At 49.5% G+C, this 102,635-nt stretch overlaps 1 protein-coding gene across 2 annotated transcripts; it reads left to right on the plus strand.

The window, feature by feature from the left end:
• Positions 1 to 2,808: 2,808 nt before the first annotated feature.
• On the plus strand, positions 2,809 to 82,498 carry LOC134601419 (uncharacterized). Of its 2 annotated transcripts, XM_063445906.1 has the most exons (6): positions 2,809 to 2,938; positions 67,392 to 67,688; positions 71,268 to 71,513; positions 75,164 to 75,256; positions 77,839 to 77,938; positions 81,511 to 82,498. In XM_063445906.1, exons 1-5 carry the CDS (start codon positions 2,866 to 2,868, stop codon positions 77,910 to 77,912), a joined length of 783 nt encoding a protein of 260 aa, XP_063301976.1. In that variant the 5' UTR covers positions 2,809 to 2,865; the 3' UTR covers positions 77,913 to 77,938; positions 81,511 to 82,498. The 2 variants fall into 2 exon arrangements, with proteins under 2 accessions (XP_063301976.1, XP_063301984.1); XM_063445914.1 differs by lacking the exon at positions 77,839 to 77,938.
• Positions 82,499 to 102,635: the final 20,137 nt, after the last annotated feature.

The following is a 102,635-nucleotide window of genomic DNA, read 5'->3' on the forward strand; positions in this document are numbered from 1 at the left end:
CACATTTTCTCTTCGGGGCCCCAGGGCCCTCCCCCTTTCCCACTAAGGCCTGTGCACCCCCATCCGGCTTACTCCCGCCCCCCCCAGTGGCAGAGCTCCCCCGAACAACCTTCCCGCCAAGAGGGCCCCGACCTGAGCCCTCTGCACTTGCCTGATGCCTGCCAGGCCTGCCATGCGGTCTCCCGGATCCAGCCTCCTCATTGTCTCCGCTGTCCGATGGGGGGGAAGCCCTCCTGGGCCTCCCCTCCGTGGGTCCCGAAGCACCAGGGGGCCGCCCGGCCGCCTCCGACCTGCTAGCAGCCGCGCCCCCGTCCACGATATCCCTTTGCCGCCTAGTGCACATCCGAGGCTCCGTCCGCACGCGGGGAGGCAAGGCCTCGACCACGCGGCTCCCGGGCCTGCTGCCGGTCGCAACTGGAACTCCACTGCTACCGGGTACAACTTCACCGGGCCCCGCGCCCGGGCTTAGCCTCCTCGGGGGCCTCCGGGCCCGGACCGGTCTCCCGCCATCGCCGTCCCGATCTGCCGCCTCCGCCAGGGCAGGGCCAAGCTGTGCCCGTAGCCAGTCCACACCCTGATGCCGTGCTGCCGACCTGATCCCTTCCAGCAAACGCTCCACGTCGTCCATTGTTCCTGCAGAGGAGACAAAAGAAATCCGACCAAGCAAAGTCCGCGCACACCGAGGCGAACACAAACTCGACCAGGTAGGAAGTTAGAATGACTCACCTAAAATGGCTGCTCATTTAAATAGCCAATCCCACTTACCCATAATTCCAACCCTCGCTTACTTCCTCCTAAGCCCGCCTCCTAACCCCTGTCAAGGCCTTTTTCCGCTTAGCTGCGCTCTAGCTACATGGGTTTACATTATTATACAGACACCGCCCCCGTGTTAATACACATTATTATACAGACACCGCCCTGTGTTAATACACATTATTATACAGACACCGTCCCCGTGTTAATATACATTATTATACAGACACTGTAACGGAATGCAGTATTATAGTCCACGATCTCCGTTGGTATCATAGGTAATCCACAGTCAGAGTTAGAAAGCACGGCAATATTCCCAATCCTCCCAATAACCGGACGAAACACAGTTTGGGAGTCAACTAACTGGCTTTATTCACAGACTTCCATATTTATGCAGTTCCCCTTGCAAGGGGTTTCCTTACAGATGTTACAGGGGATTTCTCCCATCAGGCAGTATAATTATCCCAACAGGCATTGCTGCACGAGAGGGATACTCCCACTAAAATGGACGATTAAGTGGATTATGCCCTCGTGCAGCAAAACTGACAATTCACATAGAAATCCATATTTTGCATAATATTACTCGCTTTCATACGAACGACCGTTCGGTAGATAGCTGGGGTCTGCGGGCACATTTAGTGAGAATACCGCTCAGATCCCAGCTAAGCTAACCGAACGCCGCACAAAATACACTTAACCATCGAGTTCGGTTTGAAACTACCGAACATCGATGGGGAACAGAATGTGGTGAACGCGGAACTCCCGAACGCTCTGGAAGTCCAGCGGTGTTCGGATCATTGAGTAGCCGTTTTCAGTTCCAGGCTCTCGACGACCGAACACCGCTGCAGAGACAAAGGATCCAAGATGGCCGACCGCCGCATGGTCGGTAGCCGAACGACGGCCACCTAGGAGAGCCTTTAATTACTGATTGCAACGTTGTTGCAATCGGTTAATTAGTGCCACACGACTATGAGTGTGTGGTCTACCTGGGGAGCCCGTATTCGTTTGGCGAACGGCCCGGGTAGCCGCGTTTCGTCAAACGAAAGGTTTGCATGCTGGTAGCTTACGGCTGCCAGCATGCGAACGGCCATAATATAATACATACACAACCCAGATACATAGTAACACATTCAGCCTACGGACAACCTGTATTTAATATAGTCCAGAAGTGGCTAGGTTTGCCACAGACACCGCCCCCCGTGTTAATACACATTATTATACAGACACCGCCCCCCGTGTTAATACACATTATTATACAGACAGCGCCCCTGTGTTAATGCACATTATACAGACACCGCCCCCGTGTTAATACACATTATTATACAGACAGCGCCCCTTTGTTAATACACATTATTATACAGACACGGTCCCCGTGTTAATACACATTGTATTAACTGTTTCTAATATAAATAAAATAATAAACCATGTTTTAATAAAGGATTTGTCTTTTTATACATTTTATCACGTTTGGCGTTTTTTTTTTTTTTTCATGCGTTTTCCGTTAATACTATACGGGGCGGTTTTGCTTGCGATCCCTTTTGCGTTACAATTATTTACTCTCTGATTATTGGAATTCATTTAAAATATGATGATTATTAAATTAAATTAATGACATTGAATTATAATGGCTTTAAATAAAATTTTAATAATTAGTTATAGAAACTAAGCTGAGTTTTGAGGTTCAAACAATTAGGTTCTGCTGTCAGTCACAGCTCAGACACGCATGCGCAGAGTGAGGCGGTCTCCGGGAAAATGGCCGTTATAAGAATGCCTCGGGCAATAAGCGCATGCGCAGAGTGAGGAGGTCTCCGGGAAAATGGCCGTTAAAAGAATGCCTCGGGCAATCAGCGCATGCGCAGAGTGAGGAGGTCTCCGGAAAAATGGCCGTTATAAGAATGTCTAAATAAGAATGTCTCAGGCAATCAGCGCATGCGCAGAGTGAGGGGAAATGTCTATGTATAAACATGTATCTGTGTTTGTGCTGAATGGAACCATTTCCGGGTCGCTGACAATAAATTACACTTTCGGGGTCAGTTTCCGCCGCTCTGTGTTTCCGGTTTCGATATTTCCCGGATCGCGGAGTGAGCTCCACCCGGTCTGATATACCGGAACATGGCGCCCGGGGACACCAACACCACCACCGCCATCCTCCTCCTCCTCCTCATACTGCCCCTCCGGGCAACAGGTAACACCCCCCTCCCTCCCACTGACTGACTGACACCCGGGAGAGAGAGAGCTTAATAACCCACTGACTGACTGACACCCGGGGAGAGAGAGAGCTTAATAACCCACTGACTGACACCCGGGGAAAGAGAGCTTAATAACCCACTGACTGACTGACACCCGGGGAGAGAGAGCTTAATAACCCACTGACTGTCTGACACCCGGGGGGAGAGAGCTTAATAACCCACTAACTGACTGACACCCGGGGAGAGAGAGCTTAATAACCCACTGACTGACACCCGGGGAGAGAGAGAGCTTAATAACCCACTGACTGACTGACACCCGGGGGAGAGAGCTTAATAACCCACTAACTGACTGACACCCGGGGAGAGAGCTTAATAACCCACTGACTGACACCCGGGGGAGAGAGCTTAATAACCCACTGACTGACTGACACCCGGGGAAAGAGAGCTTAATAACCCACTGACTGACACCCGGGGAGAGAGAGCTTAATAACCCACTGACTGACTGACACCCGGGGGAGAGAGCTTAATAACCCACTGACTGACTGACACCCGGGGAGAGAGAGCTTAATAACCCACTGACTGACTGACACCCGGGGAGAGAGAGCTTAATAACCCACTGACTGACTGACACCCGGGGAGAGAGAGCTTAATAACCCACTGACTGACTGACACCCGGGGAGAGAGAGCTTAATAACCCACTGACTGACTGACACCTGGGGAGAGAGAGCTTAATAACCCACTGACTGACTGACACCCGGGGAGAGAGAGCTTAATAACCCACTGACTGACTGACACCCGGGGAGAGAGAGCTTAATAACCCACTGACTGACTGACACCCGGGGAGAGAGAGCTTAATAACCCACTGACTGACTGACACCTGGGGAGAGAGAGCTTAATAACCCACTGACTGACTGACACCCGGGGAGAGAGAGCTTAATAACCCACTGACTGACTGACACCCGGGGGAGAGAGAGCTTAATAACCCACTGACTGACTGACACCCGGGAGAGAGAGAGAGCTTAATAACCCACTGACTGACTGACACCCGGGGAGAGAGAGCTTAATAACCCACTGACTGACACCCGGGGAGAGAGAGCTTAATAACCCACTGACTGACTGACACCCGGGGAGAGAGAGCTTAATAACCCACTGACTGACTGACACCCGGGGAGAGAGAGCTTAATAACCCACTGACTGACTGACACCCGGGGAGAGAGAGCTTAATAACCCACTGACTGACACCCGGGGAGAGAGAGCTTAATAACCCACTGACTGACTGACACCCGGGGAGAGAGAGCTTAATAACCCACTGACTGACTGACACCCGGGGAGAGAGAGCTTAATAACCCACTGACTGACTGACACCCGGGGAGAGAGAGCTTAATAACCCACTGACTGACTGACACCCGGGGAGAGAGAGCTTAATAACCCACTGACTGACTGACACCCGGGGAGAGAGAGCTTAATAACCCACTGACTGACTGACACCCGGGGGGAGAGCTTAATAACCCACTGACTGACTGACACCCGGGGAGAGAGAGCTTAATAACCCACTGACTGACTGACACCCGGGGAGAGAGAGAGAGCTTAATAACCCACTGACTGACTGACACCCGGGGGAGAGAGCTTAATAACCCACTGACTGACTGACACCCGGGGAGAGAGAGCTTAATAACCCACTGACTGACTGACACCCGGGGAGAGAGAGAGCTTAATAACCCACTGACTGACTGACACCCGGGGAGAGAGAGCTTAATAACCCACTGACTGACTGACACCCGGGGGAGAGAGCTTAATAACCCACTGACTGACTGACACCCGGGGAGAGAGAGCTTAATAACCCACTGACTGACTGACACCCGGGGAGAGAGAGCTTAATAACCCACTGACTGTCACCCGGGGAGAGAGAGCTTAATAACCCACTGACTGACTGACACCCGGGGAGAGAGAGCTTAATAACCCACTGACTGACTGACACCCGGGGAGAGAGAGCTTAATAACCCACTGACTGACTGACACCCTGGGAGAGAGAGCTTAATAACCCACTGACTGACTGACACCCGGGGAGAGAGAGCTTAATAACCCACTGACTGACTGACACCCGGGGAGAGAGAGCTTAATAACCCACTGACTGACTGACACCCGGGGAGAGAGAGCTTAATAACCCACTGACTGACTGACACCTGGGGAGAGAGAGCTTAATAACCCACTGACTGACTGACACCCGGGGAGAAAGAGCTTAATAACCCACTGACTGACACCCGGGGGGAGAGAGCTTAATAACCCACTGACTGACTGACACCCGGGGGGAGAGAGCTTAATAACCCACTGACTGACTGACACCCGGGGAGAGAGAGCTTAATAACCCACTGACTGACTGACACCCGGGGAGAGAGAGCTTAATAACCCACTGACTGACACCCGGGGAGAGAGAGCTTAATAACCCACTGACTGACTGACACCCGGGGAGAGAGAGCTTAATAACCCACTGACTGACTGACACCCGGGGAGAGAGAGCTTAATAACCCACTGACTGACACCCGGGGAGAGAGAGCTTAATAACCCACTGACTGACACCCGGGGAGAGAGAGCTTAATAACCCACTGACTGACTGACACCCGGGGGGAGAGAGCTTAATAACCCACTGACTGACTGACACCCGGGGAGAGAGAGCTTAATAACCCACTGACTGACTGACACCCGGGGAGAGAGAGCTTAATAACCCACTGACTGACTGACACCCGGGGAGAGAGCTTAATAACCCACTGACTGACTGACACCCGGGGAGAGAGAGCTTAATAACCCACTGACTGACTGACACCCGGGGGGAGAGAGCTTAATAACCCACTGACTGACTGACACCCGGGGAGAGAGAGCTTAATAACCCACTGACTGACTGACACCCGGGGAGAGAGAGCTTAATAACCCACTGACTGACTGACACCCGGGGAGAGAGAGCTTAATAACCCACTGACTGACACCCGGGGAGAGAGAGCTTAATAACCCACTGACTGACTGACACCCGGGGGGAGAGAGCTTAATAACCCACTGACTGACTGACACCCGGGGAGAGAGAGCTTAATAACCCACTGACTGACTGACACCCGGGGAGAGAGAGCTTAATAACCCACTGACTGACTGACACCCGGGGAGAGAGAGCTTAATAACCCACTGACTGACTGACACCCGGGGAGAGAGAGCTTAATAACCCACTGACTGACTGACACCCGGGGAGAGAGAGCTTAATAACCCACTGACTGACTGACACCCGGGGAGAGAGCTTAATAACCCACTGACTGACTGACACCCGGGGAGAGAGAGCTTAATAACCCACTGACTGACTGACACCCGGGGAGAGAGAGAGCTTAATAACCCACTGACTGACTGACACCCGGGGAGAGAGAGAGCTTAATAACCCACTGACTGACTGACTGACACCCGGGGAGAGAGAGCTTAATAACCCACTGACTGACTGACACCCGGGGAGAGAGAGCTTAATAACCCACTGACTGACTGACACCCGGGGAGAGAGAGCTTAATAACCCACTGACTGACTGACACCCGGGGAGAGAGAGCTTAATAACCCACTGACTGACTGACACCCGGGGAGAGAGAGCTTAATAACCCACTGACTGACTGACACCCGGGGAGAAAGAGCTTAATAACCCACTGACTGACTGACACCCGGGGAGAGAGCTTAATAACCCACTGACTGACTGACACCTGGGGAGAGAGAGCTTAATAACCCACTGACTGACTGACACCCGGGGAGAGAGAGCTTAATAACCCACTGACTGACTGACACCCGGGGAGAGAGAGCTTAATAACCCACTGACTGACTGACACCCGGGGAGAAAGAGCTTAATAACCCACTGACTGACTGACACCCGGGGGGAGAGAGCTTAATAACCCACTGACTGACTGACACCTGGGGAGAGAGAGCTTAATAACCCACTGACTGACTGACACCCGGGGAGAGAGAGCTTAATAACCCACTGACTGACTGACACCCGGGGAGAGAGAGCTTAATAACCCACTGACTGACTGACACCCGGGGAGAGAGAGCTTAATAACCCACTGACTGACTGACACCCGGGGAGAGAGAGCTTAATAACCCACTGACTGACTGACACCCGGGGAGAGAGAGCTTAATAACCCACTGACTGACTGACACCCGGGGAGAGAGAGCTTAATAACCCACTGACTGACTGACACCCGGGGAGAGAGAGCTTAATAACCCACTGACTGACTGACACCCGGGGAGAGAGAGAGCTTAATAACCCACTGACTGACTGACACCCGGGGAGAGAGAGCTTAATAACCCACTGACTGACTGACACCCGGGGAGAGAGAGCTTAATAACCCACTGACTGACTGACACCTGGGGAGAGAGAGCTTAATAACCCACTGACTGACTGACACCCGGGGAGAGAGAGCTTAATAACCCACTGACTGACTGACACCCGGGGAGAGAGAGCTTAATAACCCACTGACTGACTGACACCCGGGGAGAGAGAGCTTAATAACCCACTGACTGACTGACACCTGGGGAGAGAGAGCTTAATAACCCACTGACTGACTGACACCCGGGGAGAGAGAGCTTAATAACCCACTGACTGACTGACACCCGGGGAGAGAGAGCTTAATAACCCACTGACTGACTGACACCCGGGGAGAGAGAGCTTAATAACCCACTGACTGACTGACACCTGGGGAGAGAGAGCTTAATAACCCACTGACTGACTGACACCCGGGGGGAGAGAGCTTAATAACCCACTGACTGACACCCGGGGAGAGAGAGCTTAATAACCCACTGACTGACTGACACCCGGGGAGAGAGAGCTTAATAACCCACTGACTGACTGACACCCGGGGAGAGAGAGCTTAATAACCCACTGACTGACTGACACCCGGGGAGAGAGAGCTTAATAACCCACTGACTGACTGACACCCGGGGAGAGAGAGCTTAATAACCCACTGACTGACTGACACCCGGGGAGAGAGAGCTTAATAACCCACTGACTGACACCCGGGGAGAGAGAGCTTAATAACCCACTGACTGACTGACACCCGGGGAGAGAGAGAGCTTAATAACCCACTGACTGACTGACACCCGGGGAGAGAGAGCTTAATAACCCACTGACTGACTGACACCCGGGGGAGAGAGAGCTTAATAACCCACTGACTGACTGACACCCGGGGAGAGAGAGCTTAATAACCCACTGACTGACACCCGGGGAGAGAGAGCTTAATAACCCACTGACTGACTGACACCCGGGGAGAGAGAGCTTAATAACCCACTGACTGACTGACACCCGGGGAGAGAGAGAGCTTAATAACCCACTGACTGACACCCGGGGAGAGAGAGCTTAATAACCCACTGACTGACTGACACCCGGGGAGAGAGAGCTTAATAACCCACTGACTGACACCCGGGGAGAGAGAGCTTAATAACCCACTGACTGACACCCGGGGAGAGAGAGCTTAATAACCCACTGACTGACTGACACCCGGGGGAGAGAGAGCTTAATAACCCACTGACTGACTGACACCCGGGGAGAGAGAGCTTAATAACCCACTGACTGACTGACACCCGGGGAGAGAGAGCTTAATAACCCACTGACTGACTGACACCCGGGGAGAGAGAGCTTAATAACCCACTGACTGACTGACACCCGGGGAGAGAGAGCTTAATAACCCACTGACTGACTGACACCCGGGGAGAGAGAGCTTAATAACCCACTGACTGACTGACACCCGGGGAGAGAGAGCTTAATAACCCACTGACTGACTGACACCCGGGGAGAGAGAGCTTAATAACCCACTGACTGACTGACACCCGGGGAGAGAGAGCTTAATAACCCACTGACTGACTGACACCCGGGGAGAGAGAGAGCTTAATAACCCACTGACTGACTGACACCCGGGGAGAGAGAGCTTAATAACCCACTGACTGACTGACACCCGGGGAGAGAGAGCTTAATAACCCACTGACTGACTGACACCCGGGGAGAGAGAGCTTAATAACCCACTGACTGACTGACACCCGGGGAGAGAGAGCTTAATAACCCACTGACTGACTGACACCCGGGGAGAGAGAGCTTAATAACCCACTGACTGACTGACACCCGGGGAGAGAGAGCTTAATAACCCACTGACTGACTGACACCCGGGGAGAGAGAGCTTAATAACCCACTGACTGACTGACACCCGGGGAGAGAGAGCTTAATAACCCACTGACTGACTGACACCCGGGGGAGAGAGAGCTTAATAACCCACTGACTGACTGACACCCGGGGAGAGAGAGCTTAATAACCCACTGACTGACTGACACCCGGGGAGAGAGAGCTTAATAACCCACTGACTGACTGACACCCGGGGAGAGAGAGCTTAATAACCCACTGACTGACTGACACCCGGGGAGAGAGAGCTTAATAACCCACTGACTGACTGACACCCGGGGAGAGAGAGCTTAATAACCCACTGACTGACTGACACCCGGGGAGAGAGAGCTTAATAACCCACTGACTGACTGACACCCGGGGAGAGAGAGCTTAATAACCCACTGACTGACTGACACCCGGGGAGAGAGAGCTTAATAACCCACTGACTGACTGACACCCGGGGAGAGAGAGCTTAATAACCCACTGACTGACTGACACCCGGGGAGAGAGAGCTTAATAACCCACTGACTGACTGACACCCGGGGAGAGAGAGCTTAATAACCCACTGACTGACTGACACCCGGGGAGAGAGAGCTTAATAACCCACTGACTGACTGACACCCGGGGAGAGAGAGCTTAATAACCCACTGACTGACTGACACCCGGGGAGAGAGAGCTTAATAACCCACTGACTGACTGACACCCGGGGAGAGAGAGCTTAATAACCCACTGACTGACTGACACCCGGGGAGAGAGAGCTTAATAACCCACTGACTGACTGACACCCGGGGAGAGAGAGCTTAATAACCCACTGACTGACTGACACCCGGGGAGAGAGAGCTTAATAACCCACTGACTGACTGACACCCGGGGAGAGAGAGCTTAATAACCCACTGACTGACTGACACCCGGGGAGAGAGAGCTTAATAACCCACTGACTGACTGACACCCGGGGAGAGAGAGCTTAATAACCCACTGACTGACTGACACCCGGGGAGAGAGAGCTTAATAACCCACTGACTGACTGACACCCGGGGAGAGAGAGCTTAATAACCCACTGACTGACTGACACCCGGGGAGAGAGAGCTTAATAACCCACTGACTGACTGACACCCGGGGAGAGAGAGCTTAATAACCCACTGACTGACTGACACCCGGGGAGAGAGAGCTTAATAACCCACTGACTGACTGACACCCGGGGAGAGAGAGCTTAATAACCCACTGACTGACTGACACCCGGGGAGAGAGAGCTTAATAACCCACTGACTGACTGACACCCGGGGAGAGAGAGCTTAATAACCCACTGACTGACTGACACCCGGGGAGAGAGAGCTTAATAACCCACTGACTGACTGACACCCGGGGAGAGAGAGCTTAATAACCCACTGACTGACTGACACCCGGGGAGAGAGAGCTTAATAACCCACTGACTGACTGACACCCGGGGAGAGAGAGCTTAATAACCCACTGACTGACTGACACCCGGGGAGAGAGAGCTTAATAACCCACTGACTGACTGACACCCGGGGAGAGAGAGCTTAATAACCCACTGACTGACTGACACCCGGGGAGAGAGAGCTTAATAACCCACTGACTGACTGACACCCGGGGAGAGAGAGCTTAATAACCCACTGACTGACTGACACCCGGGGAGAGAGAGCTTAATAACCCACTGACTGACTGACACCCGGGGAGAGAGAGCTTAATAACCCACTGACTGACTGACACCCGGGGAGAGAGAGCTTAATAACCCACTGACTGACTGACACCCGGGGAGAGAGAGCTTAATAACCCACTGACTGACTGACACCCGGGGAGAGAGAGCTTAATAACCCACTGACTGACTGACACCCGGGGAGAGAGAGCTTAATAACCCACTGACTGACTGACACCCGGGGAGAGAGAGCTTAATAACCCACTGACTGACTGACACCCGGGGAGAGAGAGCTTAATAACCCACTGACTGACTGACACCCGGGGAGAGAGAGCTTAATAACCCACTGACTGACTGACACCCGGGGAGAGAGAGCTTAATAACCCACTGACTGACTGACACCCGGGGAGAGAGAGCTTAATAACCCACTGACTGACTGACACCCGGGGAGAGAGAGCTTAATAACCCACTGACTGACTGACACCCGGGGAGAGAGAGCTTAATAACCCACTGACTGACTGACACCCGGGGAGAGAGAGCTTAATAACCCACTGACTGACTGACACCCGGGGAGAGAGAGCTTAATAACCCACTGACTGACTGACACCCGGGGAGAGAGAGCTTAATAACCCACTGACTGACTGACACCCGGGGAGAGAGAGCTTAATAACCCACTGACTGACTGACACCCGGGGAGAGAGAGCTTAATAACCCACTGACTGACTGACACCCGGGGAGAGAGAGCTTAATAACCCACTGACTGACTGACACCCGGGGAGAGAGAGCTTAATAACCCACTGACTGACTGACACCCGGGGAGAGAGAGCTTAATAACCCACTGACTGACTGACACCCGGGGAGAGAGAGCTTAATAACCCACTGACTGACTGACACCCGGGGAGAGAGAGCTTAATAACCCACTGACTGACTGACACCCGGGGAGAGAGAGCTTAATAACCCACTGACTGACTGACACCCGGGGAGAGAGAGCTTAATAACCCACTGACTGACTGACACCCGGGGAGAGAGAGCTTAATAACCCACTGACTGACTGACACCCGGGGAGAGAGAGCTTAATAACCCACTGACTGACTGACACCCGGGGAGAGAGAGCTTAATAACCCACTGACTGACTGACACCCGGGGAGAGAGAGCTTAATAACCCACTGACTGACTGACACCCGGGGAGAGAGAGCTTAATAACCCACTGACTGACTGACACCCGGGGAGAGAGAGCTTAATAACCCACTGACTGACTGACACCCGGGGAGAGAGAGCTTAATAACCCACTGACTGACTGACACCCGGGGAGAGAGAGCTTAATAACCCACTGACTGACTGACACCCGGGGAGAGAGAGCTTAATAACCCACTGACTGACTGACACCCGGGGAGAGAGAGCTTAATAACCCACTGACTGACTGACACCCGGGGAGAGAGAGCTTAATAACCCACTGACTGACTGACACCCGGGGAGAGAGAGCTTAATAACCCACTGACTGACTGACACCCGGGGAGAGAGAGCTTAATAACCCACTGACTGACTGACACCCGGGGAGAGAGAGCTTAATAACCCACTGACTGACTGACACCCGGGGAGAGAGAGCTTAATAACCCACTGACTGACTGACACCCGGGGAGAGAGAGCTTAATAACCCACTGACTGACTGACACCCGGGGAGAGAGAGCTTAATAACCCACTGACTGACTGACACCCGGGGAGAGAGAGCTTAATAACCCACTGACTGACTGACACCCGGGGAGAGAGAGCTTAATAACCCACTGACTGACTGACACCCGGGGAGAGAGAGCTTAATAACCCACTGACTGACTGACACCCGGGGAGAGAGAGCTTAATAACCCACTGACTGACTGACACCCGGGGAGAGAGAGCTTAATAACCCACTGACTGACTGACACCCGGGGAGAGAGAGCTTAATAACCCACTGACTGACTGACACCCGGGGAGAGAGAGCTTAATAACCCACTGACTGACTGACACCCGGGGAGAGAGAGCTTAATAACCCACTGACTGACTGACACCCGGGGAGAGAGAGCTTAATAACCCACTGACTGACTGACACCCGGGGAGAGAGAGCTTAATAACCCACTGACTGACTGACACCCGGGGAGAGAGAGCTTAATAACCCACTGACTGACTGACACCCGGGGAGAGAGAGCTTAATAACCCACTGACTGACTGACACCCGGGGAGAGAGAGCTTAATAACCCACTGACTGACTGACACCCGGGGAGAGAGAGCTTAATAACCCACTGACTGACTGACACCCGGGGAGAGAGAGCTTAATAACCCACTGACTGACTGACACCCGGGGAGAGAGAGCTTAATAACCCACTGACTGACTGACACCCGGGGAGAGAGAGCTTAATAACCCACTGACTGACTGACACCCGGGGAGAGAGAGCTTAATAACCCACTGACTGACTGACACCCGGGGAGAGAGAGCTTAATAACCCACTGACTGACTGACACCCGGGGAGAGAGAGCTTAATAACCCACTGACTGACTGACACCCGGGGAGAGAGAGCTTAATAACCCACTGACTGACTGACACCCGGGGAGAGAGAGCTTAATAACCCACTGACTGACTGACACCCGGGGAGAGAGAGCTTAATAACCCACTGACTGACTGACACCCGGGGAGAGAGAGCTTAATAACCCACTGACTGACTGACACCCGGGGAGAGAGAGCTTAATAACCCACTGACTGACTGACACCCGGGGAGAGAGAGCTTAATAACCCACTGACTGACTGACACCCGGGGAGAGAGAGCTTAATAACCCACTGACTGACTGACACCCGGGGAGAGAGAGAGCTTAATAACCCACTGACTGACTGACACCCGGGGAGAGAGAGCTTAATAACCCACTGACTGACTGACACCCGGGGAGAGAGAGCTTAATAACCCACTGACTGACTGACACCCGGGGAGAGAGAGCTTAATAACCCACTGACTGACTGACACCCGGGGAGAGAGAGCTTAATAACCCACTGACTGACTGACACCCGGGGAGAGAGAGCTTAATAACCCACTGACTGACTGACACCCGGGGAGAGAGAGCTTAATAACCCACTGACTGACTGACACCCGGGGAGAGAGAGCTTAATAACCCACTGACTGACTGACACCCGGGGAGAGAGAGCTTAATAACCCACTGACTGACTGACACCCGGGGAGAGAGAGCTTAATAACCCACTGACTGACTGACACCCGGGGAGAGAGAGCTTAATAACCCACTGACTGACTGACACCCGGGGAGAGAGAGCTTAATAACCCACTGACTGACTGACACCCGGGGAGAGAGAGCTTAATAACCCACTGACTGACTGACACCCGGGGAGAGAGAGCTTAATAACCCACTGACTGACTGACACCCGGGGAGAGAGAGCTTAATAACCCACTGACTGACTGACACCCGGGGAGAGAGAGCTTAATAACCCACTGACTGACTGACACCCGGGGAGAGAGAGCTTAATAACCCACTGACTGACTGACACCCGGGGAGAGAGAGCTTAATAACCCACTGACTGACTGACACCCGGGGAGAGAGAGCTTAATAACCCACTGACTGACTGACACCCGGGGAGAGAGAGCTTAATAACCCACTGACTGACTGACACCCGGGGAGAGAGAGCTTAATAACCCACTGACTGACTGACACCCGGGGAGAGAGAGCTTAATAACCCACTGACTGACTGACACCCGGGGAGAGAGAGCTTAATAACCCACTGACTGACTGACACCCGGGGAGAGAGAGCTTAATAACCCACTGACTGACTGACACCCGGGGAGAGAGAGCTTAATAACCCACTGACTGACTGACACCCGGGGAGAGAGAGCTTAATAACCCACTGACTGACTGACACCCGGGGAGAGAGAGCTTAATAACCCACTGACTGACTGACACCCGGGGAGAGAGAGCTTAATAACCCACTGACTGACTGACACCCGGGGAGAGAGAGCTTAATAACCCACTGACTGACTGACACCCGGGGAGAGAGAGCTTAATAACCCACTGACTGACTGACACCCGGGGAGAGAGAGCTTAATAACCCACTGACTGACTGACACCCGGGGAGAGAGAGCTTAATAACCCACTGACTGACTGACACCCGGGGAGAGAGAGCTTAATAACCCACTGACTGACTGACACCCGGGGAGAGAGAGCTTAATAACCCACTGACTGACTGACACCCGGGGAGAGAGAGCTTAATAACCCACTGACTGACTGACACCCGGGGAGAGAGAGCTTAATAACCCACTGACTGACTGACACCCGGGGAGAGAGAGCTTAATAACCCACTGACTGACTGACACCCGGGGAGAGAGAGCTTAATAACCCACTGACTGACTGACACCCGGGGAGAGAGAGCTTAATAACCCACTGACTGACTGACACCCGGGGAGAGAGAGCTTAATAACCCACTGACTGACTGACACCCGGGGAGAGAGAGCTTAATAACCCACTGACTGACTGACACCCGGGGAGAGAGAGCTTAATAACCCACTGACTGACTGACACCCGGGGAGAGAGAGCTTAATAACCCACTGACTGACTGACACCCGGGGAGAGAGAGCTTAATAACCCACTGACTGACTGACACCCGGGGAGAGAGAGCTTAATAACCCACTGACTGACTGACACCCGGGGAGAGAGAGCTTAATAACCCACTGACTGACTGACACCCGGGGAGAGAGAGCTTAATAACCCACTGACTGACTGACACCCGGGGAGAGAGAGCTTAATAACCCACTGACTGACTGACACCCGGGGAGAGAGAGCTTAATAACCCACTGACTGACTGACACCCGGGGAGAGAGAGCTTAATAACCCACTGACTGACTGACACCCGGGGAGAGAGAGCTTAATAACCCACTGACTGACTGACACCCGGGGAGAGAGAGCTTAATAACCCACTGACTGACTGACACCCGGGGAGAGAGAGCTTAATAACCCACTGACTGACTGACACCCGGGGAGAGAGAGCTTAATAACCCACTGACTGACTGACACCCGGGGAGAGAGAGCTTAATAACCCACTGACTGACTGACACCCGGGGAGAGAGAGCTTAATAACCCACTGACTGACTGACACCCGGGGAGAGAGAGCTTAATAACCCACTGACTGACTGACACCCGGGGAGAGAGAGCTTAATAACCCACTGACTGACTGACACCCGGGGAGAGAGAGCTTAATAACCCACTGACTGACTGACACCCGGGGAGAGAGAGCTTAATAACCCACTGACTGACTGACACCCGGGGAGAGAGAGCTTAATAACCCACTGACTGACTGACACCCGGGGAGAGAGAGCTTAATAACCCACTGACTGACTGACACCCGGGGAGAGAGAGCTTAATAACCCACTGACTGACTGACACCCGGGGAGAGAGAGCTTAATAACCCACTGACTGACTGACACCCGGGGAGAGAGAGCTTAATAACCCACTGACTGACTGACACCCGGGGAGAGAGAGCTTAATAACCCACTGACTGACTGACACCCGGGGAGAGAGAGCTTAATAACCCACTGACTGACTGACACCCGGGGAGAGAGAGCTTAATAACCCACTGACTGACTGACACCCGGGGAGAGAGAGCTTAATAACCCACTGACTGACTGACACCCGGGGAGAGAGAGCTTAATAACCCACTGACTGACTGACACCCGGGGAGAGAGAGCTTAATAACCCACTGACTGACTGACACCCGGGGAGAGAGAGCTTAATAACCCACTGACTGACTGACACCCGGGGAGAGAGAGCTTAATAACCCACTGACTGACTGACACCCGGGGAGAGAGAGCTTAATAACCCACTGACTGACTGACACCCGGGGAGAGAGAGCTTAATAACCCACTGACTGACTGACACCCGGGGAGAGAGAGCTTAATAACCCACTGACTGACTGACACCCGGGGAGAGAGAGCTTAATAACCCACTGACTGACTGACACCCGGGGAGAGAGAGCTTAATAACCCACTGACTGACTGACACCCGGGGAGAGAGAGCTTAATAACCCACTGACTGACTGACACCCGGGGAGAGAGAGCTTAATAACCCACTGACTGACTGACACCCGGGGAGAGAGAGCTTAATAACCCACTGACTGACTGACACCCGGGGAGAGAGAGCTTAATAACCCACTGACTGACTGACACCCGGGGAGAGAGAGCTTAATAACCCACTGACTGACTGACACCCGGGGAGAGAGAGCTTAATAACCCACTGACTGACTGACACCCGGGGAGAGAGAGCTTAATAACCCACTGACTGACTGACACCCGGGGAGAGAGAGCTTAATAACCCACTGACTGACTGACACCCGGGGAGAGAGAGCTTAATAACCCACTGACTGACTGACACCCGGGGAGAGAGAGCTTAATAACCCACTGACTGACTGACACCCGGGGAGAGAGAGCTTAATAACCCACTGACTGACTGACACCCGGGGAGAGAGAGCTTAATAACCCACTGACTGACTGACACCCGGGGAGAGAGAGCTTAATAACCCACTGACTGACTGACACCCGGGGAGAGAGAGCTTAATAACCCACTGACTGACTGACACCCGGGGAGAGAGAGCTTAATAACCCACTGACTGACTGACACCCGGGGAGAGAGAGCTTAATAACCCACTGACTGACTGACACCCGGGGAGAGAGAGCTTAATAACCCACTGACTGACTGACACCCGGGGAGAGAGAGCTTAATAACCCACTGACTGACTGACACCCGGGGAGAGAGAGCTTAATAACCCACTGACTGACTGACACCCGGGGAGAGAGAGCTTAATAACCCACTGACTGACTGACACCCGGGGAGAGAGAGCTTAATAACCCACTGACTGACTGACACCCGGGGAGAGAGAGCTTAATAACCCACTGACTGACTGACACCCGGGGAGAGAGAGCTTAATAACCCACTGACTGACTGACACCCGGGGAGAGAGAGCTTAATAACCCACTGACTGACTGACACCCGGGGAGAGAGAGCTTAATAACCCACTGACTGACTGACACCCGGGGAGAGAGAGCTTAATAACCCACTGACTGACTGACACCCGGGGAGAGAGAGCTTAATAACCCACTGACTGACTGACACCCGGGGAGAGAGAGCTTAATAACCCACTGACTGACTGACACCCGGGGAGAGAGAGCTTAATAACCCACTGACTGACTGACACCCGGGGAGAGAGAGCTTAATAACCCACTGACTGACTGACACCCGGGGAGAGAGAGCTTAATAACCCACTGACTGACTGACACCCGGGGAGAGAGAGCTTAATAACCCACTGACTGACTGACACCCGGGGAGAGAGAGCTTAATAACCCACTGACTGACTGACACCCGGGGAGAGAGAGCTTAATAACCCACTGACTGACTGACACCCGGGGAGAGAGAGCTTAATAACCCACTGACTGACTGACACCCGGGGAGAGAGAGCTTAATAACCCACTGACTGACTGACACCCGGGGAGAGAGAGCTTAATAACCCACTGACTGACTGACACCCGGGGAGAGAGAGCTTAATAACCCACTGACTGACTGACACCCGGGGAGAGAGAGCTTAATAACCCACTGACTGACTGACACCCGGGGAGAGAGAGCTTAATAACCCACTGACTGACTGACACCCGGGGAGAGAGAGCTTAATAACCCACTGACTGACTGACACCCGGGGAGAGAGAGCTTAATAACCCACTGACTGACTGACACCCGGGGAGAGAGAGCTTAATAACCCACTGACTGACTGACACCCGGGGAGAGAGAGCTTAATAACCCACTGACTGACTGACACCCGGGGAGAGAGAGCTTAATAACCCACTGACTGACTGACACCCGGGGAGAGAGAGCTTAATAACCCACTGACTGACTGACACCCGGGGAGAGAGAGCTTAATAACCCACTGACTGACTGACACCCGGGGAGAGAGAGCTTAATAACCCACTGACTGACTGACACCCGGGGAGAGAGAGCTTAATAACCCACTGACTGACTGACACCCGGGGAGAGAGAGCTTAATAACCCACTGACTGACTGACACCCGGGGAGAGAGAGCTTAATAACCCACTGACTGACTGACACCCGGGGAGAGAGAGCTTAATAACCCACTGACTGACTGACACCCGGGGAGAGAGAGCTTAATAACCCACTGACTGACTGACACCCGGGGAGAGAGAGCTTAATAACCCACTGACTGACTGACACCCGGGGAGAGAGAGCTTAATAACCCACTGACTGACTGACACCCGGGGAGAGAGAGCTTAATAACCCACTGACTGACTGACACCCGGGGAGAGAGAGCTTAATAACCCACTGACTGACTGACACCCGGGGAGAGAGAGCTTAATAACCCACTGACTGACTGACACCCGGGGAGAGAGAGCTTAATAACCCACTGACTGACTGACACCCGGGGAGAGAGAGCTTAATAACCCACTGACTGACTGACACCCGGGGAGAGAGAGCTTAATAACCCACTGACTGACTGACACCCGGGGAGAGAGAGCTTAATAACCCACTGACTGACTGACACCCGGGGAGAGAGAGCTTAATAACCCACTGACTGACTGACACCCGGGGAGAGAGAGCTTAATAACCCACTGACTGACTGACACCCGGGGAGAGAGAGCTTAATAACCCACTGACTGACTGACACCCGGGGAGAGAGAGCTTAATAACCCACTGACTGACTGACACCCGGGGAGAGAGAGCTTAATAACCCACTGACTGACTGACACCCGGGGAGAGAGAGCTTAATAACCCACTGACTGACTGACACCCGGGGAGAGAGAGCTTAATAACCCACTGACTGACTGACACCCGGGGAGAGAGAGCTTAATAACCCACTGACTGACTGACACCCGGGGAGAGAGAGCTTAATAACCCACTGACTGACTGACACCCGGGGAGAGAGAGCTTAATAACCCACTGACTGACTGACACCCGGGGAGAGAGAGCTTAATAACCCACTGACTGACTGACACCCGGGGAGAGAGAGCTTAATAACCCACTGACTGACTGACACCCGGGGAGAGAGAGCTTAATAACCCACTGACTGACTGACACCCGGGGAGAGAGAGCTTAATAACCCACTGACTGACTGACACCCGGGGAGAGAGAGCTTAATAACCCACTGACTGACTGACACCCGGGGAGAGAGAGCTTAATAACCCACTGACTGACTGACACCCGGGGAGAGAGAGCTTAATAACCCACTGACTGACTGACACCCGGGGAGAGAGAGCTTAATAACCCACTGACTGACTGACACCCGGGGAGAGAGAGCTTAATAACCCACTGACTGACTGACACCCGGGGAGAGAGAGCTTAATAACCCACTGACTGACTGACACCCGGGGAGAGAGAGCTTAATAACCCACTGACTGACTGACACCCGGGGAGAGAGAGCTTAATAACCCACTGACTGACTGACACCCGGGGAGAGAGAGCTTAATAACCCACTGACTGACTGACACCCGGGGAGAGAGAGCTTAATAACCCACTGACTGACTGACACCCGGGGAGAGAGAGCTTAATAACCCACTGACTGACTGACACCCGGGGAGAGAGAGCTTAATAACCCACTGACTGACTGACACCCGGGGAGAGAGAGCTTAATAACCCACTGACTGACTGACACCCGGGGAGAGAGAGCTTAATAACCCACTGACTGACTGACACCCGGGGAGAGAGAGCTTAATAACCCACTGACTGACTGACACCCGGGGAGAGAGAGCTTAATAACCCACTGACTGACTGACACCCGGGGAGAGAGAGCTTAATAACCCACTGACTGACTGACACCCGGGGAGAGAGAGCTTAATAACCCACTGACTGACTGACACCCGGGGAGAGAGAGCTTAATAACCCACTGACTGACTGACACCCGGGGAGAGAGAGCTTAATAACCCACTGACTGACTGACACCCGGGGAGAGAGAGCTTAATAACCCACTGACTGACTGACACCCGGGGAGAGAGAGCTTAATAACCCACTGACTGACTGACACCCGGGGAGAGAGAGCTTAATAACCCACTGACTGACTGACACCCGGGGAGAGAGAGCTTAATAACCCACTGACTGACTGACACCCGGGGAGAGAGAGCTTAATAACCCACTGACTGACTGACACCCGGGGAGAGAGAGCTTAATAACCCACTGACTGACTGACACCCGGGGAGAGAGAGCTTAATAACCCACTGACTGACTGACACCCGGGGAGAGAGAGCTTAATAACCCACTGACTGACTGACACCCGGGGAGAGAGAGCTTAATAACCCACTGACTGACTGACACCCGGGGAGAGAGAGCTTAATAACCCACTGACTGACTGACACCCGGGGAGAGAGAGCTTAATAACCCACTGACTGACTGACACCCGGGGAGAGAGAGCTTAATAACCCACTGACTGACTGACACCCGGGGAGAGAGAGCTTAATAACCCACTGACTGACTGACACCCGGGGAGAGAGAGCTTAATAACCCACTGACTGACTGACACCCGGGGAGAGAGAGCTTAATAACCCACTGACTGACTGACACCCGGGGAGAGAGAGCTTAATAACCCACTGACTGACTGACACCCGGGGAGAGAGAGCTTAATAACCCACTGACTGACTGACACCCGGGGAGAGAGAGCTTAATAACCCACTGACTGACTGACACCCGGGGAGAGAGAGCTTAATAACCCACTGACTGACTGACACCCGGGGAGAGAGAGCTTAATAACCCACTGACTGACTGACACCCGGGGAGAGAGAGCTTAATAACCCACTGACTGACTGACACCCGGGGAGAGAGAGCTTAATAACCCACTGACTGACTGACACCCGGGGAGAGAGAGCTTAATAACCCACTGACTGACTGACACCCGGGGAGAGAGAGCTTAATAACCCACTGACTGACTGACACCCGGGGAGAGAGAGCTTAATAACCCACTGACTGACTGACACCCGGGGAGAGAGAGCTTAATAACCCACTGACTGACTGACACCCGGGGAGAGAGAGCTTAATAACCCACTGACTGACTGACACCCGGGGAGAGAGAGCTTAATAACCCACTGACTGACTGACACCCGGGGAGAGAGAGCTTAATAACCCACTGACTGACTGACACCCGGGGAGAGAGAGCTTAATAACCCACTGACTGACTGACACCCGGGGAGAGAGAGCTTAATAACCCACTGACTGACTGACACCCGGGGAGAGAGAGCTTAATAACCCACTGACTGACTGACACCCGGGGAGAGAGAGCTTAATAACCCACTGACTGACTGACACCCGGGGAGAGAGAGCTTAATAACCCACTGACTGACTGACACCCGGGGAGAGAGAGCTTAATAACCCACTGACTGACTGACACCCGGGGAGAGAGAGCTTAATAACCCACTGACTGACTGACACCCGGGGAGAGAGAGCTTAATAACCCACTGACTGACTGACACCCGGGGAGAGAGAGCTTAATAACCCACTGACTGACTGACACCCGGGGAGAGAGAGCTTAATAACCCACTGACTGACTGACACCCGGGGAGAGAGAGCTTAATAACCCACTGACTGACTGACACCCGGGGAGAGAGAGCTTAATAACCCACTGACTGACTGACACCCGGGGAGAGAGAGCTTAATAACCCACTGACTGACTGACACCCGGGGAGAGAGAGCTTAATAACCCACTGACTGACTGACACCCGGGGAGAGAGAGCTTAATAACCCACTGACTGACTGACACCCGGGGAGAGAGAGCTTAATAACCCACTGACTGACTGACACCCGGGGAGAGAGAGCTTAATAACCCACTGACTGACTGACACCCGGGGAGAGAGAGCTTAATAACCCACTGACTGACTGACACCCGGGGAGAGAGAGCTTAATAACCCACTGACTGACTGACACCCGGGGAGAGAGAGCTTAATAACCCACTGACTGACTGACACCCGGGGAGAGAGAGCTTAATAACCCACTGACTGACTGACACCCGGGGAGAGAGAGCTTAATAACCCACTGACTGACTGACACCCGGGGAGAGAGAGCTTAATAACCCACTGACTGACTGACACCCGGGGAGAGAGAGCTTAATAACCCACTGACTGACTGACACCCGGGGAGAGAGAGCTTAATAACCCACTGACTGACTGACACCCGGGGAGAGAGAGCTTAATAACCCACTGACTGACTGACACCCGGGGAGAGAGAGCTTAATAACCCACTGACTGACTGACACCCGGGGAGAGAGAGCTTAATAACCCACTGACTGACTGACACCCGGGGAGAGAGAGCTTAATAACCCACTGACTGACTGACACCCGGGGAGAGAGAGCTTAATAACCCACTGACTGACTGACACCCGGGGAGAGAGAGCTTAATAACCCACTGACTGACTGACACCCGGGGAGAGAGAGCTTAATAACCCACTGACTGACTGACACCCGGGGAGAGAGAGCTTAATAACCCACTGACTGACTGACACCCGGGGAGAGAGAGCTTAATAACCCACTGACTGACTGACACCCGGGGAGAGAGAGCTTAATAACCCACTGACTGACTGACACCCGGGGAGAGAGAGCTTAATAACCCACTGACTGACTGACACCCGGGGAGAGAGAGCTTAATAACCCACTGACTGACTGACACCCGGGGAGAGAGAGCTTAATAACCCACTGACTGACTGACACCCGGGGAGAGAGAGCTTAATAACCCACTGACTGACTGACACCCGGGGAGAGAGAGCTTAATAACCCACTGACTGACTGACACCCGGGGAGAGAGAGCTTAATAACCCACTGACTGACTGACACCCGGGGAGAGAGAGCTTAATAACCCACTGACTGACTGACACCCGGGGAGAGAGAGCTTAATAACCCACTGACTGACTGACACCCGGGGAGAGAGAGCTTAATAACCCACTGACTGACTGACACCCGGGGAGAGAGAGCTTAATAACCCACTGACTGACTGACACCCGGGGAGAGAGAGCTTAATAACCCACTGACTGACTGACACCCGGGGAGAGAGAGCTTAATAACCCACTGACTGACTGACACCCGGGGAGAGAGAGCTTAATAACCCACTGACTGACTGACACCCGGGGAGAGAGAGCTTAATAACCCACTGACTGACTGACACCCGGGGAGAGAGAGCTTAATAACCCACTGACTGACTGACACCCGGGGAGAGAGAGCTTAATAACCCACTGACTGACTGACACCCGGGGAGAGAGAGCTTAATAACCCACTGACTGACTGACACCCGGGGAGAGAGAGCTTAATAACCCACTGACTGACTGACACCCGGGGAGAGAGAGCTTAATAACCCACTGACTGACTGACACCCGGGGAGAGAGAGCTTAATAACCCACTGACTGACTGACACCCGGGGAGAGAGAGCTTAATAACCCACTGACTGACTGACACCCGGGGAGAGAGAGCTTAATAACCCACTGACTGACTGACACCCGGGGAGAGAGAGCTTAATAACCCACTGACTGACTGACACCCGGGGAGAGAGAGCTTAATAACCCACTGACTGACTGACACCCGGGGAGAGAGAGCTTAATAACCCACTGACTGACTGACACCCGGGGAGAGAGAGCTTAATAACCCACTGACTGACTGACACCCGGGGAGAGAGAGCTTAATAACCCACTGACTGACTGACACCCGGGGAGAGAGAGCTTAATAACCCACTGACTGACTGACACCCGGGGAGAGAGAGCTTAATAACCCACTGACTGACTGACACCCGGGGAGAGAGAGCTTAATAACCCACTGACTGACTGACACCCGGGGAGAGAGAGCTTAATAACCCACTGACTGACTGACACCCGGGGAGAGAGAGCTTAATAACCCACTGACTGACTGACACCCGGGGAGAGAGAGCTTAATAACCCACTGACTGACTGACACCCGGGGAGAGAGAGCTTAATAACCCACTGACTGACTGACACCCGGGGAGAGAGAGCTTAATAACCCACTGACTGACTGACACCCGGGGAGAGAGAGCTTAATAACCCACTGACTGACTGACACCCGGGGAGAGAGAGCTTAATAACCCACTGACTGACTGACACCCGGGGAGAGAGAGCTTAATAACCCACTGACTGACTGACACCCGGGGAGAGAGAGCTTAATAACCCACTGACTGACTGACACCCGGGGAGAGAGAGCTTAATAACCCACTGACTGACTGACACCCGGGGAGAGAGAGCTTAATAACCCACTGACTGACTGACACCCGGGGAGAGAGAGCTTAATAACCCACTGACTGACTGACACCCGGGGAGAGAGAGCTTAATAACCCACTGACTGACTGACACCCGGGGAGAGAGAGCTTAATAACCCACTGACTGACTGACACCCGGGGAGAGAGAGCTTAATAACCCACTGACTGACTGACACCCGGGGAGAGAGAGCTTAATAACCCACTGACTGACTGACACCCGGGGAGAGAGAGCTTAATAACCCACTGACTGACTGACACCCGGGGAGAGAGAGCTTAATAACCCACTGACTGACTGACACCCGGGGAGAGAGAGCTTAATAACCCACTGACTGACTGACACCCGGGGAGAGAGAGCTTAATAACCCACTGACTGACTGACACCCGGGGAGAGAGAGCTTAATAACCCACTGACTGACTGACACCCGGGGAGAGAGAGCTTAATAACCCACTGACTGACTGACACCCGGGGAGAGAGAGCTTAATAACCCACTGACTGACTGACACCCGGGGAGAGAGAGCTTAATAACCCACTGACTGACTGACACCCGGGGAGAGAGAGCTTAATAACCCACTGACTGACTGACACCCGGGGAGAGAGAGCTTAATAACCCACTGACTGACTGACACCCGGGGAGAGAGAGCTTAATAACCCACTGACTGACTGACACCCGGGGAGAGAGAGCTTAATAACCCACTGACTGACTGACACCCGGGGAGAGAGAGCTTAATAACCCACTGACTGACTGACACCCGGGAGAGAGAGAGCTTAATAACCCACTGACTGACTGACACCCGGGGAGAGAGAGCTTAATAACCCACTGACTGACTGACACCCGGGGAGAGAGAGCTTAATAACCCACTGACTGACTGACACCCGGGGAGAGAGAGCTTAATAACCCACTGACTGACTGACACCCGGGGAGAGAGAGCTTAATAACCCACTGACTGACTGACACCCGGGGAGAGAGAGCTTAATAACCCACTGACTGACTGACACCCGGGGAGAGAGAGCTTAATAACCCACTGACTGACTGACACCCGGGGAGAGAGAGCTTAATAACCCACTGACTGACTGACACCCGGGGAGAGAGAGCTTAATAACCCACTGACTGACTGACACCCGGGGAGAGAGAGCTTAATAACCCACTGACTGACTGACACCCGGGGAGAGAGAGCTTAATAACCCACTGACTGACTGACACCCGGGGAGAGAGAGCTTAATAACCCACTGACTGACTGACACCCGGGGAGAGAGAGCTTAATAACCCACTGACTGACTGACACCCGGGGAGAGAGAGCTTAATAACCCACTGACTGACTGACACCCGGGGAGAGAGAGCTTAATAACCCACTGACTGACTGACACCCGGGGAGAGAGAGCTTAATAACCCACTGACTGACTGACACCCGGGGAGAGAGAGCTTAATAACCCACTGACTGACTGACACCCGGGGAGAGAGAGCTTAATAACCCACTGACTGACTGACACCCGGGGAGAGAGAGCTTAATAACCCACTGACTGACTGACACCCGGGGAGAGAGAGCTTAATAACCCACTGACTGACTGACACCCGGGGAGAGAGAGCTTAATAACCCACTGACTGACTGACACCCGGGGAGAGAGAGCTTAATAACCCACTGACTGACTGACACCCGGGGAGAGAGAGCTTAATAACCCACTGACTGACTGACACCCGGGGAGAGAGAGCTTAATAACCCACTGACTGACTGACACCCGGGGAGAGAGAGCTTAATAACCCACTGACTGACTGACACCCGGGGAGAGAGAGCTTAATAACCCACTGACTGACTGACACCCGGGGAGAGAGAGCTTAATAACCCACTGACTGACTGACACCCGGGGAGAGAGAGCTTAATAACCCACTGACTGACTGACACCCGGGGAGAGAGAGCTTAATAACCCACTGACTGACTGACACCCGGGGAGAGAGAGCTTAATAACCCACTGACTGACTGACACCCGGGGAGAGAGAGCTTAATAACCCACTGACTGACTGACACCCGGGGAGAGAGAGCTTAATAACCCACTGACTGACTGACACCCGGGGAGAGAGAGCTTAATAACCCACTGACTGACTGACACCCGGGGAGAGAGAGCTTAATAACCCACTGACTGACTGACACCCGGGGAGAGAGAGCTTAATAACCCACTGACTGACTGACACCCGGGGAGAGAGAGCTTAATAACCCACTGACTGACTGACACCCGGGGAGAGAGAGCTTAATAACCCACTGACTGACTGACACCCGGGGAGAGAGAGCTTAATAACCCACTGACTGACTGACACCCGGGGAGAGAGAGCTTAATAACCCACTGACTGACTGACACCCGGGGAGAGAGAGCTTAATAACCCACTGACTGACTGACACCCGGGGAGAGAGAGCTTAATAACCCACTGACTGACTGACACCCGGGGAGAGAGAGCTTAATAACCCACTGACTGACTGACACCCGGGGAGAGAGAGCTTAATAACCCACTGACTGACTGACACCCGGGGAGAGAGAGCTTAATAACCCACTGACTGACTGACACCCGGGGAGAGAGAGCTTAATAACCCACTGACTGACTGACACCCGGGGAGAGAGAGCTTAATAACCCACTGACTGACTGACACCCGGGGAGAGAGAGCTTAATAACCCACTGACTGACTGACACCCGGGGAGAGAGAGCTTAATAACCCACTGACTGACTGACACCCGGGGAGAGAGAGCTTAATAACCCACTGACTGACTGACACCCGGGGAGAGAGAGCTTAATAACCCACTGACTGACTGACACCCGGGGAGAGAGAGCTTAATAACCCACTGACTGACTGACACCCGGGGAGAGAGAGCTTAATAACCCACTGACTGACTGACACCCGGGGAGAGAGAGCTTAATAACCCACTGACTGACTGACACCCGGGGAGAGAGAGCTTAATAACCCACTGACTGACTGACACCCGGGGAGAGAGAGCTTAATAACCCACTGACTGACTGACACCCGGGGAGAGAGAGCTTAATAACCCACTGACTGACTGACACCCGGGGAGAGAGAGCTTAATAACCCACTGACTGACTGACACCCGGGGAGAGAGAGCTTAATAACCCACTGACTGACTGACACCCGGGGAGAGAGAGCTTAATAACCCACTGACTGACTGACACCCGGGGAGAGAGAGCTTAATAACCCACTGACTGACTGACACCCGGGGAGAGAGAGCTTAATAACCCACTGACTGACTGACACCCGGGGAGAGAGAGCTTAATAACCCACTGACTGACTGACACCCGGGGAGAGAGAGCTTAATAACCCACTGACTGACTGACACCCGGGGAGAGAGAGCTTAATAACCCACTGACTGACTGACACCCGGGGAGAGAGAGCTTAATAACCCACTGACTGACTGACACCCGGGGAGAGAGAGCTTAATAACCCACTGACTGACTGACACCCGGGGAGAGAGAGCTTAATAACCCACTGACTGACTGACACCCGGGGAGAGAGAGCTTAATAACCCACTGACTGACTGACACCCGGGGAGAGAGAGCTTAATAACCCACTGACTGACTGACACCCGGGGAGAGAGAGCTTAATAACCCACTGACTGACTGACACCCGGGGAGAGAGAGCTTAATAACCCACTGACTGACTGACACCCGGGGAGAGAGAGCTTAATAACCCACTGACTGACTGACACCCGGGGAGAGAGAGCTTAATAACCCACTGACTGACTGACACCCGGGGAGAGAGAGCTTAATAACCCACTGACTGACTGACACCCGGGGAGAGAGAGCTTAATAACCCACTGACTGACTGACACCCGGGGAGAGAGAGCTTAATAACCCACTGACTGACTGACACCCGGGGAGAGAGAGCTTAATAACCCACTGACTGACTGACACCCGGGGAGAGAGAGCTTAATAACCCACTGACTGACTGACACCCGGGGAGAGAGAGCTTAATAACCCACTGACTGACTGACACCCGGGGAGAGAGAGCTTAATAACCCACTGACTGACTGACACCCGGGGAGAGAGAGCTTAATAACCCACTGACTGACTGACACCCGGGGAGAGAGAGCTTAATAACCCACTGACTGACTGACACCCGGGGAGAGAGAGCTTAATAACCCACTGACTGACTGACACCCGGGGAGAGAGAGCTTAATAACCCACTGACTGACTGACACCCGGGGAGAGAGAGCTTAATAACCCACTGACTGACTGACACCCGGGGAGAGAGAGCTTAATAACCCACTGACTGACTGACACCCGGGGAGAGAGAGCTTAATAACCCACTGACTGACTGACACCCGGGGAGAGAGAGCTTAATAACCCACTGACTGACTGACACCCGGGGAGAGAGAGCTTAATAACCCACTGACTGACTGACACCCGGGGAGAGAGAGCTTAATAACCCACTGACTGACTGACACCCGGGGAGAGAGAGCTTAATAACCCACTGACTGACTGACACCCGGGGAGAGAGAGCTTAATAACCCACTGACTGACTGACACCCGGGGAGAGAGAGCTTAATAACCCACTGACTGACTGACACCCGGGGAGAGAGAGCTTAATAACCCACTGACTGACTGACACCCGGGGAGAGAGAGCTTAATAACCCACTGACTGACTGACACCCGGGGAGAGAGAGCTTAATAACCCACTGACTGACTGACACCCGGGGAGAGAGAGCTTAATAACCCACTGACTGACTGACACCCGGGGAGAGAGAGCTTAATAACCCACTGACTGACTGACACCCGGGGAGAGAGAGCTTAATAACCCACTGACTGACTGACACCCGGGGAGAGAGAGCTTAATAACCCACTGACTGACTGACACCCGGGGAGAGAGAGCTTAATAACCCACTGACTGACTGACACCCGGGGAGAGAGAGCTTAATAACCCACTGACTGACTGACACCCGGGGAGAGAGAGCTTAATAACCCACTGACTGACTGACACCCGGGGAGAGAGAGCTTAATAACCCACTGACTGACTGACACCCGGGGAGAGAGAGCTTAATAACCCACTGACTGACTGACACCCGGGGAGAGAGAGCTTAATAACCCACTGACTGACTGACACCCGGGGAGAGAGAGCTTAATAACCCACTGACTGACTGACACCCGGGGAGAGAGAGCTTAATAACCCACTGACTGACTGACACCCGGGGAGAGAGAGCTTAATAACCCACTGACTGACTGACACCCGGGGAGAGAGAGCTTAATAACCCACTGACTGACTGACACCCGGGGAGAGAGAGCTTAATAACCCACTGACTGACTGACACCCGGGGAGAGAGAGCTTAATAACCCACTGACTGACTGACACCCGGGGAGAGAGAGCTTAATAACCCACTGACTGACTGACACCCGGGGAGAGAGAGCTTAATAACCCACTGACTGACTGACACCCGGGGAGAGAGAGCTTAATAACCCACTGACTGACTGACACCCGGGGAGAGAGAGCTTAATAACCCACTGACTGACTGACACCCGGGGAGAGAGAGCTTAATAACCCACTGACTGACTGACACCCGGGGAGAGAGAGCTTAATAACCCACTGACTGACTGACACCCGGGGAGAGAGAGCTTAATAACCCACTGACTGACTGACACCCGGGGAGAGAGAGCTTAATAACCCACTGACTGACTGACACCCGGGGAGAGAGAGCTTAATAACCCACTGACTGACTGACACCCGGGGAGAGAGAGCTTAATAACCCACTGACTGACTGACACCCGGGGAGAGAGAGCTTAATAACCCACTGACTGACTGACACCCGGGGAGAGAGAGCTTAATAACCCACTGACTGACTGACACCCGGGGAGAGAGAGCTTAATAACCCACTGACTGACTGACACCCGGGGAGAGAGAGCTTAATAACCCACTGACTGACTGACACCCGGGGAGAGAGAGCTTAATAACCCACTGACTGACTGACACCCGGGGAGAGAGAGCTTAATAACCCACTGACTGACTGACACCCGGGGAGAGAGAGCTTAATAACCCACTGACTGACTGACACCCGGGGAGAGAGAGCTTAATAACCCACTGACTGACTGACACCCGGGGAGAGAGAGCTTAATAACCCACTGACTGACTGACACCCGGGGAGAGAGAGCTTAATAACCCACTGACTGACTGACACCCGGGGAGAGAGAGCTTAATAACCCACTGACTGACTGACACCCGGGGAGAGAGAGCTTAATAACCCACTGACTGACTGACACCCGGGGAGAGAGAGCTTAATAACCCACTGACTGACTGACACCCGGGGAGAGAGAGCTTAATAACCCACTGACTGACTGACACCCGGGGAGAGAGAGCTTAATAACCCACTGACTGACTGACACCCGGGGAGAGAGAGCTTAATAACCCACTGACTGACTGACACCCGGGGAGAGAGAGCTTAATAACCCACTGACTGACTGACACCCGGGGAGAGAGAGCTTAATAACCCACTGACTGACTGACACCCGGGGAGAGAGAGCTTAATAACCCACTGACTGACTGACACCCGGGGAGAGAGAGCTTAATAACCCACTGACTGACTGACACCCGGGGAGAGAGAGCTTAATAACCCACTGACTGACTGACACCCGGGGAGAGAGAGCTTAATAACCCACTGACTGACTGACACCCGGGGAGAGAGAGCTTAATAACCCACTGACTGACTGACACCCGGGGAGAGAGAGCTTAATAACCCACTGACTGACTGACACCCGGGGAGAGAGAGCTTAATAACCCACTGACTGACTGACACCCGGGGAGAGAGAGCTTAATAACCCACTGACTGACTGACACCCGGGGAGAGAGAGCTTAATAACCCACTGACTGACTGACACCCGGGGAGAGAGAGCTTAATAACCCACTGACTGACTGACACCCGGGGAGAGAGAGCTTAATAACCCACTGACTGACTGACACCCGGGGAGAGAGAGCTTAATAACCCACTGACTGACTGACACCCGGGGAGAGAGAGCTTAATAACCCACTGACTGACTGACACCCGGGGAGAGAGAGCTTAATAACCCACTGACTGACTGACACCCGGGGAGAGAGAGCTTAATAACCCACTGACTGACTGACACCCGGGGAGAGAGAGCTTAATAACCCACTGACTGACTGACACCCGGGGAGAGAGAGCTTAATAACCCACTGACTGACTGACACCCGGGGAGAGAGAGCTTAATAACCCACTGACTGACTGACACCCGGGGAGAGAGAGCTTAATAACCCACTGACTGACTGACACCCGGGGAGAGAGAGCTTAATAACCCACTGACTGACTGACACCCGGGGAGAGAGAGCTTAATAACCCACTGACTGACTGACACCCGGGGAGAGAGAGCTTAATAACCCACTGACTGACTGACACCCGGGGAGAGAGAGCTTAATAACCCACTGACTGACTGACACCCGGGGAGAGAGAGCTTAATAACCCACTGACTGACTGACACCCGGGGAGAGAGAGCTTAATAACCCACTGACTGACTGACACCCGGGGAGAGAGAGCTTAATAACCCACTGACTGACTGACACCCGGGGAGAGAGAGCTTAATAACCCACTGACTGACTGACACCCGGGGAGAGAGAGCTTAATAACCCACTGACTGACTGACACCCGGGGAGAGAGAGCTTAATAACCCACTGACTGACTGACACCCGGGGAGAGAGAGCTTAATAACCCACTGACTGACTGACACCCGGGGAGAGAGAGCTTAATAACCCACTGACTGACTGACACCCGGGGAGAGAGAGCTTAATAACCCACTGACTGACTGACACCCGGGGAGAGAGAGCTTAATAACCCACTGACTGACTGACACCCGGGGAGAGAGAGCTTAATAACCCACTGACTGACTGACACCCGGGGAGAGAGAGCTTAATAACCCACTGACTGACTGACACCCGGGGAGAGAGAGCTTAATAACCCACTGACTGACTGACACCCGGGGAGAGAGAGCTTAATAACCCACTGACTGACTGACACCCGGGGAGAGAGAGCTTAATAACCCACTGACTGACTGACACCCGGGGAGAGAGAGCTTAATAACCCACTGACTGACTGACACCCGGGGAGAGAGAGCTTAATAACCCACTGACTGACTGACACCCGGGGAGAGAGAGCTTAATAACCCACTGACTGACTGACACCCGGGGAGAGAGAGCTTAATAACCCACTGACTGACTGACACCCGGGGAGAGAGAGCTTAATAACCCACTGACTGACTGACACCCGGGGAGAGAGAGCTTAATAACCCACTGACTGACTGACACCCGGGGAGAGAGAGCTTAATAACCCACTGACTGACTGACACCCGGGGAGAGAGAGCTTAATAACCCACTGACTGACTGACACCCGGGGAGAGAGAGCTTAATAACCCACTGACTGACTGACACCCGGGGAGAGAGAGCTTAATAACCCACTGACTGACTGACACCCGGGGAGAGAGAGCTTAATAACCCACTGACTGACTGACACCCGGGGAGAGAGAGCTTAATAACCCACTGACTGACTGACACCCGGGGAGAGAGAGCTTAATAACCCACTGACTGACTGACACCCGGGGAGAGAGAGCTTAATAACCCACTGACTGACTGACACCCGGGGAGAGAGAGCTTAATAACCCACTGACTGACTGACACCCGGGGAGAGAGAGCTTAATAACCCACTGACTGACTGACACCCGGGGAGAGAGAGCTTAATAACCCACTGACTGACTGACACCCGGGGAGAGAGAGCTTAATAACCCACTGACTGACTGACACCCGGGGAGAGAGAGCTTAATAACCCACTGACTGACTGACACCCGGGGAGAGAGAGCTTAATAACCCACTGACTGACTGACACCCGGGGAGAGAGAGCTTAATAACCCACTGACTGACTGACACCCGGGGAGAGAGAGCTTAATAACCCACTGACTGACTGACACCCGGGGAGAGAGAGCTTAATAACCCACTGACTGACTGACACCCGGGGAGAGAGAGCTTAATAACCCACTGACTGACTGACACCCGGGGAGAGAGAGCTTAATAACCCACTGACTGACTGACACCCGGGGAGAGAGAGCTTAATAACCCACTGACTGACTGACACCCGGGGAGAGAGAGCTTAATAACCCACTGACTGACTGACACCCGGGGAGAGAGAGCTTAATAACCCACTGACTGACTGACACCCGGGGAGAGAGAGCTTAATAACCCACTGACTGACTGACACCCGGGGAGAGAGAGCTTAATAACCCACTGACTGACTGACACCCGGGGAGAGAGAGCTTAATAACCCACTGACTGACTGACACCCGGGGAGAGAGAGCTTAATAACCCACTGACTGACTGACACCCGGGGAGAGAGAGCTTAATAACCCACTGACTGACTGACACCCGGGGAGAGAGAGCTTAATAACCCACTGACTGACTGACACCCGGGGAGAGAGAGCTTAATAACCCACTGACTGACTGACACCCGGGGAGAGAGAGCTTAATAACCCACTGACTGACTGACACCCGGGGAGAGAGAGCTTAATAACCCACTGACTGACTGACACCCGGGGAGAGAGAGCTTAATAACCCACTGACTGACTGACACCCGGGGAGAGAGAGCTTAATAACCCACTGACTGACTGACACCCGGGGAGAGAGAGCTTAATAACCCACTGACTGACTGACACCCGGGGAGAGAGAGCTTAATAACCCACTGACTGACTGACACCCGGGGAGAGAGAGCTTAATAACCCACTGACTGACTGACACCCGGGGAGAGAGAGCTTAATAACCCACTGACTGACTGACACCCGGGGAGAGAGAGCTTAATAACCCACTGACTGACTGACACCCGGGGAGAGAGAGCTTAATAACCCACTGACTGACTGACACCCGGGGAGAGAGAGCTTAATAACCCACTGACTGACTGACACCCGGGGAGAGAGAGCTTAATAACCCACTGACTGACTGACACCCGGGGAGAGAGAGCTTAATAACCCACTGACTGACTGACACCCGGGGAGAGAGAGCTTAATAACCCACTGACTGACTGACACCCGGGGAGAGAGAGCTTAATAACCCACTGACTGACTGACACCCGGGGAGAGAGAGCTTAATAACCCACTGACTGACTGACACCCGGGGAGAGAGAGCTTAATAACCCACTGACTGACTGACACCCGGGGAGAGAGAGCTTAATAACCCACTGACTGACTGACACCCGGGGAGAGAGAGCTTAATAACCCACTGACTGACTGACACCCGGGGAGAGAGAGCTTAATAACCCACTGACTGACTGACACCCGGGGAGAGAGAGCTTAATAACCCACTGACTGACTGACACCCGGGGAGAGAGAGCTTAATAACCCACTGACTGACTGACACCCGGGGAGAGAGAGCTTAATAACCCACTGACTGACTGACACCCGGGGAGAGAGAGCTTAATAACCCACTGACTGACTGACACCCGGGGAGAGAGAGCTTAATAACCCACTGACTGACTGACACCCGGGGAGAGAGAGCTTAATAACCCACTGACTGACTGACACCCGGGGAGAGAGAGCTTAATAACCCACTGACTGACTGACACCCGGGGAGAGAGAGCTTAATAACCCACTGACTGACTGACACCCGGGGAGAGAGAGCTTAATAACCCACTGACTGACTGACACCCGGGGAGAGAGAGCTTAATAACCCACTGACTGACTGACACCCGGGGAGAGAGAGCTTAATAACCCACTGACTGACTGACACCCGGGGAGAGAGAGCTTAATAACCCACTGACTGACTGACACCCGGGGAGAGAGAGCTTAATAACCCACTGACTGACTGACACCCGGGGAGAGAGAGCTTAATAACCCACTGACTGACTGACACCCGGGGAGAGAGAGCTTAATAACCCACTGACTGACTGACACCCGGGGAGAGAGAGCTTAATAACCCACTGACTGACTGACACCCGGGGAGAGAGAGCTTAATAACCCACTGACTGACTGACACCCGGGGAGAGAGAGCTTAATAACCCACTGACTGACTGACACCCGGGGAGAGAGAGCTTAATAACCCACTGACTGACTGACACCCGGGGAGAGAGAGCTTAATAACCCACTGACTGACTGACACCCGGGGAGAGAGAGCTTAATAACCCACTGACTGACTGACACCCGGGGAGAGAGAGCTTAATAACCCACTGACTGACTGACACCCGGGGAGAGAGAGCTTAATAACCCACTGACTGACTGACACCCGGGGAGAGAGAGCTTAATAACCCACTGACTGACTGACACCCGGGGAGAGAGAGCTTAATAACCCACTGACTGACTGACACCCGGGGAGAGAGAGCTTAATAACCCACTGACTGACTGACACCCGGGGAGAGAGAGCTTAATAACCCACTGACTGACTGACACCCGGGGAGAGAGAGCTTAATAACCCACTGACTGACTGACACCCGGGGAGAGAGAGCTTAATAACCCACTGACTGACTGACACCCGGGGAGAGAGAGCTTAATAACCCACTGACTGACTGACACCCGGGGAGAGAGAGCTTAATAACCCACTGACTGACTGACACCCGGGGAGAGAGAGCTTAATAACCCACTGACTGACTGACACCCGGGGAGAGAGAGCTTAATAACCCACTGACTGACTGACACCCGGGGAGAGAGAGCTTAATAACCCACTGACTGACTGACACCCGGGGAGAGAGAGCTTAATAACCCACTGACTGACTGACACCCGGGGAGAGAGAGCTTAATAACCCACTGACTGACTGACACCCGGGGAGAGAGAGCTTAATAACCCACTGACTGACTGACACCCGGGGAGAGAGAGCTTAATAACCCACTGACTGACTGACACCCGGGGAGAGAGAGCTTAATAACCCACTGACTGACTGACACCCGGGGAGAGAGAGCTTAATAACCCACTGACTGACTGACACCCGGGGAGAGAGAGCTTAATAACCCACTGACTGACTGACACCCGGGGAGAGAGAGCTTAATAACCCACTGACTGACTGACACCCGGGGAGAGAGAGCTTAATAACCCACTGACTGACTGACACCCGGGGAGAGAGAGCTTAATAACCCACTGACTGACTGACACCCGGGGAGAGAGAGAGCTTAATAACCCACTGACTGACTGACACCCGGGGAGAGAGAGCTTAATAACCCACTGACTGACTGACACCCGGGGAGAGAGAGCTTAATAACCCACTGACTGACTGACACCCGGGGAGAGAGAGCTTAATAACCCACTGACTGACTGACACCCGGGGAGAGAGAGCTTAATAACCCACTGACTGACTGACACCCGGGGAGAGAGAGCTTAATAACCCACTGACTGACTGACACCCGGGGAGAGAGAGCTTAATAACCCACTGACTGACTGACACCCGGGGAGAGAGAGCTTAATAACCCACTGACTGACTGACACCCGGGGAGAGAGAGCTTAATAACCCACTGACTGACTGACACCCGGGGAGAGAGAGCTTAATAACCCACTGACTGACTGACACCCGGGGAGAGAGAGCTTAATAACCCACTGACTGACTGACACCCGGGGAGAGAGAGCTTAATAACCCACTGACTGACTGACACCCGGGGAGAGAGAGCTTAATAACCCACTGACTGACTGACACCCGGGGAGAGAGAGCTTAATAACCCACTGACTGACTGACACCCGGGGAGAGAGAGCTTAATAACCCACTGACTGACTGACACCCGGGGAGAGAGAGCTTAATAACCCACTGACTGACTGACACCCGGGGAGAGAGAGCTTAATAACCCACTGACTGACTGACACCCGGGGAGAGAGAGCTTAATAACCCACTGACTGACTGACACCCGGGGAGAGAGAGCTTAATAACCCACTGACTGACTGACACCCGGGGAGAGAGAGCTTAATAACCCACTGACTGACTGACACCCGGGGAGAGAGAGCTTAATAACCCACTGACTGACTGACACCCGGGGAGAGAGAGCTTAATAACCCACTGACTGACTGACACCCGGGGAGAGAGAGCTTAATAACCCACTGACTGACTGACACCCGGGGAGAGAGAGCTTAATAACCCACTGACTGACTGACACCCGGGGAGAGAGAGCTTAATAACCCACTGACTGACTGACACCCGGGGAGAGAGAGCTTAATAACCCACTGACTGACTGACACCCGGGGAGAGAGAGCTTAATAACCCACTGACTGACTGACACCCGGGGAGAGAGAGCTTAATAACCCACTGACTGACTGACACCCGGGGAGAGAGAGCTTAATAACCCACTGACTGACTGACACCCGGGGAGAGAGAGCTTAATAACCCACTGACTGACTGACACCCGGGGAGAGAGAGCTTAATAACCCACTGACTGACTGACACCCGGGGAGAGAGAGCTTAATAACCCACTGACTGACTGACACCCGGGGAGAGAGAGCTTAATAACCCACTGACTGACTGACACCCGGGGAGAGAGAGCTTAATAACCCACTGACTGACTGACACCCGGGGAGAGAGAGCTTAATAACCCACTGACTGACTGACACCCGGGGAGAGAGAGCTTAATAACCCACTGACTGACTGACACCCGGGGAGAGAGAGCTTAATAACCCACTGACTGACTGACACCCGGGGAGAGAGAGCTTAATAACCCACTGACTGACTGACACCCGGGGAGAGAGAGCTTAATAACCCACTGACTGACTGACACCCGGGGAGAGAGAGCTTAATAACCCACTGACTGACTGACACCCGGGGAGAGAGAGCTTAATAACCCACTGACTGACTGACACCCGGGGAGAGAGAGCTTAATAACCCACTGACTGACTGACACCCGGGGAGAGAGAGCTTAATAACCCACTGACTGACTGACACCCGGGGAGAGAGAGCTTAATAACCCACTGACTGACTGACACCCGGGGAGAGAGAGCTTAATAACCCACTGACTGACTGACACCCGGGGAGAGAGAGCTTAATAACCCACTGACTGACTGACACCCGGGGAGAGAGAGCTTAATAACCCACTGACTGACTGACACCCGGGGAGAGAGAGCTTAATAACCCACTGACTGACTGACACCCGGGGAGAGAGAGCTTAATAACCCACTGACTGACTGACACCCGGGGAGAGAGAGCTTAATAACCCACTGACTGACTGACACCCGGGGAGAGAGAGCTTAATAACCCACTGACTGACTGACACCCGGGGAGAGAGAGCTTAATAACCCACTGACTGACTGACACCCGGGGAGAGAGAGCTTAATAACCCACTGACTGACTGACACCCGGGGAGAGAGAGCTTAATAACCCACTGACTGACTGACACCCGGGGAGAGAGAGCTTAATAACCCACTGACTGACTGACACCCGGGGAGAGAGAGCTTAATAACCCACTGACTGACTGACACCCGGGGAGAGAGAGCTTAATAACCCACTGACTGACTGACACCCGGGGAGAGAGAGCTTAATAACCCACTGACTGACTGACACCCGGGGAGAGAGAGCTTAATAACCCACTGACTGACTGACACCCGGGGAGAGAGAGCTTAATAACCCACTGACTGACTGACACCCGGGGAGAGAGAGCTTAATAACCCACTGACTGACTGACACCCGGGGAGAGAGAGCTTAATAACCCACTGACTGACTGACACCCGGGGAGAGAGAGCTTAATAACCCACTGACTGACTGACACCCGGGGAGAGAGAGCTTAATAACCCACTGACTGACTGACACCCGGGGAGAGAGAGCTTAATAACCCACTGACTGACTGACACCCGGGGAGAGAGAGCTTAATAACCCACTGACTGACTGACACCCGGGGAGAGAGAGCTTAATAACCCACTGACTGACTGACACCCGGGGAGAGAGAGCTTAATAACCCACTGACTGACTGACACCCGGGGAGAGAGAGCTTAATAACCCACTGACTGACTGACACCCGGGGAGAGAGAGCTTAATAACCCACTGACTGACTGACACCCGGGGAGAGAGAGCTTAATAACCCACTGACTGACTGACACCCGGGGAGAGAGAGCTTAATAACCCACTGACTGACTGACACCCGGGGAGAGAGAGCTTAATAACCCACTGACTGACTGACACCCGGGGAGAGAGAGCTTAATAACCCACTGACTGACTGACACCCGGGGAGAGAGAGCTTAATAACCCACTGACTGACTGACACCCGGGGAGAGAGAGCTTAATAACCCACTGACTGACTGACACCCGGGGAGAGAGAGCTTAATAACCCACTGACTGACTGACACCCGGGGAGAGAGAGCTTAATAACCCACTGACTGACTGACACCCGGGGAGAGAGAGCTTAATAACCCACTGACTGACTGACACCCGGGGAGAGAGAGCTTAATAACCCACTGACTGACTGACACCCGGGGAGAGAGAGCTTAATAACCCACTGACTGACTGACACCCGGGGAGAGAGAGCTTAATAACCCACTGACTGACTGACACCCGGGGAGAGAGAGCTTAATAACCCACTGACTGACTGACACCCGGGGAGAGAGAGCTTAATAACCCACTGACTGACTGACACCCGGGGAGAGAGAGCTTAATAACCCACTGACTGACTGACACCCGGGGAGAGAGAGCTTAATAACCCACTGACTGACTGACACCCGGGGAGAGAGAGCTTAATAACCCACTGACTGACTGACACCCGGGGAGAGAGAGCTTAATAACCCACTGACTGACTGACACCCGGGGAGAGAGAGCTTAATAACCCACTGACTGACTGACACCCGGGGAGAGAGAGCTTAATAACCCACTGACTGACTGACACCCGGGGAGAGAGAGCTTAATAACCCACTGACTGACTGACACCCGGGGAGAGAGAGCTTAATAACCCACTGACTGACTGACACCCGGGGAGAGAGAGCTTAATAACCCACTGACTGACTGACACCCGGGGAGAGAGAGCTTAATAACCCACTGACTGACTGACACCCGGGGAGAGAGAGCTTAATAACCCACTGACTGACTGACACCCGGGGAGAGAGAGCTTAATAACCCACTGACTGACTGACACCCGGGGAGAGAGAGCTTAATAACCCACTGACTGACTGACACCCGGGGAGAGAGAGCTTAATAACCCACTGACTGACACCCGGGGAGAGAGAGCTTAATAACCCACTGACTGACTGACACCCGGGGAGAGAGAGCTTAATAACCCACTGACTGACTGACACCCAGGGGAGAGAGAGCTTAATAACCCACTGACTGACTGACACCCGGGGAGAGAGAGCTTAATAACCCACTGACTGACTGACACCCGGGGAGAGAGAGCTTAATAACCCACTGACTGACTGACACCCGGGGAGAGAGAGCTTAATAACCCACTGACTGACTGACACCCGGGGAGAGAGAGCTTAATAACCCACTGACTGACTGACACCCGGGGAGAGAGAGCTTAATAACCCACTGACTGACTGACACCCGGGGAGAGAGAGCTTAATAACCCACTGACTGACTGACACCCGGGGAGAGAGAGCTTAATAACCCACTGACTGACTGACACCCGGGGAGAGAGAGCTTAATAACCCACTGACTGACTGACACCCGGGGAGAGAGAGCTTAATAACCCACTGACTGACTGACACCCGGGGAGAGAGAGCTTAATAACCCACTGACTGACTGACACCCGGGGAGAGAGAGAGCTTAATAACCCACTGACTGACTGACACCCGGGGAGAGAGAGCTTAATAACCCACTGACTGACTGACACCCGGGGAGAGAGAGCTTAATAACCCACTGACTGACTGACACCCGGGGAGAGAGAGCTTAATAACCCACTGACTGACTGACACCCGGGGAGAGAGAGCTTAATAACCCACTGACTGACTGACACCCGGGGAGAGAGAGCTTAATAACCCACTGACTGACTGACACCCGGGGAGAGAGAGCTTAATAACCCACTGACTGACTGACACCCGGGGAGAGAGAGCTTAATAACCCACTGACTGACTGACACCCGGGGAGAGAGAGCTTAATAACCCACTGACTGACTGACACCCGGGGAGAGAGAGCTTAATAACCCACTGACTGACTGACACCCGGGGAGAGAGAGCTTAATAACCCACTGACTGACTGACACCCGGGGAGAGAGAGCTTAATAACCCACTGACTGACTGACACCCGGGGAGAGAGAGCTTAATAACCCACTGACTGACTGACACCCGGGGAGAGAGAGCTTAATAACCCACTGACTGACTGACACCCGGGGAGAGAGAGCTTAATAACCCACTGACTGACTGACACCCGGGGAGAGAGAGCTTAATAACCCACTGACTGACTGACACCCGGGGAGAGAGAGCTTAATAACCCACTGACTGACTGACACCCGGGGAGAGAGAGCTTAATAACCCACTGACTGACTGACACCCGGGGAGAGAGAGCTTAATAACCCACTGACTGACTGACACCCGGGGAGAGAGAGCTTAATAACCCACTGACTGACTGACACCCGGGGAGAGAGAGAGCTTAATAACCCACTGACTGACTGACACCCGGGGAGAGAGAGAGCTTAATAACCCACTGACTGACTGACACCCGGGGAGAGAGAGCTTAATAACCCACTGACTGACTGACACCCGGGGAGAGAGAGCTTAATAACCCACTGACTGACTGACACCCGGGGAGAGAGAGCTTAATAACCCACTGACTGACTGACACCCGGGGAGAGAGAGCTTAATAACCCACTGACTGACTGACACCCGGGGAGAGAGAGCTTAATAACCCACTGACTGACTGACACCCGGGGAGAGAGAGCTTAATAACCCACTGACTGACTGACACCCGGGGAGAGAGAGCTTAATAACCCACTGACTGACTGACACCCGGGGAGAGAGAGCTTAATAACCCACTGACTGACTGACACCCGGGGAGAGAGAGCTTAATAACCCACTGACTGACACCCGGGGAGAGAGAGCTTAATAACCCACTGACTGACTGACACCCGGGGAGAGAGAGCTTAATAACCCACTGACTGACTGACACCCGGGGAGAGAGAGCTTAATAACCCACTGACTGACTGACACCCGGGGAGAGAGAGCTTAATAACCCACTGACTGACTGACACCCGGGGAGAGAGAGCTTAATAACCCACTGACTGACACCCGGGGAGAGAGAGCTTAATAACCCACTGACTGACACCCGGGGAGAGAGAGCTTAATAACCCACTGACTGACTGACACCCGGGGAGAGAGAGCTTAATAACCCACTGACTGACTGACACCCGGGGAGAGAGAGCTTAATAACCCACTGACTGACTGACACCCGGGGAGAGAGAGCTTAATAACCCACTGACTGACTGACACCCGGGGAGAGAGAGCTTAATAACCCACTGACTGACTGACACCCGGGGAGAGAGAGCTTAATAACCCACTGACTGACACCCGGGGAGAGAGAGCTTAATAACCCACTGACTGACACCCGGGGAGAGAGAGCTTAATAACCCACTGACTGACTGACACCCGGGGAGAGAGAGCTTAATAACCCACTGACTGACTGACACCCGGGGAGAGAGAGCTTAATAACCCACTGACTGACTGACACCCGGGGAGAGAGAGCTTAATAACCCACTGACTGACTGACACCCGGGGAGAGAGAGCTTAATAACCCACTGACTGACTGACACCCGGGGAGAGAGAGCTTAATAACCCACTGACTGACTGACACCCGGGGAGAGAGAGCTTAATAACCCACTGACTGACTGACACCCGGGGAGAGAGAGCTTAATAACCCACTGACTGACTGACACCCGGGGAGAGAGAGCTTAATAACCCACTGACTGACTGACACCCGGGGAGAGAGAGAGCTTAATAACCCACTGACTGACTGACACCCGGGGAGAGAGAGAGAGAGCTTAATAACCCACTGACTGACTGACACCCGGGGAGAGAGAGCTTAATAACCCACTGACTGACTGACACCCGGGGAGAGAGAGAGCTTAATAACCCACTGACTGACTGACACCCGGGGAGAGAGAGCTTAATAACCCACTGACTGACTGACACCCGGGGAGAGAGAGAGCTTAATAACCCACTGACTGACTGACACCCGGGGAGAGAGAGAGCTTAATAACCCACTGACTGACTGACACCCGGGGAGAGAGAGCTTAATAACCCACTGACTGACTGACACCCGGGGGAGAGAGAGCTTAATAACCCACTGACTGACACCCGGGGAGAGAGAGCTTAATAACCCACTGACTGACTGACACCCGGGGAGAGAGAGCTTAATAACCCACTGACTGACTGACACCCGGGGAGAGAGAGCTTAATAACCCACTGACTGACTGACACCCGGGGAGAGAGAGCTTAATAACCCACTGACTGACTGACACCCGGGGAGAGAGAGCTTAATAACCCACTGACTGACTGACACCCGGGGAGAGAGAGCTTAATAACCCACTGACTGACTGACACCCGGGGAGAGAGAGCTTAATAACCCACTGACTGACTGACACCCGGGAGAGAGAGCTTAATAACCCACTGACTGACTGACACCCGGGGAGAGAGAGCTTAATAACCCACTGACTGACTGACACCCGGGGAGAGAGAGCTTAATAACCCACTGACTGACTGACACCCGGGGAGAGAGAGCTTAATAACCCACTGACTGACTGACACCCGGGGAGAGAGAGCTTAATAACCCACTGACTGACTGACACCCGGGGAGAGAGAGCTTAATAACCCACTGACTGACTGACACCCGGGGAGAGAGAGCTTAATAACCCACTGACTGACACCCGGGGAGAGAGAGCTTAATAACCCACTGACTGACTGACACCCGGGGAGAGAGAGCTTAATAACCCACTGACTGACTGACACCCGGGGAGAGAGAGCTTAATAACCCACTGACTGACTGACACCCGGGGAGAGAGAGCTTAATAACCCACTGACTGACTGACACCCGGGGAGAGAGAGCTTAATAACCCACTGACTGACTGACACCCGGGGAGAGAGAGCTTAATAACCCACTGACTGACTGACACCCGGGGAGAGAGAGCTTAATAACCCACTGACTGACTGACACCCGGGGAGAGAGAGCTTAATAACCCACTGACTGACTGACACCCGGGGAGAGAGAGCTTAATAACCCACTGACTGACTGACACCCGGGGAGAGAGAGCTTAATAACCCACTGACTGACACCCGGGGAGAGAGAGCTTAATAACCCACTGACTGACACCCGGGGAGAGAGAGCTTAATAACCCACTGACTGACTGACACCCGGGGAGAGAGAGCTTAATAACCCACTGACTGACTGACACCCGGGGAGAGAGAGAGCTTAATAACCCACTGACTGACTGACACCCGGGGAGAGAGAGCTTAATAACCCACTGACTGACTGACACCCGGGGAGAGAGAGAGCTTAATAACCCACTGACTGACTGACACCCGGGGAGAGAGAGCTTAATAACCCACTGACTGACTGACACCCGGGGAGAGAGAGCTTAATAACCCACTGACTGACTGACACCCGGGGAGAGAGAGCTTAATAACCCACTGACTGACTGACACCCGGGGAGAGAGAGCTTAATAACCCACTGACTGACTGACACCCGGGGAGAGAGAGCTTAATAACCCACTGACTGACACCCGGGGAGAGAGAGCTTAATAACCCACTGACTGACTGACACCCGGGGAGAGAGAGCTTAATAACCCACTGACTGACTGACACCCGGGGAGAGAGAGCTTAATAACCCACTGACTGACTGACACCCGGGGAGAGAGAGCTTAATAACCCACTGACTGACTGACACCCGGGGAGAGAGAGCTTAATAACCCACTGACTGACTGACACCCGGGGAGAGAGAGCTTAATAACCCACTGACTGACTGACACCCGGGGAGAGAGAGCTTAATAACCCACTGACTGACTGACACCCGGGGAGAGAGAGCTTAATAACCCACTGACTGACTGACACCCGGGGAGAGAGAGCTTAATAACCCACTGACTGACTGACACCCGGGGAGAGAGAGCTTAATAACCCACTGACTGACTGACACCCGGGGAGAGAGAGCTTAATAACCCACTGACTGACTGACACCCGGGGAGAGAGAGCTTAATAACCCACTGACTGACTGACACCCGGGGAGAGAGAGCTTAATAACCCACTGACTGACTGACACCCGGGGAGAGAGAGCTTAATAACCCACTGACTGACTGACACCCGGGGAGAGAGAGCTTAATAACCCACTGACTGACTGACACCCGGGGAGAGAGAGCTTAATAACCCACTGACTGACTGACACCCGGGGAGAGAGAGCTTAATAACCCACTGACTGACACCCGGGGAGAGAGAGCTTAATAACCCACTGACTGACTGACACCCGGGGAGAGAGAGCTTAATAACCCACTGACTGACACCCGGGGAGAGAGAGCTTAATAACCCACTGACTGACTGACTGACACCCGGGGAGAGAGAGAGAGCTTAATAACCCACTGACTGACTGACACCCGGGGAGAGAGAGCTTAATAACCCACTGACTGACTGACACCCGGGGAGAGAGAGCTTAATAACCCACTGACTGACACCCGGGGAGAGAGAGCTTAATAACCCACTGACTGACTGACACCCGGGGAGAGAGAGCTTAATAACCCACTGACTGACTGACACCCGGGGAGAGAGAGAGCTTAATAACCCACTGACTGACTGACACCCGGGGAGAGAGAGCTTAATAACCCACTGACTGACACCCGGGGAGAGAGAGCTTAATAACCCACTGACTGACACCCGGGGAGAGAGAGCTTAATAACCCACTGACTGACTGACACCCGGGGAGAGAGAGCTTAATAACCCACTGACTGACTGACACCCGGGGAGAGAGAGCTTAATAACCCACTGACTGACTGACTGACACCCGGGGAGAGAGAGCTTAATAACCCACTGACTGACTGACACCCGGGGAGAGAGAGCTTAATAACCCACTGACTGACTGACACCCGGGGAGAGAGAGCTTAATAACCCACTGACTGACTGACACCCGGGGAGAGAGAGCTTAATAACCCACTGACTGACTGACACCCGGGGAGAGAGAGCTTAATAACCTACTGACTGACTGACACCCGGGGAGAGAGAGCTTAATAACCCACTGACTGTCACCCGGGGAGAGAGAGCTTTATAACCCACTGACTGACTGACACCCGGGGAGAGAGAGCTTAATAACCCACTGACTGACTGACACCCGGGGAGAGAGAGCTTAATAACCCACTGACTGACTGACACCCGGGGAGAGAGAGCTTAATAACCCACTGACTGACTGACACCCGGGGAGAGAGAGCTTAATAACCCACTGACTGACTGACACCCGGGGAGAGAAAGCTTAATAACCCACTGACTGACTGACACCCGGGGAGAGAGAGCTTAATAACCCACTGACTGACACCCGGGGAGAGAGAGCTTAATAACCCACTGACTGACTGACACCCGGGGAGAGAGAGCTTAATAACCCACTGACTGACTGACACCCGGGGAGAGAGAGCTTAATAACCCACTGACTGACTGACACCCGGGGAGAGAGCTTAATAACCCACTGACTGACTGACACCCGGGGAGAGAGAGCTTAATAACCCACTGACTGACACCCGGGGAGAGAGAGCTTAATAACCCACTGACTGACTGACACCCGGGGGGAGAGAGCTTAATAACCCACTGACTGACACCCGGGGAGAGAGAGCTTAATAACCCACTGACTGACTGACACCCGGGGAGAGAGAGCTTAATAACCCACTGACTGACTGACACCCGGGGAGAGAGAGCTTAATAACCCACTGACTGACTGACACCCGGGGAGAGAGAGAGAGCTTAATAACCCACTGACTGACTGACTGACACCCGGGGAGAGAGCTTAATAACCCACTGACTGACACCCGGGGAGAGAGAGCTTAATAACCCACTGACTGACTGACACCCGGGGAGAGAGAGAGCTTAATAACCCACTGACTGACTGACACCCGGGGAGAGAGAGAGCTTAATAACCCACTGACTGACTGACACCCGGGGAGAGAGAGCTTAATAACCCACTGACTGACTGACACCCGGGGAGAGAGAGCTTAATAACCCACTGACTGACTGACACCCGGGGAGAGAGAGCTTAATAACCCACTGACTGACTGACACCCGGGGAGAGAGAGCTTAATAACCCACTGACTGACTGACACCCGGGGAGAGAGAGCTTAATAACCCACTGACTGACTGACACCCGGGGAGAGAGAGCTTAATAACCCACTGACTGACTGACACCCGGGGAGAGAGAGCTTAATAACCCACTGACTGACTGACACCCGGGGAGAGAGAGAGAGCTTAATAACCCACTGACTGACTGACACCCAGAGAGAGAGAGAGAGCTTAATAACCCACTGACTGACTGACACCCGGGGAGAGAGAGCTTAATAACCCACTGACTGACTGACACCCGGGGAGAGAGAGCTTAATAACCCACTGACTGACTGACACCCGGGGAGAGAGAGCTTAATAACCCACTGACTGACTGACACCCGGGGAGAGAGAGCTTAATAACCCACTGACTGACTGACACCCGGGAGAGAGAGAGAGCTTAATAACCCACTGACTGACTGACACCCAGAGAGAGAGAGAGAGCTTAATAACCCACTGACTGACTGACACCCGGGGAGAGAGAGCTTAATAACCCACTGACTGACTGACACCCGGGGAGAGAGAGCTTAATAACCCACTGACTGACTGACACCCGGGGAGAGAGAGCTTAATAACCCACTGACTGACTGACACCCGGGGAGAGAGAGCTTAATAACCCACTGACTGACTGACACCCGGGGAGAGAGAGAGAGCTTAATAACCCACTGACTGACTGACACCCGGGGAGAGAGAGCTTAATAACCCACTGACTGACTGACACCCGGGGAGAGAGAGCTTAATAACCCACTGACTGACTGACACCCGGGGAGAGAGAGAGCTTAATAACCCACTGACTGACTGACACCCGGGGAGAGAGAGCTTAATAACCCACTGACTGACTGACACCCGGGGAGAGAGAGCTTAATAACCCACTGACTGACTGACACCCGGGGAGAGAGAGCTTAATAACCCACTGACTGACTGACACCCAGGGAGAGAGAGCTTAATAACCCACTGACTGACTGACACCCAGGGAGAGAGAGCTTAATAACCCACTGACTGACTGACACCCGGGGAGAGAGAGCTTAATAACCCACTGACTGACTGACACCCGGGGAGAGAGAGAGAACTTAATAACCCACTGACTGACTGACACCCAGAGAGAGAGAGAGAGAGAGAGAGCTTAATAACCCACTGACTGACTGACACCCGGGGAGAGAGAGCTTAATAACCCACTGACTGACTGACACCCGGGGAGAGAGAGAGAGCTTAATAACCCACTGACTGACTGACACCCGGGGAGAGAGAGAGCTTAATAACCCACTGACTGACTGACACCCGGGGGGAGAGAGCTTAATAACCCACTGACTGACTGACACCCGGGGAGAGAGAGCTTAATAACCCACTGACTGACTGACACCCGGGGAGAGAGAGCTTAATAACCCACTGACTGACTGACACCCGGGGAGAGAGAGCTTAATAACCCACTGACTGACTGACACCCGGGGAGAGAGAGCTTAATAACCCACTGACTGACTGACACCCGGGGAGAGAGAGCTTAATAACCCACTGACTGACTGACACCCGGGGGAGAGAGAGCTTAATAACCCACTGACTGACTGACACCCGGGGAGAGAGAGCTTAATAACCCACTGACTGACTGACACCCGGGGAGAGAGAGCTTAATAACCCACTGACTGACTGACACCCGGGGAGAGAGAGCTTAATAACCCACTGACTGACTGACACCCGGGGAGAGAGAGCTTAATAACCCACTGACTGACTGACACCCGGGGAGAGAGAGCTTAATAACCCACTGACTGACTGACACCCGGGAGGAGAGAGCTTAATAACCCACTGACTGACTGACACCCGGGGAGAGAGAGCTTAATAACCCACTGACTGACTGACACCCGGGGAGAGAGAGCTTAATAACCCACTGACTGACTGACACCCGGGGAGAGAGAGCTTAATAACCCACTGACTGACACCCGGGGAGAGAGAGCTTAATAACCCACTGACTGACTGACACCCGGGGAGAGAGAGCTTAATAACCCACTGACTGACTGACACCCGGGGAGAGAGAGCTTAATAACCCACTGACTGACTGACACCCGGGGAGAGAGAGCTTAATAACCCACTGACTGACTGACACCCGGGGAGAGAGAGCTTAATAACCCACTGACTGACTGACACCCGGGGAGAGAGAGCTTAATAACCTACTGACTGACTGACACCCGGGGAGAGAGAGCTTAATAACCCACTGACTGACTGACACCCGGGGAGAGAGAGCTTAATAACCCACTGACTGACTGACACCCGGGGAGAGAGAGCTTAATAACCCACTGACTGACTCACCCGGGGAGAGAGAGCTTAATAACCCACTGACTGACTGACACCCGGGGAGAGAGAGCTTAATAACCCACTGACTGACTGACACCCGGGGAGAGAGAGCTTAATAACCCACTGACTGACTGACACCCGGGGAGAGAGAGCTTAATAACCCACTGACTGACTGACACCCGGGGAGAGAGAGCTTAATAACCCACTGACTGACTGACACCCGGGGAGAGAGAGCTTAATAACCCACTGACTGACTGACACCCGGGGAGAGAGCTTAATAACCCACTGACTGACTGACACCCGGGGAGAGAGAGCTTAATAACCCACTGACTGACACCCGGGGAGAGAGAGCTTAATAACCCACTGACTGACTGACACCCGGGGAGAGAGAGCTTAATAACCCACTGACTGACTGACACCCGGGGAGAGAGAGCTTAATAACCCACTGACTGACTGACACCCGGGGAGAGAGAGCTTAATAACCCACTGACTGACTGACACCCAGAGAGGGAGAGAGAGCTTAATAACCCACTGACTGACTGACACCCGGGGAGAGAGAGCTTAATAACCCACTGACTGACTGACACCCGGGGAGAGAGAGAGAGCTTAATAACCCACTGACTGACTGACACCCGGGGAGAGAGAGCTTAATAACCCACTGACTGACTGACACCCGGGGAGAGAGAGCTTAATAACCCACTGACTGACTGACACCCGGGGGAGAGAGCTTAATAACCCACTGACTGACTGACACCCGGGGAGAGAGAGCTTAATAACCCACTGACTGACTGACACCCGGGGAGAGAGAGCTTAATAACCCACTGACTGACTGACACCCGGGGAGAGAGAGAGCTTAATAACCCACTGACTGACTGACACCCGGGGAGAGAGAGCTTAATAACCCACTGACTGACTGACACCCGGGGAGAGAGAGCTTAATAACCCACTGACTGACTGACACCCGGGGAGAGAGAGCTTAATAACCCACTGACTGACTGACACCCGGGGAGAGAGAGCTTAATAACCCACTGACTGACTGACACCCGGGGAGAGAGAGCTTAATAACCCACTGACTGACTGACACCCGGGGAGAGAGAGCTTAATAACCCACTGACTGACTGACACCCGGGGAGAGAGAGCTTAATAACCCACTGACTGACTGACACCCGGGGAGAGAGAGCTTAATAACCCACTGACTGACTGACACCCGGGGAGAGAGAGCTTAATAACCCACTGACTGACTGACACCCGGGGAGAGAGAGCTTAATAACCCACTGACTGACTGACACCCGGGGAGAGAGAGCTTAATAACCCACTGACTGACTGACACCCGGGGAGAGAGAGCTTAATAACCCACTGACTGACTGACACCCGGGGAGAGAGAGCTTAATAACCCACTGACTGACTGACACCCGGGGAGAGAGAGCTTAATAACCCACTGACTGACTGACACCCGGGGAGAGAGAGCTTAATAACCCACTGACTGACTGACACCCGGGGAGAGAGAGCTTAATAACCCACTGACTGACTGACACCCGGGGAGAGAGAGCTTAATAACCCACTGACTGACTGACACCCGGGGAGAGAGAGCTTAATAACCCACTGACTGACTGACACCCGGGGAGAGAGAGCTTAATAACCCACTGACTGACTGACACCCGGGGAGAGAGAGCTTAATAACCCACTGACTGACTGACACCCGGGGAGAGAGAGCTTAATAACCCACTGACTGACTGACACCCGGGGAGAGAGAGCTTAATAACCCACTGACTGACTGACACCCGGGGAGAGAGAGCTTAATAACCCACTGACTGACTGACACCCGGGGAGAGAGAGCTTAATAACCCACTGACTGACTGACACCCGGGGAGAGAGAGCTTAATAACCCACTGACTGACTGACACCCGGGGAGAGAGAGCTTAATAACCCACTGACTGACTGACACCCGGGGAGAGAGAGCTTAATAACCCACTGACTGACTGACACCCGGGGAGAGAGAGCTTAATAACCCACTGACTGACTGACACCCGGGGAGAGAGAGCTTAATAACCCACTGACTGACTGACACCCGGGGAGAGAGAGCTTAATAACCCACTGACTGACTGACACCCGGGGAGAGAGAGCTTAATAACCCACTGACTGACTGACACCCGGGGAGAGAGAGCTTAATAACCCACTGACTGACTGACACCCGGGGAGAGAGAGCTTAATAACCCACTGACTGACTGACACCCGGGGAGAGAGAGCTTAATAACCCACTGACTGACTGACACCCGGGGAGAGAGAGCTTAATAACCCACTGACTGACTGACACCCGGGGAGAGAGAGCTTAATAACCCACTGACTGACTGACACCCGGGGAGAGAGAGCTTAATAACCCACTGACTGACTGACACCCGGGGAGAGAGAGCTTAATAACCCACTGACTGACTGACACCCGGGGAGAGAGAGCTTAATAACCCACTGACTGACTGACACCCGGGGAGAGAGAGCTTAATAACCCACTGACTGACTGACACCCGGGGAGAGAGAGCTTAATAACCCACTGACTGACTGACACCCGGGGAGAGAGAGCTTAATAACCCACTGACTGACTGACACCCGGGGAGAGAGAGCTTAATAACCCACTGACTGACTGACACCCGGGGAGAGAGAGCTTAATAACCCACTGACTGACTGACACCCGGGGAGAGAGAGCTTAATAACCCACTGACTGACTGACACCCGGGGAGAGAGAGCTTAATAACCCACTGACTGACTGACACCCGGGGAGAGAGAGCTTAATAACCCACTGACTGACTGACACCCGGGGGAGAGAGCTTAATAACCCACTGACTGACTGACACCCGGGGAGAGAGAGCTTAATAACCCACTGACTGACTGACACCCGGGGAGAGAGAGCTTAATAACCCACTGACTGACTGACACCCGGGGAGAGAGAGCTTAATAACCCACTGACTGACTGACACCCGGGGAGAGAGAGCTTAATAACCCACTGACTGACTGACACCCGGGGAGAGAGAGCTTAATAACCCACTGACTGACTGACACCCGGGGAGAGAGAGCTTAATAACCCACTGACTGACTGACACCCGGGGAGAGAGAGCTTAATAACCCACTGACTGACACCCGGGGAGAGAGAGCTTAATAACCCACTGACTGACTGACACCCGGGGAGAGAGAGCTTAATAACCCACTGACTGACTGACACCCGGGGAGAGAGAGAGCTTAATAACCCACTGACTGACTGACACCCGGGGAGAGAGAGCTTAATAACCCACTGACTGACACCCGGGGAGAGAGAGCTTAATAACCCACTGACTGACACCCGGGGAGAGAGAGCTTAATAACCCACTGACTGACTGACACCCGGGGAGAGAGAGCTTAATAACCCACTGACTGACTGACACCCGGGGAGAGAGAGCTTAATAACCCACTGACTGACTGACACCCGGGGAGAGAGAGCTTAATAACCCACTGACTGACTGACACCCGGGGAGAGAGAGCTTAATAACCCACTGACTGACTGACACCCGGGGAGAGAGAGCTTAATAACCCACTGACTGACTGACACCCGGGGAGAGAGAGCTTAATAACCCACTGACTGACTGACACCCGGGGGGAGAGAGCTTAATAACCCACTGACTGACTGACACCCGGGGAGAGAGAGCTTAATAACCCACTGACTGACTGACACCCGGGGAGAGAGAGCTTAATAACCCACTGACTGACTGACACCCGGGGAGAGAGAGCTTAATAACCCACTGACTGACTGACACCCGGGGAGAGAGAGCTTAATAACCCACTGACTGACTGACACCCGGGGGAGAGAGCTTAATAACCCACTGACTGACTGACACCCGGGGAGAGAGAGCTTAATAACCCACTGACTGACTGACACCCGGGGAGAGAGAGCTTAATAACCCACTGACTGACTGACACCCGGGGAGAGAGAGCTTAATAACCCACTGACTGACTGACACCCGGGGAGAGAGAGCTTAATAACCCACTGACTGACTGACACCCGGGGAGAGAGAGCTTAATAACCCACTGACTGACTGACACCCGGGGAGAGAGAGCTTAATAACCCACTGACTGACTGACACCCGGGGAGAGAGAGCTTAATAACCCACTGACTGACTGACACCCGGGGAGAGAGAGCTTAATAACCCACTGACTGACTGACACCCGGGGAGAGAGAGCTTAATAACCCACTGACTGACTGACACCCGGGGAGAGAGAGCTTAATAACCCACTGACTGACTGACACCCGGGGAGAGAGAGCTTAATAACCCACTGACTGACTGACACCCGGGGAGAGAGAGCTTAATAACCCACTGACTGACTGACACCCGGGGAGAGAGAGCTTAATAACCCACTGACTGACTGACACCCGGGGAGAGAGAGCTTAATAACCCACTGACTGACTGACACCCGGGGAGAGAGAGCTTAATAACCCACTGACTGACACCCGGGGAGAGAGAGCTTAATAACCCACTGACTGACTGACACCCGGGGAGAGAGAGCTTAATAACCCACTGACTGACTGACACCCGGGGAGAGAGAGCTTAATAACCCACTGACTGACTGACACCCGGGGAGAGAGAGCTTAATAACCCACTGACTGACTGACACCCGGGGAGAGAGAGCTTAATAACCCACTGACTGACTGACACCCGGGGAGAGAGAGCTTAATAACCCACTGACTGACTGACACCCGGGGAGAGAGAGCTTAATAACCCACTGACTGACTGACACCCGGGGAGAGAGAGCTTAATAACCCACTGACTGACTGACACCCGGGGAGAGAGAGCTTAATAACCCACTGACTGACTGACACCCGGGGAGAGAGAGCTTAATAACCCACTGACTGACTGACACCCGGGGAGAGAGAGCTTAATAACCCACTGACTGACTGACACCCGGGGAGAGAGAGCTTAATAACCCACTGACTGACACCCGGGGGGAGAGAGCTTAATAACCCACTGACTGACTGACACCCGGGGAGAGAGAGCTTAATAACCCACTGACTGACTGACACCCGGGGAGAGAGAGCTTAATAACCCACTGACTGACTGACACCCGGGGAGAGAGAGCTTAATAACCCACTGACTGACTGACACCCGGGGAGAGAGAGCTTAATAACCCACTGACTGACACCCGGGGGGAGAGAGAGCTTAATAACCCACTGACTGACTGACACCCGGGGAGAGAGAGCTTAATAACCCACTGACTGACTGACACCCGGGGAGAGAGAGCTTAATAACCCACTGACTGACTGACACCCGGGGAGAGAGAGCTTAATAACCCACTGACTGACACCCGGGGAGAGAGAGCTTAATAACCCACTGACTGACACCCGGGGAGAGAGAGCTTAATAACCCACTGACTGACTGACACCCGGGGAGAGAGAGCTTAATAACCCACTGACTGACTGACACCCGGGGAGAGAGAGCTTAATAACCCACTGACTGACTGACACCCGGGGAGAGAGAGCTTAATAACCCACTGACTGACTGACACCCGGGGAGAGAGAGCTTAATAACCCACTGACTGACTGACACCCGGGGAGAGAGAGAGCTTAATAACCCACTGACTGACTGACACCCGGGGAGAGAGAGCTTAATAACCCACTGACTGACTGACACCCGGGGAGAGAGAGCTTAATAACCCACTGACTGACTGACACCCGGGGAGAGAGAGCTTAATAACCCACTGACTGTCACCCGGGGAGAGAGAGCTTAATAACCCACTGACTGACTGACACCCGGGGAGAGAGAGCTTAATAACCCACTGACTGACTGACACCCGGGGAGAGAGAGCTTAATAACCCACTGACTGACTGACACCCGGGGAGAGAGAGCTTAATAACCCACTGACTGACTGACACCCGGGGAGAGAGAGCTTAATAACCCACTGACTGACTGACACCCGGGGAGAGAGAGCTTAATAACCCACTGACTGACTGACACCCGGGGAGAGAGCTTAATAACCCACTGACTGACTGACACCCGGGGAGAGAGAGCTTAATAACCCACTGACTGACACCCGGGGAGAGAGAGCTTAATAACCCACTGACTGACTGACACCCGGGGAGAGAGAGCTTAATAACCCACTGACTGACTGACACCCGGGGAGAGAGAGCTTAATAACCCACTGACTGACTGACACCCGGGGAGAGAGAGCTTAATAACCCACTGACTGACACCCGGGGAGAGAGAGCTTAATAACCCACTGACTGACTGACACCCGGGGGGAGAGAGCTTAATAACCCACTGACTGACTGACACCCGGGGAGAGAGAGCTTAATAACCCACTGACTGACTGACACCCGGGGAGAGAGAGCTTAATAACCCACTGACTGACTGACACCCGGGGAGAGAGAGCTTAATAACCCACTGACTGACTGACACCCGGGGAGAGAGAGCTTAATAACCCACTGACTGACACCCGGGGAGAGAGAGCTTAATAACCCACTGACTGACTGACACCCGGGGAGAGAGAGCTTAATAACCCACTGACTGACTGACACCCGGGGGGAGAGAGCTTAATAACCCACTGACTGACTGACACCCGGGGAGAGAGAGCTTAATAACCCACTGACTGACTGACACCCGGGGAGAGAGAGAGCTTAATAACCCACTGACTGACTGACACCCGGGGAGAGAGAGCTTAATAACCCACTGACTGACTGACACCCGGGGAGAGAGAGCTTAATAACCCACTGACTGACACCCGGGGGGAGAGAGAGCTTAATAACCCACTGACTGACTGACACCCGGGGAGAGAGAGCTTAATAACCCACTGACTGACTGACACCCGGGGAGAGAGAGCTTAATAACCCACTGACTGACTGACACCCGGGGAGAGAGAGCTTAATAACCCACTGACTGACTGACACCCTGGGGAGAGAGAGCTTAATAACCCACTGACTGACTGACACCCGGGGGGAGAGAGCTTAATAACCCACTGACTGACACCCGGGGAGAGAGAGCTTAATAACCCACTGACTGACTGACACCCGGGGAGAGAGAGCTTAATAACCCACTGACTGACACCCGGGGAGAGAGAGCTTAATAACCCACTGACTGACACCCGGGGAGAGAGAGCTTAATAACCCACTGACTGACTGACACCCGGGGAGAGAGAGCTTAATAACCCACTGACTGACTGACACCCGGGGAGAGAGAGCTTAATAACCCACTGACTGACTGACACCCGGGGGAGAGAGCTTAATAACCCACTGACTGACACCCGGGGAGAGAGAGCTTAATAACCCACTGACTGACTGACACCCGGGGAGAGAGAGCTTAATAACCCACTGACTGACTGACACCCGGGGAGAGAGAGCTTAATAACCCACTGACTGACTGACACCCGGGGAGAGAGAGCGCTTAATAACCCACTGACTGACACCCGGGGAGAGAGAGCTTAATAACCCACTGACTGACACCCGGGGAGAGAGAGCTTAATAACCCACTGACTGACTGACACCCGGGGAGAGAGAGCTTAATAACCCACTGACTGACTGACACCCGGGGAGAGAGAGCTTAATAACCCACTGACTGACTGACTGACACCCGGGGAGAGAGAGCTTAATAACCCACTGACTGACTGACACCCGGGGAGAGAGAGCTTAATAACCCACTGACTGACTGACACCCGGGGAGAGAGAGCTTAATAACCCACTGACTGACTGACACCCGGGGAGAGAGAGCTTAATAACCCACTGACTGACTGACACCCGGGGAGAGAGAGCTTAATAACCCACTGACTGACTGACACCCGGGGAGAGAGAGCTTAATAACCCACTGACTGACTGACACCCGGGGAGAGAGAGCTTAATAACCCACTGACTGACTGACACCCGGGGGGAGAGAGCTTAATAACCCACTGACTGACTGACACCCGGGGAGAGAGAGCTTAATAACCCACTGACTGACTGACACCCGGGGAGAGAGAGCTTAATAACCCACTGACTGACTGACACCCGGGGGGAGAGAGCTTAATAACCCACTGACTGACTGACACCCGGGGAGAGAGAGCTTAATAACCTACTGACTGACTGACACCCGGGGAGAGAGAGCTTAATAACCCACTGACTGACTGACACCCGGGGAGAGAGCTTAATAACCCACTGACTGACTGACACCCGGGGAGAGAGAGCTTAATAACCCACTGACTGTCACCCGGGGAGAGAGAGCTTAATAACCCACTGACTGACTGACACCCGGGGAGAGAGAGCTTAATAACCCACTGACTGACTGACACCCGGGGAGAGAGAGCTTAATAACCCACTGACTGACTGACACCCGGGGAGAGAGAGCTTAATAACCCACTGACTGACTGACACCCGGGGAGAGAGAGCTTAATAACCCACTGACTGACTGACACCCGGGGAGAGAGAGCTTAATAACCCACTGACTGACTGACACCCGGGGAGAGAGCTTAATAACCCACTGACTGAGAGAGCTTAATAACCCACTGACTGACACCCGGGGAGAGAGAGCTTAATAACCCACTGACTGACTGACACCCGGGGAGAGAGCTTAATAACCCACTGACTGACTGACACCCGGGGAGAGAGAGCTTAATAACCCACTGACTGACTGACACCCGGGGAGAGAGAGCTTAATAACCCACTGACTGACTGACACCCGGGGAGAGAGAGCTTAATAACCCACTGACTGACTGACACCCGGGGAGAGAGAGCTTAATAACCCACTGACTGACTGACACCCGGGGAGAGAGAGCTTAATAACCCACTGACTGACTGACACCCGGGGAGAGAGAGCTTAATAACCCACTGACTGACACCCGGGGAGAGAGAGCTTAATAACCCACTGACTGACTGACACCCGGGGAGAGAGAGCTTAATAACCCACTGACTGACACCCGGGGGGAGAGAGCTTAATAACCCACTGACTGACTGACACCCGGGGAGAGAGAGAGCTTAATAACCCACTGACTGACTGACACCCGGGGAGAGAGAGAGCTTAATAACCCACTGACTGACTGACACCCGGGGAGAGAGAGCTTAATAACCCACTGACTGACTGACACCCGGGGAGAGAGAGCTTAATAACCCACTGACTGACACCCGGGGGGAGAGAGAGCTTAATAACCCACTGACTGACTGACACCCGGGGGGAGAGAGAGCTTAATAACCCACTGACTGACTGACACCCGGGGAGAGAGAGCTTAATAACCCACTGACTGACTGACACCCGGGGAGAGAGAGCTTAATAACCCACTGACTGACTGACACCCGGGGAGAGAGAGCTTAATAACCCACTGACTGACTGACACCTGGGGAGAGAGAGCTTAATAACCCACTGACTGACTGACACCCGGGGGGAGAGAGCTTAATAACCCACTGACTGACACCCGGGGAGAGAGAGCTTAATAACCCACTGACTGACTGACCACCGGGGAGAGAGAGCTTAATAACCCACTGACTGACACCCGGGGAGAGAGAGCTTAATAACCCACTGACTGACACCCGGGGAGAGAGAGCTTAATAACCCACTGACTGACTGACACCCGGGGAGAGAGAGCTTAATAACCCACTGACTGACTGACACCCGGGGAGAGAGAGCTTAATAACCCACTGACTGACTGACACCCGGGGAGAGAGAGCTTAATAACCCACTGACTGACTGACACCCGGGGAGAGAGAGAGCTTAATAACCCACTGACTGACTGACACCCGGGGAGAGAGAGCTTAATAACCCACTGACTGACACCCGGGGAGAGAGAGCTTAATAACCCACTGACTGACACCCGGGGAGAGAGAGCTTAATAACCCACTGACTGACTGACACCCGGGGAGAGAGAGCTTAATAACCCACTGACTGACTGACACCCGGGGAGAGAGAGCTTAATAACCCACTGACTGACTGACTGACACCCGGGGAGAGAGAGCTTAATAACCCACTGACTGACTGACACCCGGGGAGAGAGAGCTTAATAACCCACTGACTGACTGACACCCGGGGAGAGAGAGCTTAATAACCCACTGACTGACTGACACCCGGGGAAAGAGAGCTTAATAACCCACTGACTGACTGACACCCGGGGGGAGAGAGCTTAATAACCCACTGACTGACTGAACCCGGGGAGAGAGAGCTTAATAACCCACTGACTGACTGACACCCGGGGAGAGAGAGCTTAATAACCCACTGACTGACTGACACCCGGGGGGAGAGAGCTTAATAACCCACTGACTGACTGACACCCGGGGGGAGAGAGCTTAATAACCCACTGACTGACTGACACCCGGGGGGAGAGAGCTTAATAACCCACTGACTGACTGACACCCGGGGAGAGAGAGCTTAATAACCCACTGACTGACTGACACCCGGGGAGAGAGAGCTTAATAACCCACTGACTGACTGACACCCGGGGGGAGAGAGCTTAATAACCCACTGACTGACTGACACCCGGGGAGAGAGAGCTTAATAACCTACTGACTGACTGACACCCGGGGAGAGAGAGCTTAATAACCCACTGACTGACTGACACCCGGGGAGAGAGCTTAATAACCCACTGACTGACTGACACCCGGGGAGAGAGAGCTTAATAACCCACTGACTGTCACCCGGGGAGAGAGAGCTTAATAACCCACTGACTGACTGACACCCGGGGAGAGAGAGCTTAATAACCCACTGACTGACTGACCACCGGGGAGAGAGAGCTTAATAACCCACTGACTGACACCCGGGGAGAGAGAGCTTAATAACCCACTGACTGACACCCGGGGAGAGAGAGCTTAATAACCCACTGACTGACTGACACCCGGGGAGAGAGAGCTTAATAACCCACTGACTGACTGACACCCGGGGAGAGAGAGCTTAATAACCCACTGACTGACTGACACCCGGGGAGAGAGCTTAATAACCCACTGACTGACTGACACCCGGGGAGAGAGAGCTTAATAACCCACTGACTGACACCCGGGGAGAGAGAGCTTAATAACCCACTGACTGACTGACACCCGGGGAGAGAGAGCTTAATAACCCACTGACTGACTGACTGACACCCGGGGAGAGAGAGCTTAATAACCCACTGACTGACTGACACCCGGGGAGAGAGAGCTTAATAACCCACTGACTGACTGACACCCGGGGAGAGAGAGCTTAATAACCCACTGACTGACTGACTGACACCCGGGGAGAGAGAGCTTAATAACCCACTGACTGACTGACACCCGGGGAGAGAGAGCTTAATAACCCACTGACTGACACCCGGGGAGAGAGAGCTTAATAACCCACTGACTGACTGACACCCGGGGGGAGAGAGCTTAATAACCCACTGACTGACTGACACCCGGGGAGAGAGAGCTTAATAACCCACTGACTGACTGACTGACACCCGGGGAGAGAGAGCTTAATAACCCACTGACTGACTGACACCCGGGGAGAGAGAGCTTAATAACCCACTGACTGACACCTGGGGAGAGAGAGCTTAATAACCCACTGACTGACTGACACCCGGGGGGAGAGAGCTTAATAACCCACTGACTGACACCCGGGGAGAGAGAGCTTAATAACCCACTGACTGACTGACACCCGGGGAGAGAGAGCTTAATAACCCACTGACTGACTGACACCCGGGGAGAGAGAGCTTAATAACCCACTGACTGACTGACACCCGGGGAGAGAGAGCTTAATAACCCACTGACTGACTGACACCCGGGGAGAGAGAGCTTAATAACCCACTGACTGACTGACACCCGGGGAGAGAGAGCTTAATAACCCACTGACTGACACCCGGGGAGAGAGAGCTTAATAACCCACTGACTGACTGACACCCGGGGAGAGAGAGCTTAATAACCCACTGACTGACTGACACCCGGGGAGAGAGCTTAATAACCCACTGACTGACTGACACCCGGGGAGAGAGAGCTTAATAACCCACTGACTGACACCCGGGGAGAGAGAGCTTAATAACCCACTGACTGACTGACACCCGGGGGGAGAGAGCTTAATAACCCACTGACTGACTGACACCCGGGGAGAGAGAGCTTAATAACCCACTGACTGACTGACTGACACCCGGGGAGAGAGAGCTTAATAACCCACTGACTGACTGACACCCGGGGAGAGAGAGCTTAATAACCCACTGACTGACTGACACCCGGAGAGAGAGAGCTTAATAACCCACTGACTGACTGACACCCGGGGAGAGAGAGCTTAATAACCCACTGACTGACACCTGGGGAGAGAGAGCTTAATAACCCACTGACTGACTGACACCCGGGGGGAGAGAGCTTAATAACCCACTGACTGACTGACACCCGGGGAGAGAGAGCTTAATAACCCACTGACTGACTGACACCCGGGGAGAGAGAGCTTAATAACCCACTGACTGACACCCGGGGAGAGAGAGCTTAATAACCCACTGACTGTCACCCGGGGAGAGAGAGCTTAATAACCCACTGACTGACTGACACCCGGGGAGAGAGAGCTTAATAACCCACTGACTGACTGACACCCGGGGAGAGAGAGCTTAATAACCCACTGACTGACTGACACCCGGGGAGAGAGAGCTTAATAACCCACTGACTGACTGACACCCGGGGAGAGAGAGCTTAATAACCCACTGACTGACTGACACCCGGGGAGAGAGCTTAATAACCCACTGACTGACTGACACCCGGGGAGAGAGAGCTTAATAACCCACTGACTGACACCCGGGGAGAGAGAGCTTAATAACCCACTGACTGACTGACACCCGGGGAGAGAGAGCTTAATAACCCACTGACTGACTGACACCCGGGGAGAGAGAGCTTAATAACCCACTGACTGACTGACACCCGGGGAGAGAGCTTAATAACCCACTGACTGACTGACACCCGGGGAGAGAGAGCTTAATAACCCACTGACTGACACCCGGGGAGAGAGAGCTTAATAACCCACTGACTGACTGACACCCGGGGGGAGAGAGCTTAATAACCCACTGACTGACTGACACCCGGGGAGAGAGAGCTTAATAACCCACTGACTGACTGACACCCGGGGAGAGAGAGCTTAATAACCCACTGACTGACTGACACCCGGGGAGAGAGAGCTTAATAACCCACTGACTGACTGACACCCGGGGAGAGAGAGCTTAATAACCCACTGACTGACTGACACCCGGGGAGAGAGAGCTTAATAACCCACTGACTGACTGACACCCGGGGAGAGAGAGAGCTTAATAACCCACTGACTGACTGACACCCGGGGAGAGAGAGCTTAATAACCCACTGACTGACTGACACCCGGGGAGAGAGAGCTTAATAACCCACTGACTGACACCCGGGGGGAGAGAGAGCTTAATAACCCACTGACTGACTGACACCCGGGGAGAGAGAGCTTAATAACCCACTGACTGACTGACACCCGGGGAGAGAGAGCTTAATAACCCACTGACTGACTGACACCCGGGGAGAGAGAGCTTAATAACCCACTGACTGACTGACACCTGGGGAGAGAGAGCTTAATAACCCACTGACTGACTGACACCCGGGGGGAGAGAGCTTAATAACCCACTGACTGACACCCGGGGAGAGAGAGCTTAATAACCCACTGACTGACTGACACCCGGGGAGAGAGAGCTTAATAACCCACTGACTGACACCCGGGGAGAGAGAGCTTAATAACCCACTGACTGACACCCGGGGAGAGAGAGCTTAATAACCCACTGACTGACTGACACCCGGGGAGAGAGAGCTTAATAACCCACTGACTGACTGACACCCGGGGAGAGAGCTTAATAACCCACTGACTGACTGACACCCGGGGGAGAGAGCTTAATAACCCACTGACTGACTGACTGACACCCGGGGAGAGAGAGCTTAATAACCCACTGACTGACTGACACCCGGGGAGAGAGAGCTTAATAACCCACTGACTGACTGACACCCGGAGAGAGAGAGCTTAATAACCCACTGACTGACTGACACCCGGGGAGAGAGAGCTTAATAACCCACTGACTGACACCCGGGGAGAGAGAGCTTAATAACCCACTGACTGACACCCGGGGAGAGAGAGCTTAATAACCCACTGACTGACTGACACCCGGGGAGAGAGAGCTTAATAACCCACTGACTGACTGACACCCGGGGGGAGAGAGAGAGCTTAATAACCCACTGACTGACTGACACCCGGGGGGAGAGAGAGAGCTTAATAACCCACTGACTGACTGACACCCGGGGAGAGAGAGCTTAATAACCCACTGACTGACACCCGGGGAGAGAGAGCTTAATAACCCACTGACTGACTGACACCCGGGGAGAGAGAGCTTAATAACCCACTGACTGACTGACACCCGGGGAGAGAGAGCTTAATAAGCCACTGACTGACTGACACCCGGGGAGAGAGAGCTTAATAACCCACTAACTGACTGACACCCGGGGGAGAGAGAGCTTAATAACCCACTGACTGACACCCGGGGAGAGAGAGCTTAATAACCCACTGACTGACTGACACCCGGGGAGAGAGAGCTTAATAACCCACTGACTGACTGACACCCGGGGAGAGAGAGCTTAATAACCCACTGACTGACTGACACCCGGGGAGAGAGAGCTTAATAAGCCACTGACTGACTGACACCCGGGGAGAGAGAGCTTAATAACCCACTGACTGACTGACTGACACCCGGGGAGAGAGAGCTTAATAACCCATTGACTGACACCCGGGGAGAGAGAGCTTAATAACCCACTGACTGACTGACACCCGGGGAGAGAGAGCTTAATAACCCACTGACTGACTGACACCCGGGGAGAGAGAGGTTAATAACCCACTGACTGACTGACACCCGGGGAGAGAGAGCTTAATAACCCACTGACTGACTGACACCCGGGGAGAGAGAGCTTAATAACCCACTGACTGACTGACACCCGGGGAGAGAGAGCTTAATAACCCACTGACTGACTGACACCCGGGGAGAGAGAGCTTAATAACCCACTGACTGACTGACACCCGGGGAGAGAGAGCTTAATAACCCACTGACTGACTGACACCCGGGGAGAGAGAGCTTAATAACCCACTGACTGACTGACACCCGGGGAGAGAGAGCTTAATAACCCACTGACTGACTGACACCCGGGGAGAGAGAGCTTAATAACCCACTGACTGACTGACACCCGGGGAGAGAGAGCTTAATAACCCACTGACTGACACCCGGGGGGAGAGAGCTTAATAACCCACTGACTGACTGACACCCGGGGGGAGAGAGCTTAATAACCCACTGACTGACTGACACCCGGGGAGAGAGAGCTTAATAACCCACTGACTGACTGACACCCGGGGAGAGAGAGAGCTTAATAACCCACTGACTGACTGACACCCGGGGAGAGAGAGCTTAATAAGCCACTGACTGACACCCGGGGAGAGAGAGCTTAATAACCCACTGACTGACTGACACCCGGGGAGAGAGAGCTTAATAACCCACTGACTGACTGACACCCGGGGAGAGAGAGGTTAATAACCCACTGACTGACTGACACCCGGGGAGAGAGAGCTTAATAACCCACTGACTGACTGACACCCGGGGAGAGAGAGCTTAATAACCCACTGACTGACTGACACCCGGGGAGAGAGAGCTTAATAACCCACTGACTGACTGACACCCGGGGAGAGAGAGCTTAATAACCCACTGACTGACTGACACCCGGGGAGAGAGAGCTTAATAACCCACTGACTGACACCCGGGGGGAGAGAGCTTAATAACCCACTGACTGACTGACACCCGGGGAGAGAGAGCTTAATAACCCACTGACTGACTGACACCCGGGGAGAGAGAGCTTAATAACCCACTGACTGACTGACACCCGGGGAGAGAGAGAGCTTAATAACCCACTGACTGACTGACACCCGGGGGGAGAGAGCTTAATAAGCCACTGACTGACACCCGGGGAGAGAGAGCTTAATAACCCACTGACTGACTGACACCCGGGGAGAGAGCTTAATAACCCACTGACTGACTGACACCCGGGGAGAGAGAGCTTAATAACCCACTGACTGACTGACACCCGGGGGGAGAGAGAGCTTAATAACCCACTGACTGACTGACACCCGGGGAGAGAGCTTAATAACCCACTGACTGACTGACACCCGGGGAGAGAGAGAGAGCTTAATAACCCACTGACTGACTGACACCCGGGGAGAGAGAGAGAGCTTAATAACCCACTGACTGACTGACACCCGGGGAGAGAGAGCTTAATAACCCACTGACTGACTGACACCCGGGGAGAGAGAGCTTAATAACCCACTGACTGACTGACACCCGGGGAGAGAGAGCTTAATAACCCACTGACTGACTGACACCCGGGGAGAGAGAGAGCTTAATAACCCACTGACTGACTGACACCCGGGGAGAGAGAGAGCTTAATAACCCACTGACTGACTGACACCCGGGGGGAGAGAGCTTAATAACCCACTGACTGACACCCGGGGAGAGAGAGCTTAATAACCCACTGACTGACTGACACCCGGGGGGAGAGAGCTTAATAACTGACTGACTGACTGACTGACACCCGGGGAGAGAGAGCTTAATAACCCACTGACTGACTGACACCCGGGGAGAGAGAGCTTAATAACCCACTGACTGACTGACACCCGGGGAGAGAGAGCTTAATAACCCACTGACTGACTGACTGACACCCGGGGAGAGAGAGCTTAATAACTGACTGACTGACACCCGGGGAGCGTGCGGTTAATGAGCTCATTACACGCACTGACTGGGGAGTAAGGGGTTAATACCTTAGGCTGAGCTCCATCATGTGATGTGTACCATCTTTCAAACAGGTTTGGAGAGTTAATCATTAATCTCAGCCAGAGATCCCCTAATCCCCCATAGTAGTAGGTTTTAGTAACTAAAACTTGGTTGAATGACTGAATGTTGCTCTACTCATGCAATCTGTTTTCTCGTAGCTCAAGTTAATACTAAGACGATAGAAAAGAAGGATGGAGAAGATGTCACTTTCCAGGCGGAGTACAATGGACCCCTCACTGATATCGGCTGGAAGGTCGGAGAGAATAAATATGTGGATTTAGATAAAGAGAGCCAACACTTCTTTCGGAAAGATTTGGAAGCCCGGACCAATGTATCCTTCGATAATAGGACCCTCACATTAAAACACTTGGTGGTGTCAGACAGTGGGGACTATAGTGTCAATGTTCTGGATTCAGGAAAATCGTTTGAAACAAAATTCTTCCTTAAAGTAGCTCGTAAGTATTTGACCAGCATTATTTTAACATCGCCGGTATATGTAGCTTTGGGACACGGCTCGGTTAAATCAGGGCTTCATCAATATGTTTGGAATCTAGCAGCTGCTAAAAACGTTAGGAGCCAGAACCACTACAGCTTATTGTATGACCTATATAGCTAAATGTTGTAGTTCTGGTGATTAAAGACTGTCCCTGCAAAATTTTGAATGTAAAAACTGCCTTTTCAGAGAAAAAGGCAGTGTTTACGCATTGTTGCCTAGTAACCCTTCTAGTGACAGTCACTCAGACGGCCTCTAGAGGTGCATCGTGGGTCAATGCTGCACAGTGTGCAGCAGTTATGTTCTGCATGGAGGTACTGAACGTTTCCCATAGAGATGCATTGATCAGTACGTCTCTTTGCGGAAATGCTGATTGCGCAGCCCGGCGTTTTGACATACATGCTGTGACGGACCCGCTGGCACTCCGACCGAGTACCTCCGCCAATCAATGCTCCTAGTGCTTGCCGAGGACTCCAAGCACTCCAACCGACACCATCAGCACTGCAGACCTATCCCACCCCCAAGCATGAGCCAAGGCTTCAAGAAAGGGTCAAGCAGCTCTGTTTAATGAGCACCAAAGCAACAGCACTCACGCAGCAAAACAACTCCTCCTCAGAGGAAAACAAAATGAGTTAAAAGGTCAGACCGTGCTTGAATATATGACAGTTATTGGGTCAGACAGTGTTTGAATATATGACAGTTATTGGGTCAGACAGTGTATGAATGTGACAGTTATTGGGTCAGACAGGGTATGAATATATGACAGTTATTGGGTCAGACCGTGTTTGAATATATGACAGTTATTGGGACAGACAGTGTTTGAATATATGACAGTTATTGGGTCAGACAGTGTTTGAATATATGACAGTTATTGGGACAGACAGTGTTTGAATATATGACAGTTATTGGGACAGACAGTGTATGAATATATGACAGTTATTGGGACAGACAGTGTATGAATATATGACAGTTATTGGGACAGACAGTGTTTGAATATATGACAGTTATTGGGTCAGACAGTGTTTGAATATATGACAGTTATTGGGACAGACGGTGTTTGAATATATGACAGTTATTGGGACAGACGGTGTTTGAATATATGACAGTTATTGGGACAGACGGTGTTTGAATATGACAGTTATTGGGTCAGACTGTGTTTGAATATATGACAGTTATTGGGACAGATGGTGTTTGAATGTGACAGTTATTGGGTCAGACGGTGTTTGAATATATGACAGTTATTGGGACAGACAGTGTTTGAATATATGACAGTTATTGGGACAGACGGTGTTTGAATATATGACAGTTATTGGGTCAGACTGTGTTTGAATATATGACAGTTATTGGGTCAGACGGTGTTTGAATATATGACAGTTATTGGGTCAGACGGTGTTTGAATATATGACAGTTATTGGGTCAGACGGTGTTTGAATATATGACAGTTATTGGGTCAGACTGTGTTTGAATATATGACAGTTATTGGGTCAGACAGTGTTTGAATATATGACAGTTATTGGGTCAGACAGTGTTTGAATATATGACAGTTATTGGGTCAGACAGTGTTTGAATATATGACAGTTATTGGGTCAGACAGTGTTTGAATATATGACAGTTATTGGGTCAGACGGTGTATGAATGTGACAGTTATTGGGTCAGACGGTGTTTGAATATATGACAGTTATTGGGTCAGACAGTGTTTGAATATATGACAGTTATTGGGGTCAGACAGTGTTTGAATATATGACAGTTATTGGGTCAGACAGTGTATGAATGTGACAGTTATCGGGTCAGACAGTGTTTGAATATATGACCGTTATTGGGGTCAGACAGTGTTTGAATATATGACAGTTATTGGGTCAGACGGTGTATGAATGTGACAGTTATTGGGTCAGACGGTGTATGAATGTGACAGTTATTGGGTCAGACGGTGTATGAATGTGACAGTTATTGGGTCAGACGGTGTTTGAATATATGACAGTTATTGGGACAGACGGTGTTTGAATATATGACAGTTATTGGGACAGACGGTGTTTGAATATGACAGTTATTGGGTCAGACTGTGTTTGAATATATGACAGTTATTGGGACAGATGGTGTTTGAATGTGACAGTTATTGGGTCAGACGGTGTTTGAATATATGACAGTTATTGGGACAGACAGTGTTTGAATATATGACAGTTATTGGGACAGACGGTGTTTGAATATATGACAGTTATTGGGTCAGACTGTGTTTGAATATATGACAGTTATTGGGTCAGACGGTGTTTGAATATATGACAGTTATTGGGTCAGACGGTGTTTGAATATATGACAGTTATTGGGTCAGACGGTGTTTGAATATATGACAGTTATTGGGTCAGACTGTGTTTGAATATATGACAGTTATTGGGTCAGACAGTGTTTGAATATATGACAGTTATTGGGTCAGACAGTGTTTGAATATATGACAGTTATTGGGTCAGACAGTGTTTGAATATATGACAGTTATTGGGTCAGACAGTGTTTGAATATATGACAGTTATTGGGTCAGACGGTGTATGAATGTGACAGTTATTGGGTCAGACGGTGTTTGAATATATGACAGTTATTGGGTCAGACAGTGTTTGAATATATGACAGTTATTGGGGTCAGACAGTGTTTGAATATATGACAGTTATTGGGTCAGACAGTGTATGAATGTGACAGTTATCGGGTCAGACAGTGTTTGAATATATGACCGTTATTGGGGTCAGACAGTGTTTGAATATATGACAGTTATTGGGTCAGACGGTGTATGAATGTGACAGTTATTGGGTCAGACGGTGTATGAATGTGACAGTTATTGGGTCAGACGGTGTATGAATGTGACAGTTATTGGGTCAGACGGTGTATGAATGTGACAGTTATTGGGTCAGACGGTGTTTGAATATATGACAGTTATTGGGTCAGACGGTTTTTGAATATATGACAGTTATTGGGTCAGACGGTGTTTGAATATATGACAGTTATTGGGTCAGACAGTGTTTGAATGTGACAGTTATTGGGTCAGACCGTGTTTGAAAGTGACAGTTATTGGGTCAGACGGTGTTTGAATATATGACAGTTATAGGGGTTTAAACTGGTGTTCTAAGAGAGGGGGGGGAATAAAACAGTCAAACTAAGTCCATAAAACAGGGGTTTTCTTCACACTCTGCATCCGAAGTGCATAGCAAAACTGCAGATCCTTTGTCAGAGCATTTTAAGGGCCAGAACCAGTCTAATCAAATCCACTATGCTCAAATAACGTATTTAATGGGCAAAATCTTCCAGGGGCCATAGTCGCAGGGCAGGAGGCTGGCAATTAGTCCTCTCCAGGCACAAGTGGCGAAGGGCACTTTGTCACACATGCGCTATAGCCTCCTGCATTGGATTGGCTGATATCTAAACTAATGATCTCAGCCATGGAGGTCAGGCCAGACTCTGCTACACACACTCTCATTAGAGCATGTCTGACTGCAATTTCTGGTGATACTTTTTTCGTGTTACAAATTGTGTTTTCAACACCTGCATATCTCTGTTCCAGCTGCCACGCCCAAAGTCGGTATCGATCCTACAAGGCCTAACGTCACTCTGCACTGTGATTCCACAACTAAGAATGTATTGTACGAATGGTTCAACAGCACCGGGACTGGAAGGGTTCCATTGATCTCCACGGCCAATTACACTGCGCCCATCAAATTGTTCAAAACCAATGACTCTTATACCTGCGTTGTGAGCATCAATTCGTACGAATCGGAGGCCTCACTAGTTATTGGTGACCTACCCAAAGGTAAGTGTCCCTCTCTGGTGTGGGGCATGTATCAATCATTGTGAAATGGGGGTCTTCAATTAGTGAGAGCTATGAAAGAAACATTTGATTTTATAATAAAACCAGTTTACGTAGAATTGTATGAAATGTATTAAAGGTCCCTGAACACACGCCTATAGCCATGTAATAACATAGAATTGTATGAAAGGTATTAAAGGTCCCTGAACACACGCCTATAGCCATGTAATAACAGAATTGTATGAAAGGTATTAAAGGTCCCTGAACACACGCCTATAGCCATGTAATAACATAGAATTGTATGAAAGGTATTAAAGGTCCCTGAACACACACCTATAGCCATGTAATAACATAGAATTGTATGAAAGGTATTAAAGGTCCCTGAACACACACCTATAGCCATGTAATAACATAGAATTGTATGAAAGGTATTAAAGGTCCCTGAACACACACCTATAGCCATGTAATAACATAGAATTGTATGAATTGTATTAAAGGTCCCTGAACACACGCCTATAGCCATGTAATAACATAGAATTGTATGAAAGGTATTAAAGGTCCCTGAACACACGCCTATAGCCATGTAATAACATAGAATTGTATGAAAGGTATTAAAGGTCCCTGAACACACACCTATAGCCATGTAATAACAGAATTGTATGAAATGTATTAAAGGTCCCTGAACACACGCCTATAGCCATGTAATAACAGAATTGTATGAAAGGTATTAAAGGTCCCTGAACACGCACCTATAGCCATGTAATAACATAGAATTGTATGAAAGGTCCCTGAACACACGCCTATAGCCATGTAATAACATAGAATTGTATGAAAGGTATTAAAGGTCCCTGTACACACACCTATAGCCATGTAATAACAGAATTGTATGAAAGGTATTAAAGGTCCCTGAACACACACCTATAGCCATGTAATAACAGAATTGTATGAAATGTATTAAAGGTCCCTGAACACACGCCTATAGCCATGTAATAACATAGAATTGTATGAAAGGTATTAAAGGTCCCTGAGCACACGCCTATAGCCATGTAATAACATAGAATTGTATGAAATGTATTAAAGGTCCCTGAACACACGCCTATAGCCATGTAATAACATAGAATTGTATGAAAGGTATTAAAGGTCCCTGAACACACGCCTATAGCCATGTAATAACAGAATTGTATGAAATGTATTAAAGGTCCCTGAACACACACCTATAGCCATGTAATAACATAGAATTGTATGAAAGGTATTAAAGGTCCCTGAACACACGCCTATAGCCATGTAATAACAGAATTGTATGAAATGTATTAAAGGTCCCTGAACACACGCCTATAGCCATGTAATAACATAGAATTGTATGAAATGTATTAAAGGTCCCTGAACACACACCTATAGCCATGTAATAACATAGAATTGTATGAAAGGTATTAAAGGTCCCTGAACACACACCTATAGCCATGTAATAACAGAATTGTATGAATTGTATTAAAGGTCCCTGAACACACGCCTATAGCCATGTAATAACATAGAATTGTATGAAAGGTATTAAAGGTCCCTGAGCACACACACCTATAGCCATGTAATAACATAGAATTGTATGAAAGGTATTAAAGGTCCCTGAACACACACCTATAGCCATGTAATAACAAAGAATTGTATGAAAGGTATTAAAGGTCCCTGAACACACACCTATAGCCATGTAATAACAGAATTGTATGAAAGGTATTAAAGGTCCCTGAACACACGCCTATAGCCATGTAATAACAGAATTGTATGAAAGGTATTAAAGGTCCCTGAACACACGCCTATAGCCATGTAATAACATAGAATTGTATGAAAGGTATTAAAGGTCCCTGAACACACACCTATAGCCATGTAATAACAGAATTGTATGAATTGTATTAAAGGTCCCTGAACACACGCCTATAGCCATGTAATAACATAGAATTGTATGAAAGGTATTAAAGGTCCCTGAACACACACCTATAGCCATGTAATAACATAGAATTGTATGAAAGGTATTAAAGGTCCCTGAACACACACCTATAGCCATGTAATAACAGAATTGTATGAAATGTATTAAAGGTCCCTGAACACACGCCTATAGCCATGTAATAACAGAATTGTATGAAAGGTATTAAAGGTCCCTGAACACACGCCTATAGCCATGTAATAACATAGAATTGTATGAAAGGTATTAAAGGTCCCTGAACACACACCTATAGCCATGTAATAACATAGAATTGTATGAAAGGTATTAAAGGTCCCTGAACACACGCCTATAGCCATGTAATAACAGAATTGTATGAAAGGTATTAAAGGTCCCTGAACACACGCCTATAGCCATGTAATAACATAGAATTGTATGAAAGGTATTAAAGGTCCCTGAACACACACCTATAGCCATGTAATAACAGAATTGTATGAATTGTATTAAAGGTCCCTGAACACACGCCTATAGCCATGTAATAACAGAATTGTATGAAAGGTATTAAAGGTCCCTGAGCACACACACCTATAGCCATGTAATAACATAGAATTGTATGAAAGGTATTAAAGGTCCCTGAACACACACCTATAGCCATGTAATAACATAGAATTGTATGAAAGGTATTAAAGGTCCCTGAACACACACCTATAGCCATGTAATAACAGAATTGTATGAAATGTATTAAAGGTCCCTGAACACACGCCTATAGCCATGTAATAACAGAATTGTATGAAAGGTATTAAAGGTCCCTGAACACACGCCTATAGCCATGTAATAACATAGAATTGTATGAAAGGTATTAAAGGTCCCTGAACACACGCCTATAGCCATGTAATAACAGAATTGTATGAAAGGTATTAAAGGTCCCTGAACACACGCCTATAGCCATGTAATAACATAGAATTGTATGAAAGGTATTAAAGGTCCCTGAACACACACCTATAGCCATGTAATAACAGAATTGTATGAATTGTATTAAAGGTCCCTGAACACACGCCTATAGCCATGTAATAACAGAATTGTATGAAAGGTATTAAAGGTCCCTGAACACACACCTATAGCCATGTAATAACAGAATTGTATGAATTGTATTAAAGGTCCCTGAACACACGCCTATAGCCATGTAATAACAGAATTGTATGAAAGGTATTAAAGGTCCCTGAGCACACACACCTATAGCCATGTAATAACATAGAATTGTATGAAAGGTATTAAAGGTCCCTGAACACACACCTATAGCCATGTAATAACATAGAATTGTATGAAAGGTATTAAAGGTCCCTGAACACACACCTATAGCCATGTAATAACAGAATTGTATGAAATGTATTAAAGGTCCCTGAACACACGCCTATAGCCATGTAATAACAGAATTGTATGAAAGGTATTAAAGGTCCCTGAACACACGCCTATAGCCATGTAATAACATAGAATTGTATGAAAGGTATTAAAGGTCCCTGAACACACACATAGCCATGTAGTCGTGTTGTACTCAGTTCATGGTTACACAGCCAGGATCGGCTGGGGTTTTTATTTTGGAAAGTGGTTATACGGTTAAGCTGTTGTGTGTTTGTTTTTTTGTTTGTGTTTTTTTTGTTATTAAAATGATAACTATAATCATTACATCTGTTGTTTTTTTTTTTTCTTCTCTTCTCTACAGAGCTAGAGTTACATACAAGGAATCGTTACTGGATCCTTGCACCTCTTTTTGTTTGTATAATTCTGGCTGTGTTATTTTTCATTTTGAGGAAACGTGAGTATTGAATGTAGAACAGATTTAACATAGATTTTTCAGTCTTTGTCTAAGTCTCCTAACATTACTAATCAACACAAATCATCACTTTGAGGATACACAATGCCATCTTTACTTTCCCTATATTTCACAGACATGTTTGTGAGTTGTGACCGGTAAAACTAAATGTAGAAACCTGCCTCTTTACCCTGTGCCTTCATCTTGGCTCCCTTTCAGTAATTGTTCAAAGCTCCACCCCTTACACCTGGCAGCCATTATAGAGCGATGTGAATAGAGGAGAAGAAACGGAATGAATGTGGGTTTTGTATGATTAATAATTCTGGGGCAAAGTGGAGCAGTCACTATGGAAACCGGCAAAGAAACCCCCTAGTGAGTGCCCACTAGCCCTAGGAATACACTATTTGGATTTAGATTTTACTTGCTGCACTGCTTGGTGTTCATTTAGGAGCTTTACACCAGAATTAGTCTTTATAATTAACCCCGACATTCCTGTATCACCCTATACAATGCTATCTGTGCCAGGACTGAATGGAAATGCCGAGTAAGCTACTCCATCTTTAATGTACATTTCTAATAGAAAAGAAGCTCAATTAATGTTACAGGTGACTTTCTATCTTTTATTCTATGCAGGAATTTGTAATGAAGGAACAATTCCTCTGTAAGGGATCTGATTCGTGTTGGATGTATTCTCTGTACCTCCATCCTTCCCACATTAATATGTTAAACACTGTGTATTTATTCTGTGTCCATACCTCTCTTTACACTAATGTACTATGGGATAGTAAATGTATCTGTTCTGTGCTTGCACTATTCTCACGTTAAAGGGACGTTATAGTCAACAGAGCAACTACTAATGTTGTCCTGGTGACTAGAATCTTTCCTTTCAGGCTTTTTGCTGTAAACACGGTCTTTTCAGAGAAAATGCAGTGTTTATATTACAGCAGAGGTCCTCCAATCCGGCCCCCCAGATGTTGCTTAACTACAACTCCCATGATTCTCTGCCTATCTATGTAATTCAAAGAATCATGGTGAACTACAACATCTGGGGGGCCGGAGTTTGAGGACCAATGTATTGTAGCCTAGGATCGCCTCCATTGGCCACTCCTCAGATAGATGGAGACTCATTCATCCTTGGGTGAGATCAGGAAAAACCAAACAGGCAAAATGACCAGATCCTAGGTTTCAGGCACGTCTGGCTTTTACAGCCTGCTAATTAGATGCAGCTGACCCGAATTGGAAAAGGACTGCAGGTGGGTAAGCACTGCTTAATCCAGGCAAGGGGTCAGGAAGCAGAATAATGCAGACAGATATCACGGCAGAGAACCTGACTGGGATGCTGGAGCTGTGAGTTCAAACCTAGCCAGGTCTCTTAAAGGGGTGGCCACGCCTTGCTGTCTGCAGGGCTCGGGCTGTGCCGTGACATTCTGCCATGTAGGGATTTTCATGACTTGTGCTGCATTGATTCCCTAGTAAATGCTTTGGGGTTTGCTCTGCCCAGTCATGCAGTAATTGTTTATTTAGGAGAAGGAAGAACAGTCACTATGTGAAAGGGATTAGTTGTTGCTTTTTGTGATTTTATTCATGTGAACAAGGACTCAACAAATCCCAGGTTGCCAGGTTGAAATTTTGACCTGGCGTCTTGGATTTTATTCCCTTTAGCTGAAGGTAGGATGGAGCCAGCCAGTCGTCCGGGGAAGCAAGGGCGTCCGGCTCAGATCGTAGGGGTGGCCGCCCGGGAAAGCATGCCAACGGCCTTCCTGAGGAGCGTCTCAGTGGTCAGCTCGGAAAGCATGCGAGGGAGCAGTGATCTTCAAGCGTCTCCTCTGCTCCCTCGCTGTGTTTAATTATGCCGGGAGCTGGAATGATGTCATTCTGGTCTGGCATCACTACATGGAGCAGAAAGGAACTGCAGGTAGATTACTGCTCCCTCGCACACAGGATGAGAGAGCAGCACCACTAGACCCCAGGGTAACATCCACTCAGCTCTCCCAAAGGTAAGAAGGCTGGGTGGATTAAATTGGAAAATGTATGTGAGTCTCTGTCAGTATGTGTAATTGTGTCTCTCTGTCAGTATGTGTATTTGTGTGTCTTCCTCTTCCTCAATTGTAGATTTCACGTAAATTAAACGTTGCTAGTTTTAATAAAACTGGCTCCTAGATTCTAAACAAATTTGTCAAGACCTGATGTGACTTTTGGATTGGAATTTAGTTGCATAACTCGATGTCCTATAATTACACTGAATACCTTTTTATCCCACCACTGTTTAATATGATAGGTAAACCATTTCATGTATTGAAGGCCGACATTAGAGAGGTAGCTAGTTATTTTATTTATTTATTATTGCCATTTATATAGCGCCAACAGATTCCGTAGCGCTTTACAATATTATGAGAGGGGGATTTAACTATAAATAGGACAATTACAAATAAACTTACAGGAACAATAGGTTGAAGAGGACCCTGCTCAAACGAGCTTACATTCTATATTATTCTGAAGATATTCAGGTCATAATGTCTGTGGAACGTCATTCCTTGAATTGATAAATTAGGATGAAGGGTGGATCTGACTCCTCTTTATTGTAGATTGTCCTGAGAATGGGAACGTTTACCATGCAGCAGCCAAGGAAGAGGATGCCAGTTCACTTACAAAACTGTGAAGGTGCAAGGAGATATAAAGCCATTGGTGAGACAGATGGGGACCTGGGAATCTGTAGCTTTTGAGCTTGTTTTACAGAATGCAAATCTGTGCTTGGCTAGTGTTTAGAGCTGTGCTTGGCTAGTGTTTAGAGCTGTGCTTGGCTAGTGTTTAGAGCTGTGCTTGGCTAGTGTTTAGAGCTGTGCTTGGCTAGTGTTTAGAGCTGTGCTTGGCTAGTGTTTAGAGCTGTGCTTGGCTAGTGTTTAGAGCTGTGCTTGGCTAGTGTTTAGAGCTGTGCTTGGCTAGTGTTTAGAGCTGTGCTTGGCTAGTGTTTAGAGCTGTGCTTGGCTAGTGTTTAGAGCTGTGCTTGGCTAGTGTTTAGAGCTGTGCTTGGCTAGTGTTTAGAGCTGTGCTTGGCTAGTGTTTAGAGCTGTGCTTGGCTAGTGTTTAGAGCTGTGCTTGGCTAGTGTTTAGAGCTGTGCTTGGCTAGTGTTTAGAGCTGTGCTTGGCTAGTGTTTAGAGCTGTGCTTGGCTAGTGTTTAGAGCTGTGCTTGGCTAGTGTTTAGAGCTGTGCTTGGCTAGTGTTTAGAGCTGTGCTTGGCTAGTGTTTAGAGCTGTGCTTGGCTAGTGTTTAGAGCTGTGCTTGGCTAGTGTTTGCTTTTATAGAGCTGTGCTTGGCTAGCACTAGTTCGCACTACAGCTAATGTCAACGTAGCTACTGGGGACTGCTTCTTTAACCAGGATAAAAGAACAAGGAATGTTGGTAAACGTTTTCTTTATAAAGGCTATTAAGGGATAGTATTGATGAATTAATTGAGAAGAACATTATTGGCAAAAAACAGCATAGGTCATGTCAAACTAACCTAAATGCATTCTACGAAGAAGTAAGTAGAAGTATAGATCAGGGTGTGGATGTGATCTACTTGGATTTTGCCAAGGCTTTTGATACGGTTTCTCACAATAGGTTAGTGTTCAAACTCCAAGAAATTGGTCTAGATGGAAATGACCGTTATATTTCACAGGAACCCCACTAGTCTTCTATACTCAAATAGCCCATGTCTGAGCGTCCGGCATATCTAAATAGCGCTCAGATCCGTTCAGTAGAACAGGATCACTATTCAGGTAAAGTTCTACCGGACGGCCATGAGGTGATGACCCAAAATAGTTCCAGAGAATCGAGGGCCATGGCCATTCTGTAACGGACCACCTGGCACCACGACTGGGTACCTCCGTTAAAGGATGCTCCTAGTGCTTACAGAGGGCTCCAAGCGCTCCGCAGACACCACAACAGATGGTTCTTAAAGGGCCAGCAGCATAATAAAATACAATATGCCCAAATCAGTTCCTTAAAGGGCAAACAGGCCCCTCCAAAAAACAGTGGCATGGTCACTTTTGCCACATAGTCCACTTTAGAGGGTTCATGTAAGAAAGCAAATGAAGTCTTCACCTGGCTTTTAGGGAGTGAATGCTCCCCCAAGTCAGTAGTCCCTATAATGATTACATTATAGAAATATATATTCTGGGCCAGTACAAATCATCTGGAAATCTATTCATAAACAGGGCTATACATAGGACACGGGGTCACACATTTAGGCTGGAAGAAAGGAGATTTAATCTAAGGCAAAGAAAAGGTTATTTTACAGTAAGAGCATTAAGGATATGGAATTCTCTGCCGGAAGAGGTGGTTTTGTCAGAGTCTATACAGATGTTTAAACGGAAATTGGATAAATCTTACAAAAACATAACATACAGGGATATAATTTCTAATTAGTGGGGCAATAGCTGCTTGATCCAAGGAGACATCTGACTGCTATTTTGGGGTCAAGATGGAATTTTTTCCTAGTTTGTTGCAAAATTGGAAGCGCTTCAGACTGGGTTTTTTGCCTTCTTTTGTATCAACAGCAAAAATATGTGCGGAAGGCTGAAGTCTGTTTTCAGCTATGTATCTATGTAAAACGGTTGTGAATTAGGAATAACACACAAGACGGATTTGGGAATTGTTATAGGCAACAAACTATACAACAATATGCAATGTCAATCAGCAGTGGCTAAGGCCAGTAAGGTATTGTCATGCATGAAAAAGGGCATTCATTCTCAGGATGAGAATATCATTTTGCCTTTTTTTTTTTTATAAATCACTGGTAAGACTGCTGTGCAATTTTGGGCACCTGTTCTAAAGAATATCATGGCACTAGAAAAAGTGCAGAGGCGCTAACAAATTAATAGAAGTAATAGAACATTTTAGCTAAGAAGAAAGGTTAACACATTTAAACCTCTTTAGTTTAAAAGTGCTTTTTATCAGAGTTTACACAGATGTTTAAACAGCAACTGGATAAATACTTACAAAAACATAACATACAGGGATATCATTTCTAATTGGTGGGGTAATAGCTGCGTGATGCCAGAATTAATCTGACTACCATTCTGTGATCAAGAAGGTTTTTTGTTTTTTTTTCTCCTAGTTTGTTGTATAATTGGAAGCGCTTCAGACTGGGTTTTTTGCCTTCTTTTGGATCAACAGCAAAAACAAATGTGAGGAAGGCTGAACTTGATGGACGCAAGTCTCTTTTCAGCCTGTGTAACTATGTAATGTTTTCCTATGGGGAAGCTTGGATGCGTGTGTGGTATCCCTGGTGAGGAAGCCTGCCACAAACGTCAATGTACCCCATCTTTGGCAGGTCCTACTGTCTGCTAAATTATTGTGTGTGTGTATTTTTAATGTATAAAATACTTAGTATGATATATAGAAATATGTCTATATATCTTTTTATATACATACATAATAATTTATTTATTAACATTTTACATTAAAAAACATTTTTTTATATTCTACACTAGCAGGGAGACAGTCTGTCAGCACAGGCAGTCCCACTGCAGGCAGACACTAGCACACCTATTGTGACCATGTGATTGCTCTGTTGAGCGATCACATGGCCGTAGGGGTCCTAATTCGCTATGGGGAGACTGTCTAGGCTGCAGGCTGTCTCCCCACATTGGGAGCAACACTGATCGCTGCCTGGGGAACAATGGCGACCGGGTGAGTAACGATTACCGTTGTGACGGTTTAGGACCGTCAGCGGTCGGCAACACTAAAATGCCGATGACGGTCCTGAACAGTCACCGGTCGTTATGGGGTTAATAAAGATTTGCAAAAAAAATAAACATGTTCAGTTATCAGTAGATTTGTGTAGAAAAAGCTTATTTTTTAAAATGGTAAATGTACAGAGTAATGGTAAGTTATCGGCTATCTGACTGAAACTTCAAAGTGTATAGGTATCTGCTATAAAAAAAAAAAATATCGGTCGATCCCTACTGGTCATAGAGAATCTCTTCCTGAACCCAAACTGGCTTCCCCTGAATTTGTCTGGTCCTGTATACTCCCTATAGCCGCCCCAGTCCTCTTGCTGCTGTTATTATAATAATGTTGAATTCTTACACAGAGTTTTGCAATAATTACCGGTAGTAATAAGGTTAATTTGTGTTTAAGAACCCGATGTATCTGTGCTGTAGAATATATGGTTTAATGTAATGGGTGAGATTTCTGAAACTCTCCGTAATACCAGATCTGATTACATATGTACGAAGCTCATTTAATGAATGAACTGTTTCTTCCTCTTCAGCTCAAGGAATCTGAATCGATGAAATGTGCTGCAGAAACATTCATTATTTGTAGCTGCTAAAGGGACCATGAAGCAAAACGGCGTACTAGAAAGAAAAGCAACATATTTTCAAAGTGCAGTTTGTGTTTCACCGCTGCGTGTATGAACGACAGGGGGATTAAACTATATCACACTACCACATCGTGCTGAGCCCACCCACTGTGTCAGAGGATAATTACACCATAGTCCTTTGTCACCACTACACGAGACTCTGCTACAAAATGCACAATGCTGAGCTCGGCTCCTGTCTTGGATGCGGACTGGAACAAAGGCTACACATGTACAAAGAAAACCCAAACTGGGAGGCTTGACCTGGAATGTGCATTTCTTAATAGTCTTAAAAAGTGAATGTCCGCCAGAAACATTTCAAATGTGAAGCCTGACTTCCATGAATGGCACGGTGTGGTACTATTCAGACTGGGCATCTTGCTAATCTGGTAATTGAATCCAGGTTCTGAGTTATTTCCCATTATTGAGATTTGTGAAGAGATAAAGCGTCTTTGTTCATGTGCCATGATCGGGACACCAGACAGACATCCGAACCACTGAGCTTCCATCTTGTTTATCATCTGAACTGCTTGGTAACCTAATGTGCCTTACACGTTCTCTGGTGTCATAGCGACTGCACAGGATCGTTCAGGAAATGACAAGATTTTAACTGGAAAATTCCTCTGCAGGTTTATTTTTATGGATATGATCTGATTCAAATAATTTTATCGAATAGCTGATTTATTAAGGGAATCTGTCTGTCTGGACTGGACAGGCGTGCCTATAATACCCGTATATCATGCCATCGGCGTCAGTCTATTTATAAAGCCGCTCAGCTTGCACAGGGTTAAATCCAATCTCTTGTATTGATCTAGAATGGTGTTATAATGAAGAAATGTGAGGGTTGGCACCTTACTTACTGTGAGTCCTCGTATTTAACCCCTTCGCTGCCAAGCACTTTTTGTTTGAAAACATATTGACATAACATTTATTTAAACATGTTTTATTGGATCATCCTTTCAAGCTTTGCATTCTCCCAGAAATTCTGTAGACTGTTTACAGTATCCTTTATTTTCATATATTTCACATGGGATCTGAAATGTTGGCGTAAAACCAACAATGTGTATAGGTATGGCAAAAAGATGGGGAAAAAAAAAAAAAAAATCTAATACCTTACTAATAGCTATTGGTAAGGACGATGAAGGCATTACTAGCAGTGCAGTTTACTAGAAATGTCAGCATTGAACGTTGTGGCGGATCGACTGGGTGCCTCTGCCACTCGATGCTTCCTAGTAATCCTCTAGTACCATAAGCACAGCACCGGACCCCATAACCACCGTAGTTCCCACTTCCATCCTTAGAGCTTGGTCCCTCACCCCCCCCCCCCCCCCCCCTGAATCTGAGCACAGTAACACACACTTAACCCCTTAAGGACACATGACATGTGTGACATGTCATGATTCCCTTTTATTCCAGAAGTTTGGTCCTTAAGGGGTTAAACACACCCCCATGTGCCATAAAATAGTTTCACAGTGACTCAGCATAAAGAAAAACACATACAAAATACATATTTGCCACCTAGGAACCCCCACAGTCTATACATCCCGGATAGCCTGGGTCTGAGCGCCCAACATATCCGAAAAGCGCTCAGATCCCATGAACACAGCTGTAATGCCACCATGTGGAAGTTCTGACCGGCCGCACACATGGTTCTATGCCCAAAACAGTTCCAGGGCGTTTTGTGCTTTTGGCCGGTCAACTTCAGGAGTTCCATGCGAAGAAAATACTGAACACACACTCTGGCTGATGGGTAGTGTTTGTTTTTGTGGTTCCTACGAACAAACCTACCGAACGGCGCTCTCCTGACATGTGGGGAAGAAGCAGGTGTTCAGGAGTTTGTGTCCGAAAATAAGTCCATGAACTCGACCAAACACCGCTGCCTGCATTCTCGCAAACAAGATGGCCACCAACACAGTTCCCACATGTTGTGTCATATGAACGGCTGCCACCCAGCCGCACCATTAGAACCCACACTGATGGTAGTGTCAGGAGAGGTTAACAAGGGTCAATTAGCTCAGGGTGGTCCTCAGTTTGGGTGTTGGTTTGGTTCCCGAATAGTCCCAGGGAATCCCACAAACCAATGTCTTTTAACAGCCTTTTAGCACGGACCATAGTCCTGAGGCAAGAAGTTGGCTAGCAGGACCCTCCAGAAGCACGTGGCGAGATTCTGTTCGCCACAAACGCAATGCCCACATAGCGTTAAATCTTATATTTCTAGCATTTTGTAGCAATCTGTGTAATACTAGTGTAATCTGAGCTTATCCCGTCTCTCTCTCTCCCTGGGTGTAGTTATTGTTAATTAAAATGTTACTGTATGAAAGGAGGGGGCTGACATTTATAGCCCATTTGCAGACATTAAATGGGTGCAATTAATTCCCGACGGGGAAATGTTCATCTACAACCTGGTAATTCTTCTTGGGGTATAAATGTTGATAAATGAGGCTTTATGGACTGAACTTAATTTTCCAAAGCAAGGTAGAGGTAAAAAGTGTCTACATGGTTTTTGGTAGTGAAGGGGTTAATAGAATGTGATTTTAAGTGCATAACCTGTTCTTTAACTTTTTATACCAATCTTCATTCTTTTTAAATGCCCTAATCGTTTATCCCTCTGCTGTTTTCCCTCTGTCTTTTCTGGAAGACGGATCTCTCTAGTAACTACATTTTCGGTGAGTGCCTGTCTTTTATTTTATGAGATAATAAATGATAAATACTTCATGCAAACGCAGGTGTTTTCAATTGGGAGCTACTGATTGGCTGAGTGTCAGCTGAACAGGTTATTCACTAAGGTGTAAGTTTTCAGGAATTCAAAGTGATTTTTACATTTTAGGTTTAATTCTCAGAGATAACAACCTATTTTAGCTTTAAATCAGGAATGGACTTTGAGATGTATTTTATTAAACTCTGTTTTGGCAACTGAAATCCAAACTGTAGGAATAGCCGAGCCATATCTATTTTGCTGAAAGGATGCCGTGAGGATTTCAGTTTCTTACAATTAGGGTTAAGTTGTTAAATATATCTATTTAATTCACTTTGAAATTCTGACCATTCTAACTGAAGTCAATACTTCTAACAGTGTTTTATATAGATTGTCTCCTGTCGCCCCCCTGCTGGCCATGCATGTAATATTTATTTATATTTTATGAGGAATAGCTGGTCTGCTGTTTTATGCACTATTTACTTCCCTTGATGTGTGTATCGACCATATATTATGGGAAGAAAAGTTAATATATTTTATTTTAGCACTTAGAGATGATGCACTCGATTTGCAGGAGGCGTGTTCCAGTCCATACAATAAACCTGTGTGATATAAATGTTCTTTCTGTTTTGAATTACGCTGGTGCTGTCTCCTATTGCATATTTTTTTTGCCCATTGTCAGCTGCCTTTCGTTTTATCATGTTTAGCTTAAGCTCTCCATCACAATGTCAATTTTGTTCAAACTGCGACTCTGTGATCATGCTATGAAGACTCGCATTTCCACTGCACTGCAAGATGTTTTTTATTGTATGTAAATAACAATTTTATTTTTTGTTTTATATATAAAATCTATTTGGCCAATGTTTCTCTCCGTTTCCTTGTCTCTTTCCTGCCATTGTGAGCCGAGATTCCTCCAGTGGGGTGTTATGGGAGTATTGGTGTATATAGAATGAAGATGCCATTCATTGCCAGTAGCTGGGTTGGACTATGCATGAGGAAGGTACCGGTGGGACTTGACGACAAGTTTATTGCTCTCCTCTCTGTAGGGTTACTTCCTGCCCTGTGTCACCTATCCCGACACTGAGAGACCGTGCTGCCATGTTAACTCACTCCCAATCGTTTCAGCACGGTTGTGTTTGTGTAATATTTTCCCCATTGTAAATTGCTGCAGATTATATATCCAGGTCCTACTCTACCAGCCTAATGTCTGATTCATGAGCTACTCACTTGGGGGAAAAAATTGAATCTGGAATTCTCTGCAGTACAACGCTAAATAGGGCCCTGGGATGATATTGTTTACACTAATAGAAGGGGTGAAGCCATATAGCCCCTGCAGAGGGTGCTGTATCTTTTTGCAATCTCTCTATCTGACCCAGTGCACCCACTGCTCCAGCCGCCCAGCGTCACCCCTCTCACCACACTCCCAGGTGGGCTGCCCAGCTCGAGCATAAAAAAAAAAAAATCACAAGTGTAAGCTGAGGGCCAGGGAGGACCAGCTCTAACACAATGTGCACAATTTGTTTCTAAAGGCCGCCAAAATAGTGACCTCTTCCCCCAGCGACAGAGACTGACTGAGGAGTGAGGTTATTTTTTAGCCTGGATCAACTCTGCTGACACAATCCCTGCCAAGGACACCTTACATGACATTATGTAACGTGTGTATATCAGGAAGTGCTACAATCTGTGAGTCCTTGTAAGTGTGCATGTCAGTGATTGTGTAAACAATTGTATGTGTTTCTGCATTCCCTTAAAGGGACTCTCCTAGTGCCAGGAAAATAAACAGTTTTCCTGGCACTGCAGGTCCCCCTCTACCTCCCATCCCACGTTGCAGAGGGGGTTAAAACCCCTTCAGTGACTTACCTGTATCCAGCGCTGATGTCCCTCGACGCTGGGTCAGTCTCCGCCAACGGCCGCACACGCGCATTACACCATTCCGGCGACGCTGGATACAGGTAAGTCAGTGAATTCCGGTGACGCTGGAGATCTTCGTGCATTGCGTGAGGACATCCAGCATCTCTTAAAACAGTGTTTTAAGAACCCGGAAGCTCCTCTAGTGGCTGTCTCATAGACAGCCACTAAAGGAGGACTTAAACTGCACTAATTGCCTAACAGGGTTATCGAAAACTGCACTAATTACACTTGCAGGGTTAAGGGTAGTGGGAGTTGGCATCCAGACCACTCCAATGGGCAGGAGTGGTCTGTGTGCCTGGAGTGTCACTTTAAATTACAAAATGTAAAAAAAAAGTTTTATTTGATGTATTACATAGGATTCTACAAATATACACATGTATATTACTATACATAACATGTAAATATATTACTAGTATACATGTACATCAATATGTTTATTCATAATACTCAGAAATTGTGTTAAGTGCACTCACAGGACTCAAAGTAAATCAATATATTTAAAAGAACCTGCAACAATCAACATTTAACCCCTTAAGGACCAAACTTCTGGAATAAAAGGGAATCATGACATGTCACACATGTCGTGTGTCCTTAAGGGGTTAAACCCGATACTGGAGTTCTCTCAATATGTTGAAGTATTGGAGCTGAAGTGATCACTATACTATATTGTACATGAAATATACATTCACAGAAAATACGTCCATTCCTTTATTTAGTCATCCTGTACGTGTTCTTTCCTGGAATAAGTGTGCACCTTGCATATCCTTCTCGCGAGCTCTGTCACTCTCACGGATAGTATCGGAGCGTTGCCTTAGTAATCAGCAACAAGGATATGCAAAGTCTGCACCTAGTGAAGGTGCAGACCAGAAGAGCTCACAAATACTGCTACCAAGGGTTCTTCAGAGAGCAACTTTTATTCACAAAAAAAATGCCCAGAAAAGATAATGCCAATACTGCAGATATTGTTCACTTGCAATGTTCATTACCAGCAGTCCATTCACACTAACGGCGGGCTCTGGGTAAATAAGGTTCTATCTGGATACATCTGACAATATCGCTTCTACCCACTCAGCCAGAGAGTGAGAGAGCCTCGATGGAGAAATACATCCCAAGCACCTTGCTTATCTGGACACCCTCCCTAATGTATATGCTAATTTGCTAAGTTTGTGTGACCTAGAGGGAAGCTCTAGAAACTACCAGATGTGTCCATCTTTGGAACCTGCTGTGACCTTGCCGTTTGTGTGGAATGTGTAACCAGGTGCACAATGAGTTAAACGGGTTTAATGTGGTTACTGAATGAATACCCTGACCATAGCTGATGTGTCCAACTTTGGAACTTATTGGAAACTCTCAGTTTGTTAGAACTGGGTCGATGCAGGGGTAGACTGGTTCGATCTGGCGACTCAATGGAAAGACCCGGAAAGTGTCAGAAATAGATGATGTGTAAACATGTAGTAATGCATTACTGTTGGCAATAGCTATGTGGACATTTAACTCTAAAACCGCTCTACTCCTAACTCTAGTCTATTAAATGCTCACATATTTATATTACACCCATTATACAGCACTTAAATAACAAAATGTAATACACATTATACTACAACGGCAAGTATTGATACATTGTCCTTAAGATGTACTGCTCTGAACCATTCTTAGAAAAAAGAAAAAAATTATTTTACTTACCATAAACCCCCCTTTCCTAAGTGTTTAAGTCAGAACTAGTTTGGTTATTTATAGAATGGTATCTTTGTGTTATAATCCAAGGGAGTATAATGATCATAGCAATTCCCAGAGCAGTGAATATAGCTGTTCCCTCCACACATGAGACGACTCTAAGTTGAGGATGAAGAGGAACTCATTTAATGGGAGCCACATACGGCCTTTTATATGAATCCTGTGCAAGAGGTTTAATGAAACATATTCCAGGGGCATTCCCCACTCGACCTGAGAGGAGACTACAGTAAAGTACACAACCTAATTACATTAACTCTCAGGTTCAGGACATACACATCAATTAAATCCTAAAAACATGCATTTAACAATTGAGTACCCCCTCAAGTCCTATATCCCCGGATAGCCTGGATCTGAGCTCCCAACATATTCCGAAAGCGACGGCACACGAGGTGCCTGCCCAAAAGAGTTCCATGAGTGGTCGGTCTCCTTCGGGGGTACGAAATACAATAAAAATACAGAACTGTTCATGTGTATATTCAGTCTGTGTCCCTTGTTCGGAAATTAGCTCCTTCCGAACGCCTTTGCATTCTGACATATTTTACCGAAGTTCGATGGAGGAGGAAGTTCCAGTGGTGTTCAGGGCGGTCGAGTGTCCGAATTGAGTTCCACACACTCGATGACCAAACACTGCTGTATGTGTTCACGGCTGAAGATGGCCGCTGCCACGTGTTCGGTAATACGAACGATGACCACCCAGCCGACCGTTGGAACACTGCTGTTTAGAGGTCAAAAGAGTCAAAAAGCTGCACACGACTCCCCTGGGTGGTCTGGCTGTTTTCTAAACGAACCAAATGGGTATGATCTGTTCAGTAAATCCCATATAAAACACAGGCATGTCACACATCCCCAGATAGCTGGGATCTGAGCGCACAAAACTACCGAATAGCGCTCAGATCATATTCACACAGTTCAATTGCCATGGAGCCATAGTCTTTAATTACACGAATAGGCTCCATGGCATAGCTATCTGGGTTAACACATTCACATAACAGAAGTACCGAATGAACATGTGTTCGGTTCAATCGGCACGAATAAGAACCACGAAGCGGATGGCTCAGCGGTGTTCGTGCAAATAAGTGTCCGTCTTTAGTTCCATAGTTTAAGTGCTGAACACCGCTGGCCATTCGGGACTTCTAAAATGGCCGCCGCCACATGTTCGGTAAACGAACAAAGACCACCCTGCATTCGTCAATTAAGCTGCGGTTAACCGGCGACACACTCCAGCTCCCAGGTGGTCGCTCCTTCGGCAGTTTGTTCGGTAGATAAAATCTACCGAATACCCCGGCAGAAAGGCACGAATAAGCCTTTCTGCAGGGAAAATAAGTCTTTTAAAGTCTGGTCCATAGTCCAAAGGCAGCTGGCGGGCAACCAGGCTTCTCCAATGAAGCCTGGTTGCTTCAAGTCCAGACATCCCCAAGTTGACCCAAAAATGGTCAAGCCATGTTTGCCAGAGTATCCTACTAGGGGCGAGCAGTGTGACAGACCACCCTCAAGTCTTATATCCCCGGATAACCTGGATCTGAGCGCACAACATATCCTGTGACAAACTGCCATTTGCCACTGGGCATTGGAGAGGACTTATGGCTAGCCTCCTGCCCTGCGACTATGGCCCTGGAAGGTATTGCCCTTTGAGACTTGAATTTGGGCACAATGGATGTTTGTATGCTGTTCCTGGCCCTTTAAATACTTGGGAGCAGTGTTCCAACTTTTAAACTGGCACTTCGAATGCAGTCGAAGTGCCGAAGCCGTGGAAGTGCCGAAGTCGTCGAAGTGGCCGCCATTACAGTCGAACACGTTTTAATCCAGTCGAACGCGATGAGCTGTACCTTTCCCTACCCTTCGACACCTCGGCTGGAGACTAAGTCCCGTTCGAAGATTCGAACACACGTTCAAACGGGACTTTGTCATTTCTGGGTGTAAAACAGACCTCTGGTAGACAATATAACACCACGGAAACAACCCCAGTTTCACTTCGACACTTCGACAAAAGTAGAAGTGAGTTCAACGGTTCGAACGCCGCCTTCAGATGGGACTTTGTAACTTTTCAGGGCAGAAATAGACACACCGCACAGCCTGAATCTGTGGAACTGTTTTGGGCAGGGAAATGTGCTTGCGGTCGGTCATAAAGGACTTCCAGCTAACTCTTTAACCCCTGGAGGGAATTAGCTGAATTTTGGATATGTTTGTAAGTAAAGTATGCTGATTATTAATATGTGTTTTTTATGAAGATTGAATGCATAGTTTTGGAGTTATAGAAATGTATGTTTAAACTGTGTGTTATAATTGGGTTACCTCTCAGGCTAAGGGGAGGGAATCTGTGGGAGGTAACCATTGTGTGATTGGGTAATGTTTAATTGGATGTGGGCGTCTCCCTTGCAGGGGAGAATTGCATAAAAGCAGAGTGTGTGTAATTAAACTTCAGAGTTCTTCTTGACCCTCAATACGTAGCCTTGTCTCGTTATTGGAGGGAACTGCTATATCACACTGGGGATTGCTATGCTCTGCATACTCCCTTGAGCTTTAATCACTTAGCTCTTTTGAGAGCTTGATCCTGTTACACTCTCCTTGGAGGAGAGGTCTTTCCCGGTCCTGAATGCTGGAGGTTCATACAGGGTGAAAGGAAGACGGCGCGGCTCCAGTTAAGCTACGGCGGTTGTGGAGTCTGCGGCGGTTGTGGTGTCGTCTGCAGTGCTTGGAGTCCTCAGGAAGCGCTAGGAGCATCCGTCAACGGAAGGTGTCCGTTACATTGGTGGCAAGCGGTGGGATGGCGTCCTAGTGCGAGGAGAAGCAGCTCAGAGACACTGGTAACGTTTGGAGTTACAAATTGAGGGCAACGCTAGCCACTGTGCAGCGTCCCTATCTACGGCAGCATGGAGCAGGCATGGATAGAGCCCTGCGAAGAGCACCTCAACAGGATACGTTGCTATGAGGACGACGCTTACATTGAGGAGGTAAAGAGACGGTTGGTCGGCTATGGCCCAGACCTTTCAAACGAGGTGGTCTCTCAAGTAATGCACCAGTTGGATGCTGAGAACAGTGCGGCAATGGCATTTGAGCGACAACTGTGGAGGTTGAGGATATGGACACCCAGTCTCCAGCGGCAGTGTGAGTTCCAGGGAGCCGAAGGTGTCGTCCTTCCTCCCCAGCGGCAGTATAAAGTCCAGGGGGCCGAAGGTGTCGTCCTTTCCCCCCAACAGCACTGTGTCCTACAGGGAGCAGAGACAGGTGGTGTCTCTCTCCAGGAGCAGGACAATGTTATGGGAGTGGAGACAGGCGGTCTCCCTCTCCAGCAGCAGCCTGTGTTTCAGGGAGAGGAGCACAGCACCTTTTCTCCCCAGCGGCAGTGGGAAGTCCAGGGGGACGAAGGTGTCGCCCTTCCCCCCCAGCAGCAGTGTGTCCTACAGGGATCAGAGACAGTTGGTCTCTCTCTCCATCAGCAGGACAATGTTATGGGAGTGGAGACAGGCCTCTGCCCTACCTTTGTCCTTTGTCCAGAGCCTGATGTCCTGCAGGCTATCCCAGCATAAGAGCTGGCATCAGGGCAGAGTGCCGCTGGCCTCTGCCCCTCAAGTCCCCTCAGCGTGTTGCCCCATCACCACAGCGAAATACCCAGGTGCAGTAACTTTTTGTTGTGGGTGGGCTGCTCTTGCACTGTGTTGTTGTGGGGGGGCTGCTCGTGCACTGGTTTATTGTGGGTTGGTGGATCGACTAACGGAGGCACTGACCGACAGAAGGTCAGGTGCCCGGTTAGTCTTCCCCCCAAAGGGGAGATATGTGACAAACTACCATTTGCCACTGGGCATTGGAGAGGACTTATGGCTAGCCTCCTGCCCTGCGACTATGGCCCTGGAAGGTATTGCCCTTTGAGACTTGTATTTGGGCACAATGGATGTTTGTATGCTGTTCCTGGCCCTTTAAATACTTGGGAGCAGTGTTCCAACTTTTAAACTGGCACTTCGAATGCAGTCGAAGTGCCGAAGCCGTCAAAGTGCCAAAGTCGTCGAAGTGGCCGCCATTACAGTCGAACACGTGGTGGCGGCCATTTTAATCCAGTCGAACGCGGTGAGCTGTACCTTTCCATACCCTTCGACACCTCGGCTGGAGACTGGTCCCGTTCGAAGATTCGAACATACGTTCGAACGGGACTTTGTCATTTCTGGGTGTAGGACACTCTGGTAGACAATATAACACCACGGAAACAACCCCGGTTTCACTTCGACACTTCGACAAAAGTCGAAGTGAGTTTGACGGTTCGAACGCCGCCTTCGGATGGGACTTTGTAACTTTTCAGGGCAGAAATAGACCGACCGCACAGCCTGAATCTGTGGAACTGTTTTGGGCAGGGAAATGTGCTTGCGGTCGGTCATAAAGGACTTCCAGCTAACTCTTTAACCCCTAGAGGGAATTAGCTGAATTTTGGATATGTTTGTAAGTAAAGTATGCTGATTATTAATATGTGTTTTTTATGAAGACTGAATGCATAGTTTTGGAGTTATAGAAATGTATGTTTAAACTGTGTGTTATAATTGGGTTACCTCTCAGGCTAAGGGGAGGGAATCTGTGGGAGGTAACCATTGTGTGATTGGGTAATGTTTAATTGGATGTGGGCGTCTCCCTTGCAGGGGAGAATTGCATAAAAGCAGAGTGTGTGTAATTAAACTTCAGAGTTCTTCTTGACCCTCAATACGTAGCCTTGTCTCGTTATTGGAGGGAACTGCTATATCACACTGGGGATTGCTATGCTCTGCATACTCCCTTGAGCTTTAATCACTTAGCTCTTTTGAGAGCTTGATCCTGTTACGCTCTCCTTGGAGGAGAGGTCTTTCCCACATGGTCCTGAATGCTGGAGGTTCATACAGGGTGGAAGGAAGACGGCGCGGCTCCAGTTAAGCTACGGCGGTTGTGGAGTCTGCTGGGGTTGTGGTGTCGTCTGCAGTGCTTGGAGTCCTCAGGAAGCGCTAGGAGCATCTGTTAACGGAAGGTGTCCGTTACATATCCAAAAAGCGATCAGATCCCACGTACACAGCTAAAAATGCCACTGGGGTAAAGTTTTGAACAACCTCACAAGAGGCTCCTGCCCAAAATACTTCCATAGAATCCGGGATAGCGATCTGTATTTTTCGGAAGTACGAAAATGCACAAAATACCGAATGGATGCTTTAACCTGTAAGCTGATTGTGCGCCCCTAGTAGTGTTTTTCTAAGGTGTATAGAAACTAACACAGGCGGGGATGGAAGTTCAGCGGTGTTCGCGAGGTCGAGTGTCTGATTTTAGTTTCATGCACTGGACAACCAAACACTGCTGCCTGCATTCGCGGGAACAAGATGGCCGCCACCACGTGCATACGAATGGCGGCCATCCAGCCGACCGTTTAGAACACTGAGGTGTGACCCATTATGGAATTGTTAACAGGGGTGATGGAGGTTAACAAGCATACGGGTGGTCTGGATATTTTGTGGTTTTGTTCGGTTGCTGAACAAAACAACAATAACATTTTGGTGAATGTGGTTTTACCAATCAAACCAGGGAATCATAGGGTAACATAGTAGTCCAGTGGCAGGGTGGTCTGTCACAGACACGTTATTGTTTGTTTAGACTTTAACTACACTCCGGATCCAGAGTTAGATATTAAGAGAGAACAAAATAAGCAAACCCTTATTACTCTGGTCATAAATCGCACTAAACTAGCCAACTTGCTTCATGTACATTAATTGGGCAGACTGGATGGGCCGAATGGTTCTTATCTGCCGTCACATTCTATGTTTCTACATGACTTATATGACGCATAGCATAGGATCCATCCATCTGATAAAGATTTATCTTTATTTTCTCCGATGCAGTTAACATATTCCATATATGCCTAGTCGATAAACTAACCCTGTCCAGTATCGCTGATGTCATTATCAGTGACCGATCCTGGTTGGATCATGCCCCAGTCATAGTTACATTTCACTGTCTCTATCCAGCCCAGTGCAGAGGCAAATAGAGGCTGAATGAGACTGTTAGATGACCCTATATCTCTACCTACAATTTTCAAAACAGTCTCATCCTACTTTCTAGACAACCCAACTGCACACACTTCCATGACTACACAATGGCTAGAACACAAAGAGAGTTAGAAAACTTGACTCCCAGAATAAAATAAAACCAGCTAAACAACTTGCAAAAAAAAAAAATGGAATACATCCAAAAAACACTACACAAACAATCCCTCCAGGTGACGGAAAGGCAAATGAGATCTCTTAAATTGCAATACTACAGGCAGGGAAATAAAGCAGGCAAACTTCTAGCCAGCAAATTGAAATCCAAATACGTACAATCCAAATTTCCTCATCTAAAAAAATTAAGAGGGAGGAAAAAAAAACCTGTTGAGGAACTTGCCCTATATTATACCAAACAATGTGTAAATAAAAGATTGGTGAGAGCACTCAAAAAATAAATAACATATACATATTACCAATATTGGTATACACACATCCTAAAAATGGGTAATATTGTTAGAAAAGGTGAGTAAACATAAAAAAAAAAATGGTCCCACTCACATGGTTCTGAGTCATTTAAAAAGCTGACTCAGACTAAGAGCGTATAGCAGAGACAGATCAATCGTGTGCTGGACGCCTGTATGTTTAGATCAGGTGTTTTTCGGTATGGTAGAGGTTTTCTTGCCCCAAAGATCCAAAAAGCCAGGAACTGGGTAAAACACTCTTTATTCAGAATATGCATAAAACAAATAAATATAAAATACAGGCTTAGTCCATACAACTTTCCACTGAGGCGTTTCGGCGTAATGCCTTCTTCAAAAGTGGTGATCTTCTGTTGCTCTGCATTCCGTTTTTAAAAGTGAATTATTGGCGCCATCTGTGATGATCATCGTCTTTCCTTCCGCTTCTGTCATTACGTTTCGTCGGACGTCCTTTTCCGGCGTCATTACGTCATGACGCACATGTGAAAGTCCAAGACCGGAAGTTAACTAGGCGCCATTTTTCAGAAGTCCATTAGAGAGGGCAATTGCCCATACCTTAACCAAGTCTTTAAACTTAAATAAAATATAGAGAGAATTTTGAAAAAAAAAAAAAGAGAGGAGTATTTCTTTCAGCATACATACACAAGGAAAGAAAAAGAAATGTCTTAGTAAAACATTTACGTAAGTTACTTATCCAAACACACATAGTACATAAAGTGCCTGGTCATCAATCCCATATGACATATAGGAAAGAGGATATCCCCCACATACTACCATACAGAGGGGAGGAGAAGGAAACATTCCAGTGTGCCTTTTGGTAAAAGGCTTTGTAATAAAAATGTGTACCCAATGGACATAAATAAAATTCGGGAATTTCCCTACTAAAACAGATATTTACATCCAAAGATTTAAAAGGATGTTAAAATATAAATAAACAATATAGATACATAATCAAAAAAAAATTGTGATAAAAGACAAAAAAATGAATATCAATAAAAAATAACAAAGTGAAAAACAGGAGATCATAAGAGGGAACATATACCTTTTTTAAAATTTGACTAGGGGATATTAAATGCATGAATTAATCTCAAAGTCGGCATTTAAGCCTTGAGGTAGTAATGTGTCCATATTGAAGATCCACCTCATTTCTGTTTTGTTGAGGAGGCCTTCAATATCTTCCCCTCTCCACTGGGTTGTAAACCCTTCAATCCCCACAAAATCCAGTCCACTGGTATTACCATTCTGCACTTTTAAAAAATGTTTAGATACACTGTGGAGACTGAACTTACGATTGATATTATAAATATGTTCCCTGATTCTGGTTTTAAGTGTCCGTGATGTTCTCCCAATGTTTTGAACTCCGCAGGGGCAAGTCAGCATGTAAATAATGTTTTTCGAATTGCACGTTAGAAATTATTTAATTTTAAAAGTTTTCTTAGTTCTATAGGAGGTAAATTCAGTAATGTTTCTAGAATTTTTATCTCTCAGAGCACATCTTCCACATGATCTGCAATAATAAAAACCGTCCTCCCTCTTGAACATTGACACATCCCGGGTACTGTTATCTAAAAAAAATCATAGTTAAAACCTGTTTAAAATTCTTGTCCCCTCTAAAAATAATTTTCGGGTTTATCACTTAAAAATTAGTGAATCTCGTGGTCCTGTTCTAAAATATGCCAGTTGTTGTAGATAATTTTGCATAATTGACTACTATCCGCACTATAATTAAATATTAACGTTATCGTTTCATCTTTCTCTTGAAATAGTTTTTCTTTATATTTTAAAACTTTTCCTCTTGGTTCATTTTCGATCTGATTACATATCATTTGTAGGGAATCACGATTATAACCTTTTTCTGTAAATTGTTCTATTAAAATCTTGGTCTGGCATTTGTACTGTTCGATATCCATACAGTTTCGTCTTACCCTCAGGAACTGTCCCTTGGGTATATTTGCCAGCCAAGGTTTAAAATGACAACTTTTAAGATCTATAAAACTATTTACATCTACTTTTTTAAATAAGGTTTTACTTTTAATCTGATTATCATCTATAAAAATGCATAGGTCTAAAAAATTTATCATTTGGGAGCTGATCTCGTACGTTAATTTAATATCCCAGACATTTTGGTTTAAATTAGTTAAAAAATCTTAAAGTGACTCCTCTGTACCTTTCCAAATGATAAAAATGTCGTCTATGTAGCACTTATAGAGGACCAGATTTGCCCCAATTTCCTGTTGTAAAAAAAACATTGAGTTCCTCCCAATGTGCCATAAATAACTTAACATAACTTGGGGCAAATCTGGTCCCCATCGCCGTTCTTTTTGTCTGCAGATACAATTTGTTCTCGAACCAAAAGAAATTGTTTAAAATAATAATTCTAATACCCTCAATTAAAAAGTCAATTTGTAATGAATCAAGATAACCTTCCATATTTAAATGTCTAACAGCCTCACACCCTTTCTCGTGTTGAATGATGGTGTAGAGGCTGCTGACATCACATGTGGCTATGATATAGTCTTTATACCAAACAATACAATTTGGGTAACAACCCGATAACACGACAACCCACTCATTACACTATACAGGAATTTTTTAATACAGTTGAGCTACCTAAAATATCACATCAGTATAGCCAAACATAAGACAACCCCTTTACAGAGGAAGACATAAACAATGATATCCATTTTCTCCGTAAGCATAAGGCGCCAGGACCGGATGGGCTCTCAAATTATTATTATATCAAACTGGAATAAGTAATAACCCCATATATTACCACACTATTCAACCATCTATCAACACTATCAAGCTCACAGGCGACATCCAAGGAGATGCTAGAAGTCCCTGTGGTCACCCTGCTGAAACCAGTACGTAACCCACTGAGAGCGTCAACCTAAGGCCCATTTCCTTACTAAACGCCAATATTAAGTTATATGCGAAACTCCTAGCATTGCGATTGAAGCCCCTATTACCAGATACCATCTTTACTGAGCAAGCAGCATTCGTTCCTAACAGGCGAGCCGGTGACATCACTAACCATTTAATCAATCTGATCAATTTGGCACACTCCAGCAAACAACAAGAGGTCAGTATCGCGTTAGTCGCTGAAAAAGCATTTGATCGCTTTAACTGGGAATATATAACTATGACACTCCTCCAATTAGGTTTTTGTCCCGACTTCTCAAAGTATACAAGTGCTTTACAAATATCCAACAGTGAGGGTCTTATACTCTGGTTTTCTGTTAGCCCTTTTCATATATGACACGGGACTAGACAGGGATGCCAGAACTCCCAATTATCTTTATTTTAGGCTTAGAGCCTTGAATACACCAAATAAAACACCCACGTGGGCATTCCCAGACTAGATACACCTGCCAAAATGCAGAAAATTGCACTATTCGCTGACAATGTCCTGTTATTTTTGACCCAACCAGCGACAACAATCCCAACATTGCTAGAACTGCTAGAACCATGTGGCCGAGTCTCATACTATAAGAACAATACCAGCAAAACACATGCCTCATCGATAAGACTGCCAGCCACAACAGTGAATGTACTAAAAGAAACGTAACGGCGAAAAACATTGATCACATATCTAGGAATTAATCTAACAAAATCGACTCCTCTGTAAATAATGGAAAATTATAAAGCAATTACTTATAATCTCAACTGGACAAATGGAGGGATACGGGCCATACACTCTATTAAAATGATGATTTTGCTGCACATTCAGTATATCTTTAGAATCATTTCCATAGCACTTCCAAACAGCATGTTGGAATAATTCCAAGCAATTGTTAATGCACAAATCTGGAAAAGAAACCCCCCAAGGATTGCACAAAGATCTTCATGACTAGCGTATGGTAGAGGTGGACTGGGCGTCCCAAATATCAAGACTTACTATAAACCCTCAGTGTTATCACAGGGATTGGTGATTCTTTCAAATCCTAACCCCCATTATTGCTAGAGAACCCTGGAGAATGCTTGCCTTAATCCTAACACATTGGGTCACCTCTTATGGTCTCTCTCTCTGCCCGCAAAAAATACCACTAAATCATTACCCAGCAGTTCATTCCTTCTCACGAGCTGGAAAAGTTTGGCACCAGGCATGCTAGGCCCTGTCGCTCTGTTATTGCTAGCTCCCATTCGGGCCCTCCAAGCTCTTTCCTCTGATACACATTTGAATGCCAGGATTGCAGGAGACAATGCTACAAACATTACAATTAATTCTCTCTGCGACAGGTCAGGTATAAGACCGTTTCCAACTCTACAAACAGAACTATACCCGTCTTCCAGGGGACTGTTTACTTATTTAAGAATAAAAAACATTGTAAACAGGGGGCGGGGCCTGACTGCAGAGCTGAGAGAAAGCAAACCTCAGCAGCTCCTCCTGAGTACAATGATTACTGTAGAATTTAACTACCCTAATGACAATTCAGCGAAGCAGAAAGATCATCAAATGAGGGGTGACTTCAAGCAGCATAAAATAATATCACCAGAGCAGCAGTGGGGGCAACCCTCGCCCAACAGGAGACTGAGGCCTACAAGCAGAGCAGGCGCAGGAGAGGCGGCCTCTCTCCTGATGCCAAAACAGCATGGATCTGTGCGCCTGCGCCCTCGTCCCCCCCCCCCCCCCTTTGGACCGGTGGGGGCCATCCCAGTCTGCCTTTTGGAGGAGAGCACTCACCGACAACTGACTCCTGGGCACATATCAGATAGGTGGAAGCCACGAAGCCGAACCAAGATGGCCGACGGCACCACTTCCAACACTATGTCATCCACACCCAGCGACTGGGCAGCAGCTTTCCAAGCACGATTTGACGCTGTATGCCAGCGATTCTGGGAACGCTTGGAGAACAGGTGCCAGCCACCAGCCCCAACACAGGTCTGCTTTATGACCAGAGCAACACAGGCACAACAGCCAGCCAAGAAGCTGTCCTCAGTATGGCTAAAGACCGAGGCGCAGCCGGAGGGGCACCGACCGGGCAAAGCATCCAACGGAGCTACCTACTCTCACCATGATGGCCCATCAGGGACTAGAGCCACCCGGGGGGCAACCCCCAATCACCACCCACACCTGCAAAGGAGAGCACGACTCCAGCAGAAATATGCAGCCCCACGCAGCCCCACACCGGGGAAGGACTCAGCCCCAGTAAAGAGGCAAGTCCATGGACTAGTGGTAAAGGCTCACAGAAAGTCCCCGAGCAGGAGGGGTGCTTCACCGGCACTGCGCTGTGAAGCTCAAGCAGAGGCACAGGATATCAAGGCGCAGCTGAAGGGGCACGCCGTCATCCTTTCCAGGCACGCCAACAAGACCTCCAGAGTGGGCATTGGCTGAAACAGCATGGACTGTCTCGTTATGTGGCCCACAGCTTTTGACCCGGCTCTCACAGTGAGGACTCTCTCCACCTACTAGAGGCAACAAACGCTGACTGGCTTAATGTGTGTATTTATGGCGTTTTATATACCGAACTAATGTAGACAAGTTAAAGGGACACTATAGTCACCTGAACAACTTTAGCTTAATGAAGCAGTTTTGGTGTATAGAACATGCCCCTGCAGCCTCACTGCTCAATCCTCTGGCATTTAGGAGTTAAATCCCTTTGTTTATGAACCCTAGTCACACCTCCCTGCGTGTGACTTGCACAGCCTTCCATAAACACTTCCTGTAAAGAGAGCCCTATTTAGGCTTTCGTTATTGCAAGTTCTGTTTAATTAAGATTTTCTTATCCCCTGCTATGTTAATAGCTTGCTAGACCCTGCAAGAGCCTCCTGTATGTGATTAAAGATCCATTTAGAGATTGAGATACAATTATTTAAGGTAAATTACATCTGTTTGAAAGTGAAACCAGTTTTTTTTCCATGCAGGCTCTGTCAATCATAGCCAGGGGAGGTGTGGCTAGGGCTGCATAAACAGAAAAAAAGTGATTTAACTCCTAAATGGCAGTGAATTGAGCAGTGAAATTGCAGGGGAATGATCTATACACTAAAACTGCTTTATTTAGCTAAAGTAATTTAGGTGACTATAGTGTTCCTTTAAGTCTCCTTTGATAACTGAAACGTACATGTGGCCTAGAATGTTTTGCAGATCAGTCGCTTGGCATGGTGCTGACACAAAATATGATTATTATAACTAGCCTGTGCCTTAAATAGCAGCCAAGAGGACCTGCCTAGATAGCACTCATACATTATACTGTATATAACATGCGACTAAACAAGGTTTTTGTCTTGCTTCTGCACGGGCTGTGTATGTCTCACTTAACTTGCCACAGCCTAACCCTAAGAACCCCATTCCAGACATGCCTGGTCTGGAAGACTCGGGCTAACACACCCTTAAACAAGGTGATATACCTATGTCGAGGTTCAGCATGTGTAAGGTTCTAATATGTATCAGATGTTTAAATATTACCAAGTTTTATATTACTTATAGGAGGCTATGTCAAACCACGTTTAAACAAATTTCATTAACACATTCTGGATTGACACACCTATGTTTAAGTTTAAGCAAAGTTCAGAATGATTGTTGTATGCACTCGAGTTTCTCACAATATAAAAAAAAAAAAGTGCAAGCTCACTCTAATACTCCAAACATAACGCTTATTATGGGGCCAGAGGATTGCCGTTGGGGTACCTCAGGCGTGTATGTAATTACTTTATGCACTGCAAAAATAAAAAATTCAAAAAAAAACAAAAACAAACAAAAAACACATTGTAAACTCTAAACATATAGTGCGATTGACACTTGACTGTTGACACCCTTTGGACCATGTTGTATTGGCAAACGAACCGCACGCATGTCGCTTGCTTTATGTTCTATAAACACACTAGGAGAGCGCAACTATGTTCAAAGCACAAGGTAAATGTAATAAAAAATATAAAACAGCTGCTCTACACGTAAAAAAATTAAATCCTTTTCACTTAAAACTTTTAACATTCAATAGTATTATTTATTTATTTTTTTAATTGACAATTTTTATTGTTTTTCAGAAAGTAAAACATGTAAAATGGGAAACAGAAAAGAAAAGGGGGGGAAAGGGTAACGTTGTACATTAACAACCCAATGCAAACACATCTTGAATACCATGTGGCATTGTTTTCTAAACACAGTCATGAACTGTAATAGTTTCTTGGTTTACATAGACAATTTCATAATGTTTCAATATTACAACATTACAGCCTAGGTGGGGTTATACAAAGATAGGTGAATATGCGGCCAACACCTTGCAATTTTCATGGAGTGTTGTGAGCCCCTTATTTGAGTCAATCTGTTGTCTTATGTGTCATGATAATCTGTGTTACCTTGTACTTTTGTCTTATGTCTGCCAGTGATAATCATAACAACGTGTGGGGGGTTTTAACAGGGTTTTGGGCGGAAGGGTTTAAGTGGGGATGAGAGAGTGATGGGGAAGCGGGGGGGGGGGGGGGGGGGGGTGGGGGTAGCAGGGTCACATCCGTTACGTGCGGGTTTCTATTTATGCCCTTCTGTTTCTTGACCTGCTCATTCGTCCCTTGGCTGTGTGTTTCTGTAGTTGTCCCACAGCCTCCAAGCTTGCACCCAAAACATTTATGGTGTCCTATACGCTCTGGCTTTGCTTTCATATAATTTTGTTGTTTCAAGTTGTCCTATACACGCTTTTAAAAGCGGTGGATCTTTATTAAGACATGATCTGGCTATGGCTGTAAGAACTGTCATAATGATATGGTATGCCAAATATTTGTGGTGTTTGGCTAGAGTTTTGGGAAAGTGCTGGCCGTTACTCTGGCCATGGGTTGTGAATACAGTGCTTGGATTAATCGGAGGAAATGGTCGGGAAAGCCAAATTTACGTAGCACTTCTTTGAGATAGACCCCATTCGTTACTCTGGCCATGGGTTGTGAATACAGTGCTTGGATTAATCGGAGGAAATGGTCGGGAAAGCCAAATTTACGTAGCACTTCTTTGAGATAGACCCCATTCGTTACTCTGGCCATGGGTTGTGAATACAGTGCTTGGATTAATCGGAGGAAATGGTCGGGAAAGCCAAATTTACGTAGCACTTCTTTGAGATAGACCCCATTCGTTACTCTGGCCATGGGTTGTGAATACAGTGCTTGGATTAATCGGAGGAAATGGTCGGGAAAGCCAAATTTACGTAGCACTTCTTTGAGATAGACCCCATTCGTTACTCTGGCCATGGGTTGTGAATACAGTGCTTGGATTAATCGGAGGAAATGGTCGGGAAAGCCAAATTTACGTAG

The sequence above is a fragment of the Pelobates fuscus genome, chromosome 1, assembly GCF_036172605.1.
Source record: "Pelobates fuscus isolate aPelFus1 chromosome 1, aPelFus1.pri, whole genome shotgun sequence".
Classification (NCBI taxonomy): Eukaryota; Metazoa; Chordata; class Amphibia; order Anura; family Pelobatidae; genus Pelobates; species Pelobates fuscus.

Excerpts from the sequence above, each read along its gene's own strand:
- LOC134601419 (XM_063445906.1), top strand. The coding sequence starts at position 2,866 with ATGGCGCCCGGGGACACCAACACCACCACCGCCATCCTCCTCCTCCTC. Across the intron at positions 2,939-67,391 it reads ACTGCCCCTCCGGGCAACAG|CTCAAGTTAATACTAAGACG; the intron begins GTAACACCCCCC and ends GTTTTCTCGTAG. Across the intron at positions 67,689-71,267 it reads ATTCTTCCTTAAAGTAGCTC|CTGCCACGCCCAAAGTCGGT; the intron begins GTAAGTATTTGA and ends TCTCTGTTCCAG.